General features: G+C 40.8%; 8 protein-coding genes across 13 annotated transcripts in view; 3 read left to right on the forward strand and 5 right to left on the reverse strand.

Moving 5' to 3' along the window:
• The first annotated feature begins 1,532 nt into the window (after positions 1-1,532).
• xpo1b (exportin 1 (CRM1 homolog, yeast) b) lies at positions 1,533-28,466 on the forward strand. Of its 3 annotated transcripts, none has more exons than XM_040044672.1 (25): positions 1,533-2,634; positions 4,091-4,222; positions 4,515-4,616; positions 8,635-8,707; positions 10,057-10,118; positions 13,601-13,645; positions 15,308-15,489; positions 18,576-18,624; positions 18,728-18,847; positions 18,976-19,104; positions 19,195-19,353; positions 19,465-19,662; positions 20,150-20,288; positions 21,389-21,570; positions 21,703-21,859; positions 21,975-22,138; positions 22,251-22,385; positions 22,473-22,656; positions 23,344-23,450; positions 23,882-24,076; positions 24,691-24,859; positions 25,126-25,260; positions 25,739-25,898; positions 25,989-26,085; positions 27,023-28,466. In XM_040044672.1, the coding sequence occupies exons 2-25, from the start codon at positions 4,097-4,099 to the stop codon at positions 27,167-27,169; spliced, it is 3,216 nt and encodes a 1,071-aa protein (XP_039900606.1). In that variant the 5' UTR covers positions 1,533-2,634; positions 4,091-4,096; the 3' UTR covers positions 27,170-28,466. The 3 variants fall into 3 exon arrangements, with proteins under 3 accessions (XP_039900606.1, XP_039900607.1, XP_039900608.1); XM_040044674.1 differs by lacking the exons at positions 1,533-2,634; positions 4,091-4,222 and adding exons at positions 5,766-5,832; positions 9,528-9,576 and having other exon boundaries at positions 4,577-4,616; XM_040044673.1 differs by lacking the exons at positions 1,533-2,634; positions 4,091-4,222 and adding an exon at positions 9,528-9,576 and having other exon boundaries at positions 4,511-4,616.
• A 1,658-nt stretch (positions 28,467-30,124) lies between these two features.
• kiaa1841 (KIAA1841 ortholog) lies at positions 30,125-59,690 on the reverse strand. 2 transcript variants are annotated; one of them, XM_040044684.1, is made up of 21 exons: positions 58,927-59,690; positions 57,831-57,982; positions 57,504-57,678; positions 51,903-51,999; positions 51,488-51,726; positions 51,236-51,294; positions 50,674-50,834; positions 49,591-49,677; positions 49,357-49,467; positions 49,121-49,244; positions 48,843-48,995; positions 47,214-47,356; positions 47,028-47,124; positions 46,900-46,932; positions 46,667-46,766; positions 35,403-35,488; positions 34,975-35,003; positions 32,180-32,253; positions 31,993-32,081; positions 31,639-31,721; positions 30,125-31,562 (listed from the first exon to the last, which is right to left on the reverse strand). In XM_040044684.1, the coding sequence occupies exons 2-21, from the start codon at positions 57,978-57,980 to the stop codon at positions 31,526-31,528; spliced, it is 2,127 nt and encodes a 708-aa protein (XP_039900618.1). In that variant the 5' UTR covers positions 57,981-57,982; positions 58,927-59,690; the 3' UTR covers positions 30,125-31,525. The 2 variants fall into 2 exon arrangements, with proteins under 2 accessions (XP_039900618.1, XP_039900619.1); XM_040044685.1 differs by lacking the exon at positions 58,927-59,690 and having other exon boundaries at positions 57,815-57,923.
• Positions 59,691-59,817: 127 nt separating this feature from the next.
• On the reverse strand, positions 59,818-64,619 carry pex13 (peroxisomal biogenesis factor 13). The gene is made up of 4 exons (XM_040044697.1): positions 64,322-64,619; positions 61,248-61,978; positions 60,860-60,982; positions 59,818-60,691 (listed from the first exon to the last, which is right to left on the reverse strand). Exons 1-4 carry the CDS (start codon positions 64,393-64,395, stop codon positions 60,312-60,314), a joined length of 1,308 nt encoding a protein of 435 aa, XP_039900631.1. The 5' UTR covers positions 64,396-64,619; the 3' UTR covers positions 59,818-60,311.
• An 11,665-nt stretch (positions 64,620-76,284) lies between these two features.
• rel (v-rel avian reticuloendotheliosis viral oncogene homolog) lies at positions 76,285-89,906 on the reverse strand. The gene is made up of 11 exons (XM_040044686.1): positions 89,776-89,906; positions 89,319-89,357; positions 87,593-87,732; positions 87,330-87,478; positions 86,398-86,489; positions 80,710-80,850; positions 79,928-80,032; positions 79,530-79,748; positions 79,368-79,433; positions 79,192-79,266; positions 76,285-79,107 (listed from the first exon to the last, which is right to left on the reverse strand). Exons 1-11 carry the CDS (start codon positions 89,780-89,782, stop codon positions 78,272-78,274), a joined length of 1,869 nt encoding a protein of 622 aa, XP_039900620.1. The 5' UTR covers positions 89,783-89,906; the 3' UTR covers positions 76,285-78,271.
• A 1,930-nt stretch (positions 89,907-91,836) lies between these two features.
• Positions 91,837-110,454, reverse strand: papolg (poly(A) polymerase gamma). Of its 3 annotated transcripts, XM_040044681.1 has the most exons (24): positions 110,075-110,454; positions 109,217-109,375; positions 108,836-108,902; positions 107,476-107,557; positions 105,692-105,801; positions 105,536-105,589; positions 105,206-105,317; positions 105,000-105,089; positions 102,875-103,013; positions 102,709-102,781; positions 100,711-100,831; positions 100,509-100,593; positions 99,771-99,824; positions 98,365-98,484; positions 98,161-98,270; positions 97,002-97,123; positions 96,770-96,927; positions 96,484-96,644; positions 96,103-96,293; positions 95,944-96,027; positions 95,780-95,839; positions 95,591-95,694; positions 95,346-95,446; positions 91,837-94,123 (listed from the first exon to the last, which is right to left on the reverse strand). In XM_040044681.1, exons 1-24 carry the CDS (start codon positions 110,089-110,091, stop codon positions 93,948-93,950), a joined length of 2,550 nt encoding a protein of 849 aa, XP_039900615.1. In that variant the 5' UTR covers positions 110,092-110,454; the 3' UTR covers positions 91,837-93,947. The 3 variants fall into 3 exon arrangements, with proteins under 3 accessions (XP_039900615.1, XP_039900616.1, XP_039900617.1); XM_040044682.1 differs by lacking the exons at positions 91,837-94,123; positions 95,346-95,446; positions 95,591-95,694; ... (9 more) ...; positions 100,509-100,593; positions 100,711-100,831 and having other exon boundaries at positions 101,596-102,781; positions 110,075-110,449; XM_040044683.1 differs by lacking the exons at positions 91,837-94,123; positions 95,346-95,446; positions 95,591-95,694; ... (10 more) ...; positions 100,711-100,831; positions 102,709-102,781 and having other exon boundaries at positions 102,871-103,013; positions 110,075-110,448.
• A 1,884-nt stretch (positions 110,455-112,338) lies between these two features.
• haao (3-hydroxyanthranilate 3,4-dioxygenase) lies at positions 112,339-121,300 on the forward strand. The gene is made up of 11 exons (XM_040044712.1): positions 112,339-112,467; positions 113,048-113,194; positions 113,380-113,458; positions 115,655-115,738; positions 116,963-117,069; positions 118,439-118,528; positions 118,615-118,658; positions 118,733-118,878; positions 119,680-119,748; positions 119,831-119,913; positions 120,049-121,300. Exons 2-11 carry the CDS (start codon positions 113,106-113,108, stop codon positions 120,119-120,121), a joined length of 864 nt encoding a protein of 287 aa, XP_039900646.1. The 5' UTR covers positions 112,339-112,467; positions 113,048-113,105; the 3' UTR covers positions 120,122-121,300.
• Positions 121,301-122,665: 1,365 nt separating this feature from the next.
• On the reverse strand, positions 122,666-126,826 carry LOC120741697 (transmembrane protein 229B-like). Its single transcript, XM_040044718.1, has 2 exons — positions 126,320-126,826; positions 122,666-124,323 (listed from the first exon to the last, which is right to left on the reverse strand). The coding sequence occupies exons 1-2, from the start codon at positions 126,366-126,368 to the stop codon at positions 123,842-123,844; spliced, it is 531 nt and encodes a 176-aa protein (XP_039900652.1). The 5' UTR covers positions 126,369-126,826; the 3' UTR covers positions 122,666-123,841.
• A 13,044-nt stretch (positions 126,827-139,870) lies between these two features.
• The window catches only part of hcar1-3 (hydroxycarboxylic acid receptor 1-3), a 3,011-nt gene continuing 203 nt past the window's right edge, over positions 139,871-142,678 (forward strand). The window contains exons 1-2 of the mRNA XM_040044704.1: positions 139,871-140,004; positions 140,546-142,678. The exon at positions 140,546-142,678 is cut by the window's right edge and continues 203 nt beyond it. Coding sequence (XP_039900638.1) covers positions 140,613-141,569 — 957 coding nt within the window. The 5' untranslated portion in view covers positions 139,871-140,004; positions 140,546-140,612 and the 3' untranslated portion in view covers positions 141,570-142,678. The remainder of the gene's footprint in view (positions 140,005-140,545) is intronic.

The raw sequence follows: 142,678 nt of genomic DNA on the forward strand, positions 1-142,678 counted from the left end.
TGGTTACCTCCAAACTTCACACATGTTTGAAAATAAATTCCAGCACCGCTCTACCAGAGAACCTCATTTGTGTGGACAGTGAGGCCCTGCGGGCAGCTGGGCTCGTGTAGGGTGGGAAAATGAATGACACGATGAGGATTTTCATAGTACTACATCTATTTTTAATGATATCAGAGTGACATAAACTTTAAACAGTGTGGCCTACTTTCTATGATAAGGGCACTGGTGGACCCTACAGTGAAGACACGGCTGATGTTTAAAAAAACGCTTTTCTGGCTTTATGGAAAAAAAAAAAAAAAAAAAAAAAAAAAAAATCAGCCTTCAGCTGTGGTATGGGTTTAGATCCATTTTTCAATATCTGAGGCTTCGCTATAAATTGTACCTGACACTTTTTCCTGCAGAGGTCACACACCTACTTGGAGGTTTGTTGATTTGCACTTACACTTTCCTGTTGGGCATTAAAAATAGCAGTCTATCATACTTACTTATTTGTTTGCATATATATTACAACTGTCAAACTCACAAGGGTGGACAACTATGTGCATGCACTATATGTAAATGATAAGCCACCACAGTTAAAGCATATCCCAATGTTAATATGTCTTACCTTACACATAATATAAATTGGACTTCAGATAGCTTTGCCTAGTCTATTACATTCCCAAAAAGCAGGATGACCTGTTTGTATCTAGAAATGTGCACATCCTGTCCTCCTGAGGGTCAGGCACTCTGTGACAGGACGGAGGGCAAAACAAATGGCGTGCATGACTCCACACATAGATAATAGGCTTTGAAATCTTGTTTGTTAATAACAAAGGCTCGGATATAGGCCAACTGTCTGAGGTGTGAGGCTGATCCAAGGACACTGGGACGCCATTGGCACACTGGCAGAACAGGTGAAATAACATAACTTATTTTCGACATGGAAAATATGCAAAAAGAAAAAAAACTTTTCATTAATACGAATAGCTTTGACATTACACTGTAAGTTGTGTGTAGTCAGTTCCCCTTGTACTGCATCATGACATGCACTATAACATAACACGTACGCTTCTCATGAGCAGCGTGCAACTCTGAAACAACCCGACTGGTAATAGATTTTCTTGCAGTTTGCGCAATTTCACTGACTGACGTGCATCTCAGTCCGACTTGGACTTTAAAAATAGATATTACTTCCCACCTCTGACTACTTTGACATCGTCATAATAATAATAATAATAATAATAATAATAATAATAAAAAGCGAGTCTTACAGGTTTCTAAGAAACATAAAGAATGAGCGGTAGATAGTGTTGCTGGGTAAACATTCAAAACGCCCTTCGAAATATCCTCTCAGAATGACTTTACTGGGCTGTGTACTGTCTCCGCTACACACCAAATCCAGTATTTTTCCATCAAGTAGCGCGCTGGACCACGTGACCACAGAGGAGGGAAAAAACGCTGTCATGTTTGCATCGTCCATTGACAGCGGTGCATTGAATATATGGCGCTCAAATAGGAAAATACAAGACAGCGTTTCTGCATTTACCGTCCGGCTGCTGCTGACACTATATATATATATATATATATATATACACACACACACACACACATAATGTCCCCCGTTCACTTTGGTAGCGTTACCCATTCGGGGAAACAAATTCTGCTCCAGGTCGTTTTTCTAACCCCGTGCGTTCATGATCATGTAACCACGCCCACTCGTGGCTGGTGGAAAATTACCAGCTTACAAGCAACAGGCAAAATGAATGGTAGTTGCGGTTTATCACATCATTCAAACCAACAGGCTACCTGCATGAACTAGGCACTCTGCCTTCTGGCTATATTTGGCTTCAAAATAGCAAAACTTCCACAGAGAGGCTTAAATGGATAACAAACATCAAACGCCATTACTTTTGCTCCGCGTGCTGCACGCTCGCGCTCCAGTTATTTCTTGTAATTGCTCAAATAATTGAAATGTTTATGTTAAAGCTCAGTTTTGACACGAAAGTCGGGTCGAGAAGTTATTCGCCATTCTGTAAAACGGAGTCGTGTAGAAGTCCATTCTGCAAGGGAGTCTGCCCTCTTTTTCTCTCCGGGCGGAGTAGTCGCGTGGGCGCTTGTGCGAATTGAAATAAACTGACAGGCCGATCCTTCAATGGGACGCCAAGTAGGAAGTCTTCGCCAGAGACACAGCCAATCACAGCGCGGCCTGGGCGTAACCTAAGTCCAAACTTTACGCGGCGCCATCGGCTGAAAACTAAACCGAGATGGAATCTCCCAGTCTGAACCGGTTTCAACCGGTTGCGAGTTAGTTGCTTGAGAGGAGAGAAGAGAGGAGGCGCAGGCACACAACCTCTATACCACCCTGCTGGAAAATTATTAGAGTAAAGAATAAATTAGTGAATCAAGGTTTACTTAGTTTCGTAAAATGTATCGGAGTAACAGATTGTTAGGTCTACTGTGATAGTAGTTTTGGAATCCACATCAGTGGTTCTTACCAGCCAGACATCATTCACTACTGGAGCTGGAGATAGTCAACGCTGCAGAGATAGGAAATCTTTTGTAATCATCAGATACTCTGAAGTACTCAAAGTACCTAGTAGCTTTTTTTTTTTGGCAAACGCCACTCTTTTCAGTCAGAGCCTCGGATATTAGGTAGGTAACTGGGGTGAAGTACGAACCTGCCATGCTGTGATTAACGTGCTTTGGCTTTACCCTTTATAGAGAATAAAATGCATTTTGGTGTGCACATTAACCTGTGTTATCTTGTAATTTGCCTTGAAGCTCATGTAACAACATGCTAATTCAGAATGCAATGGCATCAGTGGGGATAACCAAATAGCCATCGACTGTCCGCTTGCTAGCATTTGCCACTTAAAAATAAGCTAACGCTGGCTGTCAGAGAAAGTGTTGTAACTTTACTGAACTAAACGCATAACCAGGCTACCTCTTTTGACGTTACGTGCGACGCTGCAGACGAGCACCAAACGGCGTGAGATTAAATCCGCGCCTCTCCCACCGAGGCAGCATCACTCATGTACGTGATGCGAGCGGATGTCGAGTTGATGTTGCTAGGTGCTAAACGGCGTCAGTATTAACTTTACCGTACTGTACCGGAAAATGGCCCATAATCGTTTCTAGTCTTTGGAGTAGAGTCGCAGCAAGAAGCGCTAACTTCTCTAAACAGCGGTGACGACACAGCGAGTAAAATTTATTTATGAGCGCCCTCCGTCCCTGGTATCCTCGGTGGGAGTGGTTGGAGTGAGCAGTGAGGGAGCACATGTGTGGGGTGAATCCTAGTGGCTGGTTAATGTGTGCGGGAGACGCGCTTTTGCTCTCTCTCGCTCTCTCTCTTTTTTTTTTTTTTTAAATTAGCGGGTGATGCTACTAGGTAGACGTGGTTGTAAGATGCGTTTGTTGTTTTTTAACTGTTGCTGCCAGTCATTCGCGGTGTGCTCGGTGTTTTACAGACGTAAACAACGTGACGTCGGATAGTATATGCGGCACGTGGCTCATTTAATGATACTAATGCAGTTGTAGAAATGAGTGCTTGGTTAGTGAAACAACGCAGGCACCATGGACGGATTAAAAGCCTGCTTGTAACTGTGTCTGAGTCAGCTGTTAAGTTGTTTGTTTAAAGCAAAAGCGCAGTGTCATTGACTTCGGCTTTCTGAATAGTGCACTCATCTGTTTACGGATCAATACTGGCCTGTTTTTTTTTTTAAAGATAACGTGGCGCTGTAACTCTCTTTCTTTAATAAAAGGTTTGGAATTATACTGAGATTGATTTTAAGTTATTTTGGCTTTTGCTGCTCAAGTCCCTGGGCTCCTGGTGTAAACCAGAGCACTATGTCCAGCATTTTCAGCCAGTTTGAAGTTTCCTAAACGGAGTCCAGCAAAGGAACCAGGAGCTTTCCTGTACTTTTTGAACATGACAGGCATGTGACACCATGAGCCTAATATCTTAAAATGACATCTCAGTGGTTGGTCTAGCAGATGTTTGTTACACGGTCAGCTGTTAAGAATGGTTTCTAAACACACAGTTCACATGACTTTGTCTGTTAAATGCGTTCTGTGCACTCATGACCCCCGCCCCCTGTCCTTGTTGCAGAGCTCTATGCCAGCAGTTATGACAATGTTAGCAGACCATGCAGCACAGCAGCTGCTGGACTTCAACCAGAAACTGGATATCAATCTGCTGGATAATGTGGTGAACTGTCTGTATCATGGGGTAGGACCACAGGTATGTTATCCTTTTCTCTCTCTCTCTCTCTCTCTCTCTCTCTCTCTCTCTCTCTCTCTCTCTCTCTCTCTCTCTCTCTCTCTCTCTCTCTCTCTCTCTCTCTCTCTCTACCATATCTGAAAGAAGCTGCTTGTAAATTTCTTCTTTTAAGTTCCACTTTACATTCACCTGAGAGTAACACATTGACTTTTTGTAAGACAGACAATGTTTACTTTACTGTTGCATTTTCCTTGCAGTTCTTTTCATATCACCTCAGTGTTAATTCTAAAGTGTTATCCTCATCAATTTACAGCAAAGAATGGCACAAGAAGTGTTGACACACTTAAAAGAGCACCCAGATGCCTGGACGAGAGTGGATACCATCCTTGAGTTCTCCCAGAACATGAACACCAAAGTAAGCTAACTCTTACCTGCAAAATGCTGCTGAAAGGAAACTTGCATGTACTTTGAGGAAGAAGTATTTTTAGCCAGGACACAAAACAACATAAAAGCTTCACCCTACGTCACAGTGGTTAGCCTATACCATGCTTTCATTTATATAAAAGATACTTTGTAGTGGATCTTTTTGTTGGAAGCAGCCTTTATGCACTTGCAGTGTTTGTCTCATGCGCTAACTGCTGAGCTATGCAGGACCCCTGTCCTTCTGAATTCTGTTGGATCTGAACCTAGCAGACAAACAATAGAGGCTTTCTGTCATCTTACTGTTGTATTATTAAAACGTACTTCTCTAAATACAACTATCGTAAAACTCCATGCATGCCAATCCTGTTTGTGTGGTAATATAAAGGGTTATGAAAGATGGTTAAAGTAACTTTCCACACCTGCTAATAATTAACATTTACATAGATGTAAAGTGTATTTGGCATTTCTGCTTATGTGGTTGTATGTTTTTTTGATTTAAGAAAACCGAATGAATCTTGGTAACTATTTAAAAATTTGGGTCTTGTGTGTTTTCTAGGACATCTGTTTGCAAGTGTATGTTGTGCTGCTTCTGCATGGTGGTACCGCTAGTTAAGCAACCAGTTGTGAATGGTAAACGTTTGACTTTGTAACCATTCAGCTGTCAAAGATTTACAGATGAATTGTGCTGTTAAAGCCAGTACATATCCATAATCAAAGAATAATATTTACATGGTATGAATTAATTGAAGTGCAAATCATACACAACTTCCTCAAAGTAATGTTGATACTTGTTTTTCATTTGTATTTTATTTATTTTTGCTTGCTTGTAAGACTGCTTTTAATACTGACATTCAATACTAATCTGAGTTCTTGATGTATCAATATCACTTTAAAATTCATAAATTTGCCAAATAAATAGGGATAATTGAGGAAACAAGGTAAACACCTCTCGAATCCTGCATTCTATCTTCAGTGATAAGTTTGAAAAATGCCCAGTTTCAAAGCACTTTGGGTGTCTGCCTTTTTTTGTTTGTTTGTTTTTTAATTAACTACAGTAGCTATATTTGAAATTGTCATGATTTCAAGTTGTGACTTTTTGATATTAATCACAATGTTCCATTATGTTTATGGCTTGTAATAGGAAGAGAAGGGGTGTGTCATCCTGTGCATCATGACACAGCTAGGCTTTGACGGCAGGCCTCCACAAGGTCTACCCTTTTTAAATTCCCTTTGACTGAATTCTGTTCATCCGTTTTTATTGCATCTGTTTCATTGGACAGAGGGTGGGTGCAGGCTGCAGTCAGTAGGATCTATTGTAAAGAGACACGAAAAGATTTGATTTCAACTGTAGGGATCATGGCACTGTTCCCACCTCGCTCTCATGCTTTTCCTTTTTTCTTTTTTTTTCTTTTCTTTTTTTTAAACGGTACAGCTGAGTTCTCTCGTCATGGCCTCTTCTTAAGATGCACCTCTGTGAGCTGAAATGTTGCAAGGCATTTCGCAGTTTCCTACTTGTAATTTCTCTCTTCTTACCTTGCGCGGTGGTTTGTGTAGTCCGGTAATTAAAGGTGAAATAAAACACGGCAGAATTTAATGCAGCACTCCAGGTGACACCTGCGAGTGGTGTACAGTCAGCTTGTTATAAGGAGCTTTCACCTTTAATCTTCCAGCATCCATTGTCCGTAGCACACTGTTAATCTTGCTTTAATAACATCCTGTAATACAAGTCATTTCTTACTACTATTTTTTTTTTTTTCTTCTTCTTCTTCTTCTTCTTCTTCTTCTTCTTCTTCTTCTTCTTCTTCTTCTTTTTTTTTTTAAATTTATTGACTCATGGTCTCAAGTGATGATCCCTACAGTTGAAACAGTCAGCTGAAGTAACATCAGATCATAAACTAACTTGGATTAACAAATTATATTTTTATTTCTTTATGCTTCACAAGTAAGTGATTTAAATTAGTGTAATCTGTGGTGGTCCTGCTGTTCTTTATGACACACCAGGTAAAGTTGAATTTAAGTTAGAAATGAAGCATTGTAAAGAAAATGGACTAGAGTTTAGGGTTGGGTATCGACAACATGATACTGTTGTTATTTTCTTTTCTTTTTTTGTAGCTAGGTTGGTGCTTCACTTCCTTAAATTCTGGTTGTTATAAAGAAACGACCTTTAAAGGCAAAGTTTTATGATTTGTCAATGGGGATAACAATTTTGAATTTCATAGCGATCTGTGGCTTTAGCTTTTTGTGAACATGCTGCGTCTGGGAAAATAAAATAAAAAAAATTCAGATGTTGAAAATACTGCAATTTTAAAGGGCTTTCAGTCCAAAAAAAATCTCTGCTTTAAAATAAGCGAAAAAATGTATGTCTCTCTGTTGGAGGGCCACAGTGAAATTTGATCCACGAGATACAGTTTGAAAAATGCAACTGAGTTTGATGGATTGTCAGTCTGAAGGAACTTACAATGTTATGAAGTAGTTCTGGCAAGTTATTGCATGAGCTGTAATTATATTTTTCATAGGAACAGAGACAAACCTTTGGTATTACAAAAAGTGTCAAATAAATGTGTGTTTGTATATATTTGATATCTGCAGCATTTTCAGCTAAAACTGCTTATTTGTTGGTTGGGTTTTGTTCCTTTTGTCTTTTTTTAATTGCAGGAACTAGAGAAAAAAACAGATTGACTTCATACAAGTAATGACAGAGTTGTGAACCTGAGAAAATGGCATGCCTTTAGTGAAAGAGTGGTTATGTAGAATTGTGAGCAACCTAGACAGTCACTGTGTTTACACAGACTGTTAGTATCGAGGAGTTCTCAAGGTTTGATGGTTGTTAATGTTGGCATTGTTGTGACACTTTTAACAGGTATGAAAAATAGCCACAAAGTATATATCCATAAATTCTTCCTCAGTATGTATGAGCTTATATTGAACCTCTGTTTTATTTCACTGTAGCGATTGGCTGATATGACCCATTTTCCGATGTGTCAGTATCCTTTGATGAATGAAAATGTAAAAACTAAAAGAAAATGAGGTGAGAGAAACACCCTTCAAACATGTTGCCCACCAGTGGGTGCGCTGCAGCCTCCCTGTTGGCAAACACAACAACCAGCTGATCTGAGCAGAAAATAAATTTGATTTTTATATTTTGTGTGTCTGAGGTGGAGAAAAGAGGGCTATTGTCCAATATCTAATTTTTTGGTCAGGCTCTAACTAAAATGTTGCTCTTGCTAGTTGGCAGCAGAAACGCTGGTTATATTTTTAGGATATCCGGTCCTATCGACCCCAGAGCGGGTTTTCCTCCCTGAAAAGAACAACAGTCAGAAAGGTAATATGAGTTCTGCAGTGGAAACCTGTACAGTTGTCCAGTTGCCCCAGAACATCCCACAGACTCCTGTGGTGGGTACTTGTATGATGCATGCTCCACCTTTAATGTAGACTGAAGCACAGTGGGCTCAGAATTTGCTTTAAGGGGTCTTAAAGCACAATCAGTTTAAGGGACAAAAGAAACCTGTAGCAATATTGCACTTGAACAAATTGTCCTTTAAAAACAGTTCTCGATGCCCAACCCTACAAAGGTCCATGTAGCCTAGATAGAGGCGTTTAAACCTTGTTATGTCTTCTAGGCCATTTGACTCCCTTTTGAAGCAATCTGTGACAAAGCTGGTTAATGGGTTGCCTTTTTTCTTTCTTTTTTTCTTTCTTTTTTTTCTCCTTTTTTTGTGTCTGGTGTGATGCTGAGAATAACAGCAGGGCTTCTGCAGTGTTCCAGCATAATGCTGCTTGTACAAATATATATATCTATATTAAAAAAAAAAAAAAAAAAAAAAAGTTGAAAGTGTTGCACACTACAAAATCTGCATGAAATGTGGTTCAGTGCAATCTAGTTTAGAAATGCAAGTTATTGCAGACTGGTCCACTTCATACTGTTTTTGGATTAAAGGTGGGCACTTCTTATTGTTGGATGCTGTCATAACAGCTTTGTCCTAATGCTGCTTCTTCCTTGCGTGTTACAGTACTATGCTCTCCAAATTCTGGAAACGGTTATCAAAACCAGATGGAAGATTCTTCCCAGGAATCAGTGTGAAGGTAAAAGTTTCTTTTGTGGAAAAATTCCTGAAACATTTATTCCCATGGTGTTAGTGTGTTTTGTTTTTGTTTAGTTTTTTTCTTTGTAAATGTGACGTGTGGTTGCCATGTTGAGGAGTATTCCCCCACTAAGCATGCTGGTTTGTTTTCTGCTCGACTGACTCGAACTGGCTACTCAAAGGTTGGATTCTGCATTTGAGCAGTAGTTTTAGAGAGGAAACAAGGAAAACACCCCAGCACTATTTTGTTTTTAATGCTTTGTGAGGGAAATTTTTTGAGAGGAAACAAAGTAGATACGTTGTTACTGTTGTCTAGCCTTACATTATTCTGATGGGATATGTTGTTGTTTCTAAAATCAATGACAGATTGTGTGTGTTGCTTTGAGCCAGTTTTTCCACATTGTACCCAGGGAGGAATGAGGGATGGGTTAATGGAGTGCGGTAATTGCTGTCAGTTATATTTTCAAAATGTTTATTGATAATTTTAAACGTTACACGAAGTTGTTGACAAGGTAAATGTGCGTATGAACCTATATAAAATGTTGCAGTGTTATCAGTATATGGCTATAGGTTCTTAATGTTCAGCCTTTAATTATTGCCTAATTGTCAATTGGACACATCAGCATTAGCACATAGCAGAGGTCTCAACACAGTGGAACAGAATTTATTTAGAAAAACATTTCAGAGGAAAAAGCAGTGATAATGAAATAAATTTGATAATCATGTGCAAATCAGATGATTCTGCCTCCCTCCATTCTTCTATAATTTTGCTCAAAATTAATTTTTTCATTGACCTAAGACTTACCTGCTTCTGACCGTAGATGCCTGAATTTTGTTCAAGTGGCAAACCCAGTGCAGGGCGACTGGCAAGTATGTCTTTTCCCCCCTTGTGTCAGAGTATTGCCTTGTTTTCGGCTCCTCTCACCACACCAAAACACACATTTTCGTAGTCAGCTGCAGTCTAGAGAGAAATGCGAGGGAGCTGAAAACGCATTTTAAAGATGCTCTGCTCACTTTGACAATCTTGAATGTCTGTGAAAACACGTGGGGGAAAATGGAACTTCCACTGAACCGACCAAAGGGTTTTGTCCTGTGAAAGTTCAGTGGCAGTTGCTGCTCACGTCCACGTGTTTATAAACTGGCTTTGCAACAGTGTGTGTATATGGAGAACCACACTTTGTTTTTTTTCTACAGTACAAATGTGGGATATGATTGGCAGATTCAGCTAGTTATAAGCCCGCAGATTGTGTTAGGGTTACTGACTAATGTGCTCCAGGCAACTGCTGATGAACGCATTTTTATTGGTGCATGCTAACGGACATCTTCTGATATTCTCTGTGTATTTGCCAGGTATAAAAAAGTATGTTGTTGGGCTCATTATCAAGACTTCATCTGATGCATCAAGTGTAGAGGTGAGTAAACTTTATATTTTATAAATAGGTTGTATTCTTGGGGTAATAGTACGAGATGGAACAACAAAAAAAGTTCCTACTTTGTTGCAAAACCTCTTCCGTTAGAAACACCCTGTAAGAGTTGGAGAATTTGGTTTCCCATTCTCGTGACTGGATTTCAAATAGTCAGTAGTTCAGGACTGCCTGTGTCACATCTTTGTGTCCATAACGCCCCAGATGTTTTGAGTGGGCAGGGCTCGCAAAATTTCAAAATCCCTGGTAGCCCTTCGGGCAGGCACTCTTCAGTTTTTGGTAGCCCAAAATAAATTTAAGAAGCCCGAATTTAAAAAAAAAAAAAAAAAAAAAAAAAAAAAGGACAATTTTTTGATTGATGTTTTGTTTCCTTTACAATATTGTAAAGGAAACAAAACATCAATCTAAAAATATTTAAAACACAAATTACAACAACAATTTCAACCATCAACTCAAATATTTGGTTCTAATTGAACAGAAATTTCTATGAACTTGCAAGAACTGTGTACAACATGAATCAGTGTGTGTCAGATCCTGAATTTGAAATTTCCACTGAAATCACGGGTAAGAGGCAAGTGGAACCAAGATCTAGGACATTTGCGTTTTGAAGTTTGCAAAGACTGCAAAATTTTGCCAGTGGTAGTTCAACTCTTTGCAACATAGTACGCTATTCTAAACAGATTTTTCAGGACTTCTTGTTATGCTTGGTTTACTTTTAGTATGCTTTTTGCAATTGGTGTTTGTTCTGGGAAAGATACTGCAGACTGAGTAATAATGTATTTCTTGCATTTCTCATGGTTTCTGATGGGGTCTTTCTTAAAATGACTGGTCCCAGTAACAAAGGCGCTTGTCGACTCAGAAATCGAGGGAAACTCACAACACACCCGGCAGAACATTATGTTATTTAGCTCGTCATATTCCAGCCACATAAATTCTTTTGTCCATGAAACCAAAAAAGCTGCGCTTTCTTTTTCCCTCATTGTCTGATTTGTCATAACTTTTCCGTTTTGTGGTCGGCTTTTCTTTGGCTGCCCCTTCTTCACCCTGACCTCTCTTGTTTGGCTTTGCAGAACTAAAATACCTGCCTAAAGCCATCTGCGCTTACACACATACTTACATAACGATCAGCAATTCTCTGCGCAATCAACCTCTATCACATGTTTAAGCTTGCTGCAGGAGATTTCACTTGTCATGTTTGATAGTAAGCTAACGATTGATAAGACGATGTCAGAGGAATTGGTGCGCAATTAATCTGTGACTTACCAATTAGTGCTGCCGCTCTCTACACACAGTTCGCGTGATCGCAAAGTGAAAGTGAAAGCAAAAAACAAGCAAATTCAAACGCGATTTCAATGCGTCACATGTTGACAGTGGCTCATCGATGCCGATGACATAATTACTCAGCTACATTTGTGAAAGAATGCAAAAGCATTGACATATCTTTCATTCCTATGATAGCCCGACGGGCAGGGCTGAGATGGATTTTGGTAGCCCGACTGGAAAAATCGCTAGCCCCGGGACGTCGGGCTAGCGATTTTGCGAGCCCTGGTGGGTCACAGGTCTGGGATGTGCCCATGTGTCCACGAACAATTTCCCATTTTGATTCAGATCACAGGATAATTTTCCACTTCCCATCAGTCTGCCTTAAATGAGCTCAGGCCTGGAGAAGAGCTTTTTGTTCTTCTTTAAATAACATTTTATTTGTATTTGTGAATGCATTGATGAACTGTATTCATAGTAATTTCTACAGCAGTGCAGTGTTGTCTGAGGACCCAAAGTCCATGACTGTTAAACATTGGAGTCTTATCGCTTATGTGCAGAGATTTGTCTGGATTCTGTGAATCTTTTAATTGCTCCCGGGTTCTTTACAATTGGGCAATTTGCCCATTCAGTCAAGAACAAGGTGGTGAGACCCTCCCCATCGTAAAGTTGGAGAGATCCTACCTGCGGTGCGTTTTTTGTACTCAGCAATGTTACAAATTAGGCAAAGAAGTTCCACCAGATTTTTGTTTGATTGTTTGAGTTTCTTTGTAAAGAGTTTAGTCCACGTTTCCAGGATTTTGGAAGCATGTCACTGGGAAATTTTAAATGGGTATATATTATAAATCATAATAAAACATAAAATGCTGGTGTTTAATATGGCTCTTATTATTTGCAGTTCAGCAAAAGGTTTAAATGATTAAAGTGTACATTTTACACAACCTCCCTGTGGTTTAAGGAAAAGTCAGACATATTAGAAGATTCACTTTAAAAACACAAAGCTAGAACACAGTTTTGGTGTCAGGGTAACAATTTATAACCTCGTCGATGTTAAAAATATTTTGCACAAACAGCCTCTGGTTCCCTCTCTCGTTATTTGTGTCCATGTTTTATTGCAAGAGCACTTTAAACAGGCAGGTTAGTAGGGCAGCCATGACTTAAGCTGCTAAGAGTGCTGTGTAATTCAGAACAACTATGGTGACTTCAGCAGCTTTTCTCACTGTTTCAGCCATTGTGAGCACTCAAGCAGTTAAAAGGCTGGAGTTGTAAAATGTTTTAAATTTAAACTGACAGCAAGCTTTTCTGGTGTTCATTAGGAGAATGCAGTGTTTTTCTCATAATTACAGAGATTGATACATGAAAATATGACATGCTGGCCTAGCTTTAAGGTTTTTAAGTCCAATGAAGCTTGATTTTTCTTGGTGGTTGTATTGCTGTTATAAAAACAGCAAGAAAGGGGGGTAAATTGAAAGGTAAAGGAAAATGTAAAATTTTGTTTTAGATTTGATTAATGGAAAGGATTTGTGCTTTGTAAATGTTCCTTAAATAATTTTAAATGTGAAGTCAGAAGAGCCAGACGGTGAACACTGTTAAATACTTGTTTGCTTTAACAAGAGGTTAGCTGAGGAGAAGAAGACAACATAAAAATGAAGGAGTGCAGATGCCACCTACAACAAAATGATGTCTAGTTAGTATTTAACTTCCTCCTGAGCAAGCAACTTTCCAGCCGTGTTTCAGGTGTTTGCATCATTCTCAAGTATGTAACTCTACAAAACATGATATATTTACCAAGTTTATTAAGGTTATTAAACCAACCAGATACACCAGACTGGAGGTTTTGTGAGGGGATTTTCCAAAAGAGCACTCAAAAAAGAATAATTTCAGTGAGCTTTAAAAACCATAACTCTCCATTATAGAAATGACTATTTGTGTCTGGCTTACTTTACTGCAGGTTATAATTGTAGGATAAATTCAATTCTTGGTGTTTACTTTCAAATACACATGACCAGCCTCGACATTTCTGTTACAAACACCTGTGACTTTATCTCGTGGGTGAAACCCAGCCTTTACTAATTTTATATAAAATGTCAAACATCAACATGTTCATACATTTTCTCTTGTTATACTTTACCTTTTCATGATGTGTTTAAAGGATATGGTTGTGTAACTGAAACGTGTTCCTTGACTTACTTCTTTTTATTTCTTTTTAGAAAGAGAAGGTGTACATTGGCAAGCTGAACATGATCCTTGTTCAGGTAAGAGTTGCTTGGGTTCGTTTTTGGACCTACTCAGTCCTTTGTGGGGGATTTTTTCTCTTCATTTTGCGTTGTTACTGTTAGTTTACTGAATGAAAAATGTGGCCTGTCCATTGTCTGTGTGCGCTTAGATGTGTCTGAGCTGCATGTGGTAAATGTTTTCTATTTGCAAAACAATATCAGAGAATCCAAGAATTGTTAAAACAAAGGATTTGATTGTGCACTTTCAGCCACAGGTTTTGTTTTCATTTCAGACCTGTTAAATATCTAACTATATCAAACATATAGTATTGGTTACACTGTAAATAATAAAGTTTGCGTTACTTTTCTTTTAAATCTATCAGTATTATCTTTACAGAGCCTCAGTAACACTGAGAAACACTTCATTGTGTTTATAACTGTGATGTTTTCCTAACCCTCAGCGTTCATGTGGGTGAATAGTGGAGAGGGATAAAGAAAGTGTCAGCAAACAGTTTCCAAGAAGCTATTCACTCTGACAGCAGTAGCGTACATCAGAGCAGAGATTCACTTAGCTAGCTACGTGTGTTGTACTCATTGCCTGGAGCATGGTAGAGCCACTGAGTCACAGAGTACTATGATATGTACTATACAGCCTGATTCAGAGCAGTATATACAGTAAAGATAACACAGCAAATGTCATAATTTTCACTGGAGACCATGTTACAGGTCCATGAGCAAAGTGGTTCTTGCTACCAAAGACACAGTGCTTTGTTAATGTCTAATAAACAAGTGGGTGTGTATTATTGACCATTATCGACTCCTAAATGGTAAAATTCTGGGTGTCGTCATATGAAGCAGTAAATCTAAAAACGCTGGGTTTGAACCTTATGTTGTTGTTGCCTCAGTGCTTCTCTTTTGCAGTGGTTCTTTTTAACCTGAAGATGTCACTCTTAATTGGTAGATCTGGCTCAAAAAAACATCAGTGTCATTAAAAAGGGACATCAGTACTACTTGAATGTCTCAGCCGAGGCAAACGATGCTTAGAAAGTGACTGTGATCTTGTGATAATAAAGGATATCATCTCGAAGAGTGTGGCAGAAAAATGGATGTATGTGTCTGTATGGAAACATACAAATTAGTTAAAAACTGGCAAAGTGGAAATCATCATGGAGCTGTTGATGGCAGTATCCTTAATTCAGCAAGGCACTGAAATCTGTAAATGCAGAGTTGTAGAAATATCAGGACCATGAGACCAACAACTTAGACCTCAGTGCTTCTAAATGTGCAATGTGACATTTTTCCCATGTTTTTGCGTTTGATGTATGTGTGAGCGAGGGAGCGAGAGGCAGAGATTGGTTCACTGACTTCACAAGTGACTTTGCATTAATGCCAGTGAGAATGAGTCACCGCTTACGTCATTTGCGCTAACGTTGTTTTGGCCTGGAGGGGCCGAAGAGCTCCAGATTCCACGTTCATCGTCAGGAGGCTGGTTAAAATGGTTATGTTCAATATGGACAATTAAGTATGGAGTTTAACAAAAACGGCATTTTCTTCACTACGGGATGCTTGTAAAAGAAATGTTTTTGACTTGAGACTGATGGGGAGTTGCAGTTTGATCTCGTTTTTTTTTTTTTCAGATTACACATTCTTCTCAGTGTGTGCCATCTCTCACTAACATGTCTGTGTCCTCTACGTCTGCAGATCCTGAAGCAGGAGTGGCCCAAGCACTGGCCCACCTTCATCAGTGACATTGTGGGGGCGAGTCGTACCAGCGAGAGCCTCTGTCAGAACAACATGGTCATTCTGAAGCTGCTCAGCGAGGAGGTGTTTGACTTCTCTAGTGGCCAAATGACCCAGGTCAAGGCCAAACACCTAAAAGACAGGTCAGTTTTGAGAGCATGGATGCCAAAATGTCTTTGATCATTACCCCCAACATACCTTAGCATAGGAAAGCTTTTCTATAGAAGGTTCACACCGAAATCAATCAAATCAACTTTTTAAAGATTTCAGTCCTGCAACTTTGTGTTGCCACATTATTTCAGAGGCTCATGAAACACGATGTCTTTGTGCTGGCATTTGAAAATGGATTTCACTTTAAGATGAAATGTGGCTCCATGTTATCAATCAGTAATGTCAGGGCAATAAGGTTGTTATACAGTTTCTTTTATATTATTAATATGCAGTTGTGTACTTGCCTGAAAATTCTGCTATGGGGGGGGGAAACACAGATCAAATAAACATATAGATTTTTTTTTTTTTTTTATGAATATTCCTCATATCTAAAGATGTGGGTTGATTGTTTAGCACAGTTGACTGTTGTTGATGTTTAATAGCCATCCATCCATCCATCTTCTTCCGCTTTATCCGGGGCCGGGCCGCGGAGGCAGCAGCTTGAGCAGAGAAGCCCAGACCTCCCTCTCCCCAGCCACCTCCTCTAGCTTATCCGGGGGAACACCAAGGCGTTCCCAGGCCAGCCGAGAGATATAATCTCTCCAGCGTGTCCTGGGTCTGCCCCGGGCCTCCTCCCGCTGGGACATGCCCGGAACACCTCGCCCAGGTGGCATCCTTGTCAGATATCCGAACCACCTCAGCTGGCTCCTTTCAATGTGGAGGAGCAGCGGTTCTACTCTGAGCCCCTCCCGGATGGCTGAACTTCTCACCTTATCTCTAAGGGAGACGCCAGCCACCCTTCGGAGGAAGCTCATTTCCGCTGCTTGTATCCACAATCTCGTTCTTTCGGTCACTACCCACGGCTCGTGGCCGTAGGTGAGGGTAGGGACGCAGATCGACCAGTAAATTGAGAGCTTTGCTTTTACGTTCAGCTCTCTCTTCACCACGACGGACCTGTGCAGCGTCCGCATCACTGTCGCCGCAGCACCAATTCGCCTGTCGATCTCTGGCTCCCATCACATCAACAAGACCCAGAGATACTTTAACTCCTCCACTTGGGGCAGGAACTCATCCCCAACCCGGAGTGGGCACTCCACCCTTTTCCGGCTGAGAATCATGGCCTCAGATTTGGAGGTGCTGATCCTCATTCCCGCTGCTTCACACTCGGCTGCGAAACGTTCCAATGCAGGCTGGAGGCCACCACCTGATGAAGCCAACAGAACCACATCATCTGCGAAAAGCAGAGATGAGATTCTGAGGCCACTGAAGTGAAAGCCCCTCCGCCACTTGGCTGCGCCTAGAAATCCTGTCCATAAAAATTATGAACAGAATCGGTGACAAAGGGCAGCCCTGGCAGAGCCCATCACCCACCGGGAACGAGTCTGACTTATTGCTGGCAATGCGAACCAAGCTCTTGCAATGGTTTTATAGGGATCGAATGTCAGCAACGGGCCAGGCACCCCATACTCCCGTAGTACCTCCCACAGGAGGTATTCCTTCTCCAAGTCCACAAAACACATGTAGACTGGTTGGGCAAACTTCCATGCGCCTCAAGTATCCTTGAGAGGATAAAGAGCTGGTCCAGTGTTCTGCGACCAGGACGAAAACCACATTGTTCCTCCTGTATCTGAGGTTCGACTAGCAGACGAACTCTCCTTTCGAGCACCCTGGCATAGATTTTCCCAGGGAGGCTGAGGAGTGTGATCCCCCTGTAGTTGGAACACACCCTCCGGTCCCCCTTCTTAAAAATGGGGACCACCACCCCGGTCTGCCAGTCCAGTGGTACTGCCCCCGATCTCCACGCAACATTGTAGAGGCATGTCAACCAGGACAGCCCTACAACGTCCAGAGCCTTCAGGAACTCCGGGCGGACCTCATCCACACCAGGGGCTCTGCCACCAAGGAGTTGTTTAACTGCCTCAGTGACCTCGTGTGCCACATGCACTTATGGACACTCTTATGTTCGAACAAGGTGTTTGTTATGGGCAAACTGTGATTTGCACAGAAGTCCAATAACAAAACACCACTCGGGTTCAGATCAGGGAGGCCATTCCTGAAACATGAAGCTCGCGTGATTGGGAGCTTCATGTTTTATTGTTTCCTCATCCAAAGAATCCGAAATATGTCCACTGGGGCTGAAGTCATTTTAGATTTTAGATGTTTTTTTTGTTTTTTTTTCTCTTCAGATGACTAAAGAAGGTCATCACGATTGACTGTTTGGAACTACATTCAATGACAAATGAGGCTTATTATGTTTAGACTCGGTGCAGTTGAATTTACCAAGTCTAGTATAACTAAACAAGCTGTAAACCACTAAATCTGACTAAACATTTAATACACTGCTACCCAGGAATACCGTGTCACACGATACACGCAAACGCCAAAGGAAAAGACATTGATAGAATATTAAAACCATCTTTTATTTCCTTCCTTTTATATGCTCTCACTTTATTTTAATGCCATCTTAAAGCCTTTAATGTATTTTCTCAAAACGTCCCTGTTCTGCTGTCACCAGACGTCAGAGTGTAGCCATTTTCTTACATGGCCTGGTTCCCTGAGTTTTTCTGGAAGTCACCCAACATCACCCAGTGCATTTACTATTGGCCAGTTGGGCATCGTGTGTGGTACCTCCTACACAGTCTGTCTAGGCAGCACCCTCCACTAAACTACAGTGTTTTTCCAGCGGTGCAACTGTGTCTGAAGCAGACCATGTCCCATTGTGTGCTACATGTGAGGAAGGACAAATGTGAGAAATATTAACTAGACTCTCCTGAACTGGCCCAAAGTTCATGTGTGAAAACTGCTGCATGAGATGGGTGGAGTGTAACAGTGGAGAGAGGGGGATAAGAGAGGGCGGTGTTACTTGAGTAGGTGGCAACTTGTTAGCTGCTGTCAGTGCAGCAAAACCTTTTAAACGGTGTTAGTTTGAAACCAAACATGAACAGACATAAAGTGATCAAAAGAAACGAACCACGGTTATTTACATTGTTTCAGGGCGCAGGTTGTACATGAAACTTTCAGATTTGTCTTTCATTATCAGTGTCAGATGCTGTTTAACATGTTGTTTGTTTTCTTTCAGCATGTGCAATGAATTCTCCCAGATATTCCAGCTGTGTCAGTTTGTTATGGTATGCATTCATCTTTTTCCTTGTATCGTACATTCTTTTTATCATCGGTTACACACCAGTGTTTGTTCTTCAGCTGATTTTTGTGTTGCTGTGTGCACCTCAGGAGAATTCCCAGAATGCCCCCCTGGTCCATGCCACCCTGGAGACACTTCTGCGTTTTCTCAACTGGATTCCTCTGGGATACATCTTTGAAACCAAACTGATCAGCACATTGGTGTATAAGGTGCGGCCGCAAAGACGCACACAACACACAAAGATGCAGATTTGTGTGATTATTTAAAATATTCGATGATGTGCATAAAATCGATTTATAATGGATATTTAACATATATATATTTTTATTTTAAACAGTTCTTGAACGTGCCGATGTTTCGCAACGTGACGTTGAAGTGCCTGACAGAGATTGCGGGCGTGAGTGTCAGCCAGTACGAGGAGCAGTTTGTTACCCTCTTCACGCTGACCATGTGTCAGCTCAAACAGGTGGGTTACCCGGTGACATCTGACAAAGCCACACTGACACGTTGCTCGGTTTGAGACTCTTAAGATGAATTTTAACTCGAATCTGTTCAGATGCTGCCTCTGAACACCAACATTCGGCTGGCCTACGCCAACGGGAAAGATGACGAGCAAAACTTCATCCAGAACCTCAGTCTGTTCCTGTGTACTTTCCTTAAAGAGCACGGGCAACTCATTGAGAAGAGGCTCAACCTCAGAGAGACATTAATGGAGGTAAGGGAAGCACGGTATTCTGTATTTTGTTGTTGCTCTACATAGGCTGCACAGGAGAAGATTATGGTAACATGTTCACGTTACATTACAACTCCCCTGGTTCTCCTTCAGGCGCTCCACTACATGCTGCTGGTGTCAGAGGTGGAAGAGACTGAGATCTTCAAAATATGCCTGGAGTATTGGAATCACTTGGCTGCTGAGCTCTACAGAGAGAGTCCCTTTTCCACATCCACGTCCCCTCTGCTGTCTGGCAACCAGCACTTTGATGTGCCTCCACGCAGACAGCTCTATCTACCCGTTCTCTCCAAGGTACCTCTTAGAACAAGATGGTATTTATTCATACCACATACATGATCGCAGAGCCCCATTGAAGTTGAGTTTATAAATGCAGACTCTTCTTTAAGAAGCATGTCTTACGTTTATAGTGAAGATGACACAGAGGTTGCTGAAGTGTTTCCAGTTTGTGGAACCTGAAGCGTCTCAGCTCGCAGTCATACTAGAAAGACTTGGCTCAGGCCAGCGACAGGTGGCTGCTTCAGAGCTGCCAAAAGAGATGCTGGTTACAGTGTTACTAAAAATCAGCAGCTACTAAAGTAATACAAACATTTTTTTTTCTACTTAATGATATTTTACATTCCATATGTGTGAAATGTGACTATAACCAGGAGACAAACCACTTGTATCGTCCTTTTACATTTATGAGAACACAAGCTAAGCTATATTTTCCTGTGTGTGTGAAAGGCAGGTGTTTTGATTTGTGTACTTGCTGACAGGTTTTTTTTATCTGGAGTAACAGGTGCGTCTGCTGATGGTAAGTCGGATGGCCAAGCCAGAGGAGGTCCTGGTGGTGGAGAATGATCAGGGGGAGGTGGTCAGGGAGTTCATGAAGGACACAGATTCCATCAATCTCTACAAGAATATGAGGGAGACCCTTGGTATGACTTAATGATAGCTTCTAATATTTTATATCCTTAAGCTTGATTTATAGTACTGTGTTAAATCTGCAGCATAATCTACGCTGCAGCAGTTGTGTCTCCGCTTGCTAGTAAAATCCTGTGTAAACGCGGTATAATGATTAGCAAAATAAGATTTTGCTAATGCAGGTACATGCTGGTTTCTTGTTTTAAAGCTCGAATAATCTGTAAAGGCTCGATCGCTTCTGAATTCTTTTTGGGGGGTTTCTTTTTCTTGCATTTCGATGTAGCAGTGGTATGATACTATTAGCTTGAAGTGAATGTGATTGTCTCAGTTTACCCTGGTGATAGCAGACCAGTGCAACTCAGCAGCGCTCAAGTACAAATGCAAATGATGACGACGCTACTGCAGCGTAGGCTCTGCAGGGATTCAACACAGGACTGTAAATCAAGCTTTAAACTCTCTTTTTTTTCTAGGCCACTTGTCTTAAGAAGCAGTGTTTAACTGATCATAACCACAAGAAGTCATATTTTTGAATAGATCTTAATTAATGCATCCATCCAGTGGCTTCAGCAGCTGGATTTGTATTTACTGATCAGACACATCCTCCAACAGGTTAGGCGAGTTGTTCTCAGCACCACTGTAATATTTAAATATTGTAGGAGAATCGGGCGGCACCATGGCTCAGTGGTTAGCACTGCCGGCTGGCTGGGGCCTTTCTGTGCGTCTGCGTGGATTTCCTCTGGGTGCTCTGGTTTTCCCCCACAGATCCAAAGAAATGCAGGTTAGATCGATTGGAAACTCATAGACTGGCAGAAGGATAAGCTGTTTAAATAATGGATGGATGTAGGGAAAGCTTTAGCTTTGACTGTAGAACTGACTGACTATAAATTTACATTTGACTAAATTGGCTTGATCAGTGTCACTCATCACACAGGCGTCAGTGTTTTTTAGGGAAAATTCATTCCGCCATTTCTTCTCATATATGTTTCTTTCTTTTTTTGTTGTTTTTATCTCTCTCTCTCTGTCTTGGTTCTGAACTGTGTCTCTGTAGTTTTAACTCTTAATTTAGCAGAAACTGTACTGTACTCTGATACACATTTCCTCTACTGTCCTGCAGTGTACCTGACTCACTTGGATTATGCGGACACAGAACGCATAATGACAGAGAAGCTTCACAACCAGGTAAATGGTACTGAATGGTCCTGGAAGAACCTCAACACACTGTGCTGGGCCATTGGATCCATCAGTGGGGCTATGCACGAGGAGGATGAGAAGAGGTTCCTTGTTACTGTCATTAAGGTATTGATGTGTCTGTGTATTTAGGTTTAGGTGACAGCAGTCCCTCACTCATGCTTATGCCTCATATTAATTATTGTCTCACCCATAAGGTTTAACATTAAGCCTAAGTGAATCCTTTGGTGTTTGCTTCAGGATCTGCTGGGTCTCTGTGAGCAGAAGCGAGGAAAAGACAACAAGGCCATCATCGCCTCTAACATCATGTACATTGTTGGCCAGTACCCTCGTTTTCTTAGAGCCCACTGGAAGTTCCTCAAAACTGTTGTGAACAAGCTCTTTGAGTTCATGCATGGTGAGCTGGAGTATTTTTATTTGTTGAACTCCCTCTTTGCATCTATTTCAGGCAGATGGATGAATAGATGGATACAGCTCTAATGCATTTTTATTTTTCTGTCCTGCCCTCACAGAGACCCATGATGGAGTTCAGGACATGGCGTGCGACACCTTCATTAAGATTGCCCAGAAGTGTCGGCGCCACTTTATCCAGGTGCAGGTGGGAGAGGTGATGCCCTTCATCGACGAGATCCTCAACAACATTAACACGATCATCTGTGACCTTCAGCCTCAGCAGGTCATTAAGTGTTCTTACCCACAGAACTCCATCAGAGAGAGGCACAGCTGTCTCTTATTTGCCCAGTTGAGTGTCTGTGCTGACTGTTTTGTTTGTGTGTGTGTACGTACAGGTGCACACGTTTTATGAGGCAGTAGGGTACATGATCGGGGCACAGACCGACCAGGCTGTTCAGGAGCACCTGATAGAGAAATATATGCTGCTGCCCAATCAAGTGTGGGACAGTATCATCCAGCAGGCCACCAAGGTAGGATGGTGTATCACCGTTTATTCACATTTCAGAGACACACAAGCTGTTTGTTAATGGCTCTTCTGCTCCTCTTCCGTCCATGAGAACGTGGACATCTTGAAGGACCCAGAAACCGTCAAACAGCTGGGCAGCATTCTTAAGACCAATGTCAGGGCCTGCAAGGCAGTGGGACACCCCTTTGTTATCCAGCTGGGACGGATTTACCTTGACATGCTCAACGTGTACAAGTGCCTCAGCGAGAACATCTCTGCTGCCATTCAGACAAACGGTAAGACCGGCACATTTGTTTTCATCGTGCAGCAGACTGTCACAGTTGCATGGTGGTCACTGCAGACAGATGGTTGTAAACATGCTTACTGTCATGCTACTGTCAGAGCAGTGAGGTTATAGCTGTTCTGTAAGCAGCACACAAACTGAGTTGATTTTCAGAGGTTTATACTGTTTGTTTTACTTTTATAGTGTTCATCACACTGCAATCAGGGTTAAGTCAGTGTGGTAGATGAGATGAATATCAGCCACTGTTTCAGATAATTGACGTCTTATTTGCTGATACCAGTCATCGAGAAGAATAGGGGCCAGTGTTTAGCTGATAAATGGGTGCAGCGCTAGTATAATATTTAATGATCTGTAATTATATCATACTTCTTCATTCCAGCCATTTTTCTAGCAGACTTCTGTTCCAAGTGGGCTCTTAGTCAGCTACAAAGTCTTTTCTCTCGTTTTTTTTTTTTTGCATTACAGTAATTAAGGTAATTCCACGTGTGAGATATGTGTTATGTAACATGGGATGGGTTTCATTGGCACAAAAAGCTGAGATTTGAGAGGTGTGCAGTGCACATTAAATTTAGCGAGAGCTACACATTTAGACCCAGCTGCTATGTGTGAGACTTTTTTTTGTTTGTTTTTTCCCATCCTCATTAAGAAGTCGCATGTTCTGCTAATGTCTGTGTTGCAGGTGAGATGGTGACAAAGCAGCCACTGATCCGGAGTATGAGAACAGTGAAACGGGAGACTCTGAAGCTGATCTCAGGCTGGGTCAGCCGATCAAACGACCCACAGATGGTGAGAAAGGCGCTCACATATGTCACTGCTGAAGGAGACAAACCCAGTTGGGGCTTTATGTTGACAAAGAATGAAGGAAGGAAGCTGCTGTACTAAAAATGCTGATGATATCAGAAGTGATATATTTACACTCTTGTGTCCTCCTGAGTTACTCCTACCGTAGCAGCCAGTGGAACAGCTGACTGTGGAACAGCTTTCGAACAATCCAATTGGTATTTTTAGATCAGACACAAAGATTGTGTTCCCCTGCGGCAGACTTTTCTGCCTCCCCCTGTGTTTGCATCTGCACAACCCTTTAATATTCACAGTTTGTCACTGTACTGAGGGGTTGGTCACCTTTCATAGTTTTATTTAAAGCATGTCTGCTCAGGTTTTTGTGCGTCACTCAAAGCTTTCTTTGCTGACGCCTCTTGTTGTTGTTGTTGTTTCAGGTTGGTGAGAACTTTGTTCCCCCCCTGCTGGATGCCGTCCTCATTGACTACCAACGCAATGTCCCTGCCGCTCGTGAGCCTGAAGTCCTCAGCACCATGGCAACTATTGTCAACAAGCTGGGGGGGCACATCACCAGCGAGATACCCCAGATCTTTGATGCCGTCTTTGAATGCACTCTAAACATGATCAACAAGGTACGACCCAGTGAGCCGCTGACGCATCATATGTGGATATTTGTTTTTAAATCTTTCCTGCACACGTGACCAAGACAGCAGTCTTTGTCTTTCTGTTTATCAAGTGGCCGGCCGTCTGTTCAACTGTTCGTAGTTATCAGCAGCTCTTTTATTACTGAGAGTAGTGAGTAAACACCTCAGTCATCAAATCAGCAGCTTTCATTTGCATTGGGATAAGCAATCTACCATGCGGCCTTCACTGCAGTGTGTAAATCACTGGACGGATAATTACATTCATGCACGTCATCATTGTTGATAGAAAACAAAAAATCTATTTAACTGCAGCACTGCATTGGTTTTAGTCACTATCAGTTAAGTGCTTGTGTTCTGCAGGAAAAAAAATGAAAATCTTAAATTCAGTCGGCTTCAGCTGTTGTTTACTCTGACCCGAGCCTCTGTTTCCACTCCAAAATACAACTGGGACCCATCAGGTGCCTCTCAAAAACTAAAAACCTGCAGCAGTGTGAGGCCAGATTTAAGTTAGACTGCTGATACGTTATTTCATGTGTAGCATTATGATGTAACTTGGTTTGTAGATTTAAAATTTTCATCATCTGTTTGTATGTTTGTACCAGAACTTTGAGGAGTATCCAGAGCACAGGACCCACTTCTTCTACCTGCTCCAAGCTGTAAACTCGCACTGCTTCCCCGCATTCCTTGCCATCCCTCCAGCCCAGTTCAAACTAGTGCTGGACTCCATCATCTGGGCCTTTAAGCACACCATGAGGAACGTGGCTGACACTGGTAAGGGCTCAGAGATGAGTACACTAAGATGTTTATGCTCTTATTGACCAACAACATCTTAAATACTGATAATGGGAAAACCCACTGTGGGATCCACAGGCAGAAACGTGACATGAAGGTGCACTGTGATCCTTTTCACACTGAAACAGACGTGTATCAGAACAGCGACATCACTGTGCAACCCGGCTGTTAACAATAAGCTGCTGTGGTCTTTGAAGGATGTGCAACTATAATTTTGTGTTGTTTTGTGTCTTGTCGCTGCTCAGGTCTGCAGATTCTGTACACCTTGCTGCAGAATGTGGCCCAGGAGGAGGCAGCCGCTCAAAGTTTCTACCAGACGTATTTCTGCGATATCCTGCAGCACATTTTCTCTGTGGTCACTGACACATCGCACACTGCTGGTGAGCTCACACACAATTGATGCCGTTCAGTTGTTTGAATCTGCAGTCGTCCAAATGATATTTATACTTTCAAAAACTGTTGGCGTCTGCTGTGCAGGTCAGATGAACATGTTTATGTTAAAATCATTGGCTCGGATCACAGTAAGGCTGTAGTAGTTCAGTACAACCTTTTAAAGGCACTAGTTTGAAAAATGGAAGTGACTTCTTGCTTAAAAGATCACACATTACTCAGTACTGGTTTATTTAGCAGTTGATTGTAGTGTTGAATCTTCCTGGTGATGGGATCAAAAACATTTTTAAAAAGACACATTCATTATCTGAACTGGATTAAAGTCACTAAACCAGGCCAGGTAATATTAACACCTCCCCCAGAGAACTAAATCAATTTGAACGTGGCTTTACAAAGATGAGGGAATTAGGGAAAGACGATGGATTCATTTTCTCTGTGTGTGTGTGTGCGTGTGTGTGTGTTCTGCAGGCCTGACGATGCACGCGTCCATCCTGGCCTACATGTTCAACCTGGTGGAGGAGGGGAAGATCACTGCAGCGCTGAACCCCGCCAGCCCCACCAACAACCAGGTGTTCATCCAGGAATATGTGGCCAACCTGCTTAAGACTGCCTTCCCCCACCTGCAGGAGTGAGTGTGAACATTACACATATAATCTCTGCTGGAGTGAGTCTGTTTTTCAGTCGATGCTTACGTGTGTGTGTGTGTTTTGTCTGTCAGTGCTCAGGTGAAGGTGTTTGTGACAGGGCTGTTCAGCTTAAACCAGGACATTCCTGCCTTCAAGGAGCATCTGAGGGACTTCCTCGTCCAGATAAAGGTGAGCTCGTCAGACTGTAGCAACTTTGATTGGAGGTGTATTAAGTATTCCTTTCAGTGTTGAGGAGGTACACAAAGTGTAAGTTGTTAGACTGAGTGTATCTCAGTTGTGTATTTGAGCTGAAGCACATGGAGCCTGTCCCTCTATGGAAGCTTTGTCTCTCCTTATCACTGACTACATAGCTAACTGCTTAGCTGTTGTTTCCACAAATAACACTTTCCTGCCACTTCATGGTCAGGCGGCCATGACTATATGGAAGGTTTGTGGGTGCTGTTGGAAACATTCAATGTTGTGTCATGTGTCCTGATTGGTCTGATTATTATTATTTATTTATTATTTATAATTATTTTTTGTTGTTTATTTTTGTGCACTGAAGTTGACATTTAGGTGGTAATTATGTCAGTAAATCAAATACTGTTAAACCAATTGCTGAGGTCAAGCATGTTGGGGTTTTTTTTTTTTGTTTGTTTGTTTTTTGTCTAAGAGGGCGAAAAGAAATGAAAGGGAATATCTGAATGATGGGCATCCCAAGAAGCCCAACCAATCAGCCGATCAGATCTTTTGTTTGTGAGCAGCAGCCAATCAGAAGGAAGTTATCTCAAAGAAAGGGAACGTGAGCTGAACGGCTCATGCAAATCTCTAAGAATATAAAAATGTAGAAATGCTGGAAATGAGCCTAATACATGCTTTTAAATGACTTTTTATTAAAAAGCATGTGCATGCTAACCCTGTTACAAATATAAGTCCATCATTTGGAAGACTGAGTTCAATTACCAGCACCCATAGTGAGTATTTGATCCCTCACTCCCAAATGGGGGTTTAGTAGTGTTGCAGTCTAACAGTAAAAAATAGGATCTCGGTCGCTGTGGTAGAAAAGCAGCATGGCTTTCAAACCTTGTAGCTAACAGCAGCTTTCTGTGATTGTGTCGCTGTTCAGGAGTTTGCAGGTGAGGACACCTCGGACCTTTTTCTGGAGGAGAGGGAGGCGTCACTCCGACAGGCCCAGGAGGAGAAACACAAGATCCAGATGTCGGTGCCCGGCATCCTGAATCCTCACGAGATCCCGGAGGAGATGTGTGACTGAGCGCCTGCTCAGTCTAACTGTACAGTACTCCAAACTTAACCCTAACCACAGCAAACACAACAAAACCCAAGAGAGGCACTTGAGTGTGGTGGGAGGCCGTGGGCCATCCCATTGGATGTTTGTTGACCAAAATAATGCCAATACTCTGTAAATGATTACCGCATCACCCTGTGGTCCTTTTTACATGATCTGCGTTTTCTATGGAGACTTTTTGTGTAATAACTTTCCAAAACTGTTAATCTAGCTTACGTTCTGTTGGTCTCTGGCCCTTCTCAGACCTGCATGATGAAGTTATAACGATTAGGACAAGTTAACCATGTTGTTTTGGATCAGTTTCCGTCACTTCCCTGGTTCCGTTTCCTAGTTCTTCCCTCTTTCCCATCTCTTTGTTTATATATAGATCTATTCTACACCCAGTGTGGGCAGGGGAGGGCGGGGGTGTTGTGAAAATCGGCCCATGTGTTGAGTTGGCATAGAAGCTTCTAGACCCGTGGTGTGACAGAAAGTGGTCTTTTAGAGGCGCACGCACCGCTTGTTTGGTGCCCCACGGCATTGTGGGAGAATGTGAATCTAATGGAAAATGAATGAAGGCTGAGAGACGCTGCTCGTGCAGCAGCATCTTGTTGCTCATGACTTTCTGCTTCACCCAAAAAACTGAGCTGCTGCTGCCAGCGTGAGGTTTTTTTTCAGGGAAAGCAAAAGCGAATATGTGCATATCATCCCAATTGTATAGCATCTTTAATACCATGGGAACATTTTTTTTTTCCTCTTATTCTGTTATTTCTTTTCGTTGTGGGTGTGTGCGCGTGTGTGCTGTCGCCTAGTCGACATCAGCGTTTTGTTTTCCTCTAAGAGGATTGTTGCTCATTTGTGAGCCTTCATTAATGGGATGTTTTAAGGAAGTGGCGGAGGTATTTATGGGCTCTTTGGTTGGTTGCATCTTTATAACAACTCCTGTTTAACTCAGATGGCTTTGGAGATTTTGAATTGTACTAATTTAGATTGTTTACCATGCAGTAGTGCTTCAAGACACTACCTTTAGAGCAAAATGAGAAATAAACCTGGGTTTACATTTAATTTTGTATTTTTGCATTTTTCATTTGTAACTGTTTGAGTTTTGTCCAAATAAAGGCTTTTTTTTTTTTTTGTCCAGAGAGTAAATGAATTGCCAGTGAGTTTAATTAGGAAGAATGTATAAATCCAAATAAGCATCCAATCTCTAATGGCAGATTTCCCTTCTCAAGGTGTTACATTTGTTGTGAACTTTTTGAACTGATTAAAGGTGAGAATTTTATAATCCTGCCTTCGCTCAGATCTCTTCATTCCACAGCAGAGACTCGAGTTTTATATGAGCAGATATTGTTTGTGTGTCTGAAGACTTCAGTGTTGGCCTTGATCAATACTGAGTAAGAAAGCAGTCTTTATCGTGTTACGATACAGCAGGCTTTTTCTGTTGAATTTTAAGTCATCGCTGCCATAGCTGACTAAACTCTAAACCTAACCTAACATTGTAACATACAGCCTTTGTTAGTGAGAGCTTTACTCACTAGCTTTTTCTTGTGTCAATAGTTGAACAATGACACTGACGTTGTGCCGAATTCAGTTGTGAGCTGATTGAGTCATCAACTCTGAGAACTTGTGTTTACTTGTCCAACCCCACCTCCTACAGCGCAGGCTGCTTTCGCTTTCACTTACTATAAAAGACGATTTGCCACATGGCAGCTGGAGTAGAAGACATCTTGTGTCAGATTTGTTGTGTGAAACTAAAGCCAACCTAAACAGGTTTGTCGCGCTTTGACCCGATGCACTGTTAATCAACTCTGGAAAATGATTTCTGACCACATGGTCGTTAAGCATAGTGACTATTTTGTCCCATCTCCTGTTAGATGCATACATCTATGTGTGAAGAGGAGCGTGCTTTGAAAAGGTTTGAAAACACAAATCCTAAAAAAGCTCAGTGATGACGGCTGGCATCCGTCACGCAGGCAACGCGACATCCAACCGTTTCCGCCTGGGCATCTTTAGCCAAGGTTGCTGCTGTGTAAGTGAACTCCTCCACTAATCCCTGTTAACATACTGGTATTAGATTAAAGGTTATGCTGACGCCGTGCCATTGAAAGTTGAAACGCTCGTCTTACGCAATCCCAACAATCTTGTCAGCTCTGATGTAACCAGAGAGGGAGATGGAATTCTAATTTCACTCAACTTTTCATTTCCTTGTGTCCCAGAGCCAGGCTTCAGAGGAATCTGCAGCAGTAACATTTTAGTTCTGCAGGTCTTGGCAGACTGAGCATCTCTGTCAGTTTGGCGTGTTTGCTTTGATGCTCTCGTATCCAACCATCTCTTTATCTCTGTGGGACCATAATTCAGTCCAGTTGTAACAGGACTCCCCCACCCCCCCTTCCTGACCCAGATCCACATCCTCAGCCATTCTTGGCATCTGCTGTTGAGGAGAAGATAGAACAGCTGGGGTAGCGCCCGCCCACAGGGGGAGAAAAAAAAAAAAAGCCCACATCACCTCCTCTATGCTTTATGCCCCGTTAAGCCCTGCTCTGGGTCTGTGTTGTGAGCAGCCAGGGTTATTAATACCCCTGTGAGTAAGTCCTACAGGAAGAGCCAGGTTAGCACGCCCATTGGTCAGTGCCTCTCATGCAGAGAGGAGCGGCGTGACCCCGAACCTAGTGGCACATACCAGCCCTCTCTGGGACTTTCAGTTTCCACAAACTGCTCTGGCTTCTTTTCATACAGGAAACAACACTAACACTCTTTGCTAAAGCTGAGAACCAATCAAGTGCGTATTTTTCACCTGGTAGATTGTTGGAAAGGTGAGGTGAAAGGTCATGGTGAAACTGGGGCAAAGGTTGTGTCTTGGGAATCCATAGTTATTCCCCCAGTGTGATTTGCTGCCACCCAGTGGATATAAACCAGAAACAAAAGTTCACATAAGGCTCTGAATGGATTTAGCCACTTGTATTTTATTGGCCTAGGTGTGGTACATGGCACAGTCACGTTCCAGTAAACACAGGAAAGACTAGAACTACATCTCTACCAGAACTTGGTGGAACAAATGTGGCATCCTTCTCACCTACAGAATGAGCTTTACACAGAACGCAGGCAGAATTACAGTGTAAATGTAAGGCTGGGTGTAAATTTCAGTTGATGCAGTAAAATTTCCATGCGACACATCTCTGACCTTCCACTATGGTGGAAATAAGATGTCAGTTTAAGAAGGTAACATCTTCAATTAGCCATCCAGGAAGATAATCAGTGCCAGTTTAAGAAAATGATTTTTTTTTTTTTTTCATAAATTTTTCTCATGACATCTTTTTGACCGATTTTCATATAACATATAATACATTTATCTCAATTTTACTTCTTAACCTCAAAATTAAATTTGATCTCAATTTAGCATTTAAAAAAATGTCATTGGAGCTTTAGACACACATGTTTTCCAGTATCCTGATGTAGTTTTTTTCTTCAGTTCAAGTCAATTTGATTTATGCTTTTTTTTTTTTTTTTAAACATCAAAACTTTTTTCTGTTGTGGCATTTTTGTAATTTCTTTCTTTTTTAAATGTACCTTTACTACTACATCCCATGTCCTGCTCTACTACATAAATGTAATTTTATTCTGTTACCAGGTGGTTGCCAAGCAACACGATGATATTGCATATCAAAATATTCACAACTATAACATCTGATGTAAATGAGATGCTACTGTTGTGAAACTGAAATGATACAATGCTTGTATAAGGTGAGATAGGTGCATAAACACAAAGTGTGTCCTTTTAGTTGGTCAGTAGGTAGTTGTGTAATGTGATTACACCATAGTATCTGATATAGGTAAGAACTTATAGGGGCCTAAGATGTACCTGTGTGCCAAGTTTGGTTGATTAACTCCTGATTGTGTAGGAGTTGGTGGACAGACAGAAACTATGTATTTTACAATAAGATACATGTTTGTCATTGCTATGAAATATTTTCTGAAATACAAATGACTTTTTCTTTTCCCACTGGCATGAGTGGACTTCCATACGTTTCTCCTGTTGCCTTCTGTAGAAATCCCCACCTGTCCGTCTTTAAAGAAACACTGAGGAAAGTCAAAGTGCATTTCTAATGAGCCGAGATGGGTCCACAGTTCTGCTGTTTTTGTGGACTGGATGCAGCTGAACAAACACACAGTGGGCCGAGTGAGAGGAGATGTGGTTGACGGTGATCAATACATAGTCACCTGAGTTAAGCAGGGGCGGGGGGGCTGACAAGTGCTGGGGTTGAGGAGCAAGTCTCTGTCCTCGTCATCGGGTTTAATGCTGGTCTATTTAGCAGCTCCACTGCCTTTTTCCCCCCATTAGCTTCTTTATGTTGTTCGGATTTGAGCGTAGCGTGTTTTAGACCTGCAGAGGTAAAGAAAGAAAAAAGTGCTTAGTTATTGAGTGAGACACCAGGGTGTGTGTAACACTGTAAATGTACCTGGGTGTCTTTTCTGAACTCTGTCTGACTTGAGAGGAGCTCCTAAATTGCACTTCAAGTCTGGAGTAGATCCCCCCTGCAGGCTGTAACACACACACACACACACACACACACACACACACACACACACACACACACACACACACACACACACACAGAGAGAGAGAGTGAGAGAGTCCGGGAGAAAAACAATCCAACATGAGGCAGCTGCACAAACAAGGACAGCAGGTCTGACAGCTCAGCACCAATCTTGACCACATGATGTGAAGAAAGACAATAAATCCTGGTCAAAGTCACATTTCCTGCACCCTGACAATCAATCTCATTTTAGGTGTACAGTAAATAAACAGCCACCTCTTTAGTATCCTTGGATTTACTCTGTTCCTGGTCTCCAAACCTCATCTTTGTCAGGTAGCCAATGATCTCCACCATGCGGCGCTGGTCTGGTTAACATGCAAAGAAAGTGGTTAATGCAAGACTGAAAGAACGTAGTCTGACTCAGTGGCTTAAAATAGAAAAGCATCAATGAGTCCTCCTTTACCTTCCTCTCGCTGAGCGTCCTGGTTGTAGCGCATAGAGCGAGAGCTGTCCCACTTACTCTTCTGGACGCTTACTCTACAACACACACAAACACCCACAGAGCGAGCACCAGTTAACTTCAAACAGCAAACACGAGAAATTGATTGAAAAAAACGTATAATCTATGTTATTGATCCAGCTTTACAGCAGAGAAATTCGTTCAGATTATGTTGTTATATCAGGTTGGTGCCGTACACTTTCGGCCCTACCTGGAACAAACAGGCACTGAAAAGGAGCAGCTTCCCCTTAACCACAGAGTATTTCCCAGGGTGAGTACCCAGCTTAAGGGGACTATCTCCAGTTAAGAGTGAGAAAAGGCAGCCAAGGACAATGTCCTGACCTGATTCTCCACACCTTACCTGGAACTCCTAAGTCAAAATAACTTGTGCCTGTGACGACAACCAATCAGGACACAGAGCGCCTTCCCACATGCAGTGAACATGGCGCAAACGCAGACTGAAGGAGAAACATTTCAAAACCAAACACCGCAACACACCTCTGACCAGTTGCTGTTGACATTCTTGCTACCAGAAGTCAGATCCTGCTAACTTCCACATAAAGATGGCAAAATGATTACTGACTGGGACTAATGTGTCTCAGAACAGTCACTATATCAACTTAAAATTAAACTTTATTTATATAGTACCACATCCCAACAACAGTGGCCTCAGGACACTTTATACTGTAAGGCATAGTTCCTACAATAATACAGAGAAAACTCCAACAATCAAATGACCCCCTTCAAGTAAGCACCTGGTGACAGTGGGAAGAAAGAAATTCACTTTTAACAGGAAGAAACCTCCGGCAGAACCAGGCTCAGGGAGGGGCGGGGCCATCTGCCACCACCGGCTGGGCATGAGGCAGGAGAAAAGAAACTAACTAAGAATTAAATGCAGAGGGGTGTATAAACACAGAGAGTGCAAAGAGGCGAGTAGAGTAGAAACAGTGCATCATGGGAAACCCCAAGAGCCTAAGCCTATTGCAGGGTAACTAAGGTAGGATTCTGGGTCACTTGATCCAGCCCTGACCATAAGCCTTATCAAAAAAGAAAGTTCTAATGTTAAAACCAGACTGGTTGGGCTGAAGGTCGGAGGTGGGTTTTGTGTAGCTATTTCCCTCACTGCCGGATTTCAAAAATGTCAGTTTTGATTTTTGTGAAGGAGTCTGAAGCCACTGACTGACCAATCGGTGGCATGCAGTCTGTTGATGTCTGTTTTCAAATTGATTTGGATCACTTGGAAACTCGGCTGAGAAACTACAAAAACATTACCTGGTACCAAGTACTACCACTAGAGCAGGGCGATATGACCAAAAATATTTATCACGATATATATTTGAAAATTTGCGATAACGATATAACTGATGATATAATTGACACTAGACAAATTACTTTACAACTCCACAACTTTATTAGTGCAAAAAAAAAAATCAATGTATTTTCACTTAAACAAGCAGCTGTTTTTTATGTGCATTAAAGTTATATAAAAATGTAACAGTGCAAATTTCTTGCTGACAGTTTAACCAAAAAGGCATTTCCAGTGGAAACTGGGCGACATATCCTCAGCATAACCATGTATAATATCCACAAAACTTAAAAGAGGTTATACACACACAATACAGTAATATTATGTTGAAGCACAGTACGTATCACTCCGCGAGGCTCCTGCCTACGATAGCCGTAATGCTCCGACAATCCATCAAGCGGTGCGGCTTCGTAGCTTAGCAAAGTCATACTAAAACATTTGACAGATTTTCGAGCGCCGTGTACATAAAATCGTTTCAAGGTCAGTAAACACAACCAGAATTCAAACATAAGGCACACGGGATTATAAGGGGCACTGTCGATTTTCACAAAAGTCAAAGGATTGATTTTAAGCGTGCCGTATTTTCCAAAAAAAACACGGTAATAACGACGGCCCGCTAGCACGCTCTACCAAAAATAGTGCTTTGTTGTGTATCTGACGGACGAAAGCTAAACCAGTTCCACACTGAAGTTGCAGCATTTTTACAAACCAATTCTGGTTCATCCGTTTCATTCAACGATCCGCTTTCGCCCTCATTCTCCGTCGCCGCCGCCATGCTTTTTCCAACATGTGCGTATGAAAACAAAGGCCCTGCGCATGTGCGTTTTACCCAAATTCTATCGCGATATTTCATTTTCTTATCGTTGCCCAACATTATACCAGTATTACTGTGAACGGTATGATATGGCCTTAACTACCACCTAATGGAAAACCCTAAAAGCTGAGCTCAGCGGATCCACTGGTTTCTACCCAGGACTGGTTTACCTGTCGTAACTGTTTACCATCACCAGAGGGCACCAGCTGGTCTATGGGCTACTATCGTTCTCTGTGGCTCTTCTGCCACAGACAAGATCCGAGTCATGCTAGACAAAGAAATTTTTAATTGAAGTGAAGTCTGGATAGCTTGAATACCCATAATGCTTTATTCCTTCTAGCCAAATATGCAAACAAACACAGATGTGGCAACATGAATTCTGTTTCAGTCGGAGCCACGCCCAGTTTTAAAACACCAAGACTGTAAAGGCAATGACACACCCCTCACAACAGGACTTCAACAACAAGTTACTGAGAACATGGTGGCTTCATCCATCTTTTCTATACAGTCTATGAATGTGATTAATACAAAGTGCTGAACCCTTATATTAGCTCCAGCTACATTTTAAAGAATTAAACTTCAATGCACAGCTACTGCTTAGCAAATTTGTAAGTAGGATAAACGTGTAGATCTACTCACGTGAAAGGTGTGTTGTCCCTGGTCTGTGACTGAGGGAGGAAAAAAAGCACACTCTGAAGACAAAATAATGAATGTTGTAAAACTGAAGTAAAAAAGATAAGCAACAATTATGAAAGAATATCTAAAAGGAAGTGTAAGTCAGTGTGTGAGATCTTTTTATGGACACACAATAAGATATTGTGGAGTATCAATAATAAATCCAGCTTTTTCCTGTAGGATGTCCACTAATATCAGATATGCACCAAAATGCTACAAAGTCAGTTCTGTATCCATATTTAGGGCATTTCAGTTATTTATAAGACCCAGCTAAAAACAATTCATCCTGTTGTAGGTTACAGATAAGATGTGTCAGATATTTGGGTTGAACTCTGCCGTGTTTGACTCCACTAAGGAGCCGCAGTGAAATATTCATGAAACTGCTGACTCACTTTCTCAGATTTTTCTTTGCGTTGGAAGTTTGGCGAGGACAGCTGTTTTTTCAGAGGTCTGTGAGCCTTTTTGGCCTTCTTAGCAGCTGGAAAACAGAAAAACAGGATGAGATGTAGTGAAGGACTGCAGCGCCATCTGCAGGCTGAAAAGAGAAATGCCTTCAGTTTCCATTCTTAAGCTGTGAGGACTGACAATGAAATGTTAAAAATAGATGAGGTGGTGGAGATGAGGGTGGAACAGCGGTGATGTGCTATGAATAGATCGTGTTTCGTCAAGTGTCCTCATTTTGCTTTAATCACTTAAAGAGGCGCTCGGTGACGAGAGGATTACAGGACTGTCGGGTTAAAGGAAATGAGTAAGCATAACATTATGCGATCATTAGTCAGAGCACATGGTAACATGAAGCCATCACGTGATTAAAACCAGTCAGTGATGAAAATAGGATAACTTTGGGATTTTCAGCTCTCACACTGCCAACATCAAAAGCTACTTCTGATAAGCTGCCAGTTCAGCCCAGTATGTAACAGCCATGTATGTAAAGTTTCAGCATCTTGTGTTCTAAGCTGGCAGTCAAACCTGTTTTGAAGACGAATAGGTGTGCCACTTTTTTCTGTCCAGCGATTCGTATTAAAAACTTAACGTCTGAATTGCTCCTCCCATTTCTAAGTTCTAACAATATCTCTTCTTAAGCTCTTAATTAAGACCAGAGTAAACTAAATGGATGAATGGACACTAGAAACAATGCTCAGAGAGTAAAATATCTCTTATTTTATGATGAGCCTCATCTATTTGAACGACGCAGTGTCTGTTTTGTAAATCATCAGCCTTTTACATCTGAGAGGAAACAGTCAGCTTGAGGCTTCAGAAAGAGTCATCCCTACAGCTGCAACACCCAATACCAGTATACCTGGGACTTCTGATCCTCTCAGAAGTACTACCTGATGCAGCTAGTTTTGGGTACTATGATCACCAAGCATTTAAAAAATCTATTAGAGGATAATAAAGTGTTTTCACTAACTTGGCCAAAAAGAAAAACATATTTTAGCATATAAATTAGCACTCTCTTCTAAACAAGTCCTTCAACATGCTGATGTTAAAAATATAATAAAAGGCATCTATCAAATTGCTAAAAGTACTAATTACAGTGTATTTTAATTGTTTCTAGTACTTTAATTCTAGCAGTGTTTTGTTTACGTAAAAGACAAAATATGTAAAACAATTAATAATGAACGATGTTTAAACACTTTACGAAAGAGAAAAAAAATATCCAGCTGTAACTATAGCATGGATCAGCTCAGTAGTTGAGATCACAGCTCACTGCGAGGAAAGTCTTTATGCTGGTACACAAATGAGCCTCGAAACTGCAACTAAACTGTCACTGCGAGGCAGAGCTGTGGTGGTAATAAGGACAATGTCAAGCACAATGAAACCTCTGCACAAGCATTTTCCTGACAGGAACAGATCCATTATTACTATTAATATAAGATTATTTCATGTATCACAGATTATCATCACATATTGTTACTTCCTACATCCACCTATGAAAGTACTAAAGAAGAAGCTGAAGGCTCCAAGATAAGCTCTTTGTCTATAGAAAGGATGTAGCCCTGAATTTATGAGACAGGTAAAGATACCAAAATACAAAAAAAAATTTTTTTTAAAAGCTACATGAAAATGTAAATGTAACACATGTATAAAATATATAGAATTAAAAAAAACATAAGAATACAATAAAAAAGTTAATAAACATAAAGATCTATAAAAATATGTACAAAAAACAAAATATGTACTGAACTCCTGCTTTAAACATGTTTCCCAATGAAGGTAAATCAGATGTTGTCCTGACTGTGTGACTAAATTTTGTGCTGAAAGCATCAAAATCAGATTTTACTTCATACACCTTTTTCAGGGTGACATTCAAGCAATTTGTAAGCACTATCAATCTCCATCTTCAAGCTTTTCCAGCACATTACCAAAAAAGGATGACTATTTCACTTCGCATCACCTCAGTCAGATCATGAGAAAGGCCAAATTAATAAGTCTTCTCATCAGATATTTATGCTTCTTTCTTACGTGACACAAAAGAATAGGAGACAGATGTTTGCTTGTCTTTTTTCATTCATTCAAAACTAACTGTAAGATGCTTAACTACATTGCAGTCTGTGTTGCTGAAGTCCTAAATTATCACCTTTAAAGTGTTTGTGCTAATAACATCATGTACAGTAAGACAGGCACATAGAACAGCACTGACTGGGAGAGGCTTTGAACAGATGACATACTCGGTTCAATTCAACATATAAGACTTGAAGAATGCACAAGCATCTTTCAAAAACCTATTAAATCTAACATCTGTGATATTATTATATACAATTATAATGTATTGTTAATCTCCCTTAAACAAACAGGCAGCCTTAAGGTATGAAATATTCATTTGTCTACTGTTTCAGTGGCTGATAGTGTCCCACAGGCCTTAATGTGAGTTTGAGGCAATTATGTTTAAGTTGTTTAACGATAAACAGATTTTGAATGAAAGCGAGGGAACTTCGGTAGCACAAAAAAGTCTATATTCTTTGTGTCCATATGGATCAGCCATATTACCATTATTTCCACCTAAGGTTGCCAAAAGCACCAAGTTAATACTTGAAAAAACTGCAGCAATACACAAAAATATAATCAATATTCTATTTATTCGGTGACAACGCCGCTTTTAGCCTTCAATCAGAAAGCATTAAGTTGGCTAGTTAAGCATCGGGCTAACATTTAAAGCGTTCACTTTGGGGAAGTAACTCGCAATACTGCTACTGCTGTGTAGTCTTGGTTAAATTCACAGCATATTACATAAATTACCCTGCAATAACTAACTGTTATAATAGCGGCACCGTATTGCATCACACTGAGTACATTTCAATCATTTATCCCGGAGTTTATGGAGTGCCAGGACTGCCATAATGCATTAATTAAATACACCATTAAATAATTAATTAAATGTGGCAATAATTAATTAAAATTGGAATTAATTAATTAAATAAATAGTTATGACACATGTAATTAATTAATTATTGACACATTTAATTAATTATTGACACATTTAATTAATTAATTATTGACACATTTAATTAATTATTGACACATTTAATTAATTATTTAATGATATATTTATTTATTTCATTTTGGCAGTCCTGGCGCCTGGCTCTCATCATGAAATAATTTTATCTGTCAGCCTCACCCATCAAACTCAGAGGGCGGGGTTAACGCTGCCCATGCAGCTTCTCTAACATTTGATTGGTTGCCGTGCAAAGTAAGTCAAAACAGGTCGATCCTAGATAATCGATTGCTTGTGTAGACTTGGGGCAGCCAGGTATCCCAGAATGCAGATCAAATCACAGGCAGCAATGGTGGTGGTGTAGTTTTAAAATACCCCGTTTTTCTGTCACCAGCTACACTTTTAACAGTGTTTTAGCCGCGAATGTCGCGACGTATGTCTGGTCAGGTTGTCAACATAGAACATGTTTGCAAAAGTGCTCAGATGTTTTCAGAGATTTCACTAGCTCTGCTAACAATTAGCATGCAGAGTGCACCCAGGGGGTTACGTTAACCGGTTTGTTTACATATTCCACTCTCCGTGTTCCACATGTTGCATTCGCAGATTCTCATTTTCACCGAACGATCGTCTCTTTCCGCCTGGTCTTGTGTCTCTGTGCTTCTGTAACATAAAGAACGAGCTGACATTTTTCTCACGAAACCAGCGATCAGCTCAACAGACCCTCAGTTTACCTGCATGCATCCTCCTCCTCATCTGTCAGCTGTTTAACACCTGCTGCTAATTCAAGAAACACGCCTACGTTACCTGGTGATAGTCACAGTTTAACCGGGCAGCCGGTGCTCGATATAAAGCAATGTCAGCGCATTTTTCTGCACAAGATAAGTAAATATAGTGTTTTCCCCGAGCGCAGAGCTGCTGGAGCTTGTTTCCTTACAGAGCACTTTATAGGCGAAGCAGCTTCATCAGCGGCTGATGTCCAATCACCGGCACACAGCTTTGAAACCTCAGCTGAGTTTTAGCTCTCAGTGGTTAAACGCTGGACTTCATTCACTCAGGTTCTGTCTGTCGGGTCACGTTTACTTCGCTGTTTTATTTACAACTGAGCAAATCGGTTTGGCTGAGGTTAAAGTTACGTTTCATAACTGCATAGTTTCACAGACGTTTAATGGTTCACTGGCACATGTGTTAGACTGAACTATCATCTAAATATCATCTGTTTTTTAATAGTTATTCAACTGTATTCTAAGCACCAGCTGTCTGTTAGAATGTGATTTTTTTTTCTCTCTGTTGGCAGAGGTATAAAAATGCGCAGGAAAATCTGACGTGCACGGCAAACTTCACCGACGATATTTAGGGAGGAATAAACACACATCAAACATAAATGAACCATTTGCCTGTCTCCATAATTGAGAGCATTTTCTCTTCTTATGTCAACACTCTCTCTTATTTTTTTATTTTTTTTTATTTTTTTGCTTTTTCGGTCATGTTATGTTTACCTGTCAAAGGCTTGTTACAAACTATGAAACACATGGTGCAGACTTCTGGATGTTAGAAGAAAACTAATACTGCTCATGAAGGAGACTAAAGGCAGGAAGGTGTCCTTTAAAACTAAACATGTTAATAGGACCTCCCTATTTATATCATAGTTTATGATATAGCACATGTATTTCAGTAATAGCCTGCTGATTTCAGGTGAACAGTCGCTCACGTAGGCGTTATCTGTGAAACTCCTTAACTATAATTTATCCAAGTTAACTTCAGTTAACCATTCAGACAGTTCTTTTGCAATGAAAAACATAAACACCCATGCTGGTGTAGGTTCCTCAGTGCCAGCTGTTAACATTATAGCTGCTTATGCAGTAACCATGGTAACCACGGACTGAGCGGCTGGATCGACGGAGGTCAGACAACAATTTTACATGTATGATCTTAAAACAGGACACAGCCACTATACGTGCTGGCCTCATATCAAATGTGAAGGCAGACTGAGTCTATGTTTGACGTTTTTTATATCTAATCTTCCTTTTCAAACATTTAAACAGCAGCGAGTCTGCAGCTGAGGGAATACAAACTCAAATTGTCGGAACAGGTTTGCTCGTTTCTTGGATTCATTTGGTGATTTATTAAATGTATAACTGTTATTCTAATCTGCTGCTGAGTCTCTTACACTTTTCTTTATGCTGTATATTTTCACGTCTCTGGAATAGTTGGAAGTTAGATAGTCAGCTGGGAAACTTTGTGTTAACTCATGGAGCTGAGGATATCGTGGATATCGTGGATATGCTGACCTCGCTCCGTGGTGTACAGGGCCGTTTACCCTCATGATTAATATTCACTATAAAAATATTAGCCGAACATCATGAAGTCTGTATGTGTTTCATAGTGTCGAACAACCTTTGTACAGTTAAAGCCAGCAGTTACTACATGACGGAAACACCAACGTTATCTCTTTTATGCGTCTATACACAGGTCACGCTGATTACTGAACAAAAACCCAAAGATCAGATGTTAAACAGATTTATTTGCTCTCTCTCCTCCTTAAACATGTTTTTAATGTTAGTTATAATTCAGAATTGGCGACTGAAACACGTAGGACACATAAGAACATCAGGAAATAAAACACCGATAAATATAACCTCAGTAAAAGAAGTCAGCGGGGGTTACTACAGCTGTGTACCGGGGCCTGCGCTTTGTCAGTGGGATTGCTTTCGAGGCGAGCGGGTCTATCCCACGCTTTGCCGTGAGACTGGGCAGACATCTCCGAAATCATCGAAGCACTTTTGCAAAGAGGCTGTATCTTGACAAACCGACCAGACACATGAAGATTAAACCACTACATTCTCGGCTAAAAAAATATTAAAACGGTATTTGGTGACACACAAACAGGGTTTTTCAAAGTTCAGTTTCTGTTAGCTTCCACATGCCGGTTGTTGTGTGCTAGAAACAATGGCCACCAGGCCAAAGGCAATGTTTTGAACTCGATCAGCGTGAACCCCGCCCCCTGAGTTTGATGGGTGAGGCTGACAGATAAAATTATTTCATGATGAGAGTTAGGCGTTAGGACTGCCAAAATGAAATAAATAAATATATCATTAAATAATTAATTAAATGTGTCAATAATTAATTAAATGTGTCAATAATTTATTAAAATGTGAAATACATAAATAATTTATTAAATGTGTCAATAATTAATTAATTAAATGTGTCAATAATTAATTAAAATGTGAAATACATAAATAATTAATTAAATGTGTCAATAATTAATTAATTAAATGTGTCAATAATTAATTAAAATGTGAAATACATAAATAATTAATTAAATGTGTCAATAATTAATTAATTACATGCGTCATAACTATTTTTTTAATTAATTAATTCCAATTTTAATTAATTATTGCCACATTTAATTAATTATTTAATGGTGTATTTAATTAATGCATTATGGCAGTCCTGGCACTCCATAGGAGTTTGCTAGCTAGCAAAATAATAAAAACAATTTCAAAATTAGCATGTGTAACGTACACACTCGAGAACATTATTTACTAGCACTTACGCAAACTCCCCCATTGTGAAAACGTACAAATCCATCTTGCAGACTCCTTGAATTTTTCGTTTTCCAGCAAACATTAAAACGGCAACACCGGACACGTTAGTGCACTCACCCCCCGACTGTTCGGGGAGGGAGGGGGTCACACATTGAAACAGACTAACGTGCAGAGCTACAAGGCAGCCCAGGCAGAGAAATGTTGGTTTTAGACTTCTGTATCTGATAAGAAAACTATTCAAAATCAGATAGTGATTTATGGTGAATGAAATACGGTTACAGTTTCACGAAGTTTTAAGCACCAAATCCAAGATTCTTCATTACTTTATACAGAAAAGCTGGACATGGTATGCAGAAAAAACAACAACAACAACAAAACAAATACAAATAAACGAAAAAAAAGTTTTGTAACTGTCAGTTTTTTTTAAAATTCTTAGTGTGAACAACATTACACAAACACCACGTGTGTGCGCATGCGCGCACATATTAGAACGCTTTGATTCCTTGTGACGTGGCAACTTTGCTTTGATCCTTTCTGACGTGGCAACTTTGCTTTGATCCCAAAACACATAAATAGGAGCGCTCACCTATTATTTCATTTTTAACCTTAATTTATATTTTATTCCTTCCTAGTTAAATTTACCCTTTTTAATTTTTCATATTTATTTCCTATCTTATTCATAGCTTTTCCTTTTTTTTGTTTTCTTTAGGTCACGAGCAGTTGTCCAAGCATTTCACTACATATCGTACTGTGTATGACTGTGTACGTGACAAATAAAATTTGAATTTGAATTTGAATTTAAATTTGTACTTTATCGCTTAACGGACATTGACCTGACAGCAACGAAAACCCTTTCGAGAAGTTTTGAGAGCATTTTATGACAGAAACAAAAACAAGTTCAGTTTTGTTTCTCACCAATTCACAAAACAAGCAGACACGTTACACCATGTCAGCCAACCCATCCTTTGGCTCAGATGAGCTTGAAATAAGTCGTGGATCAGAAAAATTCAACTGCAGTTTCCAAAACTCGGTTGAATTTCCACAAAAAGAACACATCAACACCTCAGCAAACCCATCTTCCAATGAAGAGGATGTTGAAATATCATCTTCCTCTGAAGATGATGTTGAAATATCATCTTCCGCTGAAGATGATTCTGAAATATCATCTTCCTCTGAAGGTGATCTTGAAATACCTGAAGGGACCATTTTGGGAGATCACCACGTGGTAGAGGCTTTCCTTGGGGAAGGAGGCTTTGGTGTTGTGACCAAATGTCGCAATACAAAAAACAACCAAACTGTGGCTATCAAAGTCAACAAGGGCAACCCTAAAATTCAGCAACAGGCAAAACTGGAAATTTTCATCCTGGAGCAGCTGCGACGCTTGGATCCAGACAGGTGCAACATTGTTGAATGGAACGGCTATTTCCTCGATGGAAAGCGTATTTGCTTAAATTTCGAACTCCTCGACCAAAGCCTGTGGGACTACATAGGGGACCGGAAAAACCAGGGTCTCCCAATAAGAGAACTCAGTCCCATTTTGCATCAGCTCGCAAATGCTCTGTTCCACCTGGGTTCTGTGGGAATAGTGCATGCTGACCTCAAATCTGGAAACATAATGGTTGTGAATCGCCATGAGTCTCCCGTCAGAGTCAAAGTTATAGACTTTGGCCTCGCACGTCCCGCTTCTGCACTGATTCCTGGTCACCGTCTGGGGACGGTTGGTTATTGTGCACCCGAGGTTATGCTTGGCATTCCATGTGATGAAGCAATTGACATGTGGGCTCTGGGGCTGGTAGCTGTGGAGCTTGCTACAGGGGTGCCTCTCTATCCTGGGGAAGACAATTATGATGTTTTGAGATTCATAACTGAAACCCAGGGTCAGCTACCAGATCATCTCCTAGATTCTGGCTTCTACACTGATTGGTATTTCATCGAAGATAACTACAACGAACAGCGCTGGACATTTAAGACCAAAGAACAATTTCAATACGAGACAGATTATCAATCCAAGGAAACTCGATATATAAAACTTAAGTGTCTCGATGACCTTGAAAAACTAATGAAGGTTAGGCGAGGACGTGAAAATGGCCAACAATTACTTGTCGGGCTAATCAAACAGATGTTGGCCTTGGATGCAAATCAGCGCATAACACCCTCGGAGGTTCTGAAGCATCCCTTTTTTGACACTGGCCTCTCAGGGAGAGCCCCCTGCACTGACATGAATAGCACAGGGGGAGAAAACCTTGTGCTCTCTCAGCAGCCTTCAAACTGGGAAAGTCATGGATCGCAAAAATTCAACTGCAGTTTCCAAATCTCAGTTGAATTTCATCAAAAAGGACACGTCAACACCTCAGCCAACCCATCTTCCTCTGAAGATGATGTTGAAACATCATCTTCCTCTGAAGATGATGTTGAAATATCATCTTCCTCTGAAGATGATGTTGAAATATCATCTTCCTCTGAAGATGATGTTGAAATATCATCTTCAGAGGAAGATGATGTTGAAATATCATCTTCCTCTGAAGGTGATCTTGAAATACCTGAAGGGACCATTTTGGGAGATCACCATGTGGTAGAGGCTTTCCTTGGGGAAGGAGGCTTTGGTGTTGTGACCAAATGTCGCAATACAAAAAACAACCAAACTGTGGCTATCAAAGTCAACAAGGGCAACCCTAAAATTCAGCAACAGGCAAAACTGGAAATTTTCATCCTGGAGCAGCTGCGACGCTTGGATCCAGACAGGTGCAACATTGTTGAATGGAACGGCTATTTCCTCGATGGAAAGCGTATTTGCTTAAATTTCGAACTCCTCGACCAAAGCCTGTGGGACTACATAGGGGACCGGAAAAACCAGGGTCTCCCAATAAGAGAACTCAGTCCCATTTTGCATCAGCTCGCAAATGCTCTGTTCCACCTGGGTTCTGTGGGAATAGTGCATGCTGACCTCAAATCTGGAAACATAATGGTTGTGAATCGCCATGAGTTTCCCGTCAGAGTCAAAGTTATAGACTTTGGCCTCGCACGTCCCGCTTCTGCACTGATTCCTGGTCACCGTCTGGGGACGGTTGGTTATTGTGCACCCGAGGTTATGCTTGGCATTCCATGTGATGAAGCAATTGACATGTGGGCTCTGGGGCTGGTAGCTGTGGAGCTTGCTACAGGGGTGCCTCTCTATCCTGGGGAAGACAATTATGATGTTTTGAGATTCATAACTGAAACCCAGGGTCAGCTACCAGATCATCTCCTAGATTCTGGCTTCTACACTGATTGGTATTTCATCGAAGATAACTACAACGAACAGTGCTGGACATTTAAGACCAAAGAACAATTTCAATACGAGACAGATTATCAATCCAAGGAAACTCGATATATAAAACTTAAGTGTCTCGATGACCTTGAAAAACTAATGAAGGTTAGGCGAGGACCTGAAAATGGCCAAAAATTACTTGTCAGGCTAATCAAACAGATGTTGGCCTTGGATGCAAATCAGCGCATAACACCCTCAGAGGTTTTGAAGCATCCCTTTTTCAACACTGGCCTCTCTAGGAGACCATCCTGCACCAACATGAATAGCACAGGGGTATAAAAACCTTGTGCTCTCTCAGCAATCATCTGATTGTCTGGGTGTCCAAAACTCTAGGGAAGCTAGCAATTCTTGTGAACAAAAGCCCAAAGTAATAACAACAACAAAACAACCAATGAATATGGTCTTAAACTTAGGCACAATTGGGCTTAAAATCTATTCACTAATCACTCAATATTCAAAGCGGAGCAGCAGTCAACTTACCATCACATCAGTCCTTCAATCAGACCTACAACAAATGTCTTCCTTCTCTCACCCCAACCGGTCGCAGCAGATGGCCGCCCCTCCCTGAGCCTGGTTCTGCTGGAGGTTTCTTCCTTTTAAAAGGGAGTTTTTCCTCCCCACTGTCGCCAAAGTGCTTGCTCATAGGGGGTCGTATGATTGTTGGGTTCTCTGTATGTATTATTGTACCATACAATAATACCATCTACCATCTACCATACAATAATACATACAGCCTTGAAGTGACTGATGGTGTGATTTTCTGCTATATCAATAAAATTGAATTGAATTCAAGATGAATTTGGAACTAATTGGAAATAAACTGGATATTAATTAATTAATTTGAGCATCAAATAATTGTTGTTTGTAATTCTTTATAAATATAGTGCTACTCTTTTACTGTTTAAATTGCTACTGTTTAAAACTGACTCGTTTATTCATACACTCGAGCATAAAAACACACACACAGACACACACACACACATATACCAGTCAGTGCTTACATACTAGGTCTTTCCCCTACTTTTTCATGCTCACTGGTACAAATGCCTGTTACTAGAGCTAAATGCTCTCAGTGTACTCTCACAGTTATCGAACTGTACAAATGCATACAAAATAACGCTCACGTAAACATAACTGTGCACTAGTTTGCCCTTATTGCTGCAGTTTGTTTTAAATCACTTTGAATAAAGCTCAGCTTCTGTCAGTCTCTCTTTCTTACACACACACACACACACACACACACACACACACACACACACACACACACACACACACACACACTTTTAAGCGCTTTCAAGGCTCCCCTTCAGCCGTATGAAATAGAGAATGAGATCCTGCTGATGCAAAAAACACGAATAAATTCTCCACCTTGCTTCTTAGAGAGTTCCTCTTCATCCCCAACCTCGTCTTCAGTGACCTCTGACCCTGTGGTGTACTCCTCATCCTCTGACAGAAGAGACTGCTGTCTCTGAAAGGGCAAAGGTCAAGGCTTTTAGACACACACTTCTTTCTCGTCTAAAGCAACATTTGCAGGTTCCTCATTTGTAATTTTCAATCATTTTAAAAAAGTAAGCAGATATCATGAAAAAAGAGTGTCCTACCAGCTGAAGACTCCAGTTTTTCAAAAGGGAAAACTGGTTAAAGACACAAAGTAGACACAGTAAGAACACAGAAAGGCTGAGGGCAGACAGACAGAAGCACACAGAGAAATGGGAAGTGTGCGACTTACGGTGCTGCCATCTCCTCTCAGAGATCTGAGGACTGTTGGCTCCAAGAGAACGTCACAGTCCTGAACTTTTTCTGCACTGGACTGGCTCTCCTCAGCACTGACACACACACAGGAACATTTGCAATTAGTGTATCGATAACACACACAATCAAAAAGAACATTGTGAAAGAATCCTCACACACTCACCCCTCTGCCGATGGAGAGTTTGACACACACACAGCATCTCTGTGCAGCAGCAGGTCATTGAGGACTCGGGTCTGGGCTGAAGTCTCCTCGTCACAGTTCTCCTCATCGGGCACATTCACTATGTGATCCCGCATCTTACAGCCCTGCACACACACACAAACATGAGCAAACTGGATCAGGATTTCTTCTGCAGGGTAAATTTGGGTGTTTGTCAATTTTACCCACCAATGAGAGAGATGTCAAACAAACTCTGCTGCAGCCAGAATGAGACTGCTTGCACAGTGTTTAATTAACATGCACCACGTCACAGGTGCACGCAAATGAGACGAAAACTGTCTTTAGCCTGTAACCACAAAACTGTGGGGGCCAACATTGGAAACCTGAGGGATGTGGCCTTGGAAGTGTTTGCTGAGCTAATATCACATCTGTACACAGACTGAGTCTGCTTAATTTCTGTTCCATATTTAATCCTTACTCTCAGGTTATTCTCCAGATTTTGCATTAAAATTGGCTTGAAGTCCCAAGTTTTCACTGATTCTTCCAATGGTAATTTGGTAAATTGTAGAAATATTTTTATACTGTATTCTACTCTGCTGCTGAGACTCTTTCTACATTGGAAAACGCATCTACTAGCACACAGGACACACACCAAGCATTTCTGTTCAATCAATCAGACTAATTTCACTTTGATCTACCGACAAAATGAAGCAATTTCCACATTTTATTTATTAGGCTTTGGGGCAGTAACCTTTGAGCCTTTATAGGGCGCTGTAGTTTAGATCTTTATATGACTTATGACAGGGTTAATGTTTAAATGGATCCAGTTGAAAGTTTCAGAGATCTGATGTGCAACCATGTGTAGCATTCTGCTACAAAGTTCTTAATAACATTCTGGGGGAAAGTCACATGACCTGTGAACCACCACTTTTAGATCAGTCAGATGCTACCAACACCACCAAGTCCAGATTATAGAACGATATCCTGGTCATGTTGAACCAGCTGTATGCTACAGCAATGCAGCAGAAGCAGCATCAGCTCAGTGTGAAAGAGTACTGCTCCACTTCATAGTGGTTTTAATATGAACTCAGAGGCTTAAGGGGGTAAATTATTTTCCACTAACATATACTACTACAGTGGTGGATGCTCGCATTAAGCATTTCATTTTCAAATAACTATGTCAACGCATGTACGAGAAATTCCCGTGAGCCAGAAGTTCAGGCTTAAGCCTGATCTACACACTCAATTCAAGTAGTCTTTCTCCTACTCTTGCCTCTGAATGATGTCAGTGCTGTTTTTGAGGGGCAGCCACTCAGAAGAAGGTTGCCGTAAAGGACAGAGGATGGCAGAACAGCTTGTTTTAGACGAAGATGAACTAAGGAGCTGTACAAGTATACCGGTATCGGATAAATATGGATTAAGTGAGATATGCCTATAACTGACTTATGCCTATCTATATGTCCTCACATTTACTTGTCCTGTTTTATCAATAAAATGTGTGTTAAATGAACTCCAAGTGTGAAGGTGCCCTAAGAAAGTAAAGGCAGTATTAATGCATTAAGCATTACCTTGCACCTAGAATAGGTAAGTGTGTGTGTGTGTGTGTGTGTGTGTGTGCATGCACATGCATACCTTTGGTATCCCAGTGGGGTCAAAGCGGAGAACCCGCTGGTTGCAGCACGGATATATTCCTGCACCGTGCCAGCCTCTCTCTGTACCCATGCCAGGGTACAGGACGCTGTCTGGGTGGTACTTGCACTGCGTCAGCTCTGCACATACAAACACCTACACACACACACACATACAAATGATTTTTAAAAGTATATCCTGCACGCACTCTTACTCTGTTCACTTTCTCTTTATTATTCATTTTGCTCATTTGTGCAACACACACACTATAACACTCCAACCTGCTGGCATCGGAAGCAGGTGAGGTAGTTGATGGTACCCCAGATTCTCCAGTAAACCAAGACCCAGGACTTGAGCTCCTCATACAGGCCTGTGATGTATTCGTGCACATCCCAACTCTTCTGTCTGCACACACACACACACACGATCACTCACACACTGTGATCAGGAACTCAGCCAATCAAGTAAAAGGTTAAAGTAAAAGGTTTAAAACAGCCATTAAAACATGCTGCTATACCTGGTGTGTGTATAGATGATTTCTCCACGAGCGTCAATATTGATTTTGCCCGGAACACAAGAAATTTTCCTCTCTGTGTCTTTGGTCAACAGCTTAAGGCACAGACCACACCTGGGATGAAAAGCAAGGATGACAAAGAATAGAAATTAAATTAGCAGAGAATATTCACATGCTCGCTACACATGTCAGAGCATAAAAAGAAACACAATGCAAAAATAAAAAGCTTATACTCACCTGTACAGAGTTGCGGCATTTCCCGGTGAATCTCTGTTCTGGTAGTTTGGGTCAAAGAGACGCTCAATTTTCTTTTGAAACAGTTTGCTTTGAGGGTGAAAGACAAGAAAGGATCAAACTTGAGCTGATATTGCATATATCTTAATAAAAGGTTATAAAAGTATAAGCCACTGTTGCTTTAGTAAAATTATACCAGTGACAGTAGCCTTTGTGCTTGTGCTTCAGTTATTTAATGCAACACATGCAATATTTCTTTTATTGGTGTTATATGGAGAAACTGTAACCTGACAAAACTTCAGCGTAGGAATCATGTAAAAAAGTCTGACACTTCCTAGATCTTTCGACTGAACTGGCTAAAAAGAGAAGTCACTCCATTGTTCTCTACATCGAATCTGTGGCGCTTAAAGAGACCATCTCTGTGATCATTGAGAATTCGAGGAAATATATTATTACACTGGCAGATGCTAATACCAAAAGCTCAGGCTTCAGTCAGCGCTGAATGAGTTTAAGTTTTGGTTCGTGGTTATTTAATTAACATCTTTCTTTGCCTGTGGTCTTCATTTGTCTCAGCTATAGTTACTTTGTGATTCTTTTTTACACTTCTCCCTGTGCATCTTTTGTAGATTTATTCCCAGTCTTTTCCTATTTTTTTCCTGTCCCACCTGTTCCTACCTGTGTCCCATTTCCCTACAAAGTCTCAGTGCATATATTTGTCTCCATTCCCTGTCTCCACGTTGTTCCTGGTGTTGCTTATCTGCATTTGAGTCCTCATTTTGAACTGAAACACAACTGCATTTAATGGCAGAAGAAGATGTTCTCTGCGGTTCGAACCTTCTGTTTGCTATGTGCAACAAATCAGAAGCAGTTAGCACAAATGGAGGGGGAAGAAGCTAAAATGGCTTGTTTTAGATTAAGACTAACCCTAACTGAGGGTCCACGCCGAGGCCCGGCGTTAAAAAAGGATTATTTTGAAATGCGAATGATGCAAAGCTGATTCACAGCTTTGTCCAAATATTTATATTCACAGAGACCCAGAATACAAATACGGTGCTGAGAATAAGCAAAGCAGCTCGCCCCTCTTACCTTTTAAACTTGTCTTTTTTGTCCCTGATGTCGTCGGCCTCATTGTGGCTGAAGAGTTCAGCGATCCGTGTGGCCAGGTTGCTGTTTATGCAGTTCATGTTGCAGGGAGTAGCCACAATGGCACTCATGTGCTTGTGGCAGTACTGGATGCACTCCTCCACCTGAGCCAGACGCATATACAGAGCACTCATCAAACAAAAATGGGAAATGTCTATTTCAACACTTCTTTAGCAATTCTAGCTCTTCTTAAGAGTAGTGGTGAGAAAACACTGCTACCATAACTGCACGGGGGCAAAAGAACATCTGCACTTTCATGCAACACTAACTTAACAAAGCTCTGTGTGTAGGCCTCTTGTTTTTTTGTGGATTAGGAGCAATTAGCTATTGTTACCTTTGAACTATCATTCTACACACTGCCTGCGCCTTACTGGGCAAATGTGAGACTTTTGCACCTTTGCTGTAACATTTTTTTTGGATATATCTAAGAAAATGTGTTCACAGCTGAAAAACAAAAGGCCCGATGCACATCACCACACCTTGCGTCACATGTCACAACACTTACTAACGTGTCCATCTTCAAGAACTCGGAGGAGATCAGGATTGAGATCACATTGCTGGGCTCTGTAACCGACAAATACCACATGACCAACCAAGCAAACCCCACGAACGACAAACAACACAGAACACGCAGCCAGTGACGCACCAAACACACACCACGTTTAGTGACCAATAAATCAAGCGCCACAGGTGGTGTAAATGACAGCTCAGGGATGTGTAATAATGTTGATTGTTTTCTGTTCTTGTTTCTTTTTACCAAGTCGGGGTTTGTCCTTGTTTCCCTCTCCTGCTGAGTTCCTCCTGACGTAGTTCATAAGCCAGTCAAAGATCTGCACGTCACAGTGGACTGAGATGTCAACTTCCTCCCACCTCTGGGGGTCCACAGATAAATATTCAGCAAAGTAACGCATCTCCTTGACCAGAAGATCTCTGGGACAAGTGAAGTCCTGCTTCAGATTCTTGGTCTCATCGCACACATGGATGACCATGTTGGGACTGTAGGGAAAAGCCAAAATAATATTCAATCATATTCATCCACAGGGTGTGATTAACGCTGAAAACATTTCCACTTTAAGATGGAGTCATGTTTATAGATTCGATTTTCAAAGGATGTGTGAGGAATCTCTCTTAGCTCGGTTCACTGTGGTATGAAAAGATATCTCCCAGCATACTCTCGTGGTTTCTGAGGTTTTTCATCCTCCTCTGCTGACACTCCTTTCTCTTTCTTCTCCACAGCAGCACTTCTTCCTGTGGACTTCAACTTGGACCCTGTACACAAAAACGTTGGAAAAAACAAAACAAAAATAAGGTTGTCATGCAGCATGAGAACAAAAATCATACTACACCCCTCTAATTTATTAGAGTCTTTCAATTATGTGTTTCATAGGGGCCTCGGAGCACTTCCGCAAACTAAATAGCTGTGCTGGAACTTACACCATCATGTAACCCATAAAAGAAATCTCTTATTCAAAAAATGTTTATGTGTTTGTGTTTATGTTAGTTGAAGTTTTCAATTTAGAGAAAAAAAGGATTAAACTTAAAATATAACCTGTGATTAGAGTAGAATGCCATTTAAACTGCTTATAGTAATTCCAATCGATTGTACTGTAACACATAAAATCACATCCAGAATAAGTATCTGGATGATTTTTGTATTTTTGACTCTATATACCATCTGATTGGTTCTGTAACTCAGGCTAGCAGGTCTAATTAAAATGCAGACTTAAGTTACAGAGGGTTTAACAACAGGATCACATTCATTGTTTAGGAATTGGAGCTATTTTTATACATTTATACATTTTTGGTTACTTTTGAGAGACACTCAGAAGTAACTGGACAGCATTCCTCATTATTTGATGACAGTTCAAGAAAGATATATGGCTTCCCATGTCTTTGGACTGTGGAAGGAAGCCAGCATAAAACAGGAAAATATATAAAGCCCAAAAGTGGTCAAATTATATAAATAGTAGGGGTGCAACGATACTCGTATCGATATTGAACCGTTCGATACAGTGCTTTCGGTTCGGTACGCATATGTATCGAACAATACAAAATTTGTAATTTATTTTATCAACTTTTCTTCTGACGATGCTGTCTGTGTTGAGCGCTCAGTGAATCTGCGTTCGACTACTCCGCCTAGGCTGCACTGTCGAGCGCAGATCCACTGAGCCTTCAACACAGACAGCATCCTCAGAAGGAAGAGCGCAGGGCAAGCTAGCAAGACAGAAGTTAAGCTCTCCTTGCAACATGGCAAATTGAACCTCCCCCACCCTCATTCAGATCTGGCGTTTGGAATTATTTTGGTTTTCATGTGACGTATGACCCTGAAGGTAAGCGAGTCATGGACTAAAGTAAAACAGTATGTTGGATGTGCCACGCAATGCTCAATTACATGGGTGGGAACTAGTGTGTTAGCGCAGTTAGCTCGTTAACGTGTTGCCCGTCTAGCCCCACGCAGGGGTAGCTCGTTAACGGAGATTTGCCGTGTTGTGGCGTTAACGTCATTTCAACGAGATTAACGCTGACAGCACTAGTGGGAACACAACGAATATGACTGCACATTTACCCCGACATCATCCTAGTGCAAAGACAAGTGGAAGCAGACAAAAACAACAAGCACGCATGCTACAAACTTTACCCGAGTCATTTAGACAGCCGTTAGCACATGATTCTCCTTATGGGGACCTGATATGTTTAATATTGTGGCGAGCTCAGACAAGGAGGAGACGGAGGTATCGTTTGGTCTTGCTTCCCGTGAGCTAGCCAGGGAGCACAGCCGTTTATTGACATCTGCAGAAGAACACTGCCGCTAGCTAACTGCTCAGCGCGGCAACCGCACAGCAACAACAACAACACACAGGGCGCCCTCTGACCCCGGAAGGACACACCGTCTCAGCGAGAGGGCGTCACCCGTCACTATGGCAACATAAACAAAACATAACTGTACAAACAGAACCCCGAACAGCCCCGACCCGTTACAATATGCTGCTGAGAATATAGCCCAGAAGAAGCGTATAGTATAGCTTTTATTTTGGAAAGAGCCATTTCTCTGTAATAAACTCTCTTTTCCAAAGATGAGTGATTCCTCAAGTCAGATACAGGTGTTACCGCGCCAGATCCGCGGCCCCGAACCGTAGTAAGGAAACCTCTGGGAGTTACTTGAAGGTTCCGTAACTGACTCGTAGCCGGCAACAGCTTACTATACAGGTCAACTCCGCTAGCAAAAAGATCGAAGGAGGCGTAGGAAACTGCTTCACCGAACTTTATTTCTTCTCTAAGGCACGAACACTGCGTACAGTGGGCTGAAACAGTTTACTCACAGCGAGCATCGCCGACACAACTCTGGCTGTCGAGGGAGTTATTATATTCCTTTTATTTATTTTCTTTTCGTCTCTTCTGTAGCTAACCGTTACTTTTTCCCCTTCTCCGCTCTCTCTCTTCACACACACCAGGCAGTCCCGCTACACACATCCCGAATACATTTCCCATCAGGCTTCATCCTTAAAGGGCCATGCCTGTAACACAGGGCTTGCAAAATCGCTAGCCCGACGTCCCGGGGCTAGCGATTTTTCCAGTCGGGCTACCAAAATCTATTTCTGCCCTGCCCGTCGGGCTATTGTAGGAAGGAAAAATATATGTCAATGCTTTTGCATTCTTTCGGAAATGTAGCTGGGTAATTATGTCATTGGCATCGGTGAGCCACTGTCAATATGTGACATATTGAAATCGCGTTTGAATTTGCGCTTGTTTTTTGCTTTCACTTTGCAAATGTCCAGGTGCCTTCTTTTGGCGCACCGGCCGGTCACGACCGGCGGGGGAAAAGTCACTCGGGTCAGAACATGGGGTGCCACCATCATCCCACTTCTGACACCAATGTGGCGAGCTCAGACAACGAGGAGACGGAGGTGTCGTTTGGTCTTGCTTCCCGTGAGCTAGCCAGGGAGCACAGCTGTTTATTGACGTCTGCAGAAGAACACTGCCGCTAGCTAACTGCTCAGCGCGGCAACCGCACAGCAACAACAACAACAACACACAGGGCGCCCTCTGACCCCGGAAGGACACACCGTCGCAGCGAGAGGGCGTCACCCGTCACTATGGCAACATAAACAAAACATAACTGTACAAACAGAACCCCGAACAGCCCTGACCCGCTACAATATGCTGCTGAGAATATAGCCCAGAAGAAGCGTATAATATAGCTTTTATTTTGGAAAGAGCCATTTCTCTGTAATAAACTCTCTTTTCCAAAGATGAGTGATTCCTCAATCAGATACAGGGCTCGCAAAATCGCTAGCCCGATATCCCGGGGCTAGCGATTTTTCCAGTCGGGCTATAAAATCTATCTCTTCCCTGCCCGTCGGGCTATTGTAGGAAGGAAAAATATATGTCAATGCTTTTGCATTCTTTCGGAAATGTAGCTGGGTAATTATGTCATTGGCATCGGTGAGCCACTGTCAATATGTGACATATTGAAGTCGTGTTTGAATTTGCGCTTGTTTTTTGCTTTCACTTTGCAATCGTGCGAACTGTGTATAGAGAGCGACAGCACTGATTGGTGAGTGATGATAATTTGCACACCAATTCCTCTGACATCGTCTTATCAATCGTTAGCTTACTATGCAAACATGGCAAGTGAAATCTCCCGCAGCAAGCTTAAACATATGAGAGGTTGATCGCGCAGAGAATCGCTGACCGTTATGTGTGTGTGTGTAAAAGCAGCAGGATATATATTTTAATTCTGCTGAGCCAAATAAGACAGGTCAGGGTGAAGAAGTGACAGCCAAAGAAAAGCTTACCACAAAACGGAAAAGTTATGACAAATCAGACTATAAGGCAAAAAGAAAGTGCAGCTTTATGGTTTCATGGACAAAAGAATTTCTGTGGCTGCAATATGACGAGCTATATAACCAGGGCTGCACATAAGTGGTCCGCAGGTGCGCATTCGCTGTCAAAAAAAAAAAAAAAAAAAAACGCGCACAAGATATGAAGTTGCAACGCGTGTTTGCATACATAAGATTTTCTGGAGGACAAACATTTGTTTAAAACTCTTAAAGATGTCGAAGAAGCTCCTTTAAGCAATTACTTTGGTGTTCCTCTACCTCCAAAGAAATGTCAGAAGGAGTCCGAACCACAAAAGAAGCACGGAAAAGTGGTTGCAGGAGGTGAGCTGGCTTCAAACAAATGATGAACGCACAGAGATGTGGTGCGGAATGTGCCGTGAAAATCCCACTCTAGCGGACAAAAACAGTGCTTTTTATATGGACGCAAACGCGCGTTGCAACTTCTTATCTGGTGCGCGTCTTTTATTTTGACAGCGAATGCGCACATGCGGACCACTTATGTGCACCCGTGTAAATAACATAATGTTCTGCTGGGTGTGTTGTTGGTTTTCTCTCGATTTCTGAGTCGACAAGCGCCTTTGTTACTGGGACCAGTCATTTTAAGAAAGGCCCCCATTAGAACCCATGAGAAATGCAAGAAATGCATTATTGCTCAGTCTGCAATATCTTTCCCAGAACAAACACCAATTGCAAATAACATACTAAAAATAAACCTGAAAAATCTGTTTAGAACAGCGTACTATGTTGCAAAGAGTGAACTACCACTGGCAAAATTTAGCAGTCTTTGCAAACTTCAAAAAGCAAATGGCCTAGATCTTGGTTCCACTTGTCTCTTACCCGTGACTTCAGTGGAAATTTCAAATTCAGGATCTGACACAGACTGATTCATGTCCTACACAGTTCTTACAAGTTCATAGAAATTTCTGTTCAATTAGAACCAAGTATTTGAGTTGATGATTGTAATTTTTATACAATGTTGTAATTTGTTTTTCAACAATTTTTTGATTAATGTTTTGTTTCCTTTACAATATTATACATTAAAGTATAATATTGTAAAGGAAACAAAACAGGAAACAAAACATCAATCAAAAAATTGCTCTCTTTTTTATTCGGGCTACTTACATTTATTTTGGGCTACCAAAAACTGAAGAGTCCCTGCCCGAAGGGCTACCAGGGATTTTGAAATTTTGAGAGCCCTGAGATATATTTATTTTTTAAATTACTTTTGTTTCAGCAACATTAAATTTAAAAACTGTACTTTTGAGTTAAAATATATATTTATAATTTTAATAAATGACAAATTAAAAAGGCATGAACATTTTTTTGTATCGAAAAAATATCGAACCGTGACACCAAAGTATCGAACCGAACCGAACCGTGAATTTTGTGTATCGTTGCACCCCTAATAAATAGGTTTCATAATTTCATATTTACTCAGCACCTTCTAGTAGTATGTAACAACACAATAAATTATGTTATTATTATACTTATGTTTGCCTATTACGCTCATTTCCTGTGGTGCGTTTTTATTCTTTAATTTCACGGTGCAGCCCCCGAGTTTATCCACTGTCTGAAAGATTATTGGTTGCCTCTTGCAAACAGAAGGTTTGAACAGCAGGTGGGTGGAGCTGCTGTGCTCACAGCCTGAACTGTGTGCATGAGATGACCAAACTTAGTATATCCTCCCTCACTGACATCATGCAGAGCCAAAAGTGTAGGAAACTGTGTGAAACAGCATATTTCGAGCAGTCTGAAGCCTGAGCTTGTGGTTCCCAGGGTTTAAACGCACACATACAGCTCTTGCTCCCCATGTACAATGAACTGTGTACTGTCCACTGTGAAGTTTGAAAGACATGAGTAAAGCTATCGATAAAACCAGTTCCTGCTGATTAAACTTATTGAAGGTTTTATCTGTGGGTGAAAGTAACTGACCTGTAACTTTGCTGCTGCTGCTCTGGCCGCTTCCTCTCTCCACTATGTCCCGAGTGTCCAACAGTGTGGAGAGGAGGTCTGACGGGGAGCTGCTTCCTTCTATCAGGGCATTGCATTGGTTATCCACATGAGGAAACCCCCCCATGCTCTTCAGCTCCTCAAACCGACGGGCACACTGCAACACAATTGCATCAGAGCCACAGAATTATTTCTCATTAAAAATTCAGGTCTCTTGTTACTAAAGCATGGAACGAACTATGGGCGGGATGGGATGGATGGAGAGGCAGGATGGATGAAGGGGTTCTAGTTACCCAGTGATCCAGTTACCTCCTTAGGAGTAAAGCCTGGTACTAGCTTGGCCACATTGTCCCAGTTTATGGGCTGGGGCACACCCCACAGGGAGCCCAGCACCATGTCCAAAACCAGGACGTTGTTGTCGTAGGGAAAGTTGTTGTTATCCGAACAGAAGCGACTCATCTCTACACACACAGAGGGCAGGAAACAATAGGCAGCAAGTCAACAATAAATTCCTTCATCTGTTTGACCATCATAGCCAAATTAGAGCTGAAATCACTGTGCAGTTAGCACCCATTTTAATTGCCTTTAAGCATTCTGCGCATAGTCAGCACATAGATTAATACAAGAGTGGCGTGATTGGCTTTTTTTTTTTGTAGCAGTATTCAGACGTGTTATTGCAGTTGGATAAAAGCTGTGTTTAAGTCTATTAGTCCTTACACTAATTGCTCTGTACCGTCTAAGGGCAACAGGTCAAACAGGGAGTAACCAGGATGTGAGTTATCTTTTATGATGTTTTGGGCCTTTTTAAGACAGTGGGTGTTGTGTAGATCTTCCAAAACTGAATGCTTTCAGGTTGTGGACTATTTGTGAGGTAAGTAGAGTGGGCCAATAGCGTCTGAGGGACCGTTTTGTAGCCCAGATAATAAATTGCTGGATAAAAGGAATGGACCAGTTGTGAAACTGTGCACCACTGCATAAAATAATAAATTTGGCCAACTACTGAGACAAATGTTGTTTCTTTCTTTAGTATGGTTTGGCTGTTATGCCTCAGAAACACATTTTCATTGAGAAAAAAAATGAAGTTTATTGTAAAAGACTTTGCTTGGCGGCTGAACTTGCCATTCACTACTATTCAAAGTTCCTGTGTTTTGTTTTTCTGTTATTAAATGCATCACAGGTTAGAGCATACTGGTGACTATGTATGAGCTGAAAGAGGAGACTGATCATTCATGTACTGTACATGATACGGGTAGATGCTGTACGTTTATGGGATGCAGTAGAGGCACAGATTAGGGTAGGCCGAGTGCCTCTGCCCTCCTGCTGAATCAACATCAGATGCTTTCAGGTCACATTAAAATCCTCAGATTTCCTAGGACACACATCCAACAACAGAAATGACACTTACTGTTCTGGTCTGTGAGATAATCCTCACCGTCGTCTCGTACAATCTAATAAACGGGTAAATGTTTCATCTCATTGTGCGTGTGGATGATGCTGATGCTGCGGTGTTCTCCTACCGGCTAATGCTAGCTAAGTTTGCGGGACGGGACAGATCTGCTGCCTTCAGGTACTCCCCGTAAATATCAAACGACGGTCACTAGTGATGTGGTCCGTCCTATTGCGTCATATACCTTCTGGTGGGATTTACACCGACGTATTTAGCTCTCTCTCTCTCTCTCTCTCTCTCTCAACGCGTTTGAGCACGGTGGCTATGCGATGACATTTAAACCAAAGGCGAAAGTGAACTAGAACATCAAAAATGTGCCTTCAGGCTCAACTCTGCCTCAGTAATTCCGATAGCCATGGAAGGTAGCATTAGCTTCTAGCTAGCATACAGTTAGCTGAGCAAGTGGCTACTTAAATTGACGTATGTATGTCATTAAGCCGACAACACAGAAAATGCTTTCGGCAGGTTACACTATCAAAATACTACATAAAAATCTACCCCCAGAACACTTTCGATTAACAAAACGCGTTTATTCGGTCTGTATCTGCAACGGTGACTCGTCACTGTTGGCGCAGTGCAGCAGGCGTCCTGTTGCTTGGAGACAGTGGTCGCAAATCAAGTGCTTCTGCCATAAAGTCAGACTTTAAAACAAATTAAATGAAATTATATTATACTAATGTCATTTAAATTAGCATAAACTAAAACTAAACAGTTGGGTCCAAGTTTTGAAATTGAAAATCTTGACAAAATTTCTAACATTGTCACTTGATACCTTATAGCACAATGGACAAAAACGATTTTTAAATTATTTATTTTCATAATAATCATATTAAATATTCCAAAAATTTCTGAATGGTAACTGTTGAAAATGTGCAAAATTCTCCCCTTTCTTATTCTGAATAGATCCAATTAACGTCACAGAAAACTATACAGAAACCCAAACATGTGAGTGTCAAAACAAAATGTGATCACATGATCAAACAAAACACCTTAACTGTGTTCTTACACTGTCCTTGTACACATAATGTGCCAGTGCGCCTAAAAACACATTTTAGAATACTCATCTGTTTATTTCTGTAAAAGCTTTGAGTTTAAAAATAAAAATTAAGCTCAGATTTTCAGACGCAGTGAGCCTTGTGCATGGAAACAATTCTTGGCAAGTAATAAGAAGGTCCATACTGCGTTAAAAAAAATTGAATCGAAAATTACTTTAACAGTTCCTGATGAGGTCTGTGGATTGCCCACCACCCCAAAATATGAACTAACAGCAGATTATTAGTTAAGCTCCAGAGTTACACACTGAGCAAACCGCTGTTATGAATGAACATTTATGGACACAAAGATCATGGATCAGTCTTTTCAGGGATGTTAAGTGGTGTGTTGGAGGGCATGGTGGAGGTGGATGATCCCTGATTGAATGAAGCAGGTGTTTCCCTGTACGCTGACTCCAGAAGGTCCTCTGAGGAAGCCGAGGCAGAAGAAGAGGCTGAGGCAGAGGCGGGGTCCGGGGTAAAGCCTTGGGCTCCAGTTGTCTGCATTTGTGCAGCCAAGCTTGTTTGGGGTTCCTGCGTGTTCGCCCGCTGGGCCTGAGCGAGCCTCTCCATATCTGCGGCCCGGCGGCCTCTCCTCTTGCCGAGGATCTTAACGTAGTTGGCTGGGATGAGCCCTGTGGTCTCACCGTCCACACTGGCCAGGAGCCAGCCACGCACACGGGGCTGTAGCTCTACACACGAGGAAGAGGAAAACACTGTGATAGTTGTAAACATGGTGCATGCTCACACAAAAGAAGAGCCCTCATCTGTTATTCCCAAGATAAGGAAAACAAAAATAGAAGGTTTTTGGTCAAAGCACTCAGAATCAAATGTCCCGCAGCCAGTAAAAAGCTCATCACCTTTAGGAGCGAGGTTGAGCATCTCTCCAGCTTGCATAGAAAGCTCCTCCTGAGAAGCAGCTGTAAAATCATATTCTGCTCTGGCCACCACGTGGTCGTCCTCCCCACTTGCCCAGTTAGTGTCTAAATCAAGCAAGGAAACTGAATTAAAGACATTCATAATTTTAACTTGTTTTAATTTAAAACAAGTCCACTTGCTTTGTACTGTCAGTTGTAAAGTGACTAATGGCATATGGAGCTATGATACCCAATTTATTTGCCACAGAGTTACAGAAAGGCACATGATGTCATACAAGCAGACTCATCTTTACATGTGTACTGCAAACAACAAAACAAAATGTATCTTTATGAATATGTGAGTGCTTGCTGTTCCATCTGCAAGCCTTACCTTTGATTTCAGAGTCAGCAGTGGAGCTCAGCTTCCAGATAAGGTAGGGTACACCCAAGACTAGAGCAAAAAACATTAAGATGGGCCAGGATTTAACTGCCTGGTCCTCCATCTCTCTGGATGATCTCATACCAGTGGCCTCACTGGGGTTGGGCCACAGGGCTTCGACCTCAGGGTCTAGCCTCCGCCCGAGCAGCTTCTGCACCAAGCGGTACAAGTAGTGCAATGTGCGCACCAGAGCAAACTTTGACAAAACCCGGGTGAGGTGCACGCGCAGTCGTGTGACGTGGTTGACTACTTCCAGTACGGCACGGAAACCGTTATGTAGCGCAGAAAAGGTGGCGTCCATCATCATGCTTATTGAAGCAAACGCATGGACGATGCTCTCGATGGACTCAAAGGCACCGCGGCTACTTTCTTCTGCCTGCTGCACAAACCTGCTGGGGGGGACGTCTTCAAGGTGAGGTGTGTGTCTATATCCTCCCAGGCTGTAGCCGCCACCATAGCCGCCACCATAGCCGCCACCATAGCCGCCACCATAGCCGTAGCTGTAAGGACTGTAGCCACCATAGATGGAGCTCCCATAGGGGCTGTAAGATTGGGAGAAGGAGCTGTAGGATGGACGGTAGGACTGCTGGACCTGACGAGGGGGCACCGGGGGCGCCATCCTGGGCAGGACAGAAGGGCCAGCAGAGGTGGAGGAGCCTCTAGCTAGTCCCAAATCTGTAGATCTGTTTGGTGACAACATAAAGATAGAATATCAGTAAAATCCACCCATAATTCATTGCAACATTAATTGAGCAAAGCATTAGTTCAGAAACGTCATGGAGTCAAGCTAAACCACAGTCCACAAACTGCTCAACAGCTCAAATATGTAAATATGTAAGAAAAATTGTGTATGTTTCTGTCCTGTGTACTGTTTGTTTGTATATGTGTCTTTCTGGCTGCTGTTACAACCAAATTTCCCCTTGTGGGACAATTAAAGGATTATTCTATTCTATAGAGTGGGTCTCTTCCACAGCGTGTCCTTTGTCCTTTCTCCCTCCCCCCAACCAGTCCTCAGAGGCTGCCCCTCCCTATACCTGGTTCTGCTGGAAGTTTCTTCCAGTTAAAATGGTGTTTTTCCTTCCCACAGTCACCAAGTGCTTGCTCAAAAGGGTTGTTTTGATCATTTAGTTTTCTCTGTATTACAATACAGGCAGCACGGTGGCACGGTGGTTAGCACTGTTGGCGCACAGCAAGAAGGTCCTGAGTTCAATTCCAACATCAGGCCGGGGTCTTTCTGTGTGGAGTTTGCATGTTCTCCCCGTGTTTGCGTGGGTTCCCTCCGGGTACTCCGGCTTCCTCCCACCGTCCAAAGACATGCAGCTTGTGGGGATAGGTTAATTGGATAACCCAAATTGTCACTAGGTATGAATGTGAGTGCGAATGGTTGTTTGTCCCTGTGTGTTAGCCTTGTGACAGACTGGCGACCTGTCCAGGGTGTACCCCGCCTCTCGCCCTATGACAGCTGGGATAGGCTCCAGCGCCCCCCGCGACCCTGAAAAGGATAAGCGGAAGTGAATGGATGGATGGATGGATGTATTACAATAGGGTCTCCACCTTGCCGTATAAAGTGTCTTGAGGTGACTGTTGTTGTGATTAACGCTATATACATAAACTGTAATTGAATTGAGTCAACTCTTCCTCCTGTCTCATCTCCAGCTCTGCTACTCTTCATCTGTACAGACTGTGGAAAATACACAGTAAATTCACTGTGCCGCTCACCATCAACCAGCAGCTACCGGCAACTTTTAGCATGGGATGTTTTCTCATGTGAGCTGACGTTATGAACCAGTCAACACACCTCAAATACCCTTAAATATCATTATCACAGCTCTGATTGTTCAGCTTCTCCAATCTGATGACCATATTCTCTTAACCTTAAAAGGATATGTTGATATGTCCAAAAAAGATAAAGATGTGTGCAGATTTAATTCCATTTCCCCCCTTAAAGTGGAAAAAAAGTGTCAGGTGGGGGGGGACTGATTGAAATGTGATTGTGGAATTTGCCTCACACTGGTGCGTTCACTATTGCTTGTTTGAGAATACTGCTGTATATATACAAATGCCAGCCGACAGCATAAACAAACTGTTGTACATATATTTTTATAATTATCCGAATATAATAATAAGACAATTAAAAAAATGTGACTTGCAGCAGCAAGCGGAGGAGTTTAATCTTCTCTGGGTCTTGTTTACGAGTTTGGGGACAGGTGAGCAGAGGACTGACAAATGGGAAAAAACCAAAAAAAAACAAGAGCTTCTCTAAGGGTGGCTGGCCTCTCCCTTAAAGACAGGGTGAAGAGTTCAGTTACTCGAAAGGGGCTCAGAGTAGAACTGCTATTCCTTCACACTGAAGAGAGGCAGATGAGACGATTTAGGTATCTGGCAAGGACGCCTCCTAGGTGAGGCGTTCCAAGCATGGACAACCAGGAGGCCCCGGGCCAGACCCAAGACGCTCTGCAGAGGCTATATCTCTATATGCATTTTCTGCAGGAAATTATCGGGCGAAGGAACTGAGTTTGTTGGCAAACAGCAACAGGAAGACAGCAGCTACATTTTCTTCTGAATTGACTGTTAACAACTACAGAACAAACAAAAATGCAATTCAAATATTTCTGGGGGTTTTATTAATTTCACTTATTAACCAGAATTACAACAAAACAAACAAACAAAAACGCTCAATTAACAGAAGAGAGAGAAATCTAGCGAGACACACTGACTAGGACACGGCCTCAGAGGACCAAACTAGCAGTTAGCCAGTTATACGGCTGTGCAGATAAATAATTAGTTGCCGTTTTTGTTTTTGGGGCATTTTTAATGGCAACCAATTACTCTTACAATCGCAAACACGACTCATCGTTTTGCAATAATTTTCACCATCGTGTCAATTATTAAAACAAAATGTCAACTGTCGTCTAACAACTCCTGCACGAAGTGACAGCGACAACTTTAGCATTTCAACTGCGAGCAGCTGCAGCTGTAAACACGAGGGACTTCTCGCGACTGCGGCCCCTCCGAAATTCGCTCACCTGTAATTTAAAGGTGCACCAACTGAGCCAGGAATCCGCCTTTCCCATGGCCGTGTCGGGGGCTGTGAATCCATAGCAAAATATATGTGCACAGTACACAAATAATATAGAGCCCTCGCAGAATCTCCTTCCACTACTGCCTACCCGTATTTCCTCTTCTTCTTCTTCTTCTTCTTCTTCTTCTTTCTTACAGTTATATTGGCGGTTGGCAAACAATTGAAAGGTGCATTACCGCCACCAACTGGTATGGAGTATGGTCTGGAACGACGACAAAAAAAAAATCTCAAATCCTGCCAAACAGGTTCCCCTCTTTTAAAAACTGAAATAAGGCCTGATAACTTTTACTTCCCGATTCCATTCGCAACAACTCAACCAGATCCAGTTTGATTTTTAGGTTACTCCGTATTTCCACTTCTCCTTTGGGGTTTTTTTTTATTTTTATCGTTGTTTAAAAACATAGAATAGACGCTTTACCGCCACCATCTGGTGTGGAGTTACACTGCAGTAACTGAGCTCTCACTGTCAAAACAGTAGCCCAAAATTGGTGTTTGCCCCCGCGTTCCACTCCACTCCACTGTTCCCCAGAGGAACCTTTTGACAGTGATAGCTCAGTTACTGCAGTGTGAAGTACTCTGTGGACCTGTAGTGTAATGTTGACAAAATGCATCATTTAAGTAAATTTTCTATCTATTATGCCAAAATATGACCTTATGCGGTTAATTTTGTGAGTTCTCTGACATCTGTGAGGTTAGACTTAACTTTTATTTTCTGAAATAAAATAAACAGGAAATATCTGTTTAAGGAAAAGTCTTAGTCTTGTCCAAGTCTAAATATTAATGCTGAGGTCTTTCTTGTTTCTTCATGCACATTTCTAATGCTTTCCTTTAATTCTATGAAATCATTTTTGGTATTTGAAAGTCTTTTTACATTTTATTCAGAGCTATTTTCTCTGTTTCTTTCTCTGTGTTTGCTACCTTTCCTTTCATTTCTGCCTCAAAATGCTCCTGGACTCTGTCATGTTTTTGACAAATCATTGTCCTTTGTGGCTTCATTTTAAATCTGGAATCTTAATTTTATTTCATCTTATTTTAATTTAAATCCAAATGCCATCCATATGATTAAAAACTTCCCCACTCTTTGTCCTTAATGTCTACAGTGTTGCCTTCTGGTAGTACATTCCCCTCCTGACTCCTTTCCCTCTCTTTGTTACCATTTACACTTCTTCCAACTACAGATCCCACACTTGATGGTGACTTGTGGTATTGGCTCAAAGTTGGCCTCTAGTGATCAACAAACTCCTGATGAAGGCTCTCAGGGTACTGTTGATCTTGTTAATCTTTCTTGGATGTCTTCCACTGTGATGCTTACTGGTTCCTGTTCAGAGAGGTTGCTGTGGTCTGGTCTTAGCTCTGCTAGCCACTGAGCATTGTTGTTATGGGTCCCTTCTCCCACATGCTCTTCCAGTATTACTCTATCTCCAGTCTCGGTGGCACTGTTCTCATATTGTTCCCCTGCACTGAGTGTACACCTTGGATGGTATAAATTCCCCTCTCTCCCTGCAGGCGGTCTTTATCCTTCATCCTCCGGTCCTCTACCAGATGCTCGAGGCTCCTGCGCAGTATCTTTGCTGTTCCTAGGACTGCGTCTGATCTCCTAGAGTGACTTGCCCAGGTTGGGGGGGGGGTCACTGTACCGAATAGTCAGATTACCTGATTACTGAGACCACTGTTGTCTTCATCCTCCACATCTTCTCAAGCTATTCTCCCAGCCCTTGGTACTTGTTGAGCTTCTCAACTTCCTTTTTCCTGATGTTGCTATCATTCGGTATAGCTACATCTGTCACTACAGCCATCTTCCACTACTTGTCCACCACCACTATGTCTAGTTGGTTAGCCATTACCAGTTTGTCTGTCTGTATCTGGAAGTTCAACAGGATGTTAGCCTGGTCATTCTCATCCACCTTAGGGGGCATCTCCCATTTTGACCTTGGGACTTCCAGGCCGTGCTTGGCACAGTATGACCTGTATGATACTATGCCAGCCACTTGGTCATGACATTCATGACATTCCATGTATGCCCTGACTGCTAGCATCTTACACCCTGCTGGTATGTGCTGCATTGTCTCAGGGGCATCTCTACAAAGCCTGCCCCTGGGGTCTTGTCTGGTGTGGTGTATATATATATATATACAGACCTGAGTCAAAAATTCAGTATTTACAGGTAAAACAGTCATTACACCCCTGAGAGGGAAAAAAAAAAGCAAAGGCAGACGAAATTGGGTGACGTGTGAGGTCATCTCAGAATGTCATCAACTTAAAAAACATTTGCACCTTGTGCTTTTGTCCAACAGAGGGTGCTGTGACTCATCAGATAAGACTGACGCAGTTCTGTGGGCTTTAATATTACAGATGAAAGGGAATTTCCCCTGTTTGTACTCTGTAATTAAACAAAGAACACGTTTTTGTTTAAAAACCATGGTTTTACTAACTAATATGCAGTCATTTTTAATATAATCTGACGAGAGTCATCAACACGTTGCTGATGTTTGGATTTTTATTACAAAACCTAGAACAGGCAGTCAGAATGTGAAATGTGAGTGAACAGCTTTTGGTAACCAAAGAAAATACTACACTACAAAGTCTCCTGTCCCCACTCTAATGCACCCGAGATGACACAATTTCCTCTATCTAGACAGTAAAGTTGCTAAGACCTGATAACATCTCTGTGTTATCCTCTGTAACCTGCTTAGCAAAAAGAAACAACATGCAGCTGACACAGTTTCACACCTCTGACACTAACAGAAGATGGATACTTGTTTGCTGAGTAGAATATATATCTATATATATCTATATCTATAGATATAGACATATATACATTAGCATTATAAGACTTCTGTTGTCAGAAATATTGCTGACAGCAGCTTCAAGATTTGACTTTTAACCTGTTGTGTGAGATTGGCTTGAGGATGCGTTCACTAGCTCTCGGTAACGTCAGTTAACTGAGGGGGTGATCTGTGACTCCGCTGCTGTGAGCGTGAGCAAAGGAGGTGTACAGTGTGGTTTAAAAAACCACTAAGAACCAGGAGGGAGTCCTGTGATGTCAAGCACTGTTGGTGCGTGTGGGTGGGTGGGGGTGGGGTGTGCGCAGCATTGTCACATTAGATTCCCTAGGGTGGGACTACAGAAAACACCAGTGTGATCTCACAGCGTAGGTGTACAATACCGAGGCTGCCTTTTTGTGGCGTGATGGTGTCAGAATCCAGGGCCAAAGGTGCGAATCCAAGTGTCTGCCTGTGGTGACACTGAGTGGGGGAAGACTGTTGAACTGATGATGCTTCTGATATTTAGGGGTTCGTGCCATGCAACTGTGACCTGTGACCTTTTCAGATTGTGATGATATTGGAAGAAGAATGATTTTTACACTTGAGTTAATTCACAGAACTAAAGATATTTAATTTATTACATGCTAAAAGGTTGTGGATTTGTAAGTGTGATTGTTGGTTGTAAAAATACTGCATCTGCCACTCTTCTGGGAAAAATCTAACCTGGAACTTTTTATAAATCTTGTCCCACATGATGCCAAACATGTTGGGTTGTATCAAGCTTGCATTCTTTGGTAAACACTTTTTGATGATGCACAAAAATGCTGTAACACCGAAGCAGGACTGTGAAAGCAAATTGAAAGAATACTATTATCGAAAGACAGGTTTTTCAAAATAAGGGCTAGGTAACCTCTATGGCAGGGATGTCAGATTCATTTTATGTTGTGGGCCACAGGCAACTCACTTTGATCTTAAGTGAGCCGGACCAGTGAAACGCTCCTATCTGTCACATTAAATACACTTTAAACATGAAAGTAAAAACATTAAATACACTTTAACTACACATTTAATCCCTTAGATATTTTGATACAAGAAAAAGAAGAGCAGTTTTAATGATACTTCTCAGTATTTCTACATGATAAAGAAATGCTACTTTGGGCTTAAACTGTCAGAAACAAATGTATCAAATTATCAGTTGTATCTCAGCACGACCAACACATTTTAAAAGGCTCTATTTTTTACTGTAGATCAATATTCTCTGCTTCATTCTTGTCTCACACTTCTCACTGTTTCACTAGTACTTGGTTTAGTGTTTGCAGACAAGTTGGTGTCTTCAGTGCAAACTACAGGTGACTGCAACAATCTGCTAGTGACTAAAGCAATAAGATTGAGGTTTTTGCCAACCTAGTCAGGGAATACACATTTTTCCATCGTGAACAGTGGTATGTGACCAGTCTGTAGGCGTATGTCACTGGGCCCAAAGCATCACCAAAATTTCAGAAAAGTTAACATGTAGCGGTTACACGACTGCAAAACCACAATAGCTTAGCTTAGGTAGCTTAGCTTAGCATAAAACTTGGAAAAAAGAAAAAAGGAAAAAAAGCAACCTTTTGACAAAGCTAGATAAAAGTTTCTAGAGTTGCTTAGTTTAAAGAAAAAAACTAACCTATGAAGCGGATGCTGATTAAAGTTCAAAAGAAAAAAAAACAAACCCTGACATCTGCTAGCTAACACACATTCCAAGGTCTGGTTATGTGTTGTACGCTATCACATTGTTGGTCAGCAGTTTCTTCTCTCACACTGGATATCACTTCCACCTTTTTTTCAAAACTGAAAGAGTTTAGTTGAACTCAGTACCCACCCACAATTTTTAGCAATGACAGTAACAGTTACTGTAACTGTTCCCTTTATAAAGCTAAAAATTGCTATTTTTTGTTGACGTTCCAAGGGTTCTGGTTGCTTCATACTTCCTAGTCCCTTTTTGTTTGTTCTTCTCTTTGAGCACAAAGAACCCAGCAGTATAAACTTGGTTTGGGTCTTGGAGCTGTAAGACAGGCAATCTATTCCCCGCTAATGCTGAATGAGCAAGAAATCACCAAAATGAAGAGGAACCAAAAGAAAGTTTTTTGTAAGAGCCTCTGAGATGTACATTTAAATCAATTGGAAATAAATTTGGCGGGGCAGCCAGAAACTTGCCCTGTATATTCCTGTGTTTACACAACCGAAATAGGTGGTGATCATAGTAAAGATTAGTTCAAATAATCCCTAACCTTTCCCCAGTGCCGTATATCTGACATGTCAATTTCAGCACTCATTCTGAACTTCCAGTGTTCCTGCTGTATTTTTTATGGGCAGCACGCTGGAATGACCTGAGAGTGTTGAGCGTACTTTTTTTTACACACACAGCTTCACCCTTCCTCTTTGTGTCAACTACTTGGTATTGTACAAATATACATGACAGAGGGGAATAAACAAACTCTAACAAAAGTGGAACTGCCAAGAGAAAAATGTTGGTGGAACGTACAGAAGCTATTCGAAGTCCGTGTCCACTTAATGCGTCTGTCTGCCACATTGTGTTGACACAGTTGAGTGGCTGCTTGTCAAAAAAGGGAAATGCAGTAATGTCACGACTGTAGAGGCAAAGGAGTCAAACTAGGTAACTGTGTTGTAATGCAGGCAATTATTATTAAGTCATCTGATGCGAAGGCATCATGACACTGAATCCTTTTGTTCTGCAATCAAATAATCAACAGCTGAACCAGTATCAGTGCACCAGCCATTTGCAGTTCCATGTTGATGCAGTAGGCTAGTAAAGAGCTGCAATAGTTTCAGTGGGAGCAGGCATATCTCCTTATCACAAGTGCACTTAGGATTTTCTTGACTAACCATATTGATAAATTGAATCAGCATGACATTTTTTTCCGTGGTGAGACATCATTTGGGCACTCTGGAAGGAGCTAGAAATGAAACCACAATACTCAAAAAGCAGTTGTAGTAAAGTAAATAACCTATCGCAAAAAATATATCAGGCCATGGTCAGTAAGCTGCAATCATTCTAGTAATGAATGATGGCAGTTTTGGCTTGCTTCAAGAACTTTGTACTCTGTTTTAAAGGACTAAACTAGTAAGCTCTTAGTGCTGCATTTTTGTTTGTTTGTTTTTTCTATAATATATTTTTATAGCATATTCTATTTAAGTTGTATTTTTAGTTTCCAGAATAAGCTTTAGTACAATAAGCTTAAACTTAAACCTGTCTATTGGAAAATTAGCAAATTAAACTTAGGTCCGGTATAAACTAGCTTATTCAGTTCAGTTATGTCTGGACTGAATAAGCTAGCTTAAATACTGTCCTTTCTGTTTACATTTTACTGCTTGTTCTATTGGACTAACAAGGCTTAAAGTTAAAGCTGTAGCAGTGTAACAGTGTGGCTGTTTTGTTTTTTCAAGCAGGTTCATTTTAAGCCAGTTTTTGACTAGCCAAATTTAGCATCCTTTGTAATTGCTAAACAAACTAGCTAGCCAAATAGCTGTAGGTCATTCAGCTATGGTCTCTGATTAGAAAAAACTAAATGTGGTGATTTGAAAAGACAAGTCACACAGACAAACTATACACTTGATCATGATGGAGTTCAGTCCGTCTTTGTTTGGTTCCTGCTCGTTTTAAATCATGTTTTTGAATGCTATACATTTGGTACCAATTTTCATTGGGTAACACTGAAGTACAAAAGTCAACTCCTTTGTGTGCAAATTTGTACTTACTGCTACTTTAAAAGTATTTTCAGCAGTGGCTAATACACTTCCTGATTTGGGTTGGATTGGGTGGATGTTTGTGTGTGTGTGCCTCACATGAAAAATAATCAGTGAAAACAATGAGGCCACACATGTCTGCTGAACACTCAGCAACAGACAGGTATATACTGTTTCTAGTCAAACATTCACAGCAACAGCTACATGGGATTTTCCCTGCTCTGAACATGAGTTGGGTCTTGCATAAGGAGCTGTTCTAGCAACACATACTGTACAATACCTATCATTAAAATGTGCAGCAGGAAGTTTGGAAATTGTAGGATCAGAGAATGGAAGTAAAGGCATGCTCCAAACTTCATAGACAAATCAGTGGGAAAGAGAGCTAGTTTTGATCCTGGCATTGTTATTGATCTGTTAATTCAGATCAATATTAGTCACAAAAGTGAACGGACTCTTTAAATCCCCATGCAAAACTGAGGTAACTGAAAAACACAGAGCTTTATAGTGTGAAGTCAGCTTTAGTCTAAATTTCTTATTTGTGCACAGGGTAGGACAAAAATATCCAGTTTTTGTTTTTATATTTAGTAATATATTGCAATCTGATAAATTCCCATAACTTATGTAATCGAGAAGTATGTAAGTAAATAAGGGAAGTGTATAAATGCCATTAAAAGAAACCTCCTGTTTATAATAAATGCAATGAGGAAAGGACTACCCTGTAGTAATTTCTGTCTAATTTTGTGAGTTGATAGCAAATTCATTCAGGTGGAGCTGGTGTAGTCCGCAGCTATTTACAGTGTGAAGGGAGAAAGAGAAAGAGGGGGAGAGAAGGGGGAGGAGGGGACCTGAGGGAAATGGGAGGAGACAGCAGCAGAGGAGGGGCATTACGGGAAATAGGTGGCTAAACAGGTCTAGCTCGCCTTTTCCAGGACATGGTTAAGAAATACCCAAAGACATACGGTGCAGTGAGTACCTGGGACAAGCTGTGTCTATCACACAGAGATCCAAACACATGCATGTGGAATCTGTGTGCAGCTAAACTCTCATTCAGTGCTGATGTTGTGAGGACCGTGTGCCTATCTCCATGCAGAGGTGAAATGTCCTGATGAGTTACTCCATTATTTTGTCAACGTGAGGACATTCTGTCCTGTAATTATTTACCAATAAACCGGATATGATGTTGCAATATAGGACAGTTCTAGCTTAACCTGTTTCCACTTGTTTTTATTAAGTCATTAATTAAGTGCTGGATTAAAAGACTGGAAGTTAATGATAGTAGAAGAACAACAATCTTAGAAGACCAGAGTTGCGGTCTGAAAGTTTGAGAAAACTGTACTGGATATGGTGGTTGTGACATTGCTGGTGTTTGGGATTCAAAGTTAATGAAGATCTAGTAATCACAGAGCACCATATGTTGGTTTTCATCCAATTCAGAGCTTTCAGAGTCTATATAAATGGTTTGCTTCTCTGTGGCCTCCACAACATATGGAGTTGCATCTAAATAAACATCAAAAGGAATGATGTCAGCCCAGTTCGAGTATGTTATTATGAATGTTCAGTCTGAATGTCAGTACAACAGCACCATTACAGGAACCAACATCTTACATCTTTCAGCTGCAGATTTAAAAAGCAATAAAGAACATGTTACTTACTTGTGGTTACTCTTTTTTCTTTTAAATAAAATGCAACACTGTCTTGTAGCATGTTTCAAAAACTTAGAAAAGCACAAAATCTGATTTTTTTACAGTTTTTTTTGTCTTGTCAGGTTAATGAATATGGATTAAAGCAAATTAAATATGCATTCTTAAGTGTAATGGTAAATTCGCCATTTATTTAGCTGTCACAAATTACTGCTGATGCAGTCATCTCTGGGGGTTGTTTTAGCCTCTTTGAGCTCATTGTTTTGGTGTTGTCACTTGAAACTGACCTATTTTCCTTTCCTTAATAAAATTAGCAGCAACTAGCTGGTGGAGAACAGAACTAGAAAACTTTTTCTATTAGAAGACGTAATAAACACCAGATGAGGTGTAAACTTGAGATTCCAATAAGAATATGCTTTGTGTCTACAAATAAGTTTTGGGGGAATAAACCAAAACCAATATAACCTGTGAGTGGATTGTTTACAGTATCCTGTGCACTGAGGTTAAATTAGGGTTCGCTGTGGTTCCGTTCAACGCGACAGGAAGGAAGCTACAGAGAGCATTTCTTCTCAGCCTCCTGATACGAGAGAAAACAAACGTCTCCCCTGTAGTACATCCTGGGTTCCTTGGTAATGACGCTTCAGGACACACTGATTGTAAACTACCTTGTTGGCAGTGAAAAACTGAATTTTACAGGAAAAGATGATAATCAGCTGTTGATTTGTCACCTATCAACATCAAAATCTCTTATTTGTGATGAAAATGTGAATGGTACTGATGTAAATATGAAATTCGTGAATTCCCTTTAGCTGCACTTGTTTGATGTTTCTTTCGTCATAATGGCTTCAGTATTGTCTAAGTGAGTTAAAGGTTAAGCTGTATGCCAAAGCCTTTCTCCTGATGTGACGTGTTAACCTCATAGAAACAACAGCGTCCATAACTATCTGTAGGCTCTGTCATTTTGGGCCTGCATTTTAGCCAGTGGTGATGAGCAATTTGTCAAATTGGCTTATGACATTTGCACTGTACTATATTAATTTTCCATTCTTAGTTCTTCTTGCAGCTTTTGGAGAGTTTTTTGAGTAGCACAGAGCACACTGATATGGATTTTTCAGTGTGCACCATTGGACTCCTTTTAGAAACTGTAGGTTATTTCTTATGTTTGTATGAAGCGCTACTGAGCAAAAGGCCAAAAATTGCAAGAACCACTCTGTTTTGAAAGATTTAAAATATTCAGCAAAAATTTCACCTTCTTGCCGCCAGCTTATTGACACCTTGAGATAATTCAGTTTCACATGTGTCAGAACTGTACGTCATACGTTAAATAGGCAGAAATATGTCAGGAGATGACATAGTGACTTTACCATTGACCAAAAACGGATGATAATCTGTTTTTGGTGGTGAGGAAATGTCATACTGATAAGAAATCAAATTAACAGATTTCAAGTAAATTGCCTTATGACAATGTATTTAGCTATAGTGAAACTAAACTAAGCTTCTCTTGAGAGTGGTTAAGCCTTTACTTGGAAAAGATCACCTGGAGAATCATTGAAACCACACAAATATCAAACATATAGATTAAAGGGAACAAAATGATTTATGATTTGGTATAATACATGTAAAAGACTTTCTGCAGGATGGTTCTATGTACCTTTTTTACTCAGAAATTGTAAGTAATCAATAACAAACTACTGCACTATTCCAAAGTGTTTGGGACAAACACCGTGGCCACTTACTCAACCTACGTTGCTCAACAATATTCAAGTCACTACATTTCCCCTGTTGTGCAACTGGTCAGTCCTGATTTTGTCCATGTCATGTGCAGAAACCTGACCTACAGGAATACTGAATAAAAGTTGTTTTTCTTTGTTCAGCAGCGACAGTGTTAAGGCAATGCAGCCAAGCTTGAACTTAGCATAGAACAGGGACGGAAAATGGGGAAGATTGTTAGCCTGGTTTTGTCAAAATGTGACAAAACACCACCACAACTAAAAATACAATCTCTACAAGTCTGCAAAAATGTTGTTATCTTTAGACATGAACCATGTCTGATTCGAGTCTTTTAAGTTAAGCTAAACTAGCTAAACCAATCTTAACGGTTAAATAAAAATAAATGTATTCGACGGAAAAAATGAGACTTTGCCCAAATAGGGGAGATCATTTAAGTATAACATTCATTTTAACATTTATGTGATAATATGCCACACTATTGTTAAGCTGAGAAATTCTCCTAAACCATTCACTCTTGTTAGCTTTTATGCTAAGCTAAGCTAGGCTCGCACTTTTTTTCCACTTCACTCCGCATGCAGCCTTGTGCTTTGCGCTGGGAAGAGGGGGGAGGGGCAGTAGTTACACTCACAGTAGCACAGGAACAGAGCGGGAGGGAAAGAGAGAGAAAGAGAGCCAGGGACAACAATGTCACATTAGAAAGGTATAGTAATCATCCACAACTATTTTTAGTTGAGGATGATAAAGGATTCAGAAAGTTTATACATGCAGGCTCATATGACAGAGAATGTACATCTTCTTTTTGTTTTCATATTTTAATTTATATTTAATTGTGTTGTGGTTTGCAGTGTTTTGTGTTGTTTCACTTTAAATTTGTTTAAAAGGAAAAATTTAAATAGTTAAAAGTTGAAATGTGAATAGTTGTTTTTTGTATTATATGATTTATTTATTAAATTTTATGTGGAGTGAATAAATAAAAGTATATTTACGTTGCCCCTAGAGACAAAGCACGTACAAACTCCAAAACACGTAAAAACTCAGAAGCACGTAAAAAACTCCAAAACACGTACAAAAGACAACAGAAGTGCTCCAGGATGCTAGGCGCAGTGTTGAGCTTTTGTTACCTACTGGCTACAAAAGCCATTCAAGTACCAGCGACCGGATTTGGTGTGTGTTAGTAACAGGTAAATGAACATTTTTTTTTAAATTATTTGAATATAAATGAGTGCATGTGTATAAATACACAAACAATTCAATTTAAATGATCTAGGTAGCTCTGTTTTGGAAGTTCAGTTAACGCTAGAAATGTGTTTTGTATTTTGTACGTGCTTTGTCTCTAGGGGCCACCGCATATATTTATATATAAACATATATAAATAAAACCACTTTTTTTTTTTTACATTAGTAATTCCTTTTATATTGTTGTTAATAATAAATTAATTAAAGCAAAACAACCTAAAGAGCCGGTTCAGAGCCGAAAGAGCCGGATCTTTTTAGTGAGCCGAGCCAAAAGAGCCGGTTCTCTAAAAAGAGCCGGAAATCCCATCACTACTAAATATCAACATGAGGATGGACTCGGTCTAAATTGAAAGTTAAGAGTCATGTGCTTCAGTCTACTTATTGTTTTGTTGTTGAGACACTAATTATTCAGGAAAACATCCTCTGACAGGCTATCGACCCCTCATTATTGTCTCAAGAAAAATCACAGTGCCACACCCTGTTCATTAAATTTTTATATCTACACTATTAACTGATGTTTAATCTGGGAATTTAGCTTTAACACAGCTATTCAAATTGGGTTATTTAAACTATATTAAGGTTTTATTTATCACATTATCACATTAAGGTAGCACTGGTGGATTTAAAATGTATTTCTTTCTGTCATGTCCAGTCACATCTATGCCTTCACACAATATCACGACCATCTATGAAATAATATGCCCATGACAATGCATAATGTTTGCAATGAGCTATAACATTTTACCATTTAAAATATTATAAATAAATAATAAACAATGACAAAAATATTTAGAAATGACCGACTTTGTTTATTAAGAATTGATCTCATAGAAAAAATCAAAACAAATAAAAAACAGCAAATCTTACAAAGTAGTCATTAGAATATACGTTTATATTTTAGACCATAAAGCTTTTGGAAGGCCTACAAAGTTTGTCTAACATCAGCTTTGTGCCGTCAATGCTTTAACAAGATACTTTCAGTGATGTTTCAGAGAGCACCGGCTGAATACATAAAACAATAAAACTGACATCTTTATCTATAAAACATCTGTTAGAAATGCTCTGAGAACTCTGAATACATGCAATCTCTGGTATGACATAGTCATTACAGAGGAAAGACACAGCTGAATGTGTTTCCTCCCACTTCCTCAATGGAAATTTCAGTACCTTGCCATTTCTTGAGTGTTTCGGCATTGGTATTGCTGTAACTCTCAACTATGGCTAACATGTATGTACAGAGTGCACTTAACAGTAAATGCTTTGGTACCAAATAAAAAAAAGAAAACAAAAATCAACAAAAAAGTATTGTACTATAATTCATATGTATGAAAATTTTACAAAGAGATCAATAGTAAAACAATAAGCAATATATTCCAGCATTACACATGTAATAGGTGGATTCACGGGTGGTAAGTCCAAACGGTGCAGAAACCAACAGTCCTGTCTGCCTCTTCATTCAACTAAGAAAGGAGAGAGGGCCAGCGGCAGTCACCATTTTTAGATTCCACTGGAGGTTCGTTTTAGATGGGATGGATCGGGACTTAGCCCGGATGGGCAGAGCTCCTAACTCCGGCCGCCACAGTGTTGTGCTTCACACGCGTAGCCATAATCTCGGCGTCCCGGGGACATAAGGCTCAATCCCCTGCTGTGGGCCTCTCTTGGCGAGGAGCTACCTCCCGTCAACACCAACACGGACCTCTCTGCTCAGCCCCGATCACTCTCTCCAGTGCGCGGTCATCCGCAATCCTCGGTCTCGTTCTCCTTTGCCGCACGCCTCGGGCCTCTGTGCCGCTCTGCGCGGCCGTCGCCCACACCGGTTAACACGGCATGTCTCTCCCCTCCTCTCTCTCACGCTCTCTCTTATTAAATAGCTGTTGCCAACCCCAGGTGTGCCAGGTTAATGATCAGGAGGGGCGGTGGAATGGGCATCCTCCCGGAACAAATCACATAACAAAACAAAAGCATGCAAAAACCCAACAAAATAAAACACTACACGCTAAAAAAAAAAAAAAAAAAAATCAAAGAATAAAACACAATAAATTTACTCCTTTGTTTTCTCAAGATCCAAGAAACCTCAAACAAATCATTTATGTTACAGTATATTGGTAGTAATTCTAACTTTACACAAAAATATTCAAGAAAGAAAGTAGTACATTCACTTCTTCAAAGGCATAACTTTGGCTTGGAAGCCAACGCTACTGTTTTTTTCTTTTATAGTCATTAAAAGCATGGATCGTCCACTTAAAGATCCTACCCCCTAAAGAGACCAGATGAATCACTTCAACTGACTAGTATGGTGAACACCAGCAGCTGAAAGCTGAACCCCCACAAATAAAAGGCTTGTTAGACAAGCAACAACAAATCACAGGTTACAAGTTGGGGCTGAACTTTACAGAATCCCACTGTACAGAATTATGAAACAATGCATCACCAATTTAAATAGAACAAGGACTGGGAATAGCTTGTCTCCAGTTTTTCAAGAAACTAAATTTACCTGATAATGTTGATGACTAACTGGAAGTAAAGACCAACCACAAGGTACCATGTTGTTAGAATCAGAATCAGGAAGTACTCTTGCTAACCAATCAAGTGATCAGTAACCAGTTGTATCTCTGCGAAACATTGCCTAAGGCTGACTGACTGTCAATCATTTTGGTCCCACTGAGGTAACAACCCAAGCAAAGGCCTACTGAGCATAGCAGGGCCAGCGTGAGTAAAGAAATTTCTGCTCTCCTTTGAGCTGTTACTGTTTAAAAAGAAGAATTTGAGCAGCTTTCAGTCATTTTGATTCATCCAGTCCTCCAAAGTTGCATAGTGGGCTTCTGCAGTCATGCCGTTGTTTACGTAAGGACTATGGAGATTTTTGATGGCAGTACCGTCTGGCCGCATTGGATCTCTGTTGGTGCCATTGCTCATTGGACGGGGCAGCAGGTTAGTATACGTATTTCCTTGACTTTCCCTTGGGGACTGCATGAGGGGAGTATGGCTCTCTTGTCCCACTGAGATCTGGGACTCCTGTTTCAACTGGAAGCACGGCTGAGGTGCTCCCGCCATGTTCTTCAGAAAATCATTCTCTTCTATTCCCTCTAGGAAAGGGAACGACCCTACCCCCTGTGATCCCCCTCCACCTCCAGATCCATTAAAGGGGTTCGGAACTGAACCCATGGTAGTAAAATTGGACCACTGAATACCTTGGTTCTGGCTGACCAGATGGTTCTGAGCTTGGTTTGGAGTTTCTGATCGGAGCTCCTCCCTTTGATTCTGCTGGTGGAAGAGCTGCTCTGGTTCTCTCATTACAGGGGCTTGAGAACCTGTATCCAAGCACTGCAGGTCCCGCATTGAGAGCTGAGGGAGGGCATTGTTCTCACAGCTGTTGTGGTCCACACGGTGTTGGTAGCTGCGGTTCGGTGGCTGTTGCCTGCTAACAGGACGTGGCAGATTGCTGGCACCTGGGTTTATGGTGACTGTGTCCATAGAGAGCGTTGGATTGGAATTCGCCCATGCATGGCTTAATTGTAGATTGGGTGCCATTAGATTCTGAGGAGCCTGTTGATAGGCTTGGGTGAACATAGAAGGTTGCTGTTGTTGTCTTGGGTATGCATTGCCCATGTCTGTAAAAAAGAAAAGAGTTTTAGTTTCACAGCAATGAAGTATATCGCCATCCTCCTTTTTATGATGACTTCAAACGTAGTTACCTCTTTTCAGGTGACTCATGGTACTCTGTGGTACTGCCTTGGGCCTATTCATTGTCAGACCGCCAAAAGGACCACCTAAAAAGAGACGGGAAACCTTAGCTGCGATGCAAACTTGTGCAATCACAAGTAATCATATCACATGAGGTGTACTATATATAAAGTGCCACTTTGCTTACCTGACAATCCCGATATCTTCATCAAGTGCTCTCTTCTGCGCTTTTTCTCATTGTATCCATAAGGATCTGATGGAAAAACAACAATATTAACACTACGTGAGTCTAACCGAGAACTAGGTGCCACTAGTAAGTCCCCGCAGAAATAAAGCGATTGCTGCTCACCTTTGTCATCGGGCAGATACCGGAAATCCATTGGCTCACTGACTTCCTGATCAGAGGGCCGGCGTAGCTGCATGTGCACGGTCACCGAGTCCGTTATGGACGTGTTGTGGTAGGGCGGAGTCTTGAACACAATGGCAACTTGGCGATGAACATCAGCCTGAGAAAAGGAGCCTTTGGCCTCCCAGCCATCAGGGGAGAAGAACCGCACCTCAATGTCATCTGGAGCAATACAGGAACAGAAAAGTACATCAGCATGCAAAGAGACAGGCACTATGGGTGTGGGAGGTAAACTAGATCAGTGGACTGAATAAAGATGAAGAAAGAGAAAACAGATGCAAATAAATTTAGTACAGTGTGCAAAAATGCAAAGGTCTATAGTGCAGAACATTTTGATGTACCTTTTTGTACTTTGTCACACAGTAGGAAGATTTCGTCTCCTCCTCTGACACTTCCGCTATTTCTGTTGACCCGGCAGATCCTCAGCTCTGCAGTGTTTGGGGCCCCTGGTAATACAAAAAATAAGTTCTAAACACACAACGCAACAAATACTACAAGTTACAAGTTGCTCAGTACAAAAACAATATAACCAGGATCTGCTTTTGTTGACACAGTGGGCCTAGCTTAAAAAGCTGCCTTGGTTTTGAAGAACAATCCTCATTCAGTTTACAGCTAAAGCTTCAGCAGGTTGAGTCACATGTCACATGCCTGGAGCGAGAAGAGGAAGTGCTCCATGGTAACAGTGTTGTTTGAAGGTTGGTGTGTATAAAGAACTTCCCCTTTCTGTGTGTTTGTGTATGTGAGGAACAGTGAACTAGTTCACCAACTGCAACACTTGAAACACTAGTGGACACACGTACACGGGTCTTGCAAAAAGCACTTGCATTCACATATGCTGCAGCTGCTGGTACACACTGTATGTACAAACACGACTACGTGTGTCACTTCTCAGTACTTACACAGTATTGTTATACTCACACAGGAAAGGGAATTAAGTATGTACTTAATCTTATATAATCACTTCTTGAAGTCTGCTGTTATCTGAACTCTACAGGTGTACAAAGCTGACCTTGGGGAGCCCGTGTACTTGTCAGGGCAACTATACGGCTATTTCATTATGTTCTCATGCAATTGCCTGATGTGACGTCAGTGTATTTGACACAGACGGCGCTCGGTCACTCACTGTTGTCGTAGATGGGGTTGGTGACGATGGGGTTAAGAGCTCGGGTGTAGTGGCCGTTCTCATCCTGCAGGAAAACCTGAATGCACAGGCGAACCACATTCAGGTCGTACTCCTCTGTCTGCAACAGCTGCTCCCGTGGCACTACGATAAAACACACATCAGTTAGATGAAGCTGGTAATAAAGCAAACATTCAGAAATATAAACTAAGAAACATTTACACCAGACTTTCCCTTTAAAGGGCCAGTGCAAGTATTACCTGGTGGTTACTGTGGACCTAATTTGTAAAGACTGTAAGCACTCTTAGCACCTACCAGGTTACTGGCAAACCAGCAACATTTAAAGTTGCAGTTTGTTTAATGTCCAGCCTTTTCTTTTTTTTAAATATAATTTATATTTGTGTGGAGCACAGCTCTTAAGGATGGATGACACATAAATTGAAACGTAATATGTTCTAGTTTCTCTGACTTTGCCTATTTAGCATGGGGATAAAAATAAATGCCAGTCATTATGTCTTTTCTTTTTTGTTTCAGTGAAACAATATTTCATTATAAAAAAAAAAAATCTAAAACCTGCAAACTGGATAAACATCGGTCATTGTGACTAGTAAATGTCATCTGCTATTGGCTAATACCACTGATATAGGTTACCTAGCTGCACACTGAAGCACCGACATATTTCAAACCATCAGCACAACTAAATACTTGCATTTCAAGTGCACACCATTGTTGAACAGACGTTATTACAGCAATAACAAAGGCATGCTATAAGCATACGCTCCTGCTTTGAGAAACAGGCAGACAGTGTAGTTATGCAGTCACATCTGTAGGCTGTCCACAAAACCTCACCTTTGGATCAACATAAAAACGTCACAGATAAGCTTTTTCAAACGTCCTCAGCCTACATGCTCATCTGCATCACCCGCCTTCAGAAGCAACACGCAAACACACACACACATAACACACACTCTATACTGAGAGACGCCCACGTGCCGACACACGCACGCATGCACAGAGCAGGCTTTCACATCTACCTACTTTCTATCTTCCGTGCTCATGAGGCCATCCCCACCTACAAAGTGTCGCCACTGTGACGCTCCACACGTCACCTCAGAGTGGAAACAAGTATGCGCCTCTGTGTGTGTGTGTTTGAGTGTCTACACCGCACATAAGTAAAGAGATGAGACTCTCCTGCACGAGTGACCAGGGAGCCTCCTGACGTATGTGAAAGTGGTGTGACATGAGAAAATATCTTATAAGCTTTTTAGTTTTGATTCTTTAGTAGCGTCTTACTCTGTATACTCAAGCATGATCATTTTTTTGTTATTTTAGGCATATAAGGTGGCAATTATATGTGCAAAACCCAAACAATACAACTGCAGTCACACATTAGCTGTGTAGGGAAAGTTGTCATCCTTAGTGGGCATGCTGAGTGCCAATAGTGAGCCAGCTAGCTCTCCTGCTCTGTCTCTGCATGTGCTGCTGGCACCGGACATTAATCTTCTCTAGGTTCACAGTCTGCTTGTGTTTAGTCAGAAGTAATCAGATTCATGCTGTGAATCTGACTTGATTTCATAGCAGTAGAAGCAACAAGCAGGGAAGAACATGACATGTGCCTTGATGTGTTTGTTTGTTTGGGTTTTTCTGAGCCAGAAGTGGGCTCACACCAGGTTGCTATGAAGAGGTAAATTAGCTAAACACATAAAGAATTGTTTTATGGACACCATGACTGCAGCCCGTAGTAATGTTATTGTCATTGTTGAAGTTTTAACGCAAGAGTCTGTGCTAATTGACTTGCTTTTCCGCACCTTTTCGCCTGTGTGCATGACTACCATTCAAGAATTTTGTATTTATGTGGCATAATTAATACGAAGCATTTACCCGATGAGGGATTTACTGTTAGTTTAAAAAAAAACTTCATCGGCACAGTCAGATTAAAAAAAGCAAATTCCCTATAATGCTTCTTTGTGGTCTGGTGCCAGTGTACTCTATCAACGTAACAAAACATTATTACAAGAGAGCCTCTAGAAGGAGGTAGCGTAGGTCTACTCATTGAGAATGCACGACAAATCCTGCTAGCTTTGGACGTCTAATTGGTCTCAAATACTCTGTTCTGCGGTGTGGAGCACTGCTCTGTTGTGCAGCTTTCTGTTGGGTCATCAGGTTTGCCTACTGTAGGTGGCAGAGACACGCAGTGAGTGGAGAAACTGAAGGAGGGAGAAGTGAAGACGAAACCGTCAGAATAAATATTGATGGAACATGCTGTGTTGGTCTGCGTGAGTGTTGGTGGAGTGTCGCTGACAGAGGGAGAAGCTTGGACGGACAGGTGCAGGAAAGTGGGTTGTAGGTAGCAATGGTGGTTGATGTTTGAGAGTGTGTGGTGGAAAGAAACTGGGCCCAGGGTCATAAGATACACTGGGCTGCAAGGGAGGGGGGGTGGGTCATGTTCAGTGACAGCGGAGGGGGGGGGGGTTGCAGGTGGTGGGGGTGGTATGTGGCTCCGAAGGGGGGGTGTTCAGGGTAAGTGGTTATTCTGACTGTGAGAGCAGAGTGTAAAAGTGAGAAAGACGGGGAGGCAGGTGCCAAGTCTCACCACAAACAATGTCTCCACTGCATGACTCACAATTTCACCACGTTTTAGGACGTGGAGCTTTTGTGTCTGGCTGAGGCAGTCGCTACATGAGAAGTCTGCCGTTGCATCATATAACATTATATGAACGTGTGTGCATTTACAGCACATGAGGAAGTTTCGTTAGGGAACAAAAATAAAAGCGGACCGTTTGGAGCCGAACATGATGGAAGTTAGTTTAAAGGACAATCACTGCACCTTAATCCTCTTCGGTAAAATGTTCATTTTTAAACAGCTTATTTCTAATAGAAAACTACTGTCTGCAGTGCACTGGCAAATTTATACATGTCCACTGATATTCAGACATAATTTCACAATTAAATCTGCAAGAAATTGTGATCGTGCTGTGGCTGAATCCGATAGTTGGGATAAAAGCAGGATCTGTGAGATTTTCAGTTTGCGAGAAGAATGGTAAAATTCAACGCCGGTAACTTCACAAACAAAAAAAATCAAAGGATGTTTAATTGAGTAGTTTTCCACTTGTTTGCAGAAGATATTTCAAAACCACAGGCTTCAGCAGAATTGTACAGGCACTTATCTGAAGCCCCGCTGTGCATTTTCTTTGGTTGTCAGTGCGGTTATAGCCACATGTATTTCTTTGAATTAATATGGACGTCGTCTTACGGCAGATTTATGTCCCGTGTGAAATAAACAAACACTTGCCAGGTGTGCAACCACAATGTTAAAATGTGACGGAGCGGTACTACAGAAAAATCTACTACGCCCTACTCAGGATGGCTGTTTGTCATCACTCGTGCAGGTGAGGGGAGCTTTGGGCCAAGAACGGACAGTGCTCACAGAGAGTCTTTTGCAAGTGCAGATGCATGTATTCACAGACAGGGAGGGGAAAGTGCCTCCAACCCCCCCTACCCACTCCACCACACCCCATCCTAACACAGGAAGCAGCTGAGTTTCAGAGCAGAAGTGAACTTAAGAGAAGGGAAGGTTTGAGCCATGTGAAAAAAAAGAGACATCGAGCTGTCCATCGCACACGTCTGTGGCAATAAATACGCCGAGTTTCTGCAGCTAAGGACATTTTAACACAAGTGCTTATAGTGGGGCTTCTATATGGCCTGACACAACAAGTAGCTCAAGTCTTTTAAGGGCCAAGTGGCTATTAACAGGGGTAAGAAACAGAGATATGATCATATCTGAGTCAGTGGTGACAGGTGCTAAAAATGTCAGCCAGGCTTACTTTTCATATCATGCAGGACACATCTGTGTCACTTGCATATTTTGGTATGCGAGAGCGCTCAGGCTAAGACAATTATCAGGTAAAAAGACTACAAACAAGTAAAAGATGCGCATTTTACAGCAGGCCCGGTTTTAGTAATTAAAGGCAATTCAAATTGCTCTTTATTGCCACTTGCTACCATGCAAATGTACTCAGTGCACTTACACGGTTTCTTTTCTATAACAACTGTGAGAGCTGAGATCTAAACAAAAGCTAAAAGCACACTCCCTCCACAGTTTTACAGACCTGTAAAGCACCCTATTCTACTTTTATCATCATCTCTCAGGGCTGGGGAACCCCCTCGGTCCACCCCCTCCCCCTTTTAATGAATCCTGCATTCCCAGCTCTCACGTGGCATCTCTGCACTGTGCTGAATTGAGCAACTGTAACAAAGAATGGGGAAGTAGCTCAACGCCTGTTTGTACACGAGAAGTGTCTGTCTGCTCTGGAGGACCGCAGAATGAAAGCACAGAGAGGAAATGGCATTGCTGTAGATAGCGCGGTGGCAAGAGAGCGGATTTGTGACTTGATGTTAGGAAAATCTGCTAAACTGCCTGAGAACTAGGTCAACCAACATTAGAAAACAATTCTTGTGAATTGTTTTTGAAGCTGCTTAACAGTAACAAGATCAGGAAAAGCAGCAGCAACAGGATTGATATTTATATTTTACCCACATACAATTCCATTTGCTGTTTTGTCAACTGCTGACTTTAGCGTGGATCATCCACTGGGGAGATGACAATATCAGCTAACATCAGGCTGGATATTATACCAGCAAAACTCTAGTTATTTATCTATTATTTCATTCACACAAGCGTTTGCACTTTTATTACACTTTAGCTGTAGCTACACATAAGAATCATAAAGCTAGCACAGAATCTCTGCATGTACATTAGTGAATATTACCTGCTGCAAATGTCTGGTTATACACAATAACTCTGAAGCAGAAATACCACTGAAGTTAGCTGGATGTGTTACTGGACATAATGCTGGACAGGTTTCTTTGAAAGGTAACAGTCTTGTTTTAATTTACATATTACATAACAAATGCTAGCATTATCCTCTGGAGTACTAACACACTGCTTAGTAATTTACTTTTTGCTAAGAAAGAGTGTAAAAGACTCCAAGACATTCTGTAATTACTTTTTACCAAGTCCTGTAAAGCTCTGTTAATTTACAACTCTGCTGACTTGTTTGATACATTATTAGGAGCTAGAAGGTTATTAGCCTGTTAACTACTACATGTTCTTTTAGATTAGTCCCTAGGGATTGAAAAGAGGGATTATATGAATAACTCATTTCAAATTCTGCTCGATGGGCTACTATTAAATTAAAAAAAACAAAAACATTTGCAATCATTTATGGTTTGCAAGCCTGCAAAGATTGACATATAGTTTCACAGAGCCGCTAGCATTCCTGTACACTCAGAACTGAGATTAGCTTAACTTTACACAGCTAATTTGGATTAGCTCATTTTCATGGCTGCAAGGTGCCTGAATTTAGGCCCATTAAGGCAATAAAGTCAACTTATTTTCCAGCTTTTACAAATAAAGGTAACATACAAATATGAAGGCTGTCAATTTAACTTAAATGATTCTATTTGGGGGAAATTGTACGGTTTGGGTGAGTATTTTCAACTGCGGCTTAATACACATTTGGGTTTCAATAATAAATATGTAAATAAGTAAATATAGCATATCTACCAATTTTTTTTATTCAGTTTTTTTTTTCATTTTTGTCTAAAAACATGTTTTTTTTTCTCAAACATAAATAACACTGACCCTTGATGTAGTTATAGAGCCACCGTATAAAAATTCAGAGCACTCACCATTGAAGGGGTTGATTCCTCTGGTGATCCTCTGTATGATGGCCTCTTTCACTTCTCTCCTCCTCACACACTGGATACCCAAATTCTGGAAACTGTAAGAAATTTAAAAAAAAAATGTCATGAGGAAAATGACAGCACTCAAACATGCTGAATAAACCCTGAGTGAAGGGAGCTCTAAAACTGTAAATGAACTCAATGATGTTGTTGTGTTTAAAGGTCAAAGTAATGACGCAATTACTCTCACCTATCCAGTCAGACCGGCACATTTTTCAGTAGTAAAGAAAACATTCAGTAATGAATCTACTGGATTAATTCTGTTTGTTTACCGAGAAGGCCTGAAATTCAAAATGATTCTGTATTTACTACAGAAGTCTGTTTGGGATTTGCAAATTATACACACCAAAAGATACTGACTCATTCACACACTCACACACATGCTCCAGCACTCACACACGCGCAAAATTTTGTTTTCTCTCTCTCTAACACACAGCAAATATGGGTGATGTCACTTGGGGAATTCCCATATTGCCATCCTCACAGACATGGGTCGACAAATATGCTTTGTGTGTGTGTGTGTGTGTGTGTGTGTGTGTGTGTCTGTGTGTGTGTTTGCGTGTGTATGTATGTATGAGTGTGTGTGCAGTGTGCTGTAAGAGTTTCTTCAGCTGTGTCTGAGAGGACATCAGTTTACACATGATGCCTCCCGAAACCATCAAGCGAAAGACGAAATACTGTTAATAGAGAGCAATTCGGTTGTGCAGTGAGTGGCTCTGTGAGTGCGTCACAGAGAGAGTGGTTACTTATTTCGGTGAAAGTGTGCTGATTAAGATTGAGACTAGGGCTCTCAACGATAACAACTGGCAGCGAAGTAAGCAGACGCTGATAAAGAGCGAGTTTGGACAGGTGGAGGCGACCGTGGGAGGAGCACTCACGCGATCACTCTGCGGTCCGGGCCAAACTCGGCCTCGTAGAATCCATCTTTGCAGTCCTTTCCCACCAAGTCGTGCGGATGTGGTCGGTACGGCTCGTTCTTCGTCACCAGGTAAACGCGCACCTTTCCCTTCCCGCAGTAATTCAGGATCTGAGGAGAAGGAGGAATGGTGTGCGTTCAGACGCATGTAGAAAGGACACATGCTTAGGTGCTTCTACGCACAAATACACAGGTTACTGCGGTCGAGGAGGATTGGGGTCGAACCTGCAGGCTGGGGTACGTCCTGTTGTTGTCAGAGCTCTTCTCTCCCGGGATGCTTCCGGCTGAGCGACCCTCACACTTGTACCTGAAGCGCATTCCTCTCTGCTTGGGCTGCTCGAAGATCTGAATCCCCGGCTCAGGCACTAAGGAGGGGGTGACAACAAGCAGACGATAAACAGATTTGAAAAGACGACAAAAGAAAACCCGAGTGTGAATCTGACACAGTTATCTGCTTTAGTTTTTTCCTGTTTGGGCTGCCACATGAGTGGTTTGGTGCTGGGAGGCAGGGGGCTCAAAACCTACATCTAACACTCAAATTTCTTTTTCTCAGCAAACATTTCGACATGTCGCAGCAGTAAAAATCCAGCTGTACAGGATAAAAAAAAAATGCTGGCTGCTTTCCATTTAGCTGCCTCAGTTTCAGGTACAGTCATTGCCTTCTTGGGAACCATGATTTTAGTGACACCTGAACCTTTCCCACTATGTCGAGCCTGCTGTGAAAAAGGTTTATTATGGTTTAATACTAATCTTTAAGTACTGGTCTATGAACCTTAAAAGGAACCTATTAGGCCATTTCCTTTTTTTTATTTTATATACTCTAACAATTGTGAACCTTCATATTAAATCTAGTGATTTACATCAGCACATGTGTAAATTTTTACTTCAGACTGCTTTTAAGGCTCCATTTTAGAAAGTTCATCTTGGCTCTGTGTGATGTCACTGAGAGCATCTATCCCTAATATGGTCATCTCATGCAAACAGTTCTGGCTGTGCGCACCTACTGCTGTTCCCTTTCTGAGGGGCAGCAAATGTCTCTTTACACGAAAAGGCCCTAAAACAAAGGGCCTGCACCAGTGTGATATTAAGAGGTATTATTTTGAGAATCAAATCATGTTAAGCTATTTCAGTAGAATCTGAGACTAAAAATATGGAAATTAGCAGGTCTGTTAGAAAGTGATTTCTACATACTAAAGATTGCTGCATGAACAGACCTATTGAATTCAACCCAGATGTGTAGAAATCTTTCAGCTTTCAAACAACTTTATGCTGATAGGACGTGACTGCAAATCTTAACACAAGTGTTAACTCAGAAAAGCACATTTCAGCCGTTCGGCATAATGACAAGGCATGAAATTTGTTTCCTCAAGCTTTTTTTTTTTTTTTGGAGGAAATAAAACCGACCCCACATGATGCCCGTGCAAGAGAGGAACTAAAACTGATCCGGGAAGCGTTTCAGTTTTTGCTGTACACTGTTTCCACTGAAGTAACAACACAAAACGTGGTTATTTTTGGACATGACAGCAAGCACTCAGATCAGAGTGCTGCTTGTTATTCCGGCAGGCCAGTATGAAACAAGTCAAGTAACATTTTTGAAATGATTAAGAGAAAAAAAAAGGAAAAGAAAAGAAAGAAAAGTGGCCCAGTCAAGTTTTGCCCTGATCACTTTGCAGGAACTGAAAGATCATGAGGCTCAAGCGCACTCACTACACACTATATAAACACACACACACACACCGGTAAAGACAAGGATTACAAGAACCTCAGGCTCTCTCACATCCTTACAACATAAGTCTGAAAATACAATGCTTACCAATAAAACAAAAAAGAGGAAGTGAAAAGACACTATTCAGTGAACCATCACCACCCCCCCAACACACACATTTCTGCACTTTTAAGTTTTAATCTGTGAAGACTATTTTTGTCAGGAGCACAAATGAAATTGACTTACGTAGGTGTGCTTCGTCCCGCAGCACGGAGGACATAAGAACTGGAGAGGAAAATGTGACACAGAAAAAATTTAGGCAAATAGATATCCAAATCACACACAGAGGAGTTGTTCTGTGGCAGTAATGGCGCTATTGCTAAAACTGGTCTTGTAAGCCCAATCAGTTTAGCTAAAGCTGCCCAACCAATAACACTGCTAGTCATGCAACAACGAGGAAGTTCACAGCATTCAGCAGTGACAGTACCCACAACCAGTGTCGAATACTATCAAAGTCAAGAGTAAGTACTCCAGTTCGTGGTGATATTGTACAGCTACACGATGACCTACAGCCAGTACTACATTTTCGACTTTTTGACTGACACAGGTACACAGGTGTGGTTATTACAGTTTGTTTCCTACCCGCTCACTCTACACGTTTATCGCTGTTATTACACAGGAAATAAAAGGTGTTGCTACTCACCGTCCATGATGCAAACACTCTTTCACTCTGTCACGGGTTATTGTGTCTTGGAGAACCTCGGGCTGAATGAGTGACAGCGGGCAGAAAACTATTTTTTGTCAAGACACTAGCGGGGGAATTCCCGTCCGTCACATCTGATCTAGCCAATGAGAAGCTTCCGTGAAAAAAAAAAGGGCGGGGTCCAGACGATTCACTCTCAACTATGCCTCCTCCCTGCCCGGTCGCTCGAGGAAATGCACGGCGCGGTCCACGGGGGTCGGTCCTTCAGGGCTGGAGGTTAAAGTGGGTGGCGGAAGTGCGAGAATGAGGGTGGGAACATACGTAAAGAAGAGCCACGCAACAGCAGCCGCAAATAAAGAACACGAAAAATTATAGATAATAGAGATAATATATATCAATTAGGGAGCACCACACGCACAGCCACTATGTGTTTACATATACACACTGTTATACACAGCAGCCGTATATATAACATATACAGCAGATATGAGTACTGAGCGATACCAAGTAAATACAGGAACAGTGCTGTCACTACCAATACTTTTAACATATAACGGCGGTAGGGGAGAGCAAGTATGTCATGATTTACGAGATGAATTTGCAAAATTCTGAACACATTTGAATGACCACCAAGTCACTGTGATTCTTTACTTCACACAGTAGTTAATACAACAAAACACACAGTTCAGCTTTTCATGTATGTTGTATCTAGGTTGTAAATGCGCTCGTCTCTAAAGCACTTTTTGTCGGCTTCTGTTGTGAACCTGTCCTTTCTGGGCTTAACTAAGCATCTCTGAGATATCCTATATGTTAAAAAATTAAGTGCTATTTCAACAGAAATAAGTCTATCAGTAAAAATATATTGGTTTAAAGTTAAGTAAATGTGCAAAATTTTATGACTCTGTAAAAAAACAAACAAAAAAAACAAAAACAAAAAAACAACGTATAAAACAATTTAGTGGGCTACATACTGAACTTAGAGGATCAAAGCAAAGTTATTATTGTTGTAGTACCAGTATCAATCCGATACCACTACCAGCATTGGTATTTATACTTTAATCAGCCCAGCTCCAGTGTTTTCTCTGCTGTTTTGTAGTTGATAGTGTAGGCAATTGGCTATTCTTTATTGAATCTGCAGCTCAGAAAAACATCTGGTATTTGTTCATGACTTTAGCTTTAGAGTTGCCAGTATGCAAGTTCTCAGGTTAAGCTGCCGCACTAAGTCACATTTGCAACCTTTATGACAAGCTGAACGCTCTGTGCAAGCATGAAATTCAAATTGATTTTATATTTCTTCTAGATGATTAGAAAAACAGTACATTTGTGAGAAAGTCTTAGTGAGATTCAAGGTTTTTTAAAGATTACAAATATATTATGTTGAGGAATTAAAATGATAATGGGAAACAAGGTGAAGGATGAGGTCAGCAGCTAACTTGGGTAAAGATGCTATACCTCGCATTTTAATATAGTAATGTCAGCATTAACCTGCTTCTCACTAAGACAGGATCTGCTTTGTTCATTCCCAGATCTATATTTCAGTTCTTGGACTCCGCTAGAGCAGCTTTGCATCTTATACCAGGCTTTGTTATTATAGTTTCATATTTTCTAAGTAGTTTTGATTTCATTTTTGACAATCCAGTTCAGTTGCTATATTAGATTTAAAAAAAATATATATAATAATAATAATAATAATACTAATAACAACAACAACAATCGTATGGGGTAGTTGCCAGAGGAAAGATTTAGGAAATTGTGCCCCCCCCCCCCAAATCTAATGATTTTTTTTTTTAGTTAACTACAGTAACCTTGGCCCCTTCAGCTCATCTGCTCCCTGACCTGCTTTGGCTTTCTTCCCCATTGCACACAAACAGACTGGATTGTATAGTTACTGGCTCTCATTTATTAATTCTTAGAAGACATTTTTTACTTCAACGATAAACATTTCCAGGAAATCAAACACGGCACATCAGTTATCATCCAATCCCATCGCTCCCATTACGGCGTTGTCATAGGTGTAATTATAAAATTGAGGAAAAAACAAACCAAACCACAGACAGCACATTGTTTTTAGGGGTTTAATGGGTGTACAGTTATTTAAAGGAAGTGATAAACACATACAAAAATACCCTTTCAATACATTTTTAGAAACAAACATCTAAACGACCTGTTTTGTTAAATGTTTCTGAACAGTAAAACATGAGTTGTCTGAAACAGAGTGGTGCAGATTCAAAAGACCTACCTGCTATGAATGCTATTTAAAAAATAAGAAAAAATCAAAAAGAAAAAAAAAAAGAAAAAAAAAAATCACATGGTACAAATATGCAAATATAAATAAAGTGATAAGAAAACCCCCAAATAATGAAGAATATGCCTTTTGAAAAAAAACTGTTCTCTGTACATTTAGTTGGGGAAACTGATGCTAGAAAGCCTATGTCCCAACTGTCAACCTGCTCCAATGAAGAGGGCGCCCCATTAGCATCGCTTTACACTTTACTATGTTTATATTTATATATCCTCTGTACTGAAATCAAATGCAAAGACACCCAGCTTCAAGATGGAGGGTTGGGCAAGGCAAGGCAAGAAAGTAGTTATCTCCCGACCCCTCTCCTCACCACCACCACTGCCACTAGTGGCCCCAGGAGATGCCTTTTAAGAACCTCCACAGGAGGCGCAGAGGGTTAACACCCAAATAGAAGGGAATTTTGTCTCTCTCCAACACATAAACACAGCCATCTATGCATGCACGCTCACACACAGTCAACCAGATATGCATGCATACACTCACAACTCTTCAAAAAGCTTCGAACCATCTTTTTTTTTGTTTTGTTGGGTTTTTTTTTTCTTGTCACAAAGCACCACAAACTTCCCAAAAGGACATGAAATGCACTCACAACCGGGACCTGGTTTTTATAAGGATCACACTTCACAAGCAAAACCAGACCACAGTGAACAGGTGGAGGGGTGTGTGTGTTTGGGAGGGGGTCAAGCAGTATTTCCAAACATTTTGTTTAGTCCTCCTGATGGACTAGAGCGAAATTACTACGTGTCAGACAATCAGCCAATCACAGACATAGAAAGCACTTCGGGGGAGGGGGGGGCGGTGTCTAAACCGTTCAACGCTCACTTTTTTGTGTCGGGACACTTTTCTGACATCTAGGGATTGAACGAACGTGAGCAGAAAACGTCAGCCTTCTTGTCCAATCAGAGACGGACGGGTGCGACACTGAAGCTCAGACAAATAGAACTATAAGCGTCTGTGGCACTTTGATATGGTTCTGGTGACCGTTCCTGTTGTCATGACAACATTTTCTTGCCCTTACCAGCCCCTGAGAAGCTCTTGTGTTGCCCAAGATCATTTGCGCGCCTACACCTGGAGTCCATGCTGGTCCAATGAGCTGTGGTTTTAGTATCCAGTCACATCCAAGCACACCCTCATTAAACCCTCCCTGCAACCTATGCAGTATCTACTGAAGATATCCAGGGCACCGGACAGTTTGTTTTTGGACAAGCAGTAGAGAAAACAAAGAAAAATTACAATTTTTTTTTATATACTTTTTTTTTTTCCATTTTTAGATAAAACTACAATAGAATGGTCAAAAGTTTTAACGGTGATCTTTTGCTCCTTTTTAAGACAAAAAAAAGTTATGTACATCAACATTTACTGTACAGGTTTCTGTTGAGGACAAAAGAAAATGAAGGAGTAAAAGAAAATCAGCATACACCAGAAATGTGTGTAGCAAGTGCTGATAAATGATCAGGGCCTTTTTTTTTTTTCTTTTTTCTTTTTAAACTGGAAAAAGGAGACGATGAAATAGAAGAACAGCATGTTTTCCTCTTGTAATGTGTAGATTTCTAAACACAGAGTTAAGAAGAAGAAAAGAAAAGAACAAAAACCTGCTGCTTTAGTTCTCGTGTCATATCTCCGAGACTGCGGGAGGGGGGTTAAACTCCCCTCTGGCTGTGAGTGTGTGACAGCAATGGCCGAATCCCCTATCCACTGGCAAGACTGTAATCTCGAAGTCTGAGGTGAGGTGTCTGTGCTGCTTCACGCTTCAGACTGACTGACCTGAACGCCGCCGCCTGTCCCTGTGTGAAGTCACGTCCTCGGTGTTTGACTTGACTTAAAGCCCCTCACCTCGGTTATCTGTGTGAATCCAGTCTTTGTTGGCAGTTCAAGCTATATGGATTCTGGCCTTTTCTGTTTCTTTCAGCCTTTTGGCCTGTTCCTCCGACGATGGGGAGTGGGGTCTCTTGGAGGCTGCTCCGTTCAGAGGGTCGACTACTCGACTCACTAGCGTGGGGATGGAGCTGCCGATGGGAGGCACCACATGTTTGGATGTCACATGTTCTACAGAGAGAAAGATTGGGACGGAAATGGTGAGTTTTTCCACTAGCCTTTGTATTATATCTTAGCATGTGCTAACAAACTAATGGAGAAATTATGCAATACATTTGGATCTTCATTAATGGATAAGATAAAAAAAAAAAAAAAAATCACTTTCTTATATACACACAATACAATCTAATAGATCACAAAGAGTAAAATCTTACTTGACCAACTCAACATCGTAAAGGAAAGCAAAACAAAGCTCTGCTTTTACTTTAAAATGATATGGAAAATGTGGTGTTTAGTGGGGCAAATCAGAAACGCAGCAGGTCGCTAAAGAACACCTGTAGTGAGCAGCACTACAGATGCACGAGTGTGGTTTGCGATTAGCAGCACTGACGCGTCACCAAAGTCGACAGCTGAGCGGCGCGATGGAAAAAACATCTGAACTAATGTAGTGTGCATCACTCAGAAATGAGTGCAAGATCACCGTTCTGGAGGTCACAATTAATTCTAGGACAGCTGCTGGTAATGTAGGCTGAGGTGATGGTTACCATTTAAAACAAATGCTGTGCTGTAGTGTGGCTTTGGGGTTTGTTACTGCGTTTGCTCCAGCCATTACATGCTGGTTCATAAGTATTTTGTCGAAAAATCTTTAATCCAATGCTACTGCGACCTGAAAAATAAAAGAATTGGTTGAAGTTGCCTAACCTCATTTTTTTATCTGATTAAAAAGGTTGATCTTTTTAAAGGAGTTGTTCATTTTACTTTAGGGCATGTCTTTGATCCAAGAACCAGGGTTGCTAACCCTGATAACACACATCTGGGTTATTTAGCTCTTTAAAATAAATAAATAAATAAAAGCACAGGAGAATTTGATTACAGAAGCTTGATTAAATGATTTGATGCAATTGATGATATATGACCCTATTAATTCTTTGATATTCCACAGGCAGCAGTATGCCATGAGTGTTTTTCAAACAGGTGTCGGATTGTTCTGCCGACCTGTAAATGACCAGATCGCAGGGTGATTAATCTCGTCCTTTTAAAGTAAACAAGAAAGGTAAATATAGTCTCTGATAACTGACAGGACGCAGCAGTGACTTTACTACAGGTTTATTAAAAAAAAATAAAATAAAATCTTATGGACATCGCTGCTGTTTGTTTGTTGCTTGTAATTTATTTGATTTCTAATTAATGATGTGCAGTTTTATGAAAAGAAGCTATTGAAACAGATACTCACTTGAGCCAATCACAGGAATGGACATGCCCTTTTCCTCGCTGGCAGCAGGAGCGTCTGTGGTGAGGGCGTCCTCAAACACGGGCGGCTTGGGAGGTGTGATACTGCACAGACACGTTGAAAAAAAAAAAAAACAAGCAGGACAACACATACAGCACATCAGAATTGCATCAGTGAAAGCAGCACTTTCAACTACTTAATGTGATGGGAGAAAAACTCCATACATACAAATAACTGATGAAACTCACTTGTGGCGGTTGAGGGCCAGTTTAATGGAATTTTTCACAACACGACAGCTGTTACTGGCAGGGAGAGGCGAGGAGGCATCAGGCAGCTCCATGCTGGGAAGTCTCTGAGGGAGGAAGAACAACAGCAGTGTTAGAAATCACCTCAAGTCTTTTAATAAGTGATTTAACAAGTAAAGATAAAGAACTTGCTTGTGTTCTTGAGGTATCGATGGTTGGAATGGGCTTTGCCTTTGATCCAGCAAGAGAAGTCTAACGAAGAGAAAATGTAATTTGTTTTTATTGCTTTACATTACTGAGAAAATCCTTTATTATTAACAGTTAACAGAGGCAGACACAGCAGCAGTAACACCTACAATGCTGGATGCTTCTCCGTGTGTTTGGGGGTCAGACGAGGGTGGATATGGTTCTTTGAAGGTAGCGTCATCATTTGACACAACCTGCAGCAGCAAAACAACAGTGTCAGCATCTGGTCCATTCTTTTAAATATGTCAATAAGTTGTCCAAATGCTTACGTCTGTGTTTTTTGGCCTCTTGGCCGGGTCCTCTTGTGTGGGCGAGTGCGGTCTCTTGGAAGGAGCTCCGTTGACTGAGTCCTCCAGGCCGTTGGGCTCCTCTTTGGGGCTGCTGGTGGCGGTAGGCTTTGTGCTGCTGGTGATGGAGCTGCTGGCTGGTGGGGAAGGAGGCTTTGCTTTAAGAGGAGGTTCTTCAGGATGAGAAGGTGATGGAGTTGGGAAATCAAAAGAGGACATGTTAGAGACCAACTTAACAAGTGCACAGTAACACTTTCTGCATTTCCTTAATTAAAGTATTGCAGTTTAAATCAACATTTCTGTTAGGAAGCAAAGTAAAACATGCATTATACACAGTCCCTGTGTGATTTTATTTTAACTCACTTGTACCAATAACAGGGATGGACATGCCCTGGTCTTTAGCTGCAGCAGCAACAGGAGCAGGAAGAGGAGCAGCAACAGCAGCAGGAGGAGCAGCAGCAGGAGGAGCAGCTGCAACAGGTGCTGGAGAACCCTCCACAAAAAGCTGCTTAGGAGGACTGACGCTGCAAAATGAAGAGCAGAAAACATGACAACAATTTGAAGACAACTGTATTCATGAGGTAAAAGGGGATTAGGAAATAAAGGACAACACTAACAGTAAAAATTACACACAAGTAGTGCATCATACCTGTCGTCTGTGTCAGATGTAGGCTTGGAGGGTTTGCTGGGCGGGGAGTTAAAGGGAGTCCCTGAGTCTGTGTCTCTGGAGCTGTCCAGGTGACTGCTGTCGAGGGAGAGCCGCTTAGAGCTGCCACCATTAGAACTACGGTTCAACTCTGCTATGCTCTGCGGGAGGACAGATTTGTTAAGGAGGAGAACAAACCTAAAAACAAGACAAGCATCGCAGAGCAACATCTTACTCTCTTTTTCTTCTGCACCACTTCAGGAGGCAGGTACTGATGGAGCTGCTTCTTCTTCACATGTGTTGCTTCAATCTTCATCCCATCCTTCAGCATGTTGATGTTGTTGGCTTGTCTGTACACTGATGTGCACAATGTCACGTTAACATTGACAGGACAGACAACCTCTACAGGTGTATATAAATGTTTGTTAAACATATAAAAAATCATACAAATAAGCTCCGGTCATTTCTGCCAATTTACTCAGTGAAACACCTGAGATGTATCTCTAGTATGTTTGTGTCCTTTTTTTAATGTTAAAACTCCATTTACACTAAACGTAACAACATAACTACAGCAGCAGAAGCACTCAACCTACACACCACTATAAACCACAGTAAATGATTGATTGTTAAAGTTGCAAAAACTAGTGTTTTTTAAAATTTTTTAATAACCATAAAAAAACCAAACAAACCCAAAAACATCTCCCCCCACTTTACTTTGCCGTCAGCCCATTTTCAGTGGAGAACTGAACTCATCACCTGCGCTTTTGAAAGCCACCAGATTTGTTTGACTCATACAGAAACTTTACGTTTCAGAGCTGTATGTTACACAGCCGCACGAATGATTCATCACACTGTGTGAATCTGAGTAGTAGGACTCAAAAGCCTAGTTTAAAAAAAAAAAAAATCTACTTGTGTATTCTGGAAATAAAACGATTGTTTCTGTGTGGACAGGATGGAGAGAGTGTGTGTATGCTCTGTTGGGAAGGACTGCTGTAAGATATGGTGCAGCAGTAAAAACATTTTTTGCCTTCGCTTCGGTACCATTACTCTCTTCAGCTTTTGCAAACTGCGGACATAGCAAAGACTATAAAGACTAAGCACAACAATGACATCTCATAGGATCCCTTTAAAAAAAAAAAAAAAAAAAACCTCAACAACAAACATCTGAACTAAACCTTTGGAAAAAGGAGCTAAAATGTTTGGAAAGGTATTTTCTGCAGCAGTTCCATTCAGTTCATTTATAAACTCACCTGTTTTCCCTGATATATACACTAAAGTAGAGCACATGTTAATGCTGAAAAAAACAAAACAAGCCATTGTCCTTTTTCCTAGAAAAGATTTAGCAGCAATTTTTCCTTCAGCTCATTTAAAACGCAGAGTGAGGTTAGACCTACCAGTGTCTGTGAAAGACTGGATGTCATATGTCAAGTCTATGTTCACACTCTCTGCATTCTCCACCTTCTTAAAGATGATCCCAATAAACCACATCGACACAAAATCGTTCCTGTTGGAGAAAAACACAAAAAGAGCACGCTCCCTTAGAATATGCGTTTGTTTCGATGTTCTGGTTGAGCGTCTGTGGATGAAGCTGGACTCACTCGTTCCGGTTCTCTTTAGATCCCGGGAATGACTGGGGGTTTACATGAGCCAGGGTAATGTACTCGTTCCTCTCCAGGTTTCCCACCAGAACACGGATCTTTGACTCCACCAGGCCGATCCTGGGGGAAAAAACAAACAAACAAAAAAACAACAACATTAAGACGTAGTCAGGGAGGGTACACCACAAGGCTGTGCTGACAGGCAATGATGTCATCGATCGATGATGGTCACAGTTAAAGGTGATACCTCACCAATCAAGGTGATTTTTATCTATACTTATCTGATGCATGAGAGCCGCATCAAATTCAACCTACAAAGCTGCAGATTCCCGTCAATTCTTCACAGATAACTTATGCTTGCAACACAGCGCGCACACATCTACACTCTGACTCCTGCGTGCTCTGAGGTTGGCGTGTATGTGACGCGGCAACACCGATTCATCAAATAAGAGAAAACAGGAGGATAATTCTGACTGCTCAGCCTTGATTACACTTTCCGCGTCCATGAATCTGGTCTGAACGACGCAAATATGTGCACCCCATGACAGTGGACCCAGGATAACAGTAATGACTGTTATACTACTAATGACAAGTTTGTATGTCAACATACAAACTTTTCTGTGTGTTATAAATGTGACTCTTGCTGCAGCTGCTACGCTTGTTTCCTTTTGTGTGCATGTATGAGACGTATTGTACGTTATGAATGGTGAATAGCAGCATAATCATAATGGTAGACTTCTCAGGCACCCAGTGGCAATGCAACAGGGGGAAATAGGACGACTACACTATGAAGCAAGTCGCCCAGTTACAGTGCACTTGGTACAGTTTTCCAACTGATGTGCAGGACAAACTGTATACGATGGCTGGATATAGTCACTGTAACATCACCCATTAAGTGAAGGCCTGTTTTTGAAGCTTCAAGCTGAGTGTTTTGGCTCTTGCCGCAAATCTCAGAGAAACCTAAGGAAACCGGATGGGGCTCACAACCACAAGTTAGGCCTGCTAAATCCTTGTTTTGGACTTAATCGGACAAAAATGATCATTATACTGTCTTCGATAAGACCTGACACTAATTGCTGAGACTAAACTCATCAGGAAAGAGTTTACTGAGGTTCTAGATGAAGACCTATACATCTAAACAATTTCACTTTTTGTTTTAAAAAGAACAAAAGTCACACACTTCTGCAAAAGCTTAATTTGTCACACACCGAAGCTACATTCACCTTTTTCATACACACTTTACATAGATGATCCTGTACCATGACTGTAAATACAGATGAAACTAAGCTGGCATGCAAACTGGCAGGCTCAAATGTATCAATTAATATCAAAGACAATGATGGCTGATGGTGATTTACAGATTTAGAGCTCCTTAGCTACTAGAAATCCTGATCTTTGACACTCACCATTCCAAGTGGTTTTCTTCTGTCGATGCACTGGCAGTGAGAACAATGTAATGTCTGCCACAAAAAAAAGAAGAAGAAAATAAATAAAGTTAGACAAGTTATGGTCAGAGTTTACCCTGCTTCTCGCCCTGAGACAGCTGGGATAGACTCCACCCCCCCTTGACCCTAAAAAGGATAAGCGGAAGAGAATGGATGGAAGTTATGCAAATAATAAATCCAGAGGTCCTGAAAGACCTCAGGCTTTCACAGAGACTGGTGTTGGTCTGCTGATGCACTACTGTGCAGTCTTAATGATCTTGTACCAATCCTCAATACCACACCGAGGAGCAAAATCCACAGTTTTTGGGCATCGACAGTCCCACCACTGCTCAGGTGACCATTGTAGCTCCAGTAACAGAGCAGCACCAACAGAAAGCTAGCAGAAACTGCGTGTGGGAGGAACATTCATAAACAAAGTGAGTCACCCTAAGTGACCACAGAATGACTCAAATTTGCCCACACCACAGAAACAATAACTTGCTTGGGGGGGGGGGGGGGGGGGGGGGGGTAGAGCAAGTTGCACTAGTTTGTTTCAGCTGCATAAATCATTTGTGTTTTTTAAATTTGTGTTTTTTTAAATATGCACCTGGCAAATTCAAAATGTAGAACAAGCAAAAAGCAAAGGGGAGGGGTGTCCCACACAGGTACACTTACATTGCTATCCTCAGGCGGTTTCAAAAGCACAGACAGAGCACTCACTTGTATTTTTGGAAAAAGTTGGGCGGCTCAAACAGTTTGGACCACTCTGCTTTGCCCTGAAGAATCTCATCTGTGACGCTGAGACCTGTTCATGATAGAACGAAGATGGATTTGATGACTCAGCCCTCGTGTACACCCAGTGTAAATTGGAAAACACTGATGAAGTGACTTCACAGTGCTACGTTGCTGATTCACTCTTTACCGTATTTGAACTCCTCGCTCATGATGGTACGTGTAGACGTGGAGACGTTGTATGTGGAGTTCTGCTGGGGATAGGCAGGTGTGATGATGGGCATCAGGTGATATCTGTCAGCTGGGTTCACCTAGAATTTAAAAAGGTCGATTAATTAAGGAAAGACGCAGCACAGGGGACTCTTGTTGGGTTCTCTGCAGATCAGGGAGCTGTTGCGTCAGTGCACTCCACCCACCGAGCAGAATGAGAAGATCAATTTCACCACAACCCACACCCACACGCACAAAAGCAACATAAAGCTAAAGGTACACACATCCCACCCACCCACACAGTACATCCCAATTCACTCTGCTTGCCTTAAATTTCCCTCATTTGCATTTTTTCCCCTCAGGCAATGTGAGGATGGCGGAATTAAAGAAACTATTTCTAAAAAAAACAAAACAAAACGAAAAATAAAATGAAAAAAAAAAACAAAACAAAAAATAAAGGCTATGAGCCATAACTAATCTTTAACATCAAATGAGAGCTATTCATGTTTGCCAGCATTACAAAACACTTGAAATTTTATGTGCACAATGAGCCTAACACCAGCTGCATGATAAGCATCACCAAATCTGGATTTAGCCTGTCACAAAAGTGGGACACATTCTTAAGTATCCTGCATATGATTGGTTTTACACTGGATACTTGCTTTTCTGTATTTAAGAGAGAGGGGAGGACCTACGGCCAAATGCCAACTTACCACCAGGAAATAAACAGTTTGTGCTTTTAACAGTCCACACTGTGATGAATGTCTCAGCGTAAAACAAACATGTGGCATGAATAAAATCTAAACTGTATTTTCAGCCTACAGCTCAGCAGTCGCCAAGTGACTGAACGGAAAGGACACCAATATGCAATTAAAAAGTGTTTATTGCTGAAGGGACACAATAAACATGACACAGTAGTTACAAAGGGCTTGAGTGTTTTCAATTAAGGCAAAAAGCATTTAGTTTGAAAAGAGATTTATAAGCAAAGTTATAAAAACAAACATATGACAGCTGGAAAAGCAAAAGACTGAAAGAGACGAGCTGCTCCTGCTCTGACTGTAAGAGAACAGGCTCAATACCCCCTCTCATCAACTCTGCAGCACCCCCTGGTGTAAGGATGCGATCACCTACAGTCATTTTACATTCAAAAACAATTTGTTTTTTTTTTACATCAAAACGCAAAATTAGGAGGCCACGTTCATTTAAAAGCCACCAAACCATCAAATACTGTTCATTAAAAACCACCCAAACTATCACAGGAACAACAAATGTTCAGACGAAAAGATTTTTTTCAAATCCCGAGAAAGTTTGATTAAATGTTCTTTATTTTTACACAGATCCAAGTCATTTATTAATAGCTTCAATGTCTTCTTCAGTTTAAGTAATTCCCCATGGCTCTGTGAGGTTGACAAGCTAGAACAGAGTTACATTTGCAAAAAAAAAAAAAAAAAAAGTCTCAATATGTCCTGAAATATTCTGTACACACACCATTGCCCCACTCAGCCCTACCACTTATGGTACGGTTGCCATATGTATACTAGCGCTAGAAGGTACGAAGGGCTTAGTCTCCAAAATAAATGAGACGCCCATAAAAAAAGATTTCAGCTCTATTCTGTTTCTAATGCACTTTCTATTATAGGGGTGTGTTATCTGACAAGACGTCCATGTGGGAAGTCTTCCTTCCTCCAAACTGCTCTGCTCTGGGAGGCCTCCTCCGAGCAGAGTTAAGAGCACTGGAGCTCATGAGTGGGACCCAATCAATGTCGTGGTCACGTGAGGACATAGGGATGAGGAGACATGAAATAAGAGATGTGAAATGTACCTACACACTAGCTGTCGAGCCAAATTTAAAAAACACACCAACAAACTTATCACATCTCCATCCAGATAGCTTTACCAGTGTCTACACAGCAATACATGTGCAAAACAGAGGGCATAACAATACCATAAGAAGGTAAAACACTGGTGTAATACTCACTCTCGGGTCCCACACCGGCAAATTTAAATTACTATCCTCAGGCTGTTTCAAAAGCACCGGATTCGGCCACTCCCTGCAGGGGGAAGGTAATGAATGCAGTAAATAAATATATTTGGGATGTGAGACGCTGCCAAAAAGCGGAAGACGATAAGTTGCAGAATCTCACCATTTAGAGAAAACCAAGAAGAACTTATGGACAAGTGTGGCAGCCACAGCGTTGGGGTAGAGCTGGCAGGTCCTGGCTACCAACATAGCCCATGACACTCCACCCAGAAAGCCCAGCATGTTGGAGTAGATACCTCGACCTGCAGCCACAGGAAATGTTACAGGTTATTGAGAAGAGCATCATTAACCACTCTGTTGAGTTATACACTGACATGTGAGAAAAACAGGAGGAGCGCTTTTGTAGTAGTAGTAGTAGTAGTAGTAGTAGTAGTAGTAATAATAATAATAATAATAATAATAATAATAATAATAATGGATTGTATTTATATAGCGCTTTTCAAGGCACCCAAAGCGCTTTACAATGCCACTATTCATTCACTCTCACATTCATACACTGGTGGAGGCAGCTACAGTTGTAGCCACAGCTGCCCTGGGGCAGACTGACAGAGGCGAGGCTGCCATATCGCGCCATCGGCCCCTCTGGCCTTATGTGATAGTAAACACAAATGTTTATGTAGAGGATTTGCAGACATGTGACCGCTTACCACGTGGCATTAACTTATCGGCCATGTAATAATCCTGAAACATAGTGAAAAACCTACACCACGTATAGATGAGACACACTATAGCAGCTATGAATAAACAAACAAGTGTATATACTCTCTCAGAGGAAGTGAAACACTTTATGACAAGCATCTTGCTCGTTATGTGGAGAAACTTGGCAGGGAAGAGCTGAAGATGGATGTTAAGTTCCCGTCTCCTGGCGTTCTCCCCAACATCACACCACACGATTTATATCAAACATTATATTGAACGAGATATACAGGTCTACAAAAGTTTGAATGTTTATCAGTATTTTGTGTCAAGATGGGTAACAAACTCTAGTTACTGGACTGTAGTCACTGGACCAAGTGGACCACGATGATATTGGCACCTCTCTGTGCATTATCCCTTACATTATCAATGGGTCAACGTAGCTCATTTCTGATTAACGACAGTCACACTGAGATGAATTGTTGAGGATATCTGTAATTTTCCGTCAGTAAGTGCTGCTGTTATTTCCTGTTTGCTGCCATTTATGGCTGTTCCTGAAACTTTGGATCTTATGTGGGCAGATTCGAACTTAGAATATAAACTCTGGTGATTTGAGAATATAATCAAAGTTTTGATCAGAGGGAAAGCAGTTAAAAGTCTTTGGACGCTAGAGTCTAATGTTAGCTGGCATGATGTTAGCTTGTGATGTTATATTGTTGTTTAGCCATCTCTTGTCAGCTGTCCAGAAATGGGAGGGTCACATGTCTGATCTGGTACCGTTAACCAATTGCAACAATATAGAGATTAAACTAAGTTTGTTCACATAGGGTTACTCATGTTATAACCCTAACTTGGGGCGATCGTTGGCAGTTAGTCTTGTAAACGGAAGGTTGCCGGTTCGAGCCCCGGCTCCGACAGTCTCGGTCGTTGTGTCCTTGGGCAAGACACTTCACCCGTCTGGTGGTGGTCAGAGGGCCCGGTGGCGCCAGTGTCCGGCAGCCTCACCTCTGTCAGTGCGCCCCAGGGCAGCTGTGGCTACAATGTAGCTTGCCATCACCAGTGTGTGAATGTGTGTGTGAATGGGTGGATGACTGAATGTAGTGTAAAGCGCTCTGGGCTCTTTAGGGACTAAGTAAAGCGCTATATAAATACAGGCCATTTACCATTTAACTTCAACTCAGGAGTGAGGCTTAAGATGAGGAGGGTGAGAAGCTGAGTGTAGTGGTGAAGAAGGCAGATGAAGACAATAATAATAAAATAAAATAAAAAAAAATACAACGAGATAATACATGTAAAATTTTTAAATGGTCAAATATTGTTTCAAACAGACACTGGTGATTTTAAAAACTCAAGTAACTTCTATTTGTTACGCCATTATACTGTTTATTTGATGCCTGTATCCAATTTCTATTTAAACTACTTGAGTAATTAGACATGATTGCTAACGCTTATTATGTCCAATATGGCAGCTCTCGAGCGATGTGTGCATGACGCCACGTCCTAAACCTCTATACAGGATACACAACCCAAGTGCAAATAAATACAATAAACGCAAACAACGGCAAACACATAGAAAGTGCAAGCACACATACGTTTTGCCCAGAGTTTGATGGCTCTCAGTGTCAGTCTGAAGTTCTCTTTGTTCGGCACCAGGTACAAAATTTCATCAGTTACTCGACAACCTGTAAGAAAGAAAAAAAAGGCAGTGTTACAGTTGTGGAAATTACCATTAGGAAAACTTTGGAGATGTGTCAGTTTTAACTTAAAGCCTCAGATCAGCAGTGACCACTGAGCGCACCATTAAGGCTGCGGATACATCGAATGTCCAAGTTTCTCAAGATGGAGTCTCCCCTCAGGTCCAGGTTGTCTGGAATGGATTGTAAGGCCAATCTGGCAAAAAGCAGGTCAATCTGCTCACACAGAGACATAAAACATTAGAGATAAAAATGTTTGCGTCATGGGATTAACCCTTCATACTTGTTGAAATGGGAAACATGACCAAAGCAACATGGCACAAAGTACCCTGCAGCAAGCATGTTACCAACACAGTAGTGTAATTAGTTTACTTTAATCAGTATGCATGCACTGATGTAATCATGATTATCATTTGGGTGACAATGAAACTCACCTCAATTCCATCAAATTTGAATTTTATCACTGGTACAAAAGCATCCTCAACAGCCTTGAGGGAGTAGAGAACAAACAAAAGGCCTCATCAACAACAAAGGACATCTGAGGACACTCTAGGTCAGTCTGCCCCCCCCACTGTGTCAACAAGACTTACCCTGAGATCTTTAATCTCTTCATGCTGTTTCAATTTCTCAAAGAAAGACTGGAAAAAGTCTGTTCTTTCTACATGCCGCGGAGCCACACATAAGGCATCAATATCAGCTCCTGTAAGGAGGAGTTACTTTGATCAGTGTCATCTGGATTGATCAGCAGGATAAAGGGTTGATGAATCAAATGATAGTAAAGTTGATTCAGTCAAGATTACATGATAAAACGTTATGGTTTAAAGCACAGACTTAGGAAATACTAAACTAGGTATGTAAACATCCAAAGAAGTTCTGCAACTATTGAGTACAACATGCCTAATGACTGCTCATGTTTAGCGTAGAAAATGTTATGGGTTTAGAGGAAGTAGCAATGTTCAAGGTGGCTAAATTACTGAACATTTACATGAGGGAAAAAAACCTGCCAAGGGGACTAGAAAGGAAGAACGCGCAGGGAACATTCAAAACTGAGCAGATTTTTAACAAAGGAGTTTAAATATTGACCATATAGATGAAAATGTTTTGATAAACAGTTGGAATTTTTGAATCACTTAAGAGACAATTTGTGGCCAGCATAACAGAAACTGTCGCATCAGTTTGTCGAACAGCAATGCCCTTCCTCTGTTTATTACACAAATTTCAAATATAAATTGAGTTTTAGCACTACAATAATAAAATCCATTGCTTTCTCAGTCTACTTGATGGTGCTATTGGTTTTTTTTCTAGTAAAGTCAGCAGAGGCAACTGTAGGTGTGTGGAAGGAAGTTGGGAAAACATTTTTGTAACATTTTTATAAGTGTGAGACATGAGATTGATGTGACACATGATTTGAAAGAGTGTCATATGGCAGTAAAATAGAAGAAATCTACAATAGAATTCTACGAAGATCCCAAGATGGAAAAACAAACAAAACCAAAACAAAATCAAACACACTGTGCACCCTTAGCTTAACAGAACTATCTCCAAATTTGCTCAGGATGGTGGAACTTGGGTCCGTGATGCTGCAATGTTTGTGACCATAACAGTTCATTATCTCACACAGGACTGGTAACTGCTGTCTCACATTAAAACACCAATGCATAACAGTAGTTCACACGTGATTGCATTAAGTTGGACTAAACTGTAATACAGTTCAGGCTGTCATAAGTGACATCGCAGGTTTTTAATGACAGCATGTTTGCACTACATTTTCATTCCGCAGCAACTAAAATTACTGAAATGAAAGACAAAGAACTTCATTTGCAGTTTTGCAATATGTGATTGCTCATTACTAAGAAAAATATTTACAATTACAATAATATATCAATATATAATATATTCTGTCCGAGAAAGCAAAAGGTTGAAATATAAAATACTGCAAAGTTTACATGCTAACCAGGTAACTTTAAAAAAAAAAATGAGAAGAGTGCAAATCACTATTATACTCTTGTATTTAAATAAAGATTTTACCCTTTTGTCACACTGGCCAGCTGTTTAAAACAATGGCAGACTCAAACCACATTCACACCAGTGTTTGTTTACCCAGTTTTCTGACCCCAAAACTAGCCTTTTCAAAACCACTCAATAGCACAGGAACATGACAATGACAGCGACAGCCTTGTGTTTCAGTGCGGTCAGGGAGAGCTGAGCTTTTCAAAAACAATGTTGCACACCTGCTTGTACAGGGTTCTGCAATAGGTGGTAATAATGCTCAGCTAACACGCTCTTTTTGTGCCAAAAGAACCAGCCAATCATCATACACTACAGGTTTCACGTTGACAAGATGTTAAATTATTAGAGTAACAGATACACATACCTTTTGTGTGCACTCCAAGTCGGTATGAACCAAATGTAAATATCTTGCCCCCAACACAGCTAATAGCTGATGGTGGAAGGTTCTGTAGAGCAGAGATAAGAAACTGAAGTCAGTATGACTTTTAACAAAACAGAAGAAAGTGTTAGTGTCACTTTAGTGTCTGATTAGACAGTTTAAGATTAAACACTTCATAAAGCACTAAGCCCCATCATCTTCGCACAAGACAGGGAATACACTTTGTTGGAAACGTAGAGAGATGCAGACACCAAAGACCATTTGTGCTTTACCGCACAGGTATTTATTATTTTGTAGTGCAGCTGAGTAGTCACAAAAATTGGCAGGCATGTGGATGTCGTCATATGGCTCTGCATATTCGTGGACGAGGAAACTTTAAAGCAAAGATTATACTCTGCTGGTTCAATAGACACCTGTTATTTATTCTTTAAAGGGTGCTTGCGTAGTTGGTGCCTCTGTAGCACAGTGTTTCTGTGGGGTCACAAATAAAGTGCTAAACACGTGGACATCTGCAGTGATCCTCATGCATTGTTGATCAAGCTCATTTCAATTGAGCGCTTTCCCCTGTTAATCCAATAATTAATGTCACACCGCTATGAAGAGTGGAAAATTCTGTAAAACTCTGCAAAAATTTTGCCTAACTCAATAAACAGTTAAAAAAACAAAACAAAAACAAGCACAAGCATTAGACAGTAGAACAGCCCTAGTCTTAAATGGGATTTATGGCCCAGTGGTGGTGGTGCGGTCACTGTCCACTCCAGGCCTAGCAGACAGGCTTGTCATCAGCGTAGTGGAGGTAGTGTACAGAGTATGTGGTAGAATTGATCTGTGGGCCACTCTTGCTTGTAAGATTTTTGTTCCTCCAGACACAGAGAAGATCAAACTTCTGATGCACAAAGAGCTGAAGTGAAACCAAATGTTTAAAAAAAAAGAAAGAAAAAAAGTAGGGCCTACAGTAGCTAGGGTCTGTGTATTTCATGCTGTATTTTTTTTTTCTTTTTATCTTCGAATTCTTTTTCCACAGTTCACCTGTTCCCAGCGAACTCCACTGTTGCTCCCTTCTCTATTCTGGCCCACTTGTCAACTAATCAAGAGTAGGATGACACATCACCCACTTCCAGCGACAGGCAGTCAAGGACTTTGGAGGAGTGTGTGGAAGCAAATATGATTTAGGACAGTAGGTTTGGGGTGGGTGAACACCCCCCAAACCGAGATGCGCAAACAGGCAGACACATTTTTGGGACCGTAAATCTCACTACAGCATGAACGTAAAATAGTTCATTTTACTGGGGGTGGAAATTGGTAATAGGGTTAGAAATCATTCAGCTTCCCAAGCAGAACCTACCTTTAACTCACTGATCTCTGCAATCCATTCTTTAACAAAGTTATTCAGCTTCCCAAGAACTGCAAGTCTGAAAAGAAAGACTTTTTAGCTGACACTTCTTTCACAATCCTTCATTTCCACAAATTCATTGAGAGAGTGAAAATGATTTTCACAAGGTCACCTGTCCTAAGAGTTTACATGCCCATGTACCATGCCCATGTACATTCACTTAGTTAATGTGCACATCAAATAAAATGCAGACAATAGATATCAGAGAGGCTTAGTTTAAATGCTTATAGCTCTTCAAATCATAGGTTTGTAATCAACATATTCAAAAACTGTATTGTGGTAATTGGTATATTATTAACAAAGAAAGAGGGAGAGAGAACATGCATTCCTCACCTATGGTTGAGTTCTTCTTCATCTTCAAACACCCCAAAAGGTTTCATTGCATCGCAGAGCTTCTTGGTGTAGTGGTGGTCTATTTCTCGTGGGGGCGCGAGGCTAATCGCAGAGGTGATGCCATAGTGTTTCTGAGGCTGCTGCCCACTAGGCATGGTGCTGCGATAAACGTGGTACAACAGATCAAAAAGCAGATACTACACCACCACTTAGCACACTTTTTTTTAAAGTTTCAAGCTCAGTAAGAACAAGACATGAACCATTACCCAACTCGTTAACAAGACTTCAATAAACACCAGTCGGGTTTTGCAGTTAGCTTGTTCTGTTGCCGCGAACACTATACTGTGTAAACACTCCACAGACAGCAACCTGATTAAATCACATCTCTCACACACAGCAAGCTTTAAATCCATAGTTGTGTGCAATGTCGAACTTGGAAAGCGAGTTGACCAAGACAGCAAATTTAAAAAGTGCCACTATTCAACCTCTCCTTACAGCGTGCGAGCGTTAGCAGAGATGCTACAAACACGACGGGAAGCTAACAATTTGGCTAATTTAGCAAGTTGGCAAAACGTTAGCCGGATGCTACGGAAGAATTGGTTTAAGTAACGACTCGACAGAAAGACATTTTAAAAGTTGTCATTTTCCCAAGTAAAACCAACAAGTGGAAACTATATTATTTTGACACATTTACTCTGCAGTTTCCCACCAGCGACAAAGCGAGACAGCCAGCAAACGAAGGCTGCAGGCCTTGTTGTGACAGTTTGCTAACGTTAGCCTTTAGCCTATTCTTCAGAATTGTCTTAAACGCGGGCAAAATCATTCATGAGGAAAAAATGTGTCACATGCATAACTTACCTTGACATTTCTTTCATGACACTCTAAAAAGCTTGCGCTGTTTTTCTGCTGCAAATCCGTAAAAAACACAAAGAAAGTCAGCAAGTGGAAATGATAACAGCCTCGACCTGATTACAACAATGGTCACTTTCCAGAAAGCAGTTCAAAGCTTCCCAGTGAACCGGAATTAGTTCTTATGTGTGAACATATCGGTTCGTGTCTCTGAAAGAATATTTATATCTAATTAATCCGCAAAAAGCAAGGACGTTTCAGTTTCTATCAGCTAAACACACGTCCAAATGTTATATGGAATTTTTTGAACCCCAAATTACAAATGTGACGGTGTTTGCTGAGACAACTGCGTGCAGCACGCTGAGCAGAAGGCACCGCCTCAGTGAGGCCACAAATCACGTGACCACCGAGGCCTAGCTTGAACCTGATGAGCCCAACAAAACACGAGCGGATGCAGGTAGCGCTAACATCCAATTTTCTCTTTAAAAAAGTGTATCAGGAATAACATATAAACTATAATCAATACTTAAATAAATAATAAGCTTCAAAACGACTAAGTATAAAAATATATAATACGTTGATTAGAGGTCACGTTACTAATTTGAGTGTACACAAGCTAATATTGGTTGTGATGGGTTAAAAGGAACACACAGGAAGAGAACCAATTAAATCTTTATCCCTTCATTGAATGACCCCGCTTAAACAGTTTTCATAAAATTAAAAGTACATTGAAAAAATATTAATTGAATTGTAATTGATAGACGCGTTCTGACTTTATGTACAGTCTGTCTACAAAATAAATACTTCGTAACTGTTGTATTGGGATGATATTTTATTACCTTTGTGACCACGAGGGGGGACCGTCTCACAGAAAAAAACAATAAATAACAGATGCAACAAAATATAGCTTTAGTTACAATAACTAGATAAATAAAAGTATTTTCTTTCTTTTTTCTTATTTTGTTTATGGCATAGAGTTAACTCAGACTTTCACTCTTTGAATAAACTGGCGGAAATTCCTTTAAAAGCATCTACAGCGAGTTTAATATGTTTTTGGACAGTGGTAGTTTAACTTTGTACACCTCTGCACACCAGCACGATGGATTTGAAAGGATAAAAAAAATGTGCCTTAAGTGTAGACGCAGCTTTTTATTGAATGGGGTTAACAGAAGTAGTATAACCATGTTCCCAAGCTCTTTTTTGGGACAAAATACACTTTAACTGTCTAAAACATTCCACATGACTGTGTGCACTTACACGTCTTTATTTATCTACATTTTTGATAAGTTACCTAAAATTTCGTTTAAACAGCAAAATCTGTTTATGCTCTCGATAACCTACAGCATATACTTTTTTGCTGTATATGTTTAAAAAATGTGAGCTACTTGTAAAACTGTCATTTCAAGTTGGCCCACTAGGAGGCAGGTTTTTACTTACTAAATATCTCTGAACAGCACTTGAAGGACTTCTTTGTTCATATTCCACTGAACTTCAAATCTCTGATGTACTTGCTGCTCACTGGTCACATAATTCTTCAGCAAAGAATATATTAGTCACACAATATAATACGATAAGGAAGAAGCAACTGCTCTTGTGATGAATCTTGCTCAACATATCTTGGCAAGAAAACACTGAAAACACGACAGAGCTTGCATCAAAAACATTGTCAATAGTATAGTTAATTGTTTTGTTTTCATACTGAAGGTTAAGTGATTACCAGTTGATTAAATGTCTTAACTCTAAGCACACTTTGTACAGCAGATATGATACTGAACAGATTAAATTACCATTTTCACTTCAGTTTTCTTTGTGGTGGATGTTTTTGTGGCTTTATGTAAACTTGGCTGACTAAACCTGACTCTTTTTATTGGTCAGTGTATTGTTTGCCCATGACCAAATATCTCACACAGACTTTCATCTTCATTCATCGTTGATTCTCAAAAGTTAGTAAACCCTTTAGAATGTCATCTGCTGCGACCTGTTGGGGTTAGGTTCAGAGAAGCTCTTCCGCATGCCTTAGTTGCAATGATTATTCAGTTACTGTTTCCTTTCTACCAGCACAAAGCAGCCTGGTTTTTCTCCCTCTGGCACACACAAGGCATTTTCCCCCAGAAAAGTGTTGCTTTCTCTTATTTGGGCCATTCTTTGTAAACTTCATAGATGGTTGTGTTGGAAAATCCAAGTAGATCAATGTTTTTTGTTCACCATGTTTGTACACCCATGTGTTTTGTAGCTTTTGAAGTGTGTGCTGATAATGAGCCAGAATGGCCTCTGGTCCCTCTCCTCTTCAGGCTGGAGGATGCAGCATCCACAAATCCATCCATCAATCCAGAAATAAAATAAAAAGTTTGATTGGTCTGACTGACCCCAGGACAGTTTTCTGGTTCGAAATGAGCATACAGGTCGGATTTTTAACTTTTATGCTATATTGAATTTTAAGAAGATGCTAAATATTTTACATGTTATACACAACCCCCCCCCAACCCCCCCCCCCCCCAAAAAAAAAAACACCACTGAAAGAACAGAGAACTTAATTTTATTACATGAATTGGTAACATGATTTAAGCAAGTTTTTTGTGTTTGTTTTAAAGTCAGATCAACCCAACAGTTTTAGATTACACAAAATGCACAATAAGTGTAACTTGTGTGCTTTCACTTAAATAAAAATAGAAAATTAAAGGAACGGACTTTAATTACAAGTTGATTGAAACCCAACCAAAATATACAACCACCAATGAAGCAGAAAACTGAGTGAGAATAATTTTTTACCTCAACTAGACCTCAAATACCCTTTGTACAGCATAGGCCGGGTAAAAACTGCTCCCATCGTGGCGTTGTGCACGTTGCAAAGGATTCCATTTGGTCTGCAGGACAGCATTATGTTACTTATTAAACAACAACCTTTAACCCTTGTGCTCCACCCCGATTTGCTTACTCCCACTTCTGCATTTTGGACTTTATGTGTCCTCTTGCTTAAAGCAGTCATAACAGCAGACAGAGAGTCCCAGAGGTTACATTCTGCAGCACAAATCACATCAAAATGAACAGCAGTACTCTTCAGGTCAATGTGGAACACTGGATTGCAGAAAATCAGAATGCTTTCCTGCCCCCAGTGTGCAACAAACTCATGTAAGTAACACATTTACTCTTAGCTACACTCTCACTCTTTATTCTTTGCAAATGTGAATTGAGTTTCGTAATTATTGAGCAATGTGTAATTTATGTGGCAGTTTGAACACTTGGGATTCAGTCAGTTGAACTGCGAGGACACGCAGTGCATGCACTGACATGATTTTAATTCCTCTTTGTCTCAGGCACTTCTCCCAGCTGCTTGTCATGTTTGTCGGAGGCCCTAACACCAGGAAGGATTATCACATAGAGGAAGGGGAGGAGGTGAGAGTTGGACTAGTCTCTTTTTTTCCCTCATTCCAGCAACAAACATGGACTATGGAAGCAGAAGAACCTACAATTTAATACAAAAGACAACATTAGTTAGCTTCTTACAGTTTTTCGCAAAGTTGCTTCATTTGTCCTTTTAGGGTCAGTTCCACCCACGTGTTGCAGTGCTTGGTTAGGCTATTTGGCAAGCTGCTGCTACTGGTTTTTTTTGCTTCTGTGTCAAAGTATAAAGTGTGTCAGCTGACAGCCACTTTCACAACATTAAACATTCACTGATACTGAATCATGACTCTTGGATACCCTTTTTAGTGTTGTGGTAATTTCTGACATGGTCTAAAAATACAGATCTTTTCTGTCTTTTTTGACAGTTACTCGTGATTTTTTGTGAAAGCTGCAAGTTTCTGCACATTCAATTTTAAGCTTTAAAACAAAGTTGTTGGCTAAGTTCTATGACTCTCTTAATATAACATAATTATATGGAAACTACAGTTCTTGTAACAGAGTTTGTGTTTAAAAATAGAAAGGAAGAAAGATTAGATTAGAAATGCCATCCAGTAAGTTTTGATGCGCTTGGCAGATTGTGGGAAAAAAAGAAAAACCAAACCAAACCCACTAAATGCCTGAGCCAGTCTGAGGAATCTGACTGTCATAAATATTTATGCCATAACACAGGAAGATAAGCTTCTGGTTTGGCTCATGAATGTTATTATTATTATTATTTCTATGGGTTTTCTTCTTTTGATTTTAATTGAGGCTGATTATTTGATTATTCATACATTTCTTGTTCAGTGACTGAGAGAGAAACTTGTGCCTACATCCTGGAGACTGTTGTCATGCTTCTTGCTGAACACCAACTGCATCACACTCAATCAGTTGAATCAGAGTCACGTATGAGCTCTTTGTTTGTAAATCTAAACATGGTGTTTGTTCAAACAGGCCATGAAGTAAAGGTCAGCTGCAGTTCCAAGAAATGCCCACTCATATCAGCTGAAGGCTCGAGTGATACAATCCACACATCACATATATGGCTATATTTAGCGTTCTATTTAAGCTGCTTTGTCAGTTGCTACACATCTGCAAGCCACTTTGCCACCCACCTCCCTTCCATCTACTCCTTTCATGCTGTATCTGACTTAGTAACTGTCATTTTTTTGTCATTACAGCCTGTTCTATTAGGGTCCTACTGCTGCTCTACCCACCTCTGACCTTTTAGTTTTCATGGATGAGCAGGGTGGTAAATATGCTGCTCAAAAAAATTAAAGGAAGGTGATATGTGGACACTACAGAGGTAGTTCTTGAGGCAGTTGAACTCCTCAAGGATGACAGAGCAATATGTGGCATTGCCATAAGGTTTGCTGTGTCTCCCAGCACAGAGACAGGCAGTTTTTCTAGGAGAGCTGGACAGGGCCACGGAAGGTCTGAGTTGCTCTTCGTGCACGACAATACCCACCCAGCTTCATGTGGTGAGACATTCCAGGCAGTTCATTGAGAATGAAAGAATTACCACTTACTGGCCTCCATGCTCACCTCTGGGACCATCCGATGCCACCAGGTTGCACCTCACACTATCCAGGAGCTCAGTGATGTCCCGGTCCAGACATTCTAGGACACCATCCGCCATCTCAATAGGAGCATGCCTGACATTACCATGCATGCATACATGCTGGTGGAGTCCATACAAACTACTGAGGACCATTTGATTGATTTGCTGCAATAAAATTTTGATTTTGGTAAATTAGACTAGCCTGCTGCATTGTTTTTTTTATGTGATTTTCAGCATGTCCTCTCTAATAATAATTTTGATTTTGATCAATCAGTGTAGGATCTTTTTGTTCCTAACACGAAGCACGGAGTGTCTACATTTCTGCCAATGGAAATACTTTTGACTAAAGTAGCTGAAAGGATTCACTGCCCTTTAAGAAATATCAAGAAGCTAAACATAATATTGACATTTGATTCCTTGCATTTGGGACCCTCTGTGTTATAGCTCCCTCTTGGTTCTTTCAGTATTGATGTACTACATTATCCAGACTGAGCCTTGACTGGTTGGTCTGAGATGTCTTTATGTTAATTGTGACTAACCGTTTTTCCACAACTGAAGTATCTGCTGATGCCTGCAAATAAATATTTATAACATGTATTTAACCCACTGCCATTCTTCGTTTGTCTTTCTCTCTCTGTTTTAAGTAGTTATTCTACCAGGTGAAGGGGGACATGTGTCTGAAGGTGATTGAAAATGGTAAACACAAGGATGTACACATCAAAGAGGGAGAGGTAAGCTCTAAACTTTTATGTTTCTGCTTCGTACTTTGCTGTGCACAAATACACATTCATTCATTCAGATGGAATTTAACTGTACAATTGCATAAAACATAAAGAACACTTTTTTAAAAAGCATTAATTAAGCTGTTTATGCAAGAGCAGCTGCAGGATTCTACCTCTGGGTGGGTACAGAGTAATTTGGTCCGGGCCTTTTAATTGCACAGATTATTATTTTTAATACTTCTGCTACACATGTGTGAAAAGATTAAGAAAACAATTCCCAATCCATCATTATTAATTGTGAAGACTGAGACAGGCCGTCTATTCACTTAAACAAAGAGATTGTAATTAAATATCAGATGAGTGAGAAAGAGTGAGTGAGAGCTGCAGAGCCACTGAACTTTACTGAAACTTTCAGCTCGAACAACCATTTATTCTCCACATTTTTTATACTTTCAAAAGAAAATATATTTGATGCATTGACTTGCATGCTGTAGCCCCTTCCTCCCATTTTGCACTGACAGACCCTGAAGTATACTCCTCCTGTGAAAAGGAGGAAGAAAACCTGCGAAAACCAATTTGTTAACAATTGGGTTTTTCCCGATGAGACTGGTGTAAATATCTTTTAGACATAAGGAAGTCATACAAGTTCAGTAACCCATGTCACAACCTGAGCCGTCTACAGCAGCGCCCAAATAAAGTAGAGGAACGTTTCTTCACATTGTGCTGAACCGCGCTGTGCTGCTCAGATTTAACAGGTAATTGTAAATGTGAAACAGGCTGTAGTGAATAGTCAGAATTTGTCAGTGATAATGTCATAAAAGCCGTCTACTAAAAAAACAAACAAACAAACAAACAAAACCACATTTAGTAACTGAAGATAAGACCTAAGAAAATTCTTCTCACAACCAGTCGGGATGGGCCCAGGTCTCTTAGGCCCCCCACAATGTAGTGTGTTAGCTCTAAATTTGTAGTAAGATACTTATTTAACAGAGAACATAGAAATTATTTGGTCATCTTTCAAAACAGGAATAAATTTTTTTTTACACATAATAGTGAAATGCTGGTTGAGATAGACAACTGCACTAAAGCCTCCTGGAAACTATTTTTCTGCTCCAGTTCCCATCGCTCTCTGCTGATTAGAAATAAGGAAGCACAGCAATCTTGTGCAATAAGCTTTATCTCAGGTGAATCTTCTTCACTGTGCATTCCACTACTTTTTGTCTCAAATTCTAGATGTTTCTGCTGCCAGCTCGGATCCCTCACTCCCCCCAGAGGCAGGCTAACACCGTGGGGTTGGTGATGGAAAGGAGAAGACTGCTCACTGAAACCGACTGCCTGAGGTTCACTGCTGTGGCAGTTTCGATTTTCTGCATTTTTTCTTAGAGAGTTGTTGACAGCAGAAAAATGATGAGTGGTCATAAACATGACAGGACACTTAAAAAGAGAAGATTCTTTGCCCTTATAAACACGAGGCAATAAGTTTAATTAAAACTCAGCTGACATAAAAAGAGGTTTTTCAAAGATCAGTAATGAAACGTGTGGTATAAACTGTAAACCAGTTAAATATATTTTATTTGACCAGATTCGATGTAAACTTGAATGTTTACCTTGTAAGTATGTAACAAATTTACATTTTTACAACAAATAAAATCAAATTCAAATGTTAATTGGAGGGCCAGGAGTGCCAAAATCATTAAATAAATACACAATTAAATATATAATTTCATTAATTAAACATGTCATTAATTAATTAGAATAGGAAATAAATAAATAAATTATTACATGTTTTGAATAAAATGAATAGGCAGTAAATTAATTATTTATGTAATTAATAAATTCCAAATTTAATTAATTTAGTAAACATTTAATTAATTATTTAATGGTATCGCTAATTAATTCATTCTGGCACTCCTGACCCTCCATAAATCACAACCTGGCTATACTCTAAAGCAGGGGTGTCCAACTCCAGTGCTACTACCACTCCAGAGCTACTGTCCTGCAGCTTTTAGATGCATCCTTGTTCCGACACACCAGAATCAACTGAATGGCTTGTTATCAGGCCTTTGCCAACCTTGATGCCATGCTGAGGAGGTAATCCAATCATTTGATTCAGCTGTGTTGGAGTCGGGCTGCATCTAAAAGCTGCAGGATAGTAGCTCTGGAGGGCTGGACTTGGACACCCCTGCTCTACAAATATTCTCCTTACTGTCTGTTTTTCTCTATACAGGACCATAATTTACTAAAAAGACAGCATGCTGTATTAAGCAAAACTTAAAACTACACTCATAAAAATGTATGACTTAAACTACTTTAATTAATTAATCAATTTTCAAGTACAAGCAAGAACAAAAATAAGTACAATGTAAAATGTCTAACTTTATCGAATCTGGTCAAATAAAATTTATGGGACTGGTATACTTCAGATTATACCCAGCACATTTTGCTTAATGATTAATTATTTAAACAAATAAACCTTTAATGATATGTATTTACACCACCGGCTACATTTTTTATATATAAATGATAAATGTTAAGTGATGCCTTGGATTTAATTAAGTGGCTTTCTTCATCAGCAGCTACTTTGTTCAGTTTTATTGTAGGGTCCTACAATAGATAAATAACAATGTTATTGAATTGAGTCTTAGATCTTAGTGAAACACATTTGTCCTGTAAACAGATTTTTATGTTAGCATGTATTTGTGCTCTCAGGTACCATGTAGACAACACCACTGACATCCTATTTGAAAAATGGTTCTACTGTCAGGATCTAGGAACCCAGCTGGTGCCAATAATCAAGGAGTAAGGCATCTTTTCATCTTTACAAGTCATACTCAGATCATGCTCTTTCTTTTAAGTATGTTGACTTGACTGCATTTTACTTTCAGGTTCATGGCATCCAAGCAGTGCAAGACAGGAAAACCTGATCCAAGTGAGTTGTTCAGAGGAAATTGTAAGTCCCTGTAAACTTTGAGCTGGTGTCAATGTTTATTATTGGATGGATAGATGAAGTCTTCAGGGAACCTCCTTTCCAGCTGAACACCATGAACGTGATGACGCCCTTCTCCTTCAAAGACTGGCTGGAAAAACAGAGGCCGTCTTTGGGGAATGGCAGGCCCATCGACATGTTCGGAGCTCAGTTTGAGACTGAGGTAAGAAACCTAGTGCCAGGTAATGATCATATATGAGATGGTTGATCAGGGTTCTTTTCAGCCATTTTCAGTAAAACATTTCATTTAGGCCTGCACTCATATATAGTTACAATTTTGGTTTTCATGATTTCTTTCAATTGTGTTTTTTTCCCCCCAAAGTGGAATGATTGCACAGCACGCATCTTTAATTAGTTACAAAACACCCCCAAAAAATGTCTTAAATCCATGCAGGGTCAAACGTGTACAAACACACTCAAATATAAACATGCGTTCACTTATTTCTTTTAATAAGCAATCCTGAAGGTTCTGCAGTGTCCTTGAAGACCAGCTTCTTGTCAGAGATCATGGTTGACTGCTGGCAATGGTTGTTTCTTTTTGCCAGTATAAACAAGATTTGTTTGAAAGCACTAAGTAACTGTAGGTTGCAAGATCACACCTTAAATAAATATTTGAAAGTACAGGTTTAATGTGTGTGCCACCACAAGAAGACACAAATTGTCTCCCTCACATGAGAGGGTATTGGCTCGGACTTTCAGGGACAATCCAGGGGCCACAAAGGCACAAGCCTACCCTGAACTGGAAACTACTGGAACAAGATTACTATGACAAAGTTACATGCCCATGATGAGTGTCTGTAAACTTCTGACCACAACTGTATAGTACGGTCTATCCGGCAGAAAGGATGTTTTGATACTAAAAGTACAAGTCAAAGGTATAATTATTGTTGAAATAACAGGAGACTAGACGTGTTGTAGGTAATGATAGTGATAAACAAGACTCTTTTTACTGCTTCCCCAACAGGCGATGGTGTTCGGACCTGGACTCACAGAGATGACAACACCCCAAACTGATGTGTGGGTTTGGCAGTTGGTATGTATGCAGAGTCTGTCCCAACAGTCTGTCCCTGGACGCACATGTAAGTCTCCCTTCCTCTTCTACATCTCTTTCTTAGGAGGGATCTTCCACAGTGACTATGAACGAGCAGGAGTTCAGTCTTTCTGCAGGAGACAGTTTGCTCATTCCCGAGCAGAGCCAGTAAGTCAATATCAAGTTGTCAGTAAATCACAAACTCTTTCACTGAGTGTACAAATTATTGGATCAAAAGTGTTGAAAGTGAACTCTCCAGGGTTTCCAGTGTGGTTTTACATGCAGTGACTTTCTCTGTCGTAGATACCAGTGGCAGAGAGCTGATGGGACTGTCGCCTTGGTTGTGATCCAAAACCCAGAGAGGAAGAGACCTTAAGCATCAACCGTCAAATCACACCTGAATTGAAACATATGCTGGGAGGGGAGCACGTATTCTTTAAATGAGCTCGAACAACTGAAAGTGTTTTATGTATAAAACAAATACAGTAAGTAGCATAGACCATTTAGTAAGGGTAAACAGTATTAATAAACAATTACAAAATGATGCTATATTCTCGCATTCATCAATCACTACATGTAATTTTATGCGAGTAAAATGCATAAATAAAAACATCCTCATGTCTGAGCATTTGTCTTTTCCTTGTAAGTTGGCTGTCACTCATAAACTGCATTTCTAGTGGCTCTAATGACTTAAAAACACAAGTTTCAACAGGTATCGGGAACATAACACTGTTGTCAGATGAACTTTTCCAACGAACTGCTTCATAGCCACCTACATGCTTTGTGTAGTTTCTTACAAAACTGACATGTAGAACCTGCTGCTGTTTCAAAAACCTTTTAGGTGGAGGTGCATGGAGGTGAACTGATACAGTGAGCTAACAGGAATTTGACTCCTTAGCAGGCTGTCTGTTCACGTCTGTTCACGTCAACCAGCAGGCTGACAGTTTCGGAGCCAAACCCAATGCTTTGTTTGGATTTTTGTAACCAAATTAATTCTGTTTAATAACATTACGGTCATATCTAGTGTTTCTTTTACAATTACTTAAAAGAAATGAATTTGATTACTTCCCAGTAAAAAGTAATTTGTTTTGCTGCTTTTTGTTTTTGTTTTTATATTTCTTTCATGTTGCTCAGTAGCATGTCCTGAAATACACTGTAACATAATTACCAGTTACCAGTATGAACCTTCGGCTACAGTCCCAGATAATAAGATAAATCCTTTTCTTAAAAAGAGCAGTTTTTCTTTTAAGGTTACATTTGACCACAAAACAAAGTGGAAAACCACCACATAGACTTCAAAGTGTTGCCACTGTGATTCTAAGATGAATGCTACAGCGCTCTAAGCTTGACTACTCATCACTCACTTTGTTACATAAGATGTGTCTCTGCTGGCTCTGTGCTGGCACGTTGTTTGTGTAGATGTCTGCAAAGACCTGATGTTGTGTTAGCAGTACAGTGCGGCTGTTTCTGTCCTGGACACAATTTGTACTTTACCATCACCCTCCTGTGTTTTTATGCAATGATAATAAAAGTAATGTTGGTATTTCCACTCCTCCGTTGTAGACTGCTCCACCCTGTCTATTCCCTGCACATCTTAGTACAACTGCACAACTGATGGTAAATGCTACTGCGCTACGTCCAGTGCAACTGCAACGCAACTGCAGGCTAAACAGAAAGCCACGTTTCATATTTTTCTTTCTTTCCTCTCGTCATGTAGAAGATTGCAGGAAGACATAATGATGATGTGATTTCTCAATTTAGTACTGTGAGGCATCACATTGCTGTGTTTCCTTTTCCTTCTGTTACCCTCATTGCTGCTGTGAGATTTTCCTATAGATTTCAACCACCTTCATTTCTTAAAATGTCTCTGATTTTTGTGTTGTCTCACTCTCTTTTCTTTTGTTTCCTTCCCCCCGGATAGCAGAGGATGATTAAAATGAGAAAATTAATTACATTTTAAAGTATTACAACCATAAATGAATATAACTTCTTGCTCTGAAAAGTGAGTAAATCTTCATGTAAAAATTATTTATGGATACTTTTCTTTTTACTTTTCTTACTTGTAGCTGTATTAATCGATACCCTCAATCATTAAATACTCCTCAATCCAAGCATGAACTCTAAGTCACATCTGTATTAGAAACCGCTGTCCTGCTCACTGAGAAGCATTTCATGGACTAACACATAAAGACTAAAGGATGTAAACCTGCAATAAAAGTGATTAAAGAATGTGAGAACTGTACTTTCCCATCAGATGTAATTGTATGTGAGTGCTGAGAGAAAAATAAATAAATATCTACAGAAATAACATTATGTGCTTTCCTTGCAAGATGACTGTCACTCATAAACTTCAGTCCCAGTGGCTGAAAGGACTTAAAAACACAAGTTTCAACGAGTATCAGGAACGCAGCCTTGTTGTCAGATGACACTGCTGTTAGGTGCCAACTGCCAGGTTCCTATTTAATCATCACTGTTTAATGGAGTACGGGATTTCCCCCAGTAATGCACAAATGACTGTAAATGAGTTCAAAGCATATTTGGCTGTGAGATGCCAGTCATAATTATCGATGGCACCCAGACTAAAAAAACAAATACAAATTTTTTTAATGAACATTTTCTGAATTGTTTTCACTACACTTTTCCCATGGACGTGTAAGCTATAAATTAAGATCCAGGAACGTTGCCCTGCAATAAAACGTTCCAGCTAGGTGGGACAATATGTATTAATAAGTAATGGGAACTATGGGTGTGGAGCTTGCTGCGCTGGACATTTCTGATTGGTTGAGTACTTGTCTTCTGCTTTTCAACCACCTACATTTGTCATGTAGTCTCTTACAAAGCTGACATTTAAGAACTGGTGACACTTTATAAATCAGCAGTTTAATTAGCCTTCAGTCGACAGTCTGAAAGAACCTTTCAATAAAGATTTGAATTGTTCCAGATACTTTGGGGGTGGTAGTGCTTAAGCTTAATGATGTTATTGTCATATATGAAGATAATTTAAAGCCCACTTATTAGGTTTTGTCTACTATTTTATTTATCCCCAGTGCTGAAATTTGAGCTTGTTTGAATTCAGAATTTTACTGCTTTAGATGCACCAGCAAAAAATGTTACCAGGAAGGCACCAATCACAGCACAGCCAAATGTACAGGGCTAAACGCACAACGCAAGGTACGTGTTTGTGTTTTTGACTAACTAGTTTCTGGTCTGACACTTACTTTTCAGCATTTAGCTACATTTGTGGACATTTCCTGTTTTTTATTCTCACTGTTTGTTTAATTTTTGCTCCCATTTACTACTTTGCAGGACGCTTTGTCTCACGTTATCTGTGGAGACTTAAATAGGCTTGTGTCTTGTCTTGCATAGACAGAGCGTAAATCTATGTTTGCCTTTGTGTAATGTGCATAAAAGTGCTGAACCACGTGTGCTGTTATTGTTCAGGTTTTTTTTTAAATACATACACTAACTTCCTCATTGCAAATCGGTACAAGCTGTTTTAAACAATCTTTTTAAAGGATGAAATATTGGAGAGTTCCTTGTACGCTTACGTGCATGAATTTGGCCTTGAAGCTACAAAGAGAAGAGCATTTATGTTGCATTGAGAGAATAGATTGCTGGAGTTTCTTCTACTTTCAATGAGGCTAAACATTTAAAGTAAAACTGCTTCTTAAAGCAAAGATATAAAAAGGTGAGTGTTGACTGTATTAAGCGATTGGATTCTTTTAGCTTAGTGTGAATGATCCTTTGGGAAAAGATCAAAGGATTTAAGAAAGCTGGCTTCACTTTCTCAATAGTTCAAAGCTCATTGTTGATCATTCTTTCTGTTTTTATTCACTTTACTATAAAACTACACCTGCTGTTTCTTCGTAATATTTTATTTTTCCAAGTGTCCAGGCTAATTCATATCTGTGGCTTTGTGTAGAGACTTTTTGTTATCTTATTTTCCAAAATCAAGACTACTCCTTTAATGTACTTTCCCAGTCAGGTTTATTATACTGCTAAAAACAACAGAATAGTTACTTTTAATATAATTAATATGAAATTAATTAATCAAGTGTTTTGGAAGCACATGAGTCCAGATCGTCACAACAGCGGTTCAGTTATGCAGTCTTATTCTTAAAGTGTGCCTGATCACATGCTGTTCTGCTATATATGCAGCCACAGCCCAGGGGAGTGCATAGTCCAGAGTTATCAGTCCTCTCAGGTTGTACCTATGGCCTGAGTAGTCCCATGGACAGGCTCCCAACAAACTAAGCCCCACACCCCAGCTGAACTCCCACAGGTAGATGAAAACAGTGTAGAGCACGAGCCGCACAGTCAGTGGGTGATTCTGAGCGAGCATCAGGGCCCTCAGCCTCTCCATGAGATAGATTGCTGTGGCATACATGGGCAGCGCCCACAGACTGCTGTGGCCTGCCAGCCTCCTGTCCTGGGTGCTGCACCAGTCCCACACAGAAGTGAAGGCCACCTCGCAGAGGCAGCCATGCAGCGCATACACGTAGAGACGAACAAGAGCAGAAACAGGTCGAGCGGGGCTGCTGCCATGTGGTTCTGCTGGGGAGTCATTTTCAACAATCCCTGTCAAAAAGAGACAGAAATTACTGGATGTTTTCGTCTTTTCTTAAACTATTTAATATGTGTAGTTTTCTAAAAAAAAAACTTTTCAAAGATTTTTAATAGTTTAGAGTAAACAGATTAAGCCTGGGCTAATAAATGATGAGAATAAATTAGATGAGTGCTCTCATTTCTTTGCTGTAAATATTAAGTCATCCAGATCTTTAGCTCAGCTTAGCAGTAAGACTGTTCAACTGATTTCTCTCTGTTTTTGCAGGGTTTCACGTCATAATGCAAAGTAACTAGAGATGCCTGTTGTTGTGATTTGACAGAAACATTTAATTGAATTCGGCACTAGTGCTGTCAGAGGTATGAACTTCTATTTGTTTCATTTGTTCAACAGTTCAAATATTAAAAAAGCCGTCAGACTATTTCTTTGCCTGGGGCACCCTTTTCTTAGAGTTGTCTGTCTACCTGTCAGCCTAATAAATTCAGTTCACTTCTAATGTTTACTGTGCACAGACAAGACTTTGACAGCCAATTGCCCATAAAGTGTTTTTATTTGAAAGAATTTGTACAGAATAAAAATAAAAATTATAATAATTGCTGACTTTTATAAGACTTTACGTTAGTTTTGGGTTGTGTCAGACTAACCCCCCCCCCTCTGTCTCCAGCTGTTCTACAATGTTCAGTCAGCCTGTAGGTTGAATGTACAGTATTACATATATTGTTATTGTATCTTTATTTCAGACATATAGAGCAAACCACTATATACACGTACACATACTTGCATTTACACATACAAATACGAATATATATGTATACACACACACACACACACACACACACACACACACACACACACACACACACACGTACGTATGTGCTACATGGACTGAAATGAGGTTTTAGAGGAAGATGCTGCCTGGTCAGAAATATCACTGAAAATTAATATTTAGGTGGTGAAACAAATTAAATGTAAAATATGTCGAAGTAAACATCAGAAAACAATATTTACAAAATATTAACGTTAGCTGGGGGTAACAGCTAGCCTTAATTAACCAAAGTTCAAAGACTATAGTTTAGTTTTCACTTCCTATTTTCTCATTTTTTGTGGAAAGTTCAAGCTTTTGTATTATAAATTTTATCGAGATGATTTACATTTGTAAATGTTAATACAACTATTAAAAGCCAAACTTAAGAAGTTTACTGATTTCAACAAACTATTCTGTGCCACGTTTTTTTCTCATAATGTCTCTGGATTATGGGTTATGTCTCTCACTCTTTTGTTTTTCATGGATGTAAAGTAAGATGATCAAAATCAGAAAAAAATGAAACGATAAATTACTTCAACCATAGATGGAAATAGCTTCCTGCTCTGAAAAGTAATCAGATTATTTACGGATAAAAGTCTGTTTTAAAGACATTTCCCTTCCTTTTAATTACATTATTCAACGCTCTCTTTCATGAAATTGTAAAGTCTGAGCAATAAATCCTGTTTTCATAATATCTTGAACGGGTGTCGAAGGCTGTTAAGTCTATTAATATATTAAACAGCGTGTTTAATATTAATCTCTCTTGCCAGCATTTTCCTGTCCAGATAAAAAAAAAAAAATCATAAAATTTTAAGAGAAAGAAAATTTTGTTGAATTTTGTTCCTTACATTATTACAAGTTCAAAATGAATTCACTCACTCATTCTCAGGCCACGCAGCACAGCTGACAGCCTCTCGTGTGGATTAACAGGCTAATAGCCCTACTTAGCAAATTAAAGGCTTAGACTGACTTCAACAAGTTTTCACTTTGCTATAAATATCAGCTAGGCGACTTTCACGGTCAATTATTTTTCCCAGTCAATACAATCAGTAATAATTTACCATCTGTACAGAATTGAACTCCATCACTTTGCTTCTTCACTCAGTGCAGAAGAAATAAAGATGCAATGGCAGGTAGCACCACCTCAAGTTTTTTCTTCTTCAGTCATTACACATTTTAAAATGCTATTAGCAGTTATAACTCACCTTGATCGTTACCTCGCATTCGCCTCACATTGAGTTTACTCGTCTCCATTGCTTGTCGGCATATGGGTCTCTGTGCCTTTGTAATCTCTTAGCTCTCTAGTGTGTGTGTGTGTGTGCATGTGCTTGGGTCTTGGGCTAAACATTAAGCTGCTCCATGTTATCAGAGTGAGACAGTGATGTCCCTGTCACAGGCTGAAGCTGTGAACTGAGGGAAAACTCGGGAAGCAAACCTGGACCACCTGAGCAGTAACTGTGTGTGTGTTGTGTGCAAATCCTAGTATTGATCCCACAGTGGCTGTTTGAATGTTTTAAGCATACAATAAGTGAGCGAAGAATTGTATCGATGAGTGTTTTCAAAGGGCAGACACGGAAGCGCCATATAATGCTGTATCTGAGTCATGCAGTGGGTCAGATTGGCGGTTATCAGTGAACTACAGTACCTAGGTGTGTCAGAGAAGCGAGTGAGAAATCATATTAATAGATCAGTTTAATATTTACATTATACAGGGAGTGCAGAATTATTAGGCAAGTTGTATTCTTGAGGAATAATTTTATTATTGAACAACAACCATGTTCTCAGTGAACCCAAAAAAACTCATTAATACCAAAGCTGAATGTTTTTGGAAGTAGTTTTTAGTTTGTTTTTAGTTTTAGCTATTTTAGGGGGATATCTGTGTGTGCAGGTGACTATTACTGTGCATAATTATTAGGCAACTTAACAAAAAACAAATATATACCCATTTCAATTATTTATTTTTACCAGTGAAACCAATATAACATCTCCACATTCACAAATATACATTTCTGACATTCAAAAACAAAACAAAAACAAATCAGCGACCAATATAGCCACCTTTCTTTGCAAGGACACTCAAAAGCCTGCCATCCATGGATTCTGTCAGTGTTTTGATCTGTTCACCATCAACATTGCGTGCAGCAGCAACCACAGCCTCCCAGACACTGTTCAGAGAGGTGTACTGTTTTCCCTCCTTGTAAATCTCACATTTGATGATGGACCACAGGTTCTCAATGGGGTTCAGATCAGGTGAACAAGGTGGCCATGTCATTAGCTTTTCTTCTTTTATACCCTTTCTTGCCAGCCACGCTGTGGAGTACTTGGACGCGTGTGATGGAGCATTGTCCTGCATGAAAATCATGTTTTTCTTGAAGGATGCAGACTTCTTCCTGTACCACTGCTTGAAGAAGGTGTCTTCCAGAAACTGGCAGTAGGACTGGGAGTTGAGCTTGACTCCATCCTCAACCCGAAAAGGCCCCACAAGCTCATCTTTGATGATACCAGCCCAAACCAGTACTCCACCTCCACCTTGCTGGCGTCTGAGTCGGACTGGAGCTCTCTGCCCTTTACCAATCCAGCCACGGGCCCATCCATCTGGCCCATCAAGACTCACTCTCATTTCATCAGTCCATAAAACCTTAGAAAAACCAGTCTTGAGATATTTCTTGGCCCAGTCTTGACGTTTCAGCTTGTGTGTCTTGTTCAGTGGTGGTCGTCTTTCAGCCTTTCTTACCTTGGCCATGTCTCTGAGTATTGCACACCTTGTGCTTTTGGGCACTCCAGTGATGTTGCAGCTCTGAAATATGGCCAAACTGGTGGCAAGTGGCATCTTGGCAGCTGCACGCTTGACTTTTCTCAGTTCATGGGCAGTTATTTTGCGTCTTGGTTTTTCCACACGCTTCTTGCGACCCTGTTGACTATTTTGAATGAAACGCTTGATTGTTCGATGATCATGCTTCAGAAGCTTTGCAATTTTGAGACTGCTGCATCCCTCTGCAAGATATCTCACTATTTTTGACTTTTCTGAGCCTGTCAAGTCCTTCTTTTGGCCCATTTTGCCAAAGGAAAGGACGTTGCCTAATAATTATGCACACCTGATATAGGGTGTTGATGTCATTAGACCACACCCCTTCTCATTACAGAGATGCACATCACCTAATATGCTTAATTGGTAGTAGGCTTTCGAGCCTATACAGCTTGGAGTAAGACAACATGCATGAAGAGGATGATGTGGACAAAATACTCATTTGCCTAATGATTCTGCACTCCCTGTATAATCAGGTAAATTAAAGAATGGCACTTTGGTTGGCCAGTCCACCACTTTTCCCACCTAAGACACTTCAACAAGTCTGAAGCAGATTGCCGTGAAATCCAGAAATTTCATTGTTCAGTCATTATTTAGGACATATTAACTGGGCATTTACCTTTAAAATGATTAGTAAAGATTAGCGCAATAACACAAATTTAGAGAGTGAACAGAAAAAACAATACACCAGACACCCAGTACAGACTAATACGTTTGGTCCAAGTACAGCCTACATTCAAATAGCTTTCAATATTTTCATAGTTACATCATATTCAAATGTATTGTATTTATTTGGTGTGCATAAAAACCTTTCACCGTCCTCTCTGTAGCTAGTTTATGCATTTATTAGTTTATTTAGGGAGCTGAATGGCTCAGGTACAGGGGAGAAATTTATATGATGTTATTATGTTTTCTTTTCTTATTATAGAAATAAGGAAGTGGATTACGCTCATTAATCACTGACACCAACTGACATGTACACAAAGATGCCAATATACAAATAAACACATATGGTACAAATATGGAAGCGAGCTCTTAACAGCCTGGTTTCACACATGCATAGTATACACTGCAACCATAAAGTGGGTCTGAGAGCAGATGTCAGTCCTGACGTGGTGGTGCTGCTTGCTTGTGTGTGTTTGTTTTATGTGTACGCTAGTAAAACAGTTGAATGAATGGCAGTCGTCCAGATCAGAGTCCAGTGATTCTGGCAAACACACAGCTGACATTTTATAGTACGGCATGACAGTGGACGGGATGAGTGAATTCTGGTAGATCATGAAGTCAAGTATGGTGTAATCCAGGAAGATCAACTGGTCTCAGTGTCAGCCCACATCAGTTGATGGCTTGATTATTCTTCTATGCGTCAAAAAGAGGTCACACTATTTAAGCCGCTTCAGCCTGACTGTGTTTGCTGTGCATCTGCAAGCTGCATTGCAACCCACCTATGCCCTTGTTTTCAATGTTGCCTGTTGTGCTCTGTGCTGGGGTCTTGCTGCTGCTGTCCTTGCCTTACACTTCCCTCATATGCATGTGGAAGGGAAGGACCCAGATCAGAGCAATGCCACTAAATATGAATTCCTGCAGATAGAGATAAAAATCATCCTTCGACAGCAGTGGCCCTGGCTCATCTGAAGAAAAGACAAGATTTAGTAAGTCCCATAAAGGTGACTCTGTTAATCTGGATGTATCATTGATTAGCAACCAGTGATCAAAGACAAAACAACCTGGACTTACCAGAAGCTGAGGACCATGAGAGAGAAAAATCCCACAGACACACCAACCAACCAACTTTGCACCCAAGGTGCTGTACAACAAAAGGAGTGTGGAAAACAACCCACCATCAACGTTTCCACGGCTACTGGCTTATCCTCGGTTCACCTCAGTAAAAAACAAAAAACAACATTAAAAGTCCCAAAAATCTAAAGTCTAAACGACTTACCTCATGTAATAAAGCATAACCCAGTGATATATAATGCTATGTGGACGTGGGGAAAACTGAGAAAAAATTTTAACAGTAGTCTTCCGTTTAATATCTTGTCAAAGTTTATAAATAATCCAGACCTTCTGCCGCAAAACATAGGGTCAAGCTTTGTGGGATGGCATAAAGTAGGTGTAAAGAGGTTTTATGACCTCTTTAAACATGGTGAGTTTAAATTATTTGAATCCTTGAAGACAAGACATAGAATCCCAGTATTCTATGTCAAAGACTGAGTTTTATAAGTATTTACAATTGAGAAATTATGTGTTAAAAAATGCTAAATCATTACAAATCTCAACAGCCTCTTTTCGGTTGGAGAAATTTTTTCTGGATAATAGGGAGCATAAACATTTTGTATCAAAGTTTTATTCCGAGATTTATGCCCTAATTGTGGATAAACTGGCATGGTTGAGAAAATCTTGGGGGACGCTGCTTAAATGTGAAATAGATATACAGGCATGGGACAAAATCTTGCTCCTTCCATCTAAAATCTCTGTTTGTAACCGATTTAAAGAACTGCAGTACAAAATTTTGCACAATGTGTATATTTCTCCGTATATTTATAGTAAGTATAATATGGGAACATCTCCAAACTGTCTCAAGTGTAAGGTCAGAGTGGGCACTAGATTCCACTGCTTGTGGGAATGTGCTATTACCCAGTCATTTTGGAAAGAGGTCTGCGCCAATATTAGTACAGCCATTGGTCATCAGGTGACAGAAAACCCATTAATGTGTATATTGGGATATATTCCTGTCTCACTGGTACAACATGAGCATGTAATTCAGTCACTGTTAATGTTGGCCAGGAAAAGCATTATGTTGAGATGGGTGGGGGCTGAGCCTCCCTCCATTTCTCTATGGAAGTTGCTCATCATTGAAGTTATGACTCTGATCAGGCTGGGACACTATATTGATGGGAGCTCCCGAATTTTTGTGGACAAATGGAAGAAACCACTGGAAGCACTGGGAGTAACCTGTAAACTGGATCCTAGTGGACAACAATTATGGACATAATGTTGTAATATTCTAGTGCTGTGTAGTGTTATTATTTTGGATGTGAACCAGTCTTATATTTGTTGGGGAAAAAAGTTAAATAAAAGTTAAAAAAAAAAAAAAAGTCCCAAAAATCTAATAGGACACTTAAGCCCCTTTTCCATTAGTACCTACTTGGATCGACTTGGCACGGTTTACTACGGTTTTAAGGGTTTTCCATTGTGGTCATAATACCTGCTACCAAGTACTATTTTAGCACCTCCCCACCCGGGGTTCCAAGTGAGCAGGCACTAAAATGTGACGTCGTCAGACTGCACGCCACCAAGTGGGGAGAGAGACCACACACATTAGGCTACATCTACCCTAATCCGGATAAATTTGAAAGCAGAGCGTTTTTGTCTAAAAACGCTCTGCTTTCACACTATCGTTTGTAATCGTTTACGAACAGTTGTTCATCCACACTGAAACGACTGAAAATGTTCCTGTATTGCACATGCGTGAAATGTAAGACAATTCGACCTGCGTTATTTCTATCTGCCATTTATTTTTGAAATGTTGCTGCTAAATGTCGAGGAAAAGCACCGAGTTTTTTAAATGGGCTGACTGCGTTTTCGCAGTCCACACTGTGACGTGAAAACGGCGTTTTCAAATGTATCCACTTTGGAGAGTTTTTTCAAAGAGTTCAGTTTTCCTTGACCAAAAACGCTGTCTCAGTGTGGACGGAAGGCCAAAGCGGAGACATGGCCTTAGGTAGTACTGCATTGTAATGGAAAACCAGTCAACCTGAGTTGAGTCGGGGCGAGCCATAGTGAGTCAATTCGAGTAGTTACTAATGGAAAAGGAGCTTTAGCACCAGGCTCATTGCTCACAGTCAAACTAAAAAAATCTACTCCAAGCACACAATAATAAAAGACGCACACACTTTTAAAACAAAGAAAGTAAAGTACACAAGCCTAGGAATTTACACTCCACAGGCAAACAGTTGCCTGCACCGATGATGGTCGTTATGACATTTGATCCTAGCAAACACTCCAAAAAGGCGCTCTCTGTGGCGACTGGAGCAAGTCAAACGTGCAAGTACAAATATCAGATGTAAGTAAACACCAGCAAAATAAACGGGCAAGAGATCACTCAAGCCCAGCTATGTTTTATTCTACTTTATAGTCAGTAGCAAAATAATGCCAAATGCTACTTACCCCAGAATTAAGGACGCTATATCAGTTGCTGGTAGTAGTGCAGCGGCCCTCTCCACAATGGCTGGAAATAAGTAAGTCGGCCAATCTGTAAACAGGACAGCAATACGCCACTATACCACTTATTTAACCTTTAAAGTGGATAGGAGGATACACATACGGCCTACCTGTAACTGTTGTAGAGCCTGATCGAAACTGCCTGATTATCCCGAGAAAATAAGTGCATTGGTGCCTGATACTGCACTCACAAAAGGCAAAGAAGCAATTAATAGGGAAATGAAGCCTGCATGGCCTTATACCGACAGTCGCCACCCTGCAATTAGAGTGCAGGTGTGTTTCCACTCAACCCAACCCGAACAGCAGCCAGAGAGAGAGAGAGAGAGCGAGAGAGGTGGAGAGGGCAGAGTAACCCATCTGGCTACATTAGGTTGGGGAAACCTGCAGTCAGCTGAGACTGAAGAAGTCACTTGGATGATTGATGAAATGTTTCTCCCACTGAAAACGCTACGTTCAGATGAACAGAATCAACGTCTCAGATCTCCTTACCTGGATGACTAAGCATGCATCAGGACAAGTTCCAGTAAGGGGAAATGATGTTTAAATAAGATCCAACAGAGCGATCAAATGGGATGCAATGACATAAATCAGGATGAGAAACAATGGGACAGAATGGCTCAAGCTCAAAGGCTTCATCACATTAGTGATCTCATGAGTCAGACCCTATTCATTGCCAAACCCCACCATCATTTGATCTCAGATACGCACGTTGTATCTTCAACTGTGGTAACATGAAAGTTGAGAAACTAACATGTTACCAAAATCTGTTGCCAAAGTTTTCAAAAACACTTTTGTCATAGTTCCAAATAGAGAGCATGCCTTCAAGACTACTTTTTGCCATGTTGACACAGAGACAGTTTCATAAGATGGTAAACAATACCATCTTATGGGATTGTAAAAAAAAACACCCAAAACCCTAAGATTGATTGGGCCAAAAGGTATCGAGGTTACAAAGAAAAATGCAAAAAAGAAGATTCGTTTTTTATGGTCTCTGGAATTAATTTTTGTCCATTACTAGATGTAAAAGATGCAGTCATTGTGATATTATCCATTGATAAGCATGCTGGCCGTTACTATTTTAGTGCTTTGAAACCAGAGTTGATAAAAAGGAACAGATCTGAGTGAAAGGGACACTGCATGCTCATAACACCAGAACCTGTCAATCATACACTCCCTAGGGCAGCCCCGGCCTATAGTATAGCCCATTTTATCATCTGTATTGTGGTTCTTAATGAGGGTAATAATGTCAGTCAGTAAGTAAGGCTTGAAAGTGAAAAGGAGGAGAAGGGTTGCTTTCTCATAGACTTCTATACAATCAATGTAACTTTATTCTTTCATGAGTTATTTACAAGTTTCTGACCACTTATAAAATGTGTTCAATGTGCTGCCCATTGTGTTGGATTGTCAATGCAACCCTCTTCTCCCACTCTTCACACACTGATAGCAACACCGCAGGAGAAATGCCAGCACAGGCATCCAGTATCCGTAGTTTCAGGTGCTGCACATCTCGTATCTTCACACCATAGACAATTGCCTTCAGATGACCCCAAAGATAAAAGTCTAAGGCTACGTCCACACGTACCTGGGTATTTTTGAAAATGCAGATTTTTCTATGCGTTTGCACCCTTCGTCCACACCTAAACGGCGTTTTTGGTCACTGAAAACGAAGATTTTTAAAAACTCCGGCCAGGGTGGATATTTTTGAAAACTCAGTTTTTGCATTTACGTGTGGACTAGAAAAATTGAGAAAACGCAGCGTCAAAGGTGTGCGCATTTTTTGACGTCACACTGTGCGCCACGTTATTGTTTCGGTGAAATGAATTTCTACAATACTGTTACTGTTAATTCTACTCTCTGCAGTGTTTAAATGCTTACATATACACACAGTTACTGTCCGTCCACACAGACTCGGTTCTGCTTCTATGCCCCAGCTTTGTTTACTTTTTCCCACCGAGGCTTCTAGACTTCTGATTGGCCAACATTTCTGCACGGTTAGGAATCTAGCGCCACCTGCTGCTTTGGCGTGTTCATAGCAGCGTTTTCCTTCATTTCTGCCTTTATGTGTGGACGGGATTATTTTTTTAAAACGAAAACGGAAAATCTCCGTTTTCAAAAATACCCGTGTACGTGTGGACGTAGCCTAAGGGGGTCAGATTGGGAGACCCTGGGGGCCATTCAAGTGGCTCACGACGACCAATCCACTTTCCAGGAAACTGTTCATCTAGGAATGCTCGGACCTGGCACCCATAATGTGGTGGTGCACCATCTTGCTGGAAAAACTCAGGGAACGTGCCAGCTTCAGTGCATAAAGAGGGAAACACATCATCATGTAGCAATTTCAAATATCCAGTGGCCTTGAGGTTTCCATTGATGAAGAATGGACCCACTATCGTTGTACCCCATATACCACACCAAACCATCACTTTTGTTGTTCCAACAGTCTTGGAGGGATCCATCCAATGTGGGTTAGTGTCAGACCAATAGCGGTGGTTTTGTTTGTTAACTTCACCATTCACATAAAAGTTTGCCTCATCACTGAACAAAATCTTCTGCGTGAACTGAGGGTCCTGTTCCAATTTTTGTTTTGCCCATCCTGCAAATTCTGTGCGCCGATCTGGGTCATCCTCGTTGAGATGCTGCAGTAGCTGGAGTTTGTAAGGGTGCCATTTAGCTAATATCTGCCGAAGGGATGTTCGACTAATGCCACTCTCCAGTGACATGTGGCGAGTGCTACGCTGTGGGCTCTTGCTGAATGAAGCTAGGACAGCCACTGATGTTTCTTCATTAGTAACAGTTTTCTTGCGTCCACATTTTGACAAATTCAACACTGAACTGTAGCATGGGAGATGGGTGGTCTCGTAGGGTGTCTTGCATTGAAATCTGCTGGAATGACCCGGTTACTGCGTTCACCAGATATCAACACAATTTCGATCTGCTCCTCACGTGTTAACCTCTTCGACATGTCAATGGCTGCGAACAAAGAGAAACTTGTAAATAACTCATGAAAGAATAAAGTTATGTTGAAACCAAGCACACCATTGTTTTTCTTGTGACATTACCAATAAGTTTGATGTGTCACATGGTCCTCTTCCTATTGAAAAAACAAAAGTTGTATCCAAGATGGCCGACTTCTAAATGGCCACCATGGTCACCACCCATCTTGAGGAGTTTGCCCCCTCACATATACTAATGTGCCACAAACAGGACTTTAATATCACCAACCATTCCCATTTTATTACGGTGTATCCATATAAATGGCCCACCCTGTATATCTCTCATGTATCTTTAGATGTTTTTGTCTTTTCAAACAAATAATTGATTTAACAACTATACATAACAATCCGTAGTGGTAACTAGAATTGCCAGTAATCAGGAAATCATATGACACATATAAGAAAAATCTACGATACATCCATGTTTGAACAGTTTGAAATCTCTTCACATTTCAGCCTCACTTCATATTATAGTTTACTTTATTGTAGAGTTTTGCTTGGAGTATCAAGCTTAAGAGTACACGATTTTCTTTATTTAAGGATGATTGAGTATAATATGATTTATGCAATGTTATATAAAAAACCTTAAAAATACAATTTTATTTTTGTAGCACTTCTAATATGATCTGTCCTCGCTTCATTATCCCCATTACCCTCAGGACAATTTTCTCTCTCTTTTTACTTACTATTGTCTTCTTGCTCACTATTTGGTACACAGGCAGACCTTTATTAACGCGAGGACTGATATCAGTCTATCTTCTTACAGCCTGTTTCTGTTTTCAACCTGATTGTGATACCCAAAAAGATAAGTTAAAAGTAAGTAAGTAAAATTTTAATGGCCATATGCTTTCAACCTTTCAAATGCCAGAAGATAAAACCAAATGTTAAGCAAAAGAGACCACTGATTTCCTAGATCTTAAGCTCAAAGGAAGAGAGACCTGCTCGGGATGTACAGTGTTCCCCAATGCTGGTTCTTGTCCATGGAGAGCTCTAGAAGGCAGAATCTTAAAATGCTGTCTATGTAACTGAGTCACTGCATGCTGTGAGTATTGGAAAACTTAGACGACGTCACAGCAGCATTCTGAACAATCTGATTCCCAGGAAGTTTTGCTTAAGACAAATAAACAAAGACTGCAATCCAGACGTGATGAAATAAATGTATGAACAACAATTTCCAGTTCTCAGTACGACACAATGGGAGTTTGTGAATATTCCTTAAGTGATGAAAGCAAGAGTCGGACTTGTTTCCGGGAATAGCACTGTTAGTAATGGCGTTACTTTTTTCAGTAACTCTAATGGATTACTATTTCTATCATTATAACGCCGTTACAGTTACTAACAAGAAAATGCGTTGCGGATGTGTTACTTTTTCAACACACAGACGGTTGAAGCTGTCTGCTTTATCTTACCGGGACCTAGCGGGGCGAAACAATCACACAAGTGCTGCTGATTGGCTGAGGAAGAATAAAGTAGTCATGGTAAACCAATCAGATGACATACCAACAAGATGCTATGTCAACCCAAGGCAACCCTGATTCTCCATGTTTGTGTTATAAGTGTGGACTTCAAACTTTATACCAGTTTTTAAATTGTGTTGATAGGCCACATAAAACCAGAGTTATGATAAAAAATATAGGCAATGTTTTTTCCTGAATACATCTCCACTCTTTCCTATTGGTGGAAAAATGTACCATGTTGACCATTAAAAAAATGAAATAGCAACATGGCATTTGGTTGTTTAGGAAGAGGAGGAAGTTTCAGGAGTGACGGCGGTGAGAGAGAGAGTGCGAGTTTTGAGAACTGAGAGATTTGTGATGTTTAGCGTGTTTGCAGTGTGTTGTTAGTGTATTGTGTTGTATATTTAGTGTGTAGTGTAGTGGATAGTTTTGTTTTGTGTGTCTGCTGAATGTCACGGGTGCTGCCAAAAAGCCACCAAAGCCAGACGCCGTCTGTAGGTGGAAAACAGGAGTGATACACTTCCTGCTTTCATGCCTGCAGGTATCAGGCTTGTGATGTTCTCCTTTATTTTACAGTGGACAGAAATTAGTTGTTGGAGTGGCACAAATAATTTTTTTGGCATCTTATTTGATGCAGAACGCCTGAGTGTAATGTAAATAGTTTGAAATAGTTTAAAAAAAATGCCTTGGCTGCATTTTTAGGTAAGTAGCTGCATATAACTGTTGTTTGCAAAACTTGTGCATAGATTTCGAAAATTTACAATTTATATTTGCATTTCAAGTTAATGATTCGTTAAACACGTTTGTGGTTATTATAGTAAAAATTACAACTTTTTTCTACTTGGATTTAAAGATTTTTGTGTCTGATTTTGGATCAATTGTGTTAATACAGTATGTCAAAATGATAAAAATAACTGTAATTCAGACATGTGAAGTTTTGCTGAAAAGAATGATACCAAACAAAGGAAGGTAAATATTTTTAAAGGTGAACTGTAGAAGTAAAATTAAAAGTAGTCAGAAACAGCCAACTATACCCTGGAGCCCAGAGGGATAAACATTTTTTTCAAAGTAACACAATAGTTACTTTTCCTAGTAATTAGTTACTTGTAACTCAGTTACTGTCAAGGCTGGGGCGGCAGTGGTGTGGTGTTACGAGAAAAGGACCCAAAATGCAGGTACTGGCTGGGGTGCCAGTGGGTGTTTATTTACAGTGAGGGTGAAGTACAAAACAGGAAATAAGGAACAGGGAGCTACTAAAGCCTAGACTGGGAAAAAACTAATAAACAAACCTGAAAGCATAAGGACACAGGATGATACACAGAGATGACACGGAGAAAGCAGGGCAGAGACGCGGAGAAACGCTGAATAACACAGACAAACCGAGAAGGAACACAGGCAGGCACACACTATAAATACACACAAGGTAATGAGGGAATGACACACCAGAGGGGAACACAGCTGAACCCAATTAGACACGACGAGACACAGACCTTCAAAGTAAAACAGGAAATTCACAAACTGTTCTACAACACTAACTCAGGGACACGAACAGAGCACAGGAGGGAGAACATGAAACACAAGAACCAAACCCTAAGAACTAATACAAAATAAGAATTAACACAAAACATAAGATGATAACAAAATGAAACACAAAACGCTGGGTCACACGACCCAGGACCATGACAGTTACTAACTCAGTTACTTTTTTGAAGAAGTAACTAGTAACTATAATTAATTACTTTTTCAGAGTAACTTGCCCAACACTGCTGGTGAGTCATGGACTCTTCCAGGGCTGCCCTTTGTCACGGATTCTGTTCATAGTTGTTATGGACAGAATTTCAAGGCGCAGCCAAGTGGCGGGAGGGGTCCACTTGGGTGGTCTCAGAACCACATCATCTGCTTTTTGCAGATGTTGGGGTCTTGTGCACGAGTGAGGGGAGAGGGGAGTGAGCGATTGACAGACAGACTGGTGCTGCAGTGATGCAGATGCTCTACCAGGCCGTCGTGGTGAAGAGAGACCTGAGTGTATAATAAAGGTTATCTTATCTTATCTTATCTTATCTTATCTTATCTTATAAGCGAACCTCTCAGTTTACTGGTCGATCTATGTCCTTACCCTCTCTTATGGTCACGAGCTGTGAGTAGTGACTGACAGAACGAGATCGAGGATACAAGCGACAGAAATGAGCTTTCTTAGAAGGGTGGCTGACCTCTCCCTTAATGATAGTGTGAGGAGTTTGGCCGTCTGGGAGGGGCTCAGAGTAGAGCCGCTGGTCCTCCACATCAAAAGGAGCCAGTTGAGATGGTTCAGGCATCTGACAGGGATGCCCTCTGCACGCTACCTATCTTTTTTTTAATATATTAAAAAGCAGTGTCATTGAGGTATTTTAAAATGCCATTTCATCACCCTGAAATGCACTGGCTTCCTCAAAATCCTCTGCTTACCTCATGGCACACCGGCTGAGAACTATTAAAATAACATTTAAAGCTACTTTGTGGAAGTCTTGCTAAGCTTACTGCTGAAAATCTAAGTGTACAAACGACTGCTTGGACTAACGTTAAGTTGCCACTATATGAGCTCACCTTATGTCACATTGTTTGGAGAGGGATCTGCTGCTGCTCCGCTGGCTGTTTATAAAATGAAAGTGGTTTCATCATGGTGTTGTGCTGGGTTTTTTTGGTAGTGGCACATACATTGGCTCCCTATCTTTAATAACTGCTCACAGTTACACTAGTCAACATGGTCACTCTTGTTTTGAAAGAAATCTCCTTTCTTTTGTCTTCTTGTTAGTTTTATAGTCTGAAACTGTTTCCTTGAGATGACATAGCAACAGTCACCTCGATAGAGTAAATTAGCTGCACTTTAAAGGAGAGACCAGGTGTAGAGTGGACTAAACACATTTTCTGCCATTTGTAGGGAGGCAATTTATAGCAATTTAAGTCACATACTAACTGTGTAGAAAAAAAATGAAAAATAAAAACAAATGTTTTGCATTCCAAGCTTGCCGTGGCCCCTCCTACTGTTAGGGCCCTGGATAGTCTTTCCCACATTCCCCCCACTAAGCAAACAAAAAGAAAGGTATCATCTCCCCATAATGTCAAATAATTTACGATTCTCTCAAAATATTAATTATTACACAATTTCCTGACATATTGTGTGTCATTAAATGTCAAGAAAAATGTCATAAAGGTGCTTATTACACGTCACCGTCTATAATAGCAGAAGTGGTTCAGCTGCAGAGCCGCTTCTCTGGAGCACTCATAACCCACAAGTTCTAACAAGCCCTCAGACAAAGACAGCAGTTATAAACTGCCAAGGATCTTATCACATCATATCACTTTCACTGCACAAGCTGAAGACACATCGCCGTCTTCTCATGCGGAAAGCAAAGAGTCAGTGTTGACTGCTGGTGAGTATGAAACTTTCTACTTTATATCTGTTTAGAATGCAGGGCATAAATTATGATTATTTGTTATCCACATAAATGCTGCCATGGCAACTTTTAAAAACAAAAGTTGTTAGTCTAACATGAATCCTGGTGTTTTTTAATGGTTAATCCTACGCTACATAGAAAGGAAAATGTATCTTTTATGAAATCATTTTCATAACTTACACAGTTTGCAAACTGCTTTGTTAGACTGCATGGGAGATTCGCACTGAAGTTTAAAAAACAAATAACTACATGGTATGCATAAATGGAAATCATTAAATGAGCTTCTTTATTTTCTTCCAAAAAGTTAGACGGAAGCTTCTAACAATAAACTAGTTACTGTATTCAAGTTTGGCTTCAGATATATATCTTACTGATAGATGCTTTCATCTAAAGGGAAACAGACGAATAAGGTAGAACAGAAGGATGTGTAAAGTTTCAGGTGTGTGTGCTAGTATTTCACAAAATGTTCAATAAAAGGAAAAAATTATTTTCTTTGCACTTCTCTCTTTTATGAAAGAACACATGACCTGCTGAAAATAAGGAACTACGGATAAACCAAAGAGCTCAGAAGGCACGTAGCTGAAATGAAGGCAGTAAATAATTCTTCACTGCACTGCAGCGGGCACATGAAAAATAATAAAGAAAATATGTTCATGGAAATAGGCTTGATAATTGAGATACTGGGCCTGCCGGGAACAATAGTATCTTTGTGGATTTTCTGCTGTTGCATGAAGTCATGGAAACCTCACACCCTCTTCCTCTTCAATCTGGTTCTTGCTGACTTCTTGGTCCTCATCAACGTGCCTTTCCGCATCGACACCCACCTGCGAGGAAAGTGGGTGTTTGGATGGGTCTGGTGCAGAATCAGCCTTTTCATGCTGACTGTCAATCGCTCTGCTAGTATTGGATTCATGACAGCGGTGGCACTTGATCGCTACTTTAAGGTGGTCCACCCACATCACTGCATCAGCCAAATGACTTCAGTACAGGCGGGCTGGCTCGCGGGCTTGATCTGGACTGCTGTGGTGGTCCGCGGGATTCCGCTGCTGACCGCTAACCTTTTCCACCAGGCGAGTGGCAAGTGCCGTAGCTTCAACTCCTATGAAGAAGACCCTGTGCCGATTAAGCTGCATTACATTGCCTTTGTTGCAGAGTTCCTCCTGCCCTGGTTCTTGCTGCTCTTCTGCTCAGCAAAGATAGTCTGCCGGCTTCGCCAACGGCGAGTAGGCAGGAAGCTGAAGGGACGGAAGGCCATCAGAGCGGTCATAGTGATCATTCTGGTGTTTACCTTGTGCTTCATGCCAAGCGTCATCACAGGCCTAGCGGCGGCCTACATCAAGGGAAACCACCCCCATGACTGCGAGTCCTACACTAAGGTAACCCAGGTTTTCATGATATGCATCGTGTTAACCTACCTCAACAGCGCTTTGGACCCCATCGTCTACGCTTTCTCCAGCTCCATGTTTCGTGATGCCCTCAAGACCTCCATCTGCTTCAAGAAGATCTTCAGACCGGTTAGCACGAGAGTCCCCAACAGCTGAAAGGCAAAGATTTTGAAATACAATGAATGTCTGCTTCAATGGAAGACTGGAAGCAGCATGTGTGCAAGATGCTAAAGACTCTGAAGACTTCTGTGAGTAACGAGTGAGGAGTCCATGAACTGTTTGGTTCATATATTGTTACTGACTAAAAAAAACACTGTTAGGCAAACTTTATATAACGGCATCCCCCAAACTACCTTCTGCTTAGCTGAAATAGACAAGTTTATAAACTAGCTAACGCTTGTTAGATAAAACATCAGTGGAGAAAATTTAAGTAGAGAAAAAGCTAGCTTAAATCACCTTCTTACTATGTTAAAGATGAGTGACTGATGTGGGGAGAGTGTTTCTTGCCAAGAGCCACTAACTGTCACTAACTTCTCCATGTGTGTTTTCAGATTCGTACAGCACACATTCGACAAAACAAGCTGTTTTGTCAAGCTGTCAAAACAGCGTGTGAAACGCTTTTCAGTCTTTGGTGGAGTTTGTAAATGCTGTTTGACATTAAGGAGAATGTTGCAAGAATAAGTTGTCTACAATTTGAACAAAGTTTGGTTGTATACACCTTTGTGACTCCATTTTTCATTTTGTAAGTCCACACATGTGGAAGAGCCTATCTAACTGTCAAAACCTGCCAAGCCCATAAATGCCACAATTATTGCTGTTGTAGAGCACATTTCTCAAGCTTGAGTCAACAGTTTCTTCACCAACATAGAGGATAATGTTTTGGTAAACAGTTTATCACTCCACGAAACCAGAAGAGCAGTAAGCGTGTAGAATGATGTAGCAAGAAGATGATAAAAGAATATGGGACGATGCAGAAGTGTGTAGAGGTGGGATACTGGTCAAAGCACCATCTTGCTACTGTAGTGCACTATTGCATATTTTTGCTGTTTCCAAATTGCATTTTGTACTGGTAGTCTAGATTTTTTCACCGCTTCTGTGTTGTTGCACAAATGTATATGTTAGAACACATATTCTGACAGAACCAGATGAAAGTGCCTGCTTTCTTTAGAGAGTAGCATGGAAAATCTTGTCTTTCAAATAAAGAAATCAGGAAATAAGACACACATTGCCTGAGTTAAACATCCCTACAATCCTGCTTTACACAC

This window comes from Simochromis diagramma, unplaced genomic scaffold (genome assembly GCF_900408965.1).
Source record: "Simochromis diagramma unplaced genomic scaffold, fSimDia1.1 OVJJ01000486.1, whole genome shotgun sequence".
NCBI classification, from domain to species: domain Eukaryota; kingdom Metazoa; phylum Chordata; class Actinopteri; order Cichliformes; family Cichlidae; genus Simochromis; species Simochromis diagramma.

What these genes read in the sequence shown, in the direction of transcription:
- kiaa1841 (XM_040044684.1), bottom strand. Translation starts at nt 57,980, where the DNA reads ATGAGTCGCTTCTGTTCGGATAACAACAACTTTCCCTACGACAACAAC. An exon ending in CAAGGACAAACCCCGACTTG is followed by an intron (nt 51,295 to 51,487) that starts GTAAAAAGAAAC and finishes TGTCGGTTACAG; the next exon opens with AGCCCAGCAATGTGATCTCA. An exon ending in AGTTCAGAAAAGACACCCAG is followed by an intron (nt 31,563 to 31,638) that starts GTACATTTACAG and finishes TTACCTCTGCAG; the next exon opens with GTCTAAAACACGCTACGCTC.
- LOC120741697 (XM_040044718.1), bottom strand. Translation starts at nt 126,368, where the DNA reads ATGGAGACGAGTAAACTCAATGTGAGGCGAATGCGAGGTAACGATCAA. An exon ending in AATGCGAGGTAACGATCAAG is followed by an intron (nt 124,324 to 126,319) that starts GTGAGTTATAAC and finishes TCTTTTTGACAG; the next exon opens with GGATTGTTGAAAATGACTCC.
- haao (XM_040044712.1), top strand. Translation starts at nt 113,106, where the DNA reads ATGAACAGCAGTACTCTTCAGGTCAATGTGGAACACTGGATTGCAGAA. An exon ending in CCAGTGTGCAACAAACTCAT is followed by an intron (nt 113,195 to 113,379) that starts GTAAGTAACACA and finishes TCTTTGTCTCAG; the next exon opens with GCACTTCTCCCAGCTGCTTG. An exon ending in GACAGGAAAACCTGATCCAA is followed by an intron (nt 118,659 to 118,732) that starts GTGAGTTGTTCA and finishes TTGGATGGATAG; the next exon opens with ATGAAGTCTTCAGGGAACCT.
- xpo1b (XM_040044672.1), top strand. Translation starts at nt 4,097, where the DNA reads ATGCCAGCAGTTATGACAATGTTAGCAGACCATGCAGCACAGCAGCTG. An exon ending in ATCATGGGGTAGGACCACAG is followed by an intron (nt 4,223 to 4,514) that starts GTATGTTATCCT and finishes ATCAATTTACAG; the next exon opens with CAAAGAATGGCACAAGAAGT. An exon ending in TCCCAGGAATCAGTGTGAAG is followed by an intron (nt 8,708 to 10,056) that starts GTAAAAGTTTCT and finishes TGTATTTGCCAG; the next exon opens with GTATAAAAAAGTATGTTGTT.
- rel (XM_040044686.1), bottom strand. An exon ending in GGACGTACCCCAGCCTGCAG is followed by an intron (nt 87,479 to 87,592) that starts GTTCGACCCCAA and finishes CCTTCTCCTCAG; the next exon opens with ATCCTGAATTACTGCGGGAA. An exon ending in GTATCTGCCCGATGACAAAG is followed by an intron (nt 79,434 to 79,529) that starts GTGAGCAGCAAT and finishes TTTTTCCATCAG; the next exon opens with ATCCTTATGGATACAATGAG.
- papolg (XM_040044681.1), bottom strand. An exon ending in CCAGTCTTTCACAGACACTG is followed by an intron (nt 97,124 to 98,160) that starts GTAGGTCTAACC and finishes TGTGCACATCAG; the next exon opens with TGTACAGACAAGCCAACAAC. An exon ending in TGGTGCAGAAGAAAAAGAGA is followed by an intron (nt 96,928 to 97,001) that starts GTAAGATGTTGC and finishes GTCCTCCCGCAG; the next exon opens with AGCATAGCAGAGTTGAACCG.
- pex13 (XM_040044697.1), bottom strand. Translation starts at nt 64,395, where the DNA reads ATGGATTCACAGCCCCCGACACGGCCATGGGAAAGGCGGATTCCTGGC. An exon ending in TGCTGACTCTGAAATCAAAG is followed by an intron (nt 60,983 to 61,247) that starts GTAAGGCTTGCA and finishes TGCTTGATTTAG; the next exon opens with ACACTAACTGGGCAAGTGGG. An exon ending in GCTCAACCTCGCTCCTAAAG is followed by an intron (nt 60,692 to 60,859) that starts GTGATGAGCTTT and finishes CCTCGTGTGTAG; the next exon opens with AGCTACAGCCCCGTGTGCGT.